At 41.4% G+C, this 115,021-nt stretch overlaps 2 protein-coding genes across 6 annotated transcripts; both read right to left on the bottom strand.

The window, feature by feature from the left end:
* Window positions 1–21,369: 21,369 nt before the first annotated feature.
* On the bottom strand, window positions 21,370–88,413 carry LOC308631974 (F-box/WD repeat-containing protein 12-like). Of its 4 annotated transcripts, XM_081263549.1 has the most exons (12): window positions 88,291–88,413; window positions 85,430–85,467; window positions 81,838–81,989; window positions 81,134–81,249; window positions 67,878–68,087; window positions 58,673–58,831; window positions 56,881–57,091; window positions 54,672–54,850; window positions 54,466–54,593; window positions 50,858–53,510; window positions 24,049–24,180; window positions 21,370–21,597 (listed from the first exon to the last, which is right to left on the bottom strand). In XM_081263549.1, exons 1-10 carry the CDS (start codon window positions 88,378–88,380, stop codon window positions 53,384–53,386), a joined length of 1,410 nt encoding a protein of 469 aa, XP_081119675.1. In that variant the 5' UTR covers window positions 88,381–88,413; the 3' UTR covers window positions 21,370–21,597; window positions 24,049–24,180; window positions 50,858–53,383. The 4 variants fall into 4 exon arrangements, with proteins under 4 accessions (XP_081119675.1, XP_081119677.1, XP_081119676.1 ...); XM_081263550.1 differs by lacking the exons at window positions 21,370–21,597; window positions 24,049–24,180 and having other exon boundaries at window positions 52,355–53,510; window positions 88,300–88,393; XM_081263551.1 differs by lacking the exons at window positions 21,370–21,597; window positions 24,049–24,180; window positions 67,878–68,087 and having other exon boundaries at window positions 52,351–53,510.
* A 10,189-nt stretch (window positions 88,414–98,602) lies between these two features.
* On the bottom strand, window positions 98,603–105,578 carry CDK20 (cyclin dependent kinase 20). 2 transcript variants are annotated; one of them, XM_081263565.1, is made up of 8 exons: window positions 105,350–105,578; window positions 104,897–105,010; window positions 102,660–102,848; window positions 102,349–102,470; window positions 102,171–102,233; window positions 101,454–101,577; window positions 100,887–101,042; window positions 98,611–99,233 (listed from the first exon to the last, which is right to left on the bottom strand). In XM_081263565.1, exons 1-8 carry the CDS (start codon window positions 105,422–105,424, stop codon window positions 99,036–99,038), a joined length of 1,041 nt encoding a protein of 346 aa, XP_081119691.1. In that variant the 5' UTR covers window positions 105,425–105,578; the 3' UTR covers window positions 98,611–99,035. The 2 variants fall into 2 exon arrangements, with proteins under 2 accessions (XP_081119692.1, XP_081119691.1); XM_081263566.1 differs by lacking the exon at window positions 101,454–101,577 and having other exon boundaries at window positions 98,603–99,233.
* Window positions 105,579–115,021: the final 9,443 nt, after the last annotated feature.

Here is a 115,021-nt window from a genome sequence, read left to right as displayed (position 1 = left end):
CAGTATGGAAAAAGTGTCTTCTCCTCATTCCACAATCAGTATTTTTTTTTTAAATAATGGTTTAGTGTAACTAATGATAGGGAGTATATTTTTGAAGCAAGGTTTATTTGCTAGCCTGAGATAGATTTCAGGGCCCTTGGAAACTCTCTAATCACGGCTTTGCTACTTAGCTTCGCCCTGTACCCCATGCAATCAGTTTTGCACTGTTTCAGATGCATATAAGCCAAGTAGCTCAAATCCAATTCGTGCAAAGAGGCCATGGGAACTAGCCGTGAATTGTCCTTCTGCCCTACCATGAAACAAAAAGGTTTCTGCACATGGATGTCCTCTTAATCAGGAACATTGGTGGAATGGCTAAAGGTCCCGTCTGCCTCCGGTAGAGCCTTTAATTCTGTGCAGGGGGAGGCCCTTGGCAGTGTCACCCGTGACATATCTTCTCCATTATCCTTGAGAGTGATACTAATTACCCAAATCCCCAGAGAGAGCATCAAGGGAGTGGATTTTCTTTTTCAGTGTGTTCTGAGGTCCTGCGAATCCATGGTACACATTCGAAAAACTTCCAGCTGAAAGTATGCCACGTAGGAGACAAAGAAGAGGATCAATTTGCTGTCTGCTGAAGTTGGTCGACATTGCCAAGTCTTCATTAAACGCAGAAGAAAAACTTTTAGAGAGAACATTTGAGCATCCGTATCTATTGGGAGAGCTCTCCGTATGCAGTAATATGCCGAGGACAGTAAATGCAGCAGTAGGCAAAATCAAGGAATGGGGTTTTCAGAGGTTGCCCAGACCATACATGTCTGCCAGAACTGTTTCTTACTGGAACCTACAGGTGGACTGGGAGGAAAGCACACACTGATGTTTGGATGAGTGAACACGAATCCAAAGGACTGAGTGCAAAAGGGGTAAAATCACGGGGCCCAAGATGAGCCTGTGTCTCAGGGTCCAGAGAAGCCAAGCGGTGCCGCAGGGTGGTCTCTAATGCAGGGATGACAGGTTTGTAGATGGACTCGCTGAACGGAGGGCCAGCCCAGAGGCTCTGGGACGAGGAGCCGCCTTTCCTGAGACACCCAGAAGCCTTCAGACCGACTTGGTCCTCTTCTTGCGCGGCACTCCTGGCTTGCAGTCCGCGCCGCACCCCTCGCGCATGCGCACGCCCTTGGCTGGAGGCGCTCTGGCGCTCGCGGGCCACCATCCGAGGGCTCCGGAGTCGGTTGGGGCTGGGCGTCCGTTGGGGCTCCAGCGGGGCACGGCGCAGGCGCGAGCGCGGACGGTGGGTTCCCAACGGCCGGCCCGGCTCCCATGGCGGCGTCCAGTCAGTCCCATAGGCCCGAGGTACTGGACCCGCGAACCTCTCCCGTCCCCCGTGTGTCCCTGCCGGGTCCCCCGGCCCCTGTGCCTCGCTGGACAGCCCGGGCGCTGGCCTCGCCTCCCCTGGGACGTGGGCGCCGGCACCAGGCCCGGAAGTGAGGGGCGCGTTGGCCAGTGCGATGGCCATTGTCCCTCCGTGTCCCTTGCATCCTGTGTGGCGCCGGGCTCCGGGGCACCTGTGCGGTGCTTGAGAAGTGGGGTTCCGGTCAGCAGGTCCGCGGCTCCTGTCGGTGTCAGGGGAAGTGGTGACGGTCATCTCCTTGTCGCTGTGAAAGCTGTGAATGTTGGGGACACCCTCAGCCGCCATCAGGGTTGTTAGGCTGAAGGACGCGCATTTCTCCTGACCTTAGCGACTTTGCAGAAGGGAACACACTGAGCCGAGTGTGCTGGGTCCGCCGTGGTCACACCGTGATTGACGGCCGTCGTAGGTGGGCTGTTGGTGGGCGCCTCTGGACAGAGCACCTAAATGATGACGGGAGAACCGTGTGACCCCAAGTCGTGTGCAATAAAGAGACTCCTGTTGTATTATTACATTTTGTGGTGCTCATCTTTTACATTAGGAAAGTTATGTGTCCTTTTTTTGTAAATGTTCATTGGCCACTGCGGTGTCAGAGTTCGGTTTTGGGGATGCTAATACGTTTTGATTCTGCTTTTGCCTGCGGTGCATGGTTGCATCTGACTATGTTGCAAGCTTTTTCCCTTCTTGGGAATTATGTAAATTCAGAGGCCATGAATTTTTGGTTGCATGTCCATTTTGAAGATGGTGTTCCAAAGTATTTATTTGCATTCATAGTTTTGGGTTTGTTATGTTTTAAGTTGGCTGGTGAGAATCTGAGATTTGTATGTGTCTGGAATGATTATTGAGAGAAAGTTGTATTTCTGATGGGAGAGTAGGAAAGTTGCATTTGGAGGGTGTGAGAAATAATACATATCAACTCAGGGAGTTTGGTGTAGGTGTTTGCATTTTGGCTTTGGAATATTTCACCTGTGGTTCTCCACACCACCCCGCACCCCAAATACTGCAATTTTTGTTTATATCATGGGTTATTTGGAAGAGATATGTGCATGTGTATATGAGCAATGTTAAGTAACATCATTGGGTGTATTTTTGATGGGTATACAATCTGCTTTGGGAAATGTAGTGGGAATGTTTGTGTATTTAGGATATTATGTGTATTTGTGGGTTTGTTTGTTGTTGTTTTATGGATTTTTGTATTTCCTTGTGTGAAGTCACATCTATGGCTAATCTTGAGGTGTGGCAGAATGAATATGTGTGATTGTGATGTGAAGTGTATGTTATTCTCCATTTGGGGAAATGGATGATTTATTTCTTTGTGAATATTTGGAAGTTTGTGACTTTGTATATGCAGGTAGTGTGAGATAATAGGAATTTGCATATTTATATGTAGCTATTTGATGCTTGTGGAGAGTTACATGTGTATTGACTGTAGTTACTAGCATTCTTCGGGTTTGTATGGGGTGTTTTATAATCAGAGTTGTGTGAAGAAAGAATGTCTAGGGGACAGGTATTGCAGGGGTATGGCAGTTTTGATGAATATCTTTGTTGGCAATGTGTTTTAAGTGGGGATTTACTAGTATGTAACTGGGAAGTAAGGCTGTCTGTATCTGATGGAATGCTGGGCTTCTGCATTTAGGCCAAAAAGTATGAATTATATTTGTATGTATTACAGGTGTGTAATATGCTGCAACTATTTCTTAGTATTTGGGGGATGTTGGATCTGGTTTCCATTTTAAAAAATTAAAAATTTATAAAATTTATGAGTGGGTTGATGAGTATTTTTAAGTGGTGTGCTAGAGAATATTGTGTGTGTTTGGCATGTGTACTACTTTGTGTATATTGAGCTGTGGGTGGATGAATCATGTAAGTTTATTTTCATAAATGTGGTTGTTATATCAAAGTGTATTTGTTTGGAGAATGCTGGGGTGTCTACAAGTGTGTGGAAATGTTTGGGGATAAGGTTTATGTTGTGTTCTGAAGATGTGGAATGTAGCAGTGTTTGAGAGGGGTCTGTATATTCAGTATTGGGAATGTTTGTGTATATGTGTTAGTGTGTGAGAGTTGTGTGTGAATTAGTCCCTGTACCTTTGTACATGTGTTTGCTCTTCTTTGGTACTGTGATATGAACCCAGAGCCTCATACTTGTGTGATTAGTGTTTTTGTATGCAGGCATATGAGTATTTAGGCTCAAGGGTCCTGTTTCTGTTTATTCTGGAATGCAATGTTTAGAGAGATTGGTGATGTTGCTTGAGGGAGTGGTCCTGACGTTTATGTTTGGTCTTATGCAGTTGAAACCTGTAGGTTATGGTGGTCATGTGAGTATTTTAACTCATGGTTTTTTTTGGTGAGTATTCTGGGGTTTGGGAGGTTCGTTGTGTTTGTTTAGAAATAGAGAAGCCATGTAGACAGGCTGTGCATTTGGGAATAGCAGATTACAGGAATTTGAGAGCTTTAGGCTTTTGCTTCAGTCTTGGCTGGGGTGGTGTGTGAGACAACTTGTGTATGCTAGGTGGTTTTCTGGAGTCTGTGCCCATAGTATTTTCACGGTGTGCATATGGACAGTGTGTCTGTTGTGTGTTTGTATCTAGCGCATGTGTATGTGTGCGCATAGGTATAGGAATAGCGTGAACATTCAGAGTACTATGGTTTTCTATTTTAGGTAAAAACTGGTAATTTGTCTATGTGTTGATGGTGCAGGTGTCACCAATGAAGGGTTTGAGAAGGTCTTCAGAAATGTAGGATCCTCTACTCAAACCTTCAGGTTTCTTGGCAGAGAAGAATTGAAGGTCCAGATTTTAGGGAAAGTGAAAGAGCTTGATTGCAAAGCAAAAGTACACACTCGAAAGGCTGAGTGTGGCCATACTTAGAGGCTGAGTAGCCTCCCAGTCAGATGGTTGGTGGCTTCTATTGTTCATAGCGTTGGCTACATGATGTGCAGAAGTCATAAAGTTGTATGATTTCTTGGGCATGAGGTGAGATGGGAGATGTTCTCTCTATGCAGAATGCTCTGATAACCAGCTGGGCAGCTACAGGGGCTGTTGGCTTCTCTGGGCCATAGCTGGTGGGCAGAGACACCTTGTTTCATGGTTTGAGCTGTTGAAAGCCTGCAAAATCTGTGCCTCAGCTGCCATGTGCCTCCTCAAACCTCATACACACACACACACACACACACACACACACACACTAGAGGTGTTCTAGTAAGATGTCCTTTAGGGGTAGGCAGAAGAGCCTTGACTTCTAGTTTACAGGGGTGTAAGTGTCCCACCATGGTTAAATTCCACTACCAAAGTGGAGCCACTAAATGCAGTGTATCACAGTGTTCAGTGATGCACTGATCCTTGGGCAAGTGACTTTGCTCAAGTGTCTTAACCTCTCCGAGCCTCAGCTTACTTCTCTATAAAACTGGAATAATAAAGCTAACTCTACACGATTGTGAAGACTAGAGTTAAGGTGTAAAGTGCTTGGAGCAGTGAATGGTGTGTTTTTAATAGTTGCCAAAAATGTTTGGTATCCTGTTTATTGGTCCGTCCAGAATATAACTGTCCACCTCCTTAATATATCCCCCGTTTCCATCCATATCAGTGCATCAGCATGTATTCCATGGCCCATGGGGAACATGGGCTCCCTTCTCTTGCTCCTAAAGCCCCAACTTCCACCTCTCCCTCATAAGAACATTGAGTTTAGCATCTGTCTCATGTAGGATTGATACCTCAGGGACAGCAAGCAGTCCCATTGTCTTGAAATCCTCCAGAGCATCCTTCAGTGACTGCATTAAGTAAGCAATGAAAAATGAAAAAGAGATATAGGAGGGTGTGTTTCTGACTTTCCAAAAGTTCAAGTATGATAACTTGCTCTTGGGTAAAATTTGTTCCCCAGAGTCTACACCTAGTTGAGGGAGTAGCAGAAATGACCTGGTTCCTTACCTCAGTGCATCTCTGCCCTGCGCCATGTGGCTCAACACAGCCTCCCTTCTGTCCTGGCTCTGAGCTTTCTGCCTTGCTGGGAGTCCTCCTCTTTCTTTTCTGTCATAGACAGGAGGACATCATGAGGCTGATTGCTGGAGGATATGGCCCTGGGAGAGCTGCATATCCCTGTCACTTGAGTGAGGCCAGACTCGGGGAGGAGAGCTGTCTGGCAGAGCCATCCCTAATCCTGACCCTCAGATGCCGTGCCTGAGAGGATAAATGCCTGTCATTTGGAATTGCTGAATTTTCCAGTGTCTGTTAGTCTACAGCATGGGTTCACTAGGTATCTAGTGCACCCGAAAATGAATGTACACCTTAAGATCAGATTGCAGTTATCAAGTGAAGAGGAAACCACAGAAGTTGAAACCATTCGGTACAAGGCAACGTATTCTTCCATTTGCACTTTTCCTCAAGCCTATATTTGTAGCCCTTCCCTTCTTTCTGTAGAGACCCTGACCCTTAATCGAATTACTGATTCTCTCCAAAAACTCCATGTGTGAATCCATGATACATATACTTGCTTATTGTCTATTTCCTTCTGTGGGGTGAAATATCCATAAGAGAGATGGTCTTTCAGTGCCTCTTGGTCTTAATGAGTAATCATTGAAGGAATCAAAGAATGCTGTCTTATGTTGAGTTCCTTGCAGTTCAGTCCTGAGACAGTTTTGTCAGCATTGTATTTTTTTTTTTGAAGAAAAGTTCAAAAAGACCATAATGAGGCTGAGGAGATGTTGAAATACGACCCAGGCCCCCAAACAGTCTCAGCTAGCCTCATGTGTCAGGGGAGAATTAATATTGTCATTAGGGCTGTGCTCAGCTGTTTATTAACCCATTTATCCATGAAACCTCCCTAGAAAGCTGTAAGAGCTCTTGAGGGTGCTCTCTATAGCTGATGCAGAGGTCAAAGGAGCTGACAGCCAAGGCTGTTTCCAGCAGCATTCTCAGAAATTGGTAAAAGAGTCCCTTCATTGAGAATAGATCCAGGTTGCAGGTGTCCGTGTCCAACATAGTCTACTTCTATTGAGCTCAAATTCATTACTTTCATTTCCATTCTGAGGAAGGAAAAAAACGAATGTGTGTTTGTGTTCAGGATTGTGGGAGTTGTTTGCATATGTTCAGAGTGATTTAGGTTTATATGTTTAGGTTTACATGTGTGAATTTAGGGGCTGTGAGAACTGTGTACGAGAGGTTTAAAAGGTAGTGTGTGTGTGTGTGTGTGTGTGTGTGTGTGTGTGTATATATATATATATATATTTCAGTTGTAGATGGACACAATACTTTTATTTATTTATTTATTTTTGTGTGGTCCTGAGAATAGAATCCAGTGCCTTAGATGTTCTAGGCAAGTGCTCTACCACTGAGCCCCAGCCTCAGGCCCAGGAAGCATATACATTTTTGATATGAATAGTTTCAGGAGAGAATTTGCTAGTGTTTTGTTGGGCATTTTACATCATGTGTGTGTGTGTGTGTGTGTGTGTGTGTGTGTGTGTGTTGTCACTGTAACCCAGTAGAGTCAATGACTTGAGATGTAGTGAGAATGAGCTTTATTAGAAACAAGTTAGCCTGCTGGAATGGAAGATGGTAGGCTCCAAGGAAAACATGGTGGGTGAATCAGTTTCAAAAAATAGCCTCTTCTGGAGTGTGGGCTGTGTATGTCGTATCTTATTCATGTATATGTCACCAAGAGTTCCAGTCCAGTAGATTTAAACAAGACTTAAGTGATCAAGGTTTTTGTATGTGGTTTGTGGGTTTTGTTGTGGTCAACATTTCTTTTTTTTTTTTTCCGGAGTGGGGGTGGTTACTGGGGATTGAACTCAGGGGCACTCGGCCACTGAGCCACATCCCCAGCTCTAGTTTGCCTTTTATTTAGAGACAGGGTCTCACTGAGTTGCTTAGCACCTCACTGTTGCTGAGGCTGGCTTTGAACTCTCAATCCTCCTGCCTCAGCCTCCCAAGGTGCTGGGATTACAGTTGTGCACCACCGTGCCTGTCATGGTCAAGCTTCTTTTCAGGTGTGACCTTCTCCCATAACTTTGGACTAGGGAGTTTCCAAGAAGCGAGGGTCTTGTGCATTTCTAGTTGGGTTTATAGTGTGCAGATAATCTGTGAGTGACAGGGCAGGTATAAGCTAAGAGAATTGGATTTTGATTGGGTGAAGGGCTTATATGTTCTTTCATGATGATTCTTTGGGTAGTTTATTTATGTGAATATTCAGAGTTTGTAGGCAGGCTCAACAAGTATTTGAGGAGGGTGAGGTTATGTAAAGTACACATTGAATTTTATTGGACAGAGCATTGTGAATTCGTAGCTTGTACAAGTTTTATGCATGTGTTTGAGTTGGCTAAGGTATCTAATATATGCATCTGGGGATTGGGGTTTGGGATGTGTGTATTTGAGTCAGAGTATTATGGATGTGTGTATAATTTTAAGGGATTGAGGATGTATATTTGAGGAGTTTTGACGGGATTGTGTGTGTGTGTGTGTGTATACAGTGTCACATTTTTCTGTTTTGGTATATGGGACATGGAATGTGCTAGATTATCTGATATAAAAATATAATTTTTGCATCTACGTGACTTCCATACACAAATTTTTGTTCCTCACTTACATTGCCTACCTTCCATTGGTTAGTTTTAAGTCAATATGGTCTTTTCACCTTACATCCAAATGAAATGAGCAATCCATCTGGGACAAGAATAGAGGGAGTCATGTGTGACAGAGATTTCTCCTTATACTTCATTAGCCAAGGCAATTGACATGGTACTTGAACCTGAGTTCAGTGAGGTCAGGATTTAGAGACACCACAGAGGGATAGTAAATACTTGTCATAATGGTATGTCTACCATATTGTGTATCTATCTAGATCTTGTTCCATTACTGTATGTACATTTCCCAAAGGAGTATCAAGACATTATAAGGATCTGTGTTTAGGTGTGGAAAGGCTGCTGTGTGGCACGAACTGCATTGCCACGTTTGGAATTTTTAATAATAATGGCTTTTGCAATTTTGTGTATGTTTTGAGGGAGAGGAATTGGGTATGTGTAATCTGCATCATGTCATGTATATATTTCATCTTTTTTGAAGAATTATTTTTTACAATACCTTTATTGTATTTATTTATTTTTATGTGGTGCTGAAGATTGAACCCAGGGCATCACACATGCTAGGCAAGTGCTCTACCAATGAGCCATAACCCCAGTCCTATATTTTATCTGTTTAAAGTGTGTATTAATTGCACATGGATGAGTTTAACATGTATTCTAGTGGTATTGGAAATGTGGTTTTAGGAAATGGTGTGTGAATTGTGTATGTGTATTTGAGTGGTAATTCTAGTGGCAATTCTATGTTTTTTGAGGGCATTGTGAGATATTGTGAATGTTTGTGCATATATTTGAATAGATAGCTAATGGTATGCATTTTATTGCTCTGTGTTAGGTTTGTGTATTCATAATAGAGAAATCTGATGTATGCTCATGGTTTTAAGGGAAAAATTTAGGTATACATTTTTAAAAAGTATTTATTTTTTAGTTGTAGTTGGACACAATACTTTTATTTATTTATTTATTTTTATGTGGTGCTGAGGATTGAACCCAGGGCCTCACACATGCTGGGTGATCGCTGTACTGCTGAGCCACAACCCTAGCCCCTAGGTTCTTGGGCTCTCTCTCGTCCAATGAGGAGGTCCATGGAACAGGGTAGAGGAGAGTGTGACTGTGAAGTCATTAATCAAGACCTCAGGAAACCAAGCAGGAAGCAGATCTGATTTTATTGAACATTACCATGTATATATACTCAGGCAGTAGCTAAGCAGAGTATAGGCAGCTACCAGTGCAATTTCTGCTAACTGTCCTTGCAATGACCAATTGAGGAGTGAGGTATGGAGCAAGCACTGGGACTTCAATACATGGCCTTATGCCCAGGGTTGTGTCTACAGGGTAAGTGGCCTGCTGCTCACATTCCTAGCTAGCACTAGGGGAGTGGCCTGCCACTCAGATGCCCTTAACATACACCATGTATGCAGTACTCCATGCACTTGTCCCCATATATCCCCCCTCTGACTGTGCTGCAAGGACTTCAACCAATATTACTGTTTTTCGTTTGGTGGCCTTTAAATGGTTACATAAGCATCTCACAACACAAGAAAATATTATCACTATTATAAACAGTAGGGCCAGGATAATAGCATCATAAGGATTGGTTAATTTGGCTCTCAGGTTTTTCCAATATTCAGTCAATCCCTGGAAGAAATAAGAGGTTGTCAAAATAGACACCTTAGTCTCATTGATTTTGACAATTGCCTTAGTAAGGTTATGCATAGTCATAACATAGTTAGCATCCCAAGCACCCTTAATACACTGAGAAAAATTGGAGAAGTGTAAGGTTACGTTTTCAGACACAGCATCTTGGGTAATACAAATACTATGGAATTCAGGGTAACAGGTGAGCCTCTGCAACATAAACAGAATATCTAGTTGTTCTTGGTGGAGGTCTAGTTCTTGCTGAATGACTAAAATAGCAGCTCAGGACAGTTTATTCAAGTCATTTTGAATGGCAAAGGCTTCTGCCATGGCAGTAGACAAATTGTTTGCAGTCTGAGCCATCTGGATTCTCTGAGTGAGTGAAGTAGTGGCAGTGGCTGTGGTGGCGATGGTGGCTACCAGGGCAATAATTCCAGATGATGAGGCTAATTGCATGCCTTGTCTGGTGCAGGATCTCATTTAGAAGATTCTTCATCTCCATGTCCCCTGGACTCCTCCACTCTCTGGACAGGTTTACTGGAAGCCAGATTGCTGGGGGCACTCTGAGGATAAATATACTTTTAGCTTTCATAGCAGAGGTTAGACAATTTGTGAGCCAGCAGGATGTGTGAGTGATATTTATGCCAGCAGTATCATTGATTATTAGCTTGGCAAAGGGTTGCATAGCACAAGCCTGTGCATAGTGTGTATGGGTATAAAGTGGCACAAAGGCAAAGCCATGGTTCAGCGTCTGGACTCAATATAGACCCATTTATTCAGCTGGCTGTTGTCTGTCTGATGTGTCTAGCAGCCAGCAATATTGGTGTGATATCCATCATTCCATACTGATTTCCTGCATAATGGTTGGTAACAGCTTGTCCCATGTAGCAGTTACTGCAGTAGCCCATAGAGTTTTGGGGGACATCAGTTACGTTCCAGGGAGCTGTACCCTCCCAGGTGCATAGATGTTGTTCTTCCCTGGAGAAATTCCTCTTATCAAGGAGATAAGGTATGGCAGTGACACATGGATTCCATGGGATGCTATCATTATCTGAGGGGGGCTTTCCAAAAAATGTTGTTGGGCATGTTGGCAGCAAGGGTTTCTTGAATTTGCCATGGGGGAGTCTATAGCTATAGAGAGCATTAACTATAACTCTAAGGTCAATGCTTATTGAGAGATAGCCCAATATATGACTTATAGTTATCTACAATAGTTTCATTGGCAAGAGCAAAACAGAGAGGACTGCTTGGAGAATAGGTTTTATTATCTGATACAGAGAAACAAATGGGAAGAGTAAGTATGGAAATGCTGGTATTCCAGGGTGTGGTTCCCTCCTGGATGGATAACTCAGGATCAATAAGGTTGGAATTATTAGAGAAGAGCTTAGGTAAAGCCCCTTCCCAATTAGCCACTGCTAAAGGTGGTGGTCCAGTGACCAAAGCTCAGTTTAACTCATGAGAGGCTTCACCAGCAGTAAGCATTGGACACACTAAGACCATCATCATAGGTCCAGGGATGGGGTTGCCATCAGGCAAAGGGGACAATCTGGTGGCTGTTCAACAAAACCTTTAATATCACCCCAGGTTACTTTATGTGAGGTCCATTTGCATTGTTGAGTCCTTTGTTTGTGAGGTTTCTCCTCCACAGGTAGTTCCTTCATTTCTTAGTTGGTGGTTCTAGGGGTCCAGGGCTTGACTTTCTGGCAGGCACCCAGATGGGGTGAGGCTCCTGTTAACATATGTCAACCCTTGACTCATGGTTAGGAGGGGCCCGGACCATCCCGTGCATCTGTTATGAGATCCTTTCATGAGATCATAGGTAGATGGGAGGACCCTGTGTAGAGGTCCCAATGCTTATGGGCTGATATTTCTGTAAAAATTTTGTAATTGAAAGAAAATTTAAAGTAAATAGGATTATTTTCAAGGCATCACAAAGGGACTTGATGTAGTTTCCCCACTCTGTTTGGTAGCATGGTCTTTAATTCCTTGTGTGTTTCTATGATGCCTTGAGTCCAAGGGTTGTAGGGGATCCCAGTTAAGTTCTGTGTATGCCAATCATTGCAAACCACTTGAAATGTCTTGCTAGTACAGGCTGGCTCATTGTCCATTTTCAAAGACATGGGAACATCCATAATTCTAAAACATTTAAGTAGATCAGAGATGTCCTTTTTTGTGGTTTCTCCTGTGGCCATCACACAGTCTGAATAGACATCAATAATTACATGAATGTATGTTAAATTTCCAAAAAGAGCAAAATGAGTGACATCCATTTGCCATAAACCATTAGATCTTAACTTTGGGGTATTGAATCCAACAGGTTTTAAAGGGCCAATGGGGAGAAAAGGTGCACATGTTTTGAAGTCTCTGACTAGTTGTGCACAAGCCTCCTTAGTCCTGCTTTTATGCAACTGCCATGGCTGAGGGCCACAGAGAGGCTTGAGCTGTCCTATATCCTGGGTGGCCAAATTCCAGTCATCCCGCATGCCATTGTATACTGGTACCACTGCTGCTTTATGTTCCTTATTTATTCTGTTCCAGATAATTCCTTGGCTAAGGCTCCCTAGCTCCCTCCTGAGACACCTTCCTTTCTACCACCTTGTTTACTCTGTCAGTAAACCGAGGCAAGTCCTTGGTGGTTTTCAACCTTAAGCCCTGAATAGAAACTGTACCTCCCCCAACTGGCAACTTCCTCCAGGCTTTCAGAGCATAGAGCCACACCTGATCAAAATAATTGAGTGGGCCTGTGGCCTGTACCAGACGGGAGCTGTAGATTCCCTCTCCCTGCAAGCATTCAGCTGGGAGGTTAACATTTGTGGTGTGGTTATGATCCCCCTGCTATCCACATTCATCATAGAAGAATGCCTTCCACTTCAAAAATGTTGTGGGTTCAAGAGCTGCTCTGGCTAGGTCCTTCCAGTCTTGGGAGCAATTAAGTTCAAGACTGAGTGATTTGAGCATTTGCTCTGCAAATAGCCCCTGGGGCCCATCCTCTTTTACTACTTTCTTTAACTTCTTCAGGGTACCCAATGCATATGGATACCAAGTGGCAGGGTGCTATGATGTGCGGGCCGTGTTGACTGGGAAGGCTTACCTTACCCCACTTTTCATCTCTTATCTTTCATAGATCTTCAAAAGGATCTCTGGCCTCCTGGAATGGGTTTCTGGGAGCCCATGATTTGGGCCTGTCTGGTAGCCTGGTCATTTCTAGCTGTCATAGTCCCTTGCTGGCTTTGGTGTTGCCTCATAGGGTGGCAGTTGTCATTGACTCAGGGATGGATATAATCCTTGCCTGTCAGTAGAAGGCGCACCTGCATCATTTGTGGTCACCTTTTCCTGCACCATGAAGGCTAGTGGTACCGTTTCCTGCCTCTCTCCCTCCTGCCCCCGTTGTGGTGGCTTGCTCTGAGGTAGATTTTCACCCCTGCTTTTTTCCTCTTCTTTGTCTTTCACAGCCTCATCTTCCTTCAGGGCCATCATTATATGGCAAGGGTCTGTTGAAGGTCCCCCTAAACTTTGCTGAATGGCTGTCACAGTAGGGAAAAAATGTAGTGGTAAAGAATACCCCTGTCTCACTTTAGCTTGCCATGCATTTGCCATTATCTTGTCCCATACCCTAGGATCAAAAACATCAGCAGCATTTATCAATGGACTGATATCAATTGCAATATCCCAGAACTTCTGGGCTTCTCTGTTATTCAGGGTTAAACCTCTAGTATCTAAGAGACTGTGTAGCACTTGCATCTGTGAGCCTTTGGTGGAACTCAGTAGTTTCCCCATCTCCCCTTCCTCACCACTCTGTGAGGGGTCACACCCTGTCTTATAGACTTACCCCAGGTCCCTGTTCAGGCACCAGCAGTGTGGGTGCTCTCTTTTCTAGAGAGGAGGTCCATGGAACAGGGTGAGGAGAGTGTGGCTGCGGAGTAACTCACCAAGACCTCAGGAGACCAAGCAGGAAGCAGATCTGATTTTATTGAACATTACCATGTATATATACTCAGGCAGTAGCTAAGCAGAGTACAGGCAGCCACCAATGCAATTTCTGCTAACTGTCCTTGCAGCAACCAATTGAGGAGTGGGGCATGGAGCAAGCACAGGGACTTCAACACAGGGCCTCACGCCCAGGGCTGTGTCTACAGGGTAAGCGGCCTGCCACTCACAAGCCTAACACGAGGGGAGTGGCCTGCCACTCAGATGCCCTTAACATATGCCATGTATGCAGTACTCCATGCACTTGTCCCCACACCTAGGTATACATTTTTTATATGGAGGGATTTCAGGAGAGAATTTGCTAGTGTTTTGTTGAGCATTTTTACATCACTATATAAGATATATTGTTCTATCATTTTGTTGTAGTATCTTTGGTTTGATATCAGGGTAATGCTGGCTTCATAGAATTAGGTTGAAATTTGTTGGAAGAGTTTGGGAAGTATTTACATTTATCTTGAAATGTTTGGTGTTTTGAGGGATTGTAAGGTGTGTGTGTGTGTGTGTGTGTGTGTGTGTGTGTGTGTGTACACACATACATTTGTGGGGGGCTACCCAGGATTGAACTCAGGGTCACTCGACCACTGAGCCACATCCTCCAGCCCTTTTTTGTATTTTATTTAGAAACAGGATCTCACTGAGTTGTTTAGTGCCTTGCCATTTCTGAGGCTGGCTTTGAACTCATGATCCTCCTGTCTCAGCCCCCGAGCTGCTAGGATTACAGGCATGAGCCACCACACCCAGCCAGTTAGAAAGTTTTTGATTACTATTTCCATCAGTTTATTCATGGTTTTAGAGACTTCAGTCTTTGATTAGTTGGCTCTGTTGTTGGGTCCTGTGGCAAAGCAGAGCCTCATGACCAGGAGCATGTGGCAGAACAAAGTTGCTTACCTCCCAGTGGCTGAAAAATAGGAAGAGAGGACGAGGCTAGGACCCCAGTAGAGGTTCTAACTTCCTAATGACCTAACTTCCTCCAGCCAAGCCCCAGCTTCTAAAGTTGCCACTATTTTCCAGTATTGTCATCAGCTGGGGACCAAACTTTTAACACATGAGCTTTTGGGGGACATTTAATATTCAAACCATACTGTGGCTATTAAATTTTATTCTCATTTTCCTAAGTCTCTTAGAATGAAACAGGAGTTGTACTGAAGTTAATGAGTCCGAATCGTCAGGGCCCATAATTTACATGTTTCCTTCCAACCTCTAAAATCTACATTTAGTAAATCTTTTAAGAGACATTTAGAATAGCAAGCACGTGGGATTCTAAAATGTATTTTAAAGTTTATATGAAAGATAAGAGGGCCAGATATAGCAAAGATAGTTTTGAAGAACAAGGCAAAATTCAGTGTAGAGGGGCATGTTTTAAACTTGAATGCATTTGATAGGTGATAATGTAGGAAAGAAGATAGTTGTGTAAGGGAAGGAAGTAAAAGTTAATAATAAAATCATATCATATGGAAATTTTATGTATAACCAAACTGGCATTGAAAATAACTTGGCAAAGAATAGATATGCCAGAGGTTTAAACAATAGCTTTGTATTTCATTCAACTGGAGAATTTATAAAATAATTTCCATACTTTACCTCAAAACCTTTCAGTAACAATTTATTATCTTTGAGCCCATAAACTATTGTGAACTGTATTCCCCAAGTGAATGTGATGTAGCAGCATTGAATGTAGTAATTCTATTCTAAGTAGTACTTAATTCATTTTTAATTCTGGAAAAAACTTAAAAATGTAGTGGAATTAAAGACTAAAATTTGGAAAGCAAATCAGTAGTCTTTAAATGTATACTTTATAACATTAGTATAAATATTTTTAAATTCTCACAGACCATGAAGTAAAGGAAAAGACATGGATTATAATAGAATTTCAATGAAAATATTTGTTCATTTTCAAAAACACCATTTTTTAAGAGCATGAAGGGATTAGGGAGATAGCTGAGAGCACTTGGTATCATATTTGAAGCCCTGAATTCTATCCTTGGCACCAAAACAAACAAACTCAGTAAGCTATGGCTTTTAATTCAGGGAATAATAAGGAAGAAGATGATTTAAAATGGCCAAGACATTGAGAACTATAAGAAAAATTACATTGAAACATTTAATCTCTTGTAATTTTGACTTGAATCCAGGAGCCTAAGATTTGGTGCCCTGTTTTCTTGAGGCATTTACCAATTCTGTGAGTGGCAAAGGAAACCTAAAAAGATAAACTCAGCATCTGATAGATTTATTGAGCTATAATTAAAAACATTAATGTTCAAAGTCACACAGGAGGGGACCATTATAAACTCTGCCTAAAATTATCGGGGATTCACTGACTATACACAATTAAGTGGAAAATAGACCAGTTTACACAGAGATTGAAAACCAGCTTTTAAGTATCTCAATATTTTATTAGGTTAAGATTTGGGGTTACTAATGCCTATGTTTCTTTCCAAAATCAATTATAAATCCAAGTTAACTATAAGTTTTTAAATGTACAGTGTCCAGTATTTTCTACAAAAATAACAAAGTATACAAAAAGGTAAGGCCAAAAAACAGACAAACAAAAACCCAAAGAAACAGACCACTGGAAGAAACCCAGAAATTATGAAGATAATATAACAGACATGAATTTGAAATAAATATTGTGGGTGAAAGTGGTGGTATACAACTGTAGCCTGAGCTACTTAGAAAGCTAAGACTTGAGCTACAAAGTTCCAGACCAGCCCAGGTACCTAGTGAGATCTTATCTAAAAAAAATAAAAAAGCAGATAAGTAGCCTTAATATTATACAAAGAATTGGTATGTTAGATTCGTAATTTGACGCAAAGAACACAAAAATACGCACATTTTAAAGCCCCTACCCCAACAGTACTAAATGAGAACTCTAAAGGTAGACTCAGGAATATGTCTCAAGTTTTCCTGGTGATTCTTAAACATTGAACAATTCTTAAGACAGTCCTGAGGAAAATTGTCAGAAGCACAAGGATATTAAAATTCCAACCTGTTTACTCAGAAAAATGAGAAATTATATCCCATCTGATTCAAATGTATGATACGTCAAGATCATTGTACTGTCATGTGTAACTAAGTAAAACAAATAAAAATAAATAAATAAAATTGTTATTAATATTATCATTTTTTTTAAAATGAAAAATAAATTCCATTGCTTTGCTAGTAAAGGGAAACACAGGGGATTTCTATCCCAGAGTCTGTGATTCTACCTATTCAGGGAAACAGAAGGTTTTTAAAGATGTGATTCCAGCTGTTTCCTGATGGGAATTGTAATTAACTTGTAAATTTGGGATCTTCTTAGATCTTCCCATACCCTCCCCAAAGTCTGAATTACTTCTTTACTGTGGTGAGAGTGTGTGCTCAGGGACAAATAACTTGATCTGCACTGGAGAAGAGGGGTAATCCTGTTTCTCCTGAGATTAGGGAGGGGACATTAAGGAGAAGAGGAAAAAACATATCCATTTTAAAATAAGCCTCAGTGGCAGAGCAGCAAGGGCTATATTCAAAGCATGTAGTGGACCACTGTTACATTTCTCCATTGTCAATTTCTGTCTTCCATTTCTTTGGGAAAATGTGCGATGACACCCCCAAGCTGCTTCCTGCTGAGAGAGAGTGAAGTTGGGGGGAAGTGACCCAAATACCTTGTTTCTATCCGGTGGGACATGAACAGTGTGAGGGCACTTAGCATCAGGGCAGTCCAGAGGTCCATGGTGGCAGTTGGCTGGTGACTGGACAAGGAATACATTGGGCAGGGATCATGTTTTTTGTAGACATCCAATGGAATGTGCTTAGTTTCTTTTCCTGGTTAGCAAGCAAAAGCTGGAACCAGAGTGAATTTTGGGGAGGCACTTGCAAATTAAGTTATTGCTTTTGGGTACGAATATTATCTGTGCACTTAATTCACACAACAAATTCATTACACAAGAGGAATCGGACAGTCTGGTATATACAAAAATTGTGCCCAGATTGCATTGAAGGGATTGGAACACAGGCTATTGTTGAGCCTGACCTGTCGCCCTTATCATTATCAAAATGCCATCAGCTTTAATAAGTGCATCCCCACTGTCAGTTATGCCCAGAGGCTCTTTTTCTTTTTCTTACACTAGGCACATTGACATTCAATGGGGGAGGCCCTGTCCATCCTTTTCCTTAGGCTTTGTTGAAGATCCCTTTGCAGTGGCTGCCAACAAAACACAGGTTGGCTTTAGTTTCTGAGTTTTTTTTTTTTTCTGGATGCAGTTGTTTATCCTGCTAGTCTCCCCATGCATTTAATTGAATGGGATATTGTAATATCAAGAATTGATATGCTCCAGTGATGGATGGCCCCTGGTCAAATGGGGTATCCTATCAAATCTTAAAAGGGGAAATTATTCCTGTCTTCAGGTCATAATCTAGCATACTGGCTCCCTTTGCCACATCCTTTGTGACTGACAGCCTACACCCCCTGGAAAAGATAACATAGTTTAATGGTTGGGCAGTCAGGGCAATGGGCACCAATTAAAGTTGTTGTTGTTGTTGTTTCTCAAATGTAAAGACCACTATTTGAGGTTAACCTGTAGAAACATTGCAGCCAAGTCCTTTGCCCCAGAGCTGTGGGAAAACAGAAGTGGGGGCAGACCCAAATGGAGGTTGCAAAAAAGTTTAGACTTAAGGACTAAAGGGACATAATCAATTAGAAGGTTACCAGCCAAGCCAATAGCCCCAGTACCTTCCCAATACCTGTTCAATATAAATTCCAATCAGCAGCCCCAGCACTTTCCAATATCTGTTCAGCATGGACTCTGATCATTGCCCCTACCCAGAAGCCATACAAGTCGTCAGACTAGCACCCAAATGGGAAACCCTACTGCCAGGTCCCCCCTTGCATCTCGAGAGCTCTATCTCCCTTCCTTTCACTCAAAACAAAACTCACTTCTTTTATTCTTGCCCTCTACCATCACTCCTTGAACCTAAGAGATAAGAATGAAGAAAGAAATCAGCCAGGCCTGCAGCCCACACAGACCCCACCCACCAGCAGAAGCAGAGAACCAACTCCATTCTCAAAATCTGGTTTCCCCCATTAGAAAGAAGGGCTGAAGGCAGGACAGAAGCCAAGTCCTTTTTGCCCGTTTTTTTGTTTGTTTGTTTGTTTGTTTTGTTTTAAAGCCCAGGCAGCTTTCCTGAGGCTTTCTCCTCTAGCCCAAGGTCGATGTCCCTGACTCAGAGCTGGATGATCTGCAACTCCTTGGTGCTGGGCTGAGAAGCAGTGCCTTTTTGCACTATTAGCTTAATTTCTAGCTGTTCAGACTCCTTATCATGCATGTACCTGCAGGTTTTCTTCTACTTATTTTACTTCTGAAAGAACAACTCCAACTGCAAAAATATATAATTCAGAGAGCCATTTTAAGGCTAGATCGTTATAGTAAAACTCATCTTTTTCTTAGAAAGTCTTATACTTGTAGATGACTTTTCGGCCAAGATCTTTCCCAAGAGATTGCCTATAGGATCAAAGCAGTATCGCCTGTCTCTTAAAGAGCTTGTAATGGATACAAACAAAAACACAGACACACACAACCAGAGAGGAGCCCCCAAACCATGGCTGACAGATAAGAACCTTTAAAATAGACCAGATGCGAGGGAAATCCCCTAAGTTCCCTACTTCCACTTAACCATGATTCCTACAGCAGTGATGCCACAGATGTCTCAATAAAGAGGAACCAAATGTTCCTATGAAAGGGAACCAGATATATGGAATCAAGTATCTCAGAGTGCACACCCAGGGAGCTTATTGAATGACCAAGATGTTGCAAGTTTACTGCTTTGGGTTTCCTTTTTCTCAGGGTAGACCAATTGATGGAGCAACACATGCAGTTCAGGGAGAGAAGGAAGGCATTCCCAGAAGCAAAATAAACTTCAGCAGCTGCTGGGATGATCCCTCAGTCCCTCCCTTTACTCACAGGAACAGCTCCTCTGGTTTGGCCCCAGGCAAACTCACCTCATCTCCTAATTCTCCAGTTGTTGGCTCTCAACAAGCTCACCAGCTACCTTGCATCCTTAGCATGGAAGGAGGGTTCCCCAGAATGCTAGACCATCCCTAGAAAATTGGAGTGGCGGGTCCATCTGGACCACCATCAGGTTCCATCTGATCTGGACCACCAATTGTTACTGAATGCTCAATACTCATCCCTGATGCCAAACCAATAATGAAGACAAGGTTTTGATCAAAAGGGAAAAAAGAGTTTTCTTGATTTCTAGCAAAGGAGAAACATATCCCACAGCCTGTGATTCTCTTATTATCCGTTTAGTATTTATAGACTCTGAAATTTTATTCAAATATCAAAGAATAAGTTTTTTAAAAAAGGTTAATCTCTCTCTCTCTCTCTCTCTCTCTCTCTCTCTCTCTCCCTCTCTTGTAATTATAGATGGACAGCATGCCTTCATTTATTTTTATATAGTGCTGAGGATGGAACCCAGTGCCTCACATGTGCTAGGTAAGTGCTCTGCCACTGAGCTAGAGCCCCAGCCCCAAGTATAAACTTTTAAATTCATTTATTTTCTTTATTGCTTTTCCTTTTTTCTACTTCATGACTGATGGTCTTTATTTTCTGCTTACTTTGGGTTTAATTTGCTTATCCTTTTCTATTTTTGTTACTGTATGTGTAAACTCAAATTTTAAACTTTACTGAAGTATAATTGGTATATAAACCTTGGCACATATTTAATCTGTACAACTTGATGAATTTAGACATATGCATATATCCACGAAAATATCCTCACTGCCAAGGTAATACACATCCCTTTTTTCCAAAATTTTCCTTCTGTTTCTTTTTTGTATTCGCTCATTTGCTTCTGGTGGTTTTGTCTGTTTGCTGCAATACTGAATGCTAGGCAAGTTCTCTGACAGTGAGCTACATCCCCAGCCCTTTTTATTTTGAGACAAACTCTTGTTAAGTTTCCCAGGATGGCCTTTAACTTGTGATCCTCCTGCCTTTGCCTCCTGAGTAGCTTAGTTTATAGGCATAGACCAGCATGGCCAGCTTTGTTACTGGAGTTTTTTTTTTTTTATGTGTATATATATTTGATAGTAAAATATTTAACATGAGGATAGGGATGTCGCTCAGTGGTAGAGCACTTGCCTCGCATGCATGAAGCCCTGGGTTTGATCCCTAAGCACCATGAAAAAAACAATTTAACATCAGGTTTTAATGGAATTTTAAGTACATGATACCATATTGCTAACTATAGACACTACGTTGTTCAACAGATCTCTAGAACTTATTTCATTTTGTGTAACTATAACTTTATTCCCATTCAACAACAATGTCTCATTTTCCCGTCTCTTATCCCCTGGAGTCTACCATTTAGTTTTCTACTTCTTTGACTATTTTAGATGCTTCATGTAAGTAGAATTATGTATTGGTCCTTCTGTGCCTGATTTATTTCACTTAGCATCTTCTAGTTTTATGCATATTGTCATAAATGGTAGGATTTCTTTCTTTTTCTTTTTAAAGGCTGTAGAATAGTGTTCCATGATGTACGTATGTGTACGTATGTGTGTGTGAGTGTATACACATCACATTTTCTTTATTAATTCTAATGTTCATAGATATTTGGGTTGTTTTTATATCTTGGTTATTGTAAATAATGCTACAATGAATATGGATGTGCAGATATGTCTTTGAGATCCTGATTTCAATTTTTTTAAGTTCATACTCAAAAGTGAGATGCTGGATCATATTGTACTTCTATTTTAATTTTTTAGGAAATTTTTAAAAATCATTTACTCACATACTAATTATCCAAATATTCTTTATTCCTTTGTGAAGATTCATATGACATCTCTTTCCTTCAAGGAGAAGGCAAACATTTTAACATTTGTTATATAGCAGATATTCAGTTGACTGATTATGGTTTTCCTTGTATGAAAAGGTCTTTGATGGGCTGGGGATGTGGCTCAAGCGGTAGCGCGCTCGCCTGGCATGCCTGTGGCCCAGGTTCGATCCTCAGCAACACATACAAACAAAGATGTTGTGTCCGCTGAAAACTAAAAAAAAAAATAAATATTAAAATTCTCTCTCTCTCTTTAAAAAAAAAGAAAAAAGAAAAGGTCTTTGATTTAAAAATTATTTTTTTTTGTATAAGTACTACGAAGATGTTACTTCAGTGTTTGCTACCCTAACGTGTTTCCTAAGAGAAATATTCTTTTGTTCTTTTTTTATTGGTTCATTTTAGTTACACATGATAGTAGAATCCATTTTGATAAAATTATCATAAGCATGGAATATAATCATTGTTCTTTTATATGTAATGTATCTTATTTCTCTGGCTGTTTTATAACATTTTGAACAATCTGATTATAATATGCTTTGATTTAATTTTCTTCTTTTTTTCTTATATTTTGGGCTCATTGAGTTTCTTTGGTCTGTTAGCTTTTTAAAAATCAAATTTGAAAATATTTTACCTATTGTGTGACTTTCTATCACTAAAATAGTGATAGAAAGGGGCCGTGATGCTTTAGGGATAAAAACCTGGACAGACCTCCCACCTATTGTTCTTGCTTGAGTGTTTTTGGTAGCACACCTTTCTGCAGAAGTAAAATTTGCCTTGCTGAGTATGTGTCTGCTTTCTGGGCACCCTGATATTTCTAATACTTTCATTCAGATACATTGTTTATTAGCCCTAACCTATCTCGTCCCCCTTCAGAACTGAGAACACCAATATAAAAGTAACTAACGTATTGGTTTGCAAGGACATTGAATTGCCAGCGTCCTGTTCTAGATCCCCTAGAGCAGCACTAGAAGTCTCCAATCATTGCCCAACCTCTTCTCGGAATAGTGTAGCCTTGCAAGCAAATCACGCCATAATGAGACTGCAATTCTAAGCAAGAACAGGCATCTCATGGGAACCTGACTGCCCCTTTTGAGGATCACAGATCTGATAGATAATCATGCCCCTCAAGTACTTAAGGACTTCTCTGGAGCCACTTCACAGAACCAGGACTGAAATAATGACCAATCAGACCGTGATTTGACCAGGAATGTTTAATTATGCATACCTCTTACCCCCTGCTAAACCTAAACCTCTTGTCAGTACTCTGAAGACAAAGCCAAGATGCTGTCTTGCTTTGCCTTCTATTATGGCTATATTGATTTAAGTTCATTTTCTGCTTTTTACCATTTCTTTTTCCTTTTGGTTTTTGGGGTGAGTAGCCATACCTGATTTGTTGGGATCCCCAAAGTTGACTCTCTGGCCTGAGATTTCAGTAATAGGAGAGCTAAAAGAATTATGCATGTGTAAAAAGTTTAAAGGAAATAAAACAACAGAATCAAGACTTAAGTGAAAGTCAGAGATAAAACCCACAGAGAGAGAAATAAACCTGTTTTTTGCACCTTCCAGAAAGTGAAGCTGGGAATAAATAAATAGGCCTCAATTTAGGTTGGAACAGTCACAAAGTTTCAAGTCTCTAAGGTTTCTCTGGAGGCCAGAGTTTCTAGACCATTCCTCATAAGAATTTATACTGATTTATATAGCCTCAGATTCATGGAATGATTAATTTATGCTGAGTCATATAATCACAAATTCATACTAATGCATAGAACTACAGATTAGTACCGACTCATATAATCAAATTCATGCTGATTCATAAAAGCGCACATCCCAGTCTAGCACCATAGAATACAGAATAGCCTTTCTTCATTCTTCATTTGTAGCTCTTTCTCCAACAGAGAATTTAGTTCTCAATCCTCACAAAGTTTTTTGCATCTTTGCTCAATCCTGGAGTTCACATGAAGTAGTTTGGGATATCACCTCCCCCAATCTTGTTGAATTTAATTATTTTGAGCACAAGAAAAATGAGCATTTCTAAATGTCAGAAGTTAGACTTGGGTGTACTCAAAGAAGAAGCCTTCATATTCCTTCCTCCTACCTAGCTCCCATTCTCCATCCTATCTGCATTGCCTCTTTCCATTTAGATAATCTCATTAATTCTTAGTTTATATTTTTTGTTTTTTGTGAAGATGAATAGAATACATAATGTTTCTTGTTTCCTATTCTTATATGAAAATTAGATAGTTCATGAAAATATTCTTGTCTAAGTTTCACTTTAAGTGTAAACAAAGACACAATCTCATTCAGAAACTTTAGGTAAAAAGAGAATGAAGAATAAGTTTCTAAAACCCAATTGTTGAATCAACCTTCTAATTTTCTCTCTCCATGAATATCTTGGTCCTGATTAGAAGCCCCTAAAGGCACCATTTAACCTAAGTAGAGGAACAAGATGGTGGTTAGTATTAGATAGCCTTCACTACACTCATCTGTATTCCTAAACTAGGAATAATTTATCTTCAAACTTAAAATCTTCTGATTAGTAAATTTAAGGGTTTGGACTAGGTAGATCTCTGATGTCACTCAACTCCAAGATTCTTTGAGGCTCTGTTCCCATGGTGCTATGGTTTCTAATATTCTAAAACACAAATCATTTTACAGAGACACTTACAGGCAGCTTCACTATCCTGCCTTGAATCTCTTCAGTCACAGTTTAAGGACAGATAGAATGGGCTTCATGATAAAGAGGAACATCTTAAAGTCTGGAGATCCCATATTCCTGCATAGGGCTCTTGTGAACAACCTCGGAGAGGAAAAGAAGACCAGGATTCACATTGAAAAACTTCAGAAATCTTTAATCATCCGGTTCAAAGAGATTGAGCAAGAAAAATTAGCCCTGAGAAGGTTTATGATACAGCTTCACCAAACAACTGGTTATTTTCCTCGAATGTCTTTCTGGTGACTGGTGTTACTGTAGGTGAGGAGTTCAACTGAGTTTCTATTAGAAAAAATCTGAGTCTCCTGTTATCTCTGTGTAACCTAAGAAAGCAGTGTAAGCAACTATGACAAGTACAAAAACAGATAAAAAGATGCAAATGGAATGTCTACTGAAAATCAACTGATATCTCCTGAAAGAGAATAAGCATTGATTTTTTCCCATGATACCATTTCTTTACAACTTGAAATAGTAATATGCAATGCATATTTTCTTAAGAGATTTCCCTGAGACAAGAATAAAGCTTAGCTGTTTTCAAGATCTTTCTGATATTGACCATGAAATACATATCATGCCTGAAACATATTTGCCTTAGAATGCCTTAATTGACATAATTTCAGTTGTTTGTCTATAGTTTGAATAGCATGAATAAAAAAGTTGATGCCAAAATTAAGAGGAAAATAATATAGTGGGAAAAGGATAGAATCTTGACTCGATTCAAGGGCCCGGGTGGTGGCTCAGTGATAGAGCGTTTGCCTAGCATGCACGAGGCACTGGGTTTGCTCCCTGGCACCACATTAAAAATTTAAAAATAAATAAAATAAAGGTATTATGTCCATCTACAACTAAAAAAATATTTTTAAAAAATAATCAATTCAAATCTAGAAGTTTGTATCTATTACATGTGTGATCCTGGAATTAGAACTCTTTTATTCAAGATGGATATAGCAATAATCATATCAAAAGATTGTTTTAAGGATTAAATAAAAGACAATATATAGGGCATATTGTAGACATCCCTCTATGTTCCAATGGCCCCTTAACAAGGACTTCAATCATTGAATTAGAGCCCACACTTAAAAACATCACTTTAACATGGTTACCTCCGTAAATCCCCTATCTCCAAGTACGATCATATTCTGAGATCCTGGGTGTTGGGATTTCAGCATATTAATTTTAGGGGTGGTCACAATTCATCCCATCACAGGGAGTTCCTGGGCCACAGAGCTCTGAAGAGCAGCAACTTGGGTTTTTGTTTTTGTTTTTTTTTTTTTTTGTCAATGGATCTTTTTTATTTTATTTACTTATATGTGGTACAGAGGATCAAACTCAGGGCCTCACACATGCCAGGCAAGCACTCTACCACTGAGCCACAACTCCAGCCCAACTTGGGGTTCTTTATACCCCAGGGTTTGTCTTTATCTACTGCTAGCAGATATTGAGTTCAGTTTTATGGAGAATGCAAAGCAGGCAGCTCTAAATGCATAAGAAATTTTTGTTTGTTCAGGCTATATTTAATACAATTGGATATTTGAATATTTTTGTTTGGTCCTATCAGGCTTTGAGTCAAGAGTCTTGGCCAGCTAAAAAGAAATAAATAACACTGGGGCCTACATACAGGGGCTGGTTTATGTAGTAACCCATTTTTCTGGCTCCATGTTATGTTATAATCTAAGTTGGATGTTACTTTGTAGTGCCTGAGTTTGGAGCCAGTGATATAGGTTCCTGAAGACCTAGCATTCCACACGGACATAAACCAGGGTTTCAAAGCCTATTCTTAGCCTGCCGGCCCACTTATACATAATAAAATAAGAAGCTTTTTATTTATTCCATCCATTTTGTTAACAGAATGACCTTCTGACCACTTTGATACATGTTCTTGCTATTATTAAAACTTAGTGAATAATGTCCACCAACAAGCATCAATTTTCATCAAATGCACAGCTAATTATTGATCCAGGGGTGTAGTTATCTCACATCATGGTCCCTGAAGTGCACTTCCATGAGAAATTTCAGTCCTTGGGCAGTTGTATAGTTTGTGTAGATAAGTCTTTGGGTATGGCTGTGTTTCTTTTAATTATTGTGTGGTGTGCCACATATATGCTATTCCTGCTGCCCCCCAAATTAGTGATCCAGGGTTAATAATCAGGGAGGACTGTTGGGAAAATTCTCTGTGGCTTTGGAGAGTTGGGCCAGTATAGCTTGTAGGGACAGACTGCTGTTCAATACATTTTGGGCAATATTCAAGTGTGGAAACAATTTTCCAGGGCTGGATGGGAGAAAGGTTGTGATAAGCAAGGCTATTTGATTTTATTTCAGGCCTGCTGGGTTGCCCTTACAACCTGTATTCTCTGTGTTCCTGTGAAGGGAATTTTTTTTGCATTTATTTATTTATTTATTTATTTATTATTGGTTGTTCAAAACATTACAAAGCTCTTGACATATCATGTTTCATACATTAGATTCAAGTTGGTTATGAACTCCCAATTTTAGCCCATATACAGATTGCAGAATCACATCGGTTACACATCCACATTTTTACATAATGCCCTATTAGTAACTGTTGTATTCTGCTACCTTTCCTATCCTCTACTATCCCCCCTCCCCTCCCCTCCCATCTTCTCTCTCTACCCCATCTACTGTAATTCATTTCTCTCCTTGTTTATTTTCCCGTTCCCCTCACAACCTCTTATGTGAAATTTTGTATAACAATGAGGGTCTCCCTCCATTACCATGCAATTTCGCTTTTCTCTCCCTTTCCCTCCCACCTAATGTATCTGTTTAATGTTGATCTTTTCTTCCTGCTCTTCCTCCCTGCTCTGTTCTTAGTTGTTCTCATTAGATCAAAGAAGACATTTAGTATTTGTTTTTTAGGGATTGGCTAGCTTCACTAAGCATAATCTGCTCTAGTGCCATCCATTTCCCTGCAAATTCCATGATTTTGTCATTTTTTAGTGCTGCGTAATATTCCATGGTGTATAAATGCCACATTTTTTAATCCATTCATCTATTGAAGGGCATCTGGGTTGGTTCCACAGTCTAGCAATTGTGAATTGTGCTGCTATGAACATCGATGTGGCAGTATCCCTGTAGTACGCTCTTTTAAGGTCTTCAGGGAATAGTCCGAGAAGGGCAATAGCTGGGTCGAATGGTGGTTCCATTCCCAGCTTTCCCAGGAATTTCCATACTGCTTTCCAAATTGGCCGCACCAGTTTGCAGCCCCACCAGCAATGTGCAAGAGTACCCTTTTCCCCACATCCTCGCCAGCACTTGTTGTTGTTTGACTTCATAATGGCTGCCAATCTTACTGGAGTGAGATGGTATCTTAGGGTGGTTTTGATTTGCATTTCTCTGACTGCTAGAGATGGTGAGCATTTTTTCATGTACTTGTTGATTGATTGTATGTCCTCCTCTGAGAAGTGTCTGTTCAGGTCTTTGGCCCATTTGTTGATTGGGTTATTTGTTTTCTTATTGTTTAATTTTTTGAGTTCTTTATATACTCTGGATATTAGGGCTCTATCTGAAGTGTAAGGAGTAAAAATTTGTTCCCATGATGTAGGCTCCCTATTTACCTCTCTTATTGTTTCTCTTGCTGAGAAAAAAACTTTTCAGTTTAAGTAAGTCCCATTTGTTGATTCGTGTTATTAACTCTTGTGCTATGGGTATTCTATTAAGGAATTTGGAGCCCGACCCCACAATATGTAGATCGGAGCCAACTTTTTCTTCTATCAGACGCAGAGTCTCTGATTTGATATCTAGTTCCTTGATCCACTTTGAGTTAACTTTTGTGCATGGCGAGAGGAGGGGATTCAGTTTCATTTTGTGCATATGGATTTCCAGTTTTCCCAGCACCATTTGTTGAAGATGCTATCCTTCCTCCATTGCATGCTTTTAGCCCCTTTATCAAATATAAGATAGTTGTAACTTTGTGGATTAGTCTCTGTGTCCTCTATTCTATACCATTGGTCCACCCGCCTGTTTTGGTACCAGTACCATGCTGTCTTTGTTGCTATTGCTCTGTAATATAGTTTGAAATCTGGTATCGCTATACCACCTGATTCACGATTCCTGCTTAGAATTGCTTTTGCTATTCTGGGTCTTTTATTTTTCCATATGAATTTCATGATTGCTTTATCTATTTCTATAAGAAATGCCGTTGGGATTTTGATTGGGATTGCATTAAACCTATAGAGAACTTTTGGTAATATCGCCATTTTGATGATGTTAGTTCTGCCTATCCATGAACAGGGTATATTTTTCCATCTTCTAAGATCTTCTTCTATATCTCTCTTTAGGGTTCTGTAGTTTTCGTTGTATAAATCTTTCACCTCTTTTGTTAGGTTGATTCCCAAGTATTTTATTTTTTTTTTAGGATATTGTGAATGGAGTGTTTTTCCTCATTTCCATTTCAGAAGTTTTGTCGCTGATATACAGAAATGCCTTTGATTTATGCGTGTTGATTTTATATCCTGCCACTTTGCTGAATTCATTTATTAGTTCTAGTAGTTTTTTTGTAGACCCTTTTGGGTCTTCTAGGTATAGAATCATGTCATCCGCAAATAGTGATAATTTAAGTTCTTCTTTTCCTATTTTTATGCCTTTAATTTCTTTCGTCTGTCTAATTGCTCTGGCCAGTGTTTCGAGAACTATATTGAATAGAAGTGGTGATAGGGGGCATCCCTGTCTTGTTCCAGATTTTAGGGGGAATGCCTTCAATTTTTCTCCATTGAGAATGATGCTAGCCTGAGGCTTGGCATAGATAGCTTTTACAATGTCGAGGTAAGTTTCTATTATCCCTAGTTTTTTCTAGTGTTTTGAACATAAAGAGATGCTGTACTTTGTTGAATGCTTTTTCTGCGTATGGTTCTTATCTTTAAGTCTATTGATGTGGTGAATAACATTTATTGATTTCCGTATATTGAACCATCCTTGCATCCCAGGGATGAATCCTACTTGATCATGGTGCACAATTTTTTTGATGTGCCTTTGTATCCGATTCGCCAGAATTTTATTGAGGATTTTTGCATCTAGGTTCATCAGAGATATTGGTCTGTAGTTTTCTTCCTTTGAGGTGTCTTTGTCTGGTTTCGGAATCAGGGTGATGTTGGCCTCATAGAATGAATTTGGAAGAGCTCCCTCTTTTTCTATTTCCTGAAATAACTTGAAAAGTATTGGTATTAATTCTTCTTTAAAGGTTTTGTAAAACTCCGCTGTATACCCATCCGGTCCTGGGCTTTTCTTGGTTGGAAGTCTTTTGATTGCTTCTTCTATTTCATCTATTGATATTGGTCTGTTTAAGTTGTGAGTATCCTCCTGACTCAGTCTGGGTAAATCATATGACTTAAGGAATTTATCGATGTCTTCACTATCTTCTATTTTATTGGAATATAGGTTTTCAAAATAATTTCTAATTGTCTTCTGTATTTCTGTAGCGTCTGTTGTGATATTGCCTTTTTCATCCCGTATGTTAGTAATTTGAGTTCTCTCTCTTCTTCTCTTCGTTAGCATGGCTAGGGGTCTGTCGATCTTATTTATTTTTTTGAAGAACCAACTTTTAGTTTTGTTAATTTTTTCAATAGTTTCTTTTGTTTCAATTTCATTGATTTCCGCTCTGATTTTAATTATTTCTTGCCTTCTGCTACATTTGCTGTTGTTTTGCTCTTCCTTTTCTAGGGCTTTGAGATGAAGTGTGAGCTCATTTATTTGTTGGTTTTTCCTTTTTTTGAGGAATGACCTCCAGGCGATGAATTTCCCTCTTAAAACTGCTTTCATTGTGTCCCATAGATTCCAATATGTTGTGTCTGTATTTTCACTTATCTCTAAGAATTTTTTGATTTCCTCCTTTATGTCTTCTGTAACCCATTGATCATTCAGTAACATATTGTTCATTTTCCATGTGATGTAGGATTTTTCCTTCCTTCTTTTATCATTGATTTCCATTTTCATTCCATTATGATCAGATAAAATGCATGGTATTATCTCCACCCCTGTATATTTACTGAGGGATGCCCTATGGCATAATATATGGTCTATTTTTGAGAAGGATCCATGTGCTGCTGAGAAAAAAGTATAGCCACTTGATGTTGGTTGATATATTCTATATATGTCAGTTAAGTCTAGGTTATTGATTGTGATATTGAGTTCTATAGTTTCTTTATTCAACTTTTGTTTGGAAGATCTGTCCAATGGTGAGAGAGGTGTGTTGAAGTCACCCATAATTATTGTGTTGTGGTCTATTTGATTCTTGAACTTGAGGAGAATTTGTTTTATGAACGTCGCAGCACCATTATTTGGTGCATAAATATTGATAATTGTTATGTCTTGTTGGTGAATGGTTCCTTTTAACAGTATATAATGACCTTCTTTATCCGTTTTGATTAATTTAGTCTTGAAGTCGATTTTATTCGATATGAGGATGGCCACCCCTGCTTGCTTACGAGGACCGTGTGCGTGGTATATTTTTTCCCAACCTTTCACCTTCAGCCTGTGTATGTCTTTTCCAATCAGATGTGTCTCCTGGAGGCAGCATATTGTTGGATTTGTTTTTTTTAATCCAAGATACCAGCCTATGTCGCTTTATTGGAGAGTTTAAGCCATTAACGTTTAGAGTTACTATTGATATATGGTTTGTACTTCCAGCCATGTTTGCTTATTTATATTTTTTTTAAATTTAATTTGTTTCTCCATGATTATCTTTCCCCTCGCCCTCTGTCTTTACCGAGGCACTTCCCACTGATGGTTTTGGTTATTGTTTTTCATTTCTTCCTTGTGTAATGTTTTGCTCAAGATGCTTTGCAATGCTGGTTTTCTGGCTGCAAATTCTTTTAGCTTTTGTTTATCATGAAAGATTTTTATTTTGTTGTCGTACCTGAAGCTTAATTTTGCTGGATACAGAATTCTTGGTTGGCATCCATTGTCTTTCAGTGTTTGAAATACATTGTTCCATGACCTTCTTGCTTTCAGCGTCTGTAATGAAAAATCCATTGTTAACCTTATTGGTTTACCCCTGAATGTGATCTGCCTCCTTTCTCTTGTAGCTTTTAATATTTTCTCTTTGTTCTGTATATTGGATATCTTCATAACAATGTGTCTTGGTGTTGGTCTACTGTGATTTTGTGTGCTCGGTGTCCTGTATGCATCTACAATTTGTATATCCGTTTCCTTTTTTATTTCTGGAAAGTTTTCTATAATTATTTCATTCAGCAGGTTACTCATTCCCCTGTTTTGAATCTCTGTACCTTCCTCTATCCCAATGATTCGTAGATTTGGCTTTTTTATGTTATCCCATATCTCTTGGATGTTTTTCTCGTGATTTTTAACCAGCCTTTCTGAATTGGCTAGGCTCTTTTCAATATGATATATTTTGTCTTCATTATCTGATGTTCTGGTTTCTACTTGCTCCATTCTGTTAGTGATACTCTCGATTGAGTTTTTAATTTGGTTTATCGTTTCCTTCATTTCTAGAATTATTGTTTGATTTTTTTATATAATCTCTATCTCCTGATAAAGATGCTTAACTTCTTCTTTTATCTGTTTATGTAATTCATTCTCAATGTGTTCTTTCACTGTTTGGATTTGCTGTCTCGTATCCTCTTTAAGGTTCCATTCCATCTGTCTAAGGTATTCCTTGAGTTCTTTATGTGACCATTTTTCTGCTGACTCTAGGTCCTCCTGAATATTTAGGCTGTCCTTCATTGTTTGTAGTCCTTTTCTTCCTTGCTTTTTTATGCTGGTCATGTTACTTCTTGTTCTGTTTGAGTGCTGAGTTACTGTTTACTCTTATAAATTTATTTGATGCTTGGGAGGAAGGATATTAGAAGGGCAGGGAAGAAGTCACTAAAGAGAATGAGAGTAGGCAGGTAGAATTCAAGGAAGGGGGAATAAGAAAATTGAAAAGAAATGAAAAGACAAAAGAAACAAAAACAAACAAACAAACAAAAATTAGAAAATAGAGAAAGAAAGAAAAGCATAAAATTTTTTTCACAAAAATAATAATGATAATAAAAAATGAAAATTAAAGTTAAAAAAATAATAATAAAATAAAAAAATTTAAAACAAAAAAATTAAAAACATTAAAAAAAATTAAAGAACAACAACAACAACAAAAATTGAAAATGAAAGAAATAGGAAAAAAAAGAAAAAGAGAAAAAAATGATAATAATAATAATAATAAATGTAGTCCAAGAGTTTGATTAACTTCTCTTCCAGTAGGTGGAGCTGTGCCCACTGGGTCAAGCTTCTCCTCTCAATAGGTGGAAACCAGTCACTGTGCAGCAGCTCTTCCTCCCAGACTGGGCGGGTCTCCAATCCTGAGTGTCTAGGGCCTTCTCTTGTGGTTCCTCCAGCCAGGCCGTGATCACCTGTGATGCTCACCACAATACTGGCTACACGCCAGGTCTGCTGTTCCTGGGAGCCCTGTTTTCATGAACACCTGGGCTCCCTCTCCCTATTTGCCTCCCTCAGACCCTAAGTTTGTAGAGCTTGGGGCTGAGAACCCCCAGTGAATTTGCTTGCCCTCCAGTAGCCACGCCCCCGGTAGCTGGTGCAAGAGACCTCAGGTGTCAGCACTGGTGGGAGCGGTAGCCAGGAGTTTCGCACCGCGAGTCCCGCACCACTCCTGATTCCCTCGGTCTGGGTATCGTGCTCACAGGAGAGCTGGGAGGGGCCCTTAAGGTTTCCCCCGCTGTGTGGAGAGAGATGACTAGGGGATTACACACCTGTCCCGCTGGTTTCAATGCAGTTATCTCCTCTACCCGTGACATCATTTCTCTTCCAAGGTGGTATCCCATGCAAATGGTGACCGTTCGTTCCCTATGCCGGGTGACCAATGCAACGGGTGGGTCCTGACTATCTCTCCCAATCCCCGTTTCAGTCCTGTGGCCACTGCCTATGAAGGCTCAGTTGGCTTTTACCTCTAAGTTCAGAAGAGCCAACCATTTATTTCAGCGGAGTCATTAGTGCTGAGTCATGAGAAGCAGGCGAACCGGAGCTTGAATGTAGCTGATCCGTGCTCAGTGTGTGTTTTCTGAGGGGCCCAGACCGTATGCCCCAGATCCACATCAGCTCAGCATTGCCTAGTGATCCTGAGCAAACAGCCTTTAGATAATTTACGGCTCCCTATGCCTGCGCAGTTCAAGAGGTCAGAGACTTGATCTCTCCGCGCCTGCCGTCATGTTAGACCTCCTCAATGATATTCATGTTACCCTTACAGTTTCCTGGCATAAGCAAGATCTTGGGATTATACAAACTGCTGCTTCTGTTTCCACTCCAGTTTTCTAGAAATGAAACCCTGCTGCCATCGCCTCCACCTCTGGGCTGCGCTCACGGGCGCCGCGCTTGTCCGCGACCTTAGCAGCGTCGCTGCGGCCTCTGCTGCTCCTCGGCCCAGTGCCCGGCTTCCGGGGCCCAAGCGGCTACCGCCACGGCTCTCCGGCCCCCTCCTCCGGAGCACGGGTCCCCTCGCAGGGGGATGCCGAATGACCCCAGAGCAGGCTCTGCCCGAAGGTGCAGTGGTGAACAGGCGACCAAGGCGCTCGAGGCCGTGGTCCAGCCTTCAGAGGATAGGGCTCGGCACGCAGCCCAGTTCCAGTCTCTAGATGCGGCTGCTGGACAGTGTAGACAGAGCCATCAAGACAGCAAGCAGAAAGCAAATGGCGGCTCCCGCGGAGTGGATTTTCAGCCCCGAAACCACAGCCCAGCCAACAATCCCAATCCACTAACTTTTCCTGTATAGAAAATATTCAAAAAAAAAAAAAAGGCGGGGCGCACTGAGCTTTCTTTGCCTCAGGTACTTATAGTCCATTGCTGATTACACATTCAGCTTCTCTGCCGGGAGCGAAGTGAAAGAGGAAGCAGATGGGCGCAAAGCGTCCGGGAGCCAAGCATCTCTTTTTCAATCTCTTTGTTCTTTCTGCTGCTTGGCAAAGTGGTCCGCTACAGATTAATGGTGAAAGGAGCTCTAACAAACTGTGTGAAATCTCTATTAAAGCCGCTGCTCTGAGCACCACGCTCAGCACTTCAGCAACCCCCGTACGCAGCGGCCATCTTCTGCATCCTGTGAAGGTAATTTTGAGTGACTTAGTGCAGTTCCAAATAGTGGGAACGGGAGCATATAATGTCAGATAAGCTTATGGTTTACCTACTTCACCTTCAGTACCTGACTCAACTCAATTGGATATGGCTTCAGCCTACCACTACCCACATATTTGCATGAGGTAAGTCTCACAGTTTATTGGATGTTAATGTCATTGTAGGATATTGGTGGTTAGAATAGGCTCCTCTTATAAGGGAAGTTTATGAGAAAGGAAAATCAAGCAAGAGGTGATAAACTCTGTGAAGATCAGGTTCTTGGAATCAACCTCAGCATGTAGTTTAGATTTGTGCAGATATGTATTACTGTATCTAAGGCTATATACAATATGACCATAAAGTTTGTGTGCATTAATGATTGAGTATTCTACTGATTGCTAATGATCAGTAGCGTTATTACATTTGAGTAGTACATAGATTCAGGTGTTCTCAACAGTTTAAAAAAAATTTAGCTGTATACCAAATTGGGCCTGAAACTATGGGGCACTCACACATGAGATCCTCATAGGTGAGAAGAGTTATTCCAAAAATAAACATTAATTATATTGTACAATTGGCTCATTTCCATCTCTATTTGTTGCAACATATTATAGCTGTGTTTTGTAGTATGACTACCTGCTACATCTTTTCCATTCTAGGGGATACTTCTCAAGGAAGTTTGAATAGCTCTAGTAGCCCTAGGGGTGGCCTCTTGTGAGGTGGTGGTGTGAATACACCAATAAATTTCATCCCAGGTTAGTTTTCATGCTGATCTTTTCACTCTTGTTTCTATATTCTATAAAGTGAGATGTGAATGGTTTCTTAAGGTGGCCCCCAGAAGACTAACATTGGATGATGATTTCCCTCAAATATTTCCCAAGTCATTATTGTGGGTGGTGTTGGTAGGCCTAGCAAATTTTATAATAGCTGTATGCAAGCAGTTGGATGGAGAAACCCCCGTGCAGAGAGTACAGTAGGTAACTCCATCAGTCTGATCAAATATATTTTTATGAGAATTATCTTTGCTGCAACACCCAAGTGATATGATTATTTTCTGTGAGCAGCATTCATTGTTGTAGAGCCTATTTCCACAGATTATTGTGTAATAGTTGTAGTTGGCATTGTGAGAGGTTTAAGTTGTGGAGAATTCTTAAACTGGCTGTAGTCACTGATTTCTTAGATACACCTTGCCCAGGTAATATTATTTAGTATTCATAGTCTTCCTCGAAGCCACAGATGAGGTCCAGGGTAATGTGTCCTTGGCAACTCAGCGAGATTTCTTTTCTCCCCAGTAAATGGAGATTGTAGTATAGGAGGTAAAAGATCATTATAATTAATAGTATAGGAGGAGAAAATCATTATAATTAATAGAAAAAGAGGCCAATAGTTACAAGGGTGTACATTATTGCATGACTTACACTGACAGAGAAGGGAAGAGATCCAGCCTCAGTTGTTGACCAACCAACCCAGGTGACAAACATTGTGGTTCCATTGCCCCAGACTGACCCATGTTGTGTGTCCCTGTTATGTTGTATGGCATGCTGTCATCGGTCGTAGGGGTGCAGATGACCAAGACTATGGTGACCCACTGATGGACATGAAGTTGACAGTGGCAAATGTAGGAACTCCTCAGGTAAAGAAGAGGCACAGCAACAGAGTAGGGGTTAAAATTACAGGTCATCTACATCCAGGAGGGGTGCTGTATCCGGAGCATCACACGGTAGTATTGCGCATCCTGAGAATTGTTTTTTCCACAGCATCTGTAGTGGAACACAGCACGTGGATGGCAGCTGAGGATGTCTCTCCAGATAGTGGCGGGTGGTGTGGGTGTTGTGCTCAGCTTACAGTGGATGATAAACAGATACAGGTTGAGAAGTGTCCCAGAGTCAATGGTCTGCACCAGTGCCTTGTTGGGATCAAGGGGAAACTGTTCAGTCTTTGAAGGTGAAGGGAAAGATGGAAGAGCCATGGTTCCTTGGCTGTGAGCAACCCTGGCAGGGCTCCCCTGTCCATTAAAACTGTAAATATGCTGTATCCAATGTGATTATTAGCAGAAGTCATAGCATCTCTTTTGGTTATCTCCCTATTTGTTATGAGTTTAAATATGGGGTGATTATTGTGCATGACTTGCGTGGCTGAAACTGAGAAACTAGTGAGGGGCAATGGGGAATTAAGAAAAACACAACACATAGACACAGTGAGAAAGCTGGGTCAGGTGGAATACTGCATTCTGAAGGGGAAACAGTGACGCAGTGCTGGCCCAGCAAGCTTATTATATATAGTCTCATAATCAGGAAGTTAAAGACTGCAGAGGCATTGTTCTTTGTGTACTAGAAAGTTATGGGGCTAGAAACATTCTTGTAGCTATTTCACTGTTGCAATGCTAGGAGCTTCATGTGGCACCCAGAAAGCCCATTGTCCAAAGTTTCTATTAAGCAGGCAGGCTTGAAGTTAACAGATCTGGTGAAACATTGTAGTTATCTGACTATGCTCAGAATCCTCCATCCCTGGGAACTGGCTTCTGAGATCTAGGCCAAGATTCTGTGCTTTGCACAGAGCCTTTTATAAACAGGGCATCACCATAGCAACTGGGCTATCTTGTCCCATACTTTGTAAAGGAAATTCCCAGCATTTGCAGGTGCACCACATGGTGTTTTATCCAAAACATCATGCCCACAATATTGTGTAGACAATGTGATCAGAACTAAGGACATTGTTTTTATGACTTAAGAGATCATTGTCCTCAATGTTCCCTCAATAGCCATTGTTTAAAAAGCCTAGTATGTCTTTTTTTTAAATAATTTTTTTTAAAGAGAGAGAGTGGGGGGGGGAGAGAGAGAGAGAGAGAGAGAGAGAGAGAGAGAGAGAGAGAGAGAGGGAATTTTTAATATTTATTTTTTAGTTCTCGTCGGACACAACATCTTTGTTGGTATGTGGTGCTGAGGATCGAACCCGGGCCGCACGCACACCAGGCGAGCACGCTACCACTTGAGCCAGGGGTTTTGTGCTTCTGTAAGAATTTTAAGATTTTTTTCCTAGTTCTGTGAAGAATGTCATTAGGATTTTGATGGGATTTCATTGAATCTATAGATAACTGGTGAGATGGACATTTTAATATATTTAAAATATTAATTCCACCAGTCCAACATGGGAGATCTTTCCACCATTTGGTTACTACAACTTTTTTTCAACACTTCATAATTTTTATCATAGAGGACTTTCATTTCTTAGTTAAGTTTATTCCAGATATTTTATTTGTGGATATTGTGAATGGGATCACTTTCATGATTTCTTTCTCAGCAAACTCATAGAAATGTTACTGCATATAGAAAAGTTACTAAGTTTTATATGTTGATTTTACATACTGTTACTTTACTGAATTCATTTCTCAGCTGTAATAGTCATTTGGTAGTTACAAGGTTTATCCGTGTATAGAATGATATCATTAGTAAACAGGGATAATAATTTGATAGCCTCCTATCCAAGTGAATGTCTTTTGTTTCCTTCTCTTGCCTGTTTTTTTTAAAGTATTAGTTGTTGATGGATCTTTTTTTAAAAAAATATTTTATTTACTTATTTATACATGGTGCTGAGGATCAAACTCAGTGCCTCACATATGTTAGGCAAGGGCTCTACCACTGAGCCACAACCCCAGCCCACCTAATTGCTTTTTCTAAAACTTCTAGTACTCCATTGAAAAAAAAAGAAGTGACAGTGAACACTGTCTTTAGAAGAAATGTTTTCAGTTTTTCCCCATTTAGGGGTAATGTTGACTGTGAGTTATACTTTGTTGAAGTATGAGCATACTATATCTAATTTTTTCAGAGTGTTTATCATGAAGGAATATTGCATTTTTATCAAACATGGGTTTTTTTGCATGTATTGAGATGATCATATGATTTTTTTCCTTTATTCTGATTACATGATGTAGCACAGTTATTTCCCCTCCCTTCCCCTTTCCTGATAGCGACCTGCTATGTTACTCATCTGGCCTCAAACTCACAATAATCCTGCCTCAAGCCCCCAAATCACTGGGATTACAGGTGTGTGCCAGAATGCCTGGCTTATTATGTTTATTGATTTGCATGTTGAAACAGTCTTACTCCCTTTCATAAAATCAGCTTGATTATGGTGTGTGGTTTTTTGATGTGGTGTTGAATTTGATTTGGTAATATTTTGTTGAGGATTTTTGCATCTATGCTCATCAGGGATATTGATATATAGATTACTTTTTTGTTGTTCTGTCCTTGTCCAGTTTAGCAACAGGGTATGCTGGCCTCATAGAATGAACTTGAAAAGATTCCCTCCTTTAAATAGACGAACTCTAGAGAGGGCAAAAAGGGGTGGGAGGTAAAGGGGGGGCATGGGGATAGAAATGATGGTGGAATGAGATGGACATCAGTATCCAAAGTACATGTATGAAGACACGAATGGTGTAAAGATGCTTTGTATTGAACCAGAGATACGAAAAATGATGCTCACACATGTTAGAAAAGTGTTCTTACCACTGAGCCTATTGGGGTCAGCATCCACATATCACCTATTGTATTCTTAATAGGTGCCATTGTGACTGGAGTGAAATGAAATCTTCGTTTTGATTTGCATTTCTTAAAATGCTAGAGATGTCAGACATTTTTTTCATATATTTATTGATCTATTGTATATCATCTTCTGAAAAGTTTTCAGTTCCTTGGCTCATTTATTGATTGGGTTATTTTTTTTTTGGTGTTAAGTTTTTGAGTTTTTTATATATTGTAGAGATTAGTGTTCTATCTGATGTGCGTGTGGTAAAAATTTGCTCCCATTCTGTAGACTCTCTATTCACCTGATTGTTTCTTTTTTAAAAAATATTTTTTTAGTTGTTGATAGACCTTTATTTATTTATTTATTTATTTATATGCAGTGCTGAGAATTGAACCCAGTACCAGGCAAGTGTGCTATACCCCTGAGCCCCAGCCCCAGCCCACTGATTATTTATTTTGCTGAGAAGAAGCTTTTTCATTTGAATCCATCCCATTTATTGATTCTTGATTTTATTTCTTGTGCTATAGGAGTCTCTTTAAAGAAGTCAGAGCCTAATCTGATATGATGAAAATTTGGGCCTACTTTTTCTTCTGTTTGGCACAGGGTCTCTGTTTTAATTCCTAGGTCCTTGATCCTCTTTGAATTGTTTTGTGCATGGTGAGAGACAGGGGCCTAATTTTATTTTGGTGCATATGGATTTCCAGTTTTCCCAGCACCATTTTTGAAGAGGCTATCTTTTCTCCAATATATGTTTTTGGTGTCTTTGTCTATTATGAGATAACAGTATTTGGGTTTGTGTCTGTGTCCTCTATTCTGTACCATTGGTCTACAAGTCTATTTTGCTGCCAATGCCATGCTGTTTTTGTTACTATTGCTCTATAGTATAGTTTTAGGTCTGGACTAGTAATGCCACCAGCTTCACTCTTCTTGCTAAGGATCGCTTTGGCTATTCTGGGTTTTTTTATTTTTCCATATTAATTTCATGATTGCTTTTTTTCCTATTTCTATGAGGAATGTCACTGGGATTGCATTAAACCTGTAAAGTACTTTTGGTAGTATGGTCATTTTGACAATATTAATTTTGCCAATCCAAAACCAAGGGAGATCTTTCCATCTTTTCTAAAGTCTTCTTTAATTTCTTTCTTTAGTATTCTGCAGTTTTCATTTGTAGAAGTCTTTCACCTCTTTTGTTAAGTTGATTCCCAAGTATTTTATTTTTTGAGGTTATTGTAAATGGGGTGGTCTTCCTAGTTTCTCTTTCAGAGGATTTGTCACTGATGTATAGAAGTGTCTTTAATTTATGGGTGTTGATTTTATATCCTGCTACTTTGCTGAATTCATTTACTAGTTCTAGAAATTTTCTGGTGAATTTTTTGTATCCTTTAGGTGTAGAATCATGTTGTTGGCAAATAGTGATAGTTTGAGTTCTTCTTTTCCTATCTGTATCCCATTAATTTCTTTTATCTGTCTAATTGCTCTGGCTAGATTCAAGAACTATGTTAAATAGAAATGGTAAAAGAGGGCATCCCTGTCTTGTTCCAGTTTTTAGAGGGAATGCTTTCAATTTTTTTTTTTTGTATCAGGGATTCAACCCAGGGTTGCTTAATCACTGAGCAAAATACCCAGACATGTTTAATTTTTATTTTGAGACAGGGTCTCAGTAAGTTGCTTAAGGCCTCGCTATATTGCTGAAGCTGGCTTTGAACTCACAATCCTCCACCTCAGCCTCAGCCTCCTGAGCTGCTGGGATTACAGGCATGTGCCACCATACCGGGCTGATCTTTTTAATTTCTCTATCTCTAATGTTTCCTCTTTCATCACAAATTTTATTTACTTGGGTCTTCTCCCCTCACCACCTTGTTATTCTAGCTACAAATTTGTCAGTTTTATCTTTTCAAATAACCATCTCTTTGTTTCGTTGATGTTTTGTAATTTTTTAGACTGTATTTCATTTGTTGCTACTCTAATCTTTATTGTCTTCCCTCTGCTCATTTTGGGTTTGGTTTGTTCTTGCTTTTGAAGTCCTTGAGATGCATTATTACAATGCTTATTTGAAAGCTTTCTAATTTTTTGATGTAGGCATTCATTACTATAAGCTTTCTTCTTTTTCTGCATCCTGTGTGTTTTGGTATGTTGAGTTTGGTATGTCATTTGTTTCAAGAACTCCTTTAATTTCCCTTTTGACTTCCTCAATGACCTACCATTCATTCAAAGGTGTGTTTGATTCAGTCTCCATTTATTTGTATAACTTGTAAAGTTGCTGTTATTATTGGCTTCTAGTTTCATTCTGCAATGACCAGAAAAGATACAGGATATTTTATTTTTTAAGAATTCCTTAAGACTTGTTTTGTGGCCTCATATATTATCTATTCTACATAAGTTCCATGTGCTGATAAAAAGAATGTGCCTTCTGCAGCTGTTGGATGGAAAGTTCTGATAATCTGTTAAGTCCATTTGATCCATAGCATAGCTTTTACTGGTGCATATTAATTGCACACAATAGTGAGTTCCATTGTGACATCTTCATACATGCCTAGAACAAAATGTGATCAATTTGAGCCTTCAGCACTTCCCCTTTCCCTCTTCCCTCTCTTCTTGATGCCCTTCCACTAAACTAGTGGTTTTCCCTCTACATTCATGGCATCCTTTTGTTGTTGTCATTGTCTCCTCTGTCTTCACATGATACTTGTTTTTTTCTGAGTTTGGCTTATTTCACTTACCATGATGCTTTCCGGTTTCATTGGCATTTTCCTGCAAAGGACACGATTTTGTTCTTTGTGGCTGAATAATACTACACTGTGTACCATATTTTCTGTATCCATTCAACTGCTGATGGACACCTAGGCTGAATCCATAACTTAGCTGTGAATTGTGCTAAGATAAACATGGGTATGCGTATTATCTCTAAAAGAGGCTGACTTTAATTCTTCCAAATAAATACCAAGAAGTGTTATACCTGGATTACACGGTAATTCTATTTTTAATCTGATTTCCAGTGGCTATACTAATTTATATCCCGACCAACAGTATATGAGTTCCTTTTCCCCACATCCTCATCAATCATTTGTTATTTGTATTTTTGATGACTGCCATTCTAACTGACATGAAATGAAATCTTTAGTGTAATTCTGATTTACATTTCCCTGATGGCTAAAGATGAGCAATTTAAAAAAAAATGTTAGTCATATGTACTTCTTTTGAGAAATATCTGTTTATTTTTCCACTTAAAATGGCTTACTGCTTTATTGACTTTCAGATTTTTGAGTTCTTCATATATTCTGAATCTTAATATTGTTAGGAATATTAACTGGCAAAGATTTTCTCCCATTCTATAGTGTGTCTCTTTACTCTGATAATCATTTTGTTTGCTGTGCAAAAGTTTTTTAATTTGATACCATCCCATTTATTGATGCTTGTTATTTCCTGAGCTTTTGGGGCCCTATTTGGGCAATCAAGTGCCTATACCTCTATGTCGAAGTATTTTCCCTAGTTTTCTTTTTCTTATAGCAATTGCAAAGTTTTTGGTCTCAGGTATCTGACTGATTTTGAATTGACTTCAGCAATGCACAGGATGAGAGATAAGGATCTAGTTTCATTCTACGTATGTATATCCAGTTCTTCCAGAATCATTTTTAAAAAGGTTCCAATATGTTTGGGGTACTTTTGTCAAGAACCAGATGATTGTGCTAGGGCTATAGCTCATTGGTAGAGCACCCGCCTCAGATTTGTGAGGCACTGGGTTCAATTCTCAGGACCACATAAAAATAAATAAATTTATTGTGTACAACTACAACTAAAAAAAAAATTTAAAAAACGAATCAGATGATAGTAGTTCTGTGGACTTTGTGGGGGATCTCTCTTATCCAGCAAGGAGGTCCACAGAACAGGGTAGAGGAGAGTGTGGCTGCAGAGTCAATAATCAAGACCTCTGGAGACCAGCAGGAAGCAGGTCTGATTTTACTGCGAAGTTACCATGTATATATACTCAAACAGTAGCTAAGCAGATTACAGGCAGCCACCAATGCAATTTCTAACTGTTCTTGCAGTTACCAATTGAAGAGTGGGGCATGGAGCAAGCACAGGGACTGCAATACATGGCGTCATGCCCAGGGCTGTGCCTAGCACAAGGGGAATAGCTTTAATGTATGCCATGTTTGCATACTCTATGCATCTATCCCCACAGGACTTGACTCTGTGTCCTGTCCTATTACATTGGTCTGTAACTGTTTTTATGCCACCACTGAGCTGTTTTTGTTACTACAGCTCTGTAATGTAATTTAAAGCCAAGTGTTGAGGTCCCTCCAGCATTGCATTTTTTGTGTGGGGGAGTGAGGGGGCTGGTACCAGGGATTGAACTCGAGCACTCAACCACTGAGCCACATCCCCTGCTTTTGTATCTTATTTAGAGATAGTGCCTCACTGTTGCTGAGGCTGGCTTTGAACACATGATCCTCCTACCTCAGCCTCCCGAGCTGCTGGGATTACAGGCGTGTGCCACCGTGCCTGGCCAACATTGCTCTTTTATCAGTATTGCTTTATCTATGCTGGGTCTTTGTTCTTCCTAATGAATTTTATAACTTTTTCTAGTTATGTGAAGAATGTCATCAGTATTATGATGGGGTTACACTGAATATGTAGATCACTCATGTGGCCAATTAAAACAATACTAATTCTGCCAATCCATGAGCATGAGAAGTCTTTTCATCTTCCAGTGTCTAGACTTTTTCTTAGCATTCTGTAATTTTCCTTGTATAGAATTTTACTTCCCAGGTAAGGTTTATTTCTAGGTTTTAAAAATGTTTTAAAGTTACCATGCATGGAATTGTTTTCTTGAATTATTTCTCCGTGGGTTTATTATTGATGCATAGAAAAGCTATTGATTTCTGTGTTTATTTTATATCCTGCTGAAATATGCATGTGTGTGTTTTTCCTGGGGACTGAACCCTTGGATCCTCTATCACAGAGCTATATCCTATACCTTCAGCCCTTATAAATTTTTAAGACAATGTTTTGCTAAATTGCAGATCTCAAACTTGTGACCCTCCTGCCTCAGCCTCCCGAGATAGACGTATGCCAGCATACCTGGCTACGTTGCTGAATTTGCCAAATCTAGAAGTATTCTGGTGGAGCTAGTATCTTCAAAGTACAGGATCATACCATCTGCAAACAGGGATAATTTGACTTCTTTTCTATTTGTATCCCTTTATTTCTTCCTCTTGCTTAATTGCTCTGGCTAGAAATTCTAGTACTATATTGAATAGAAAGGAGAGAGTGGACATCTTTGTACTATATTGGATAGGAGGTGTGAGAATGATTTTAGAGGACGTTTTCAGTTTTTTTCCAACCAATATGATGTCAGATTCAGGTTTATCATATACATCCTTTATTATGTGGAGGTTAGTTCCTTCCGTCCCTTGTTTCTTCAGGGGTTTTAACATGAATGGGAGCTGAATTTCATCAAAGGCTATTTCTGCATCTGTCATAGATGATCATGTGATTTTTTTGACCTTGATTTTATTTATATGGTATATTGTTTTTGCTTTTGCTTTGATTTTAATTTGCATATGTTGACCCATCATCCTTACTTCCCTGCAGTGAAACTAACTTGATCATAGTGGGTGATTTTTTTTTTTTTGACATATTGCCAAATTTGGCTTGCTTGATTTCGTTTGGTTCATGATTATCTTGGAAAGTTTTTATTTGTTCTTCAATTGTGAAGGTTAGCTCTACTGGACACTGTGATCTAGGCTGGCAATTATTTTTTAGAATTTGAATTAAGACCATTCCATGCCCTCCTGGCCTTTAGAGCTTCTCAGAAATCTGTTATTCTGATAGGTTTGCCTTGTGACGTGGTATACTTCTCTCTTGCAACTTTTAAAATCCTTCGTTCTGGACTTTTGGCATTTTAACTATAAGGCACAGAGAGGTTCATTTTTAAAATATTTTTTAGTTATACATGAACATGTTTATTCATTTTTATGTGGTGCTGAGGATTGAGCCCAGTGCCTCACATGTGCATGGCAAGCGCTTTACCTCTGAGCCACAACCCCAGCTCACAGAGAGGTTATTTTATGGTCATGTGTATTTGGAGTTCTAAATGCCTCCAGTATTTATTTGTCCATCTGATTCCCAACATTAGGGAAAGTTTTGTGGGGTTTTTTGCTTTTATTTTTGCTGTTATTTCAAATAAGTTTTTTATGCCATTAGTCTGTATCCCCACTCTTTCTTCAGGTCTTGAGTCTTAAATTTGAACTTTTAATGTCCAAATTGTCATGCATTCTGTTCCTACTTTGTTTTTAAAATTGTCTGAATGTTCTAGTTCATCCACTTTGTCTTTGAGCCCTGATTTCTTTCTTCTGCTTGGTCTAGTCTATCTGTGAGACTGTCTGCTGAGGGTTGTTTTTTTTTTTTAAATCTCCAAGATTTCTGTTTGGTTCTTTTCCAGAATCCCTGTATCTTTATGTGCTCAGAAGTATCACATGCCTAAGGGTATTAATGCTGCATTTCTCCAGTGTAAGCAAAGTAGCTCTGCAAGCTCTGCAGTGGGCCCAGGCATCTCAAATCACCTATTTCAAAGAAAGGAAGCATGCTATGCATTCCTCTGCTTTGCTGACTAGACTAACAGACCGCACCTCCTACTGCCTAGAGCTTTCAACAGATAGGTACCACCATCTCTTTCCGGGACCCAGAGTCTCAGGTGGGTGTCCTCTGACCTAGAGAGGGGAAAGGAAGCAAGCACAGGAAACCTACCTGCTGCAGTGGTGACCTGAATTCCTCTGGACATGGGGGGGGGGTACAAGCTCCAATGGGGGTCTTTCTGTGGATGAGGAACTTTGGGCACCAGGTTTTCCACTGGACCTGACCCCCTTACAAATACGTATACAGCTGGACTTGCCAGTTTCTCTTCACTTGCTATACCATCAGATCAGCAGACCATGCTTCCTACCATCTAGTTCTCAGCTGGCCTATTATAGATTCCTTCCTGGTCCCAAATTGATTTACAGTGGGCGCTTGATGAGCAGTGAAAAACAGCTATCCAACTTCATACATACTTAAAAGTATTTTTTTTGATCATCCACGTAGAACACCTAGATAATGACCCTCCTAATATAGCTCCGTGCCTCAGCACTATTTGAATCAACAAGGAAGAGTACTGCACTATAGAACTATCTTTTTTTTCCTGTTAAGAATGTCATTGGTATTTTTTAAATATATATTTTTAGTTGTAGATGGACACAATAATTTTGCTTATTTATTTTTTATGTGGTGCTGAGGATTGAACCCAGTGCCTTGCACATGCAAGGCAAGTGCTCTACCACCAAGTCACAACCCTAGCCCTGTCATTGATATTTTGATGAGGATCACACTGAATCTGTAGATCCTGTTGGTAATATGCTTATTTTGACAAAATTAATTCTACCTTTCCAATAACTAGGGAGTTCTTTCCATCTTCTTGTTTTTCTTCAGTGTTCGATCATTTCATTATAGAGAACTTTTAACTCCTTAGTTTTCCCGATTTCTTTCTTGGCAGATTCATTATCGGAGTGTAAAAAAGCTACTGTTTTTTGAATGGTGATCTTGTATCTTGTACATTTGTTGAATTTGTCACCATGAGAAGTCCTCTAATGGAGCTTGTTGGGTCTTCAAACTGCAGGATAATGTCATCAGGAAATGGATGTCATTGGGAAACAATTTCTTTTCCTACGTGTACATGCCCTTAATTTCCTTCTTTGGCCTGATTGCTCTGGCTGGCTTCAAGAACATATATATAGGAGTGGAGAGGGGACATCTTTGTCTTGCCCGATTTCAGAGAAAATGTTAGCTTTAGGTTTATTATATATAACCTTTATGATGTTGCAGTAAGTTCCATCTAGTCCTAGTTTAGTATTTTTAACAGGAATGGGTAATGGATTTATTAAAGCTTTTTTGCATCTATTGTTGAAATGATCATGTAAATTTTTTCTATAATTCTCTTTATGTAATGAATTATATTTATTCATTTGCATGTTGAACCAAACTTGCATCCCTGTGATGAAACCACTCAACTGTTTCTGCTAATATTTCATTGAGAATCCTTTCATTTATGTTTATTAGGTATACTGCTTTGTAGTTTTCTTGATGTTTCTTTATCTGGTTTTGGTATCGGGGTGATACTGGTTGTATGGAATGAATTTGGAAGTGTTCCCTCCTTTTCTAATTCATGAATTATTTAAGGATTGGCATTAGCTCTGTAAAAATCTGGTAGAACTTGGCTGAGAATCTGTCTGGTCCTGGGCTTTCCTTTTTAGAAGGCTTAATCTTACATTAATCTCACTGTTCAGAATTTGTCTGTTTCATGTTTTTTTATATCCTCTTGGTTGAATATGAAATCATATGTGTTTAAAAGTTTATCAGTATCTTCTTGATTTTCCAATTTATTAGTATAAGTTTTCAAAATAGTCTCTAATGATATTCTGGATTTCAGAAATGTCTATGGTGGTATTTCCTTTTTCGTCATTAATTTTGTTGACTTGGATCTTTACTTCCTTTTAGTTTGGCTAAGGGTTTGCCAATCTTGTTAATCTTTAAAAACAAACTCTTGTTGCATTGATCCTTTGTATAGTTTCCTTATTCTCCTTTTCATAATTTTGGTTCTGATCTTAACAATGTCCTGTCTTGTCTGGTTTGGGAATGTTTGTTCATGCTTTTCTAGGACTTTGAGATATATTAAATTGTTCATTTTGGAACTTTTGTTTTTTAACACAGGTACTTAATTCTATATCTTCCTGATAGAACCACCTTTATAGTATCCCAGAGGTTTTGGTATGTTGCATCAATATTCTCCTTTGACTCTAGGAATTTTATTTCTCTTCTAATTTAATCTGTGATCCATTCATCATTCAAAAGACTTTTGTTCAGTTGGCATCTGTTTATATGGTTTCTATGGTATTACTGGCTGTTGATTTATTTATTTGTCTCATTTCATTAGGATCTCACAAGATGAGAGAGATCAGGTTGATTTTTTTTTAAGTCTGGAATTACCAGACTCAAGGAAAGTAAGCACCACTCCACTCTTTTTCCCTGACCTGAAAGCCTTTAGGCACAATCCTCTGAACCTGCTTCCACTGCACTCTGCTAAACACATCTTGGCCACAGGGTAAGCACTTGCCAGAACAACATGGCAATATTTACTGTGGTTTCTCAGGCTCCTGCAGCAACAAGCTGCAGTGTGGCCTTTTCAAGATGGCTCCCTGCCTTTGCTCTCCACTTGCCAGTTGAGAAACAGGACTTTTAACACCAACTGCAATGCAGCCTCTGGTTCAAATAAGTTCAGACTGCTTTTCTCTATCTGTAGGTTTTCTTGTGCCAAATTTGCCATTATTTTGTTACACCTTTCCTCCAAGGTGAACTGATGCTGCTGCTACCACTGGCTTATCTCCAGGGTATTCTTTCATGTCCTCTGTTCTAAGCACCCAGATTACTGGGACTGTATGATTCCATGACTATCCACTATCAAATTTCTGTGATTTCTTCATCACACATCTTGCAGAGGCACAGTACTCTTGCTATTTGAATCCCAAATCAGAAACTCAAAGTGCACCCTTCTAATCTGCCATATTTATATCTTCTTAATGAACTGATCCCTTGACCATAGTTATCTTCACTGTGTCCTTTCACTTAGGGTCTGTTTTGTCAGATGAGTATAGCTACTCCTGCTGACTTTAGGATTCCATTAGGAGTGTCGTTTTCCATCCTTTAACTTTGTATCTTCACTGATGAAGTGAGTTTCTTGTAAAAGTAGGATATTATAGAGTCTTGTTTTTAAATTCATCCAGATAAGTCTGTATTTCTTAATTGGGGAATTTAGTCAACTTACATTCAAAATTATTGAAAGGTATAGGCTTATGCTTGATATCTTTATTTTCTATTTGTTTTGAATATTTTTTTAAAGTTCATCATTTTTTTAGTTGTAGATGGGCACAGTACCTTTATTTTATTTATGTTTATGTGGTGAATATTCTTTATTCTTCCTCTCATGTTTGTTACTTAATGATTATTTTATTAAAGTTTGGTTTTTTCCTTTTCTTTTGTGTATCTATTCTTCAGTAGGATTTACACATTTCCATGCTATCATGACAACAGTTATTTTTCTTTCATTTCTAGAGTTAGGACTTCCTTAAGTGTCTTTTGTAAGGCTGATCTAATAGTTATTTATTCCCTAGAATAAACTTGCTGGGAATAGTAATCTTGGTTGGCAGTTATTTTCTTTTGGGACTTAGTAGATATCATTCCATTTCCACTTGACCTGTAGGATTTTAGCAGAGAAATCTGTTGTTGACTTATTAATGGTTACCTTTAAATGTGATTTTGTGATTTTCCTCTTGAAAATTCTTGCTTTGTCCTGTACTTTTGGACTGTTTGACTATAATGTTTTGTTTTGAAAATCTTTTCTGGTCATATCTATTTGGGGTCTTTAAGTCTCTGTTCATCTATATCCAAATCTTTTCCAAGATTAGGGAAATTTTCTGATATTTCATTGATATGTCTATGCTTTTAAGCATTTTCTTGCCTTCACATATTCCAATGATTATAGATGTTTGATACTACAGTAGAATCCTAATGACCCTTAATAGTCTCCACTTGTTCCATTTTCCTGTCTGAATATGCTACTGGAAAAGACTTGCCTTTAAGCTCTGACAGCCTTACTTCTGCTCGTCATTGAAGCTTTCAATTGAATGTAGTAGGCTGTTCATTTTCAAGATTTGTTTGGTTTGTGTTAAAGATGTCTCTTTGCTAAATTTCTTATTCATATCCTGCATTGTTTTCCTAATTTACTTCACTGTTTATTTGAACTTTCTTGGATCTTGGGGTTTTGTTTGTTTGTTTGTTTTCCAAATCATTTCTTGGAACCTGTTACAAGTGTGTTATGATCTTTTGGAAGTATCACATGCACTCATCATTAGCTAAACAGTGGTGCAGGTCCAGGAGCTTCATAGAGAGAGGCAGTGATAGGAACATAACACACACCCCCAGCCCTTTGTTTTGGGTTGTAGATGGACACAATACCTTCATTTTATTTATTTATTTTTTATATGGTGCCAAGGATTGAACCTAGTGCCTCACACATGCCAGACAAGCACTCTACCACTGAGCCACAACCCAGCCCCTATAACCCTCCTTTTTCTGGCGCTCAAACCTGTCCTGGTAGCATGTGATCAGATACGGTAAGAGAGAGGTCCACACCTGTAATCCATGCAACTAAGGCAGATGGACTACAAGTTCAAGGCCAGCTTCAACAACTTAACAAAACCCTGTCTCAAAGAATAAAAAGGACTGCAGATGTAGCTCATTATAAAGGGCCCCTGCATTCAATCCCCAGTACCAAAATAGCAACAAACCATAGCAATTTTATAGTATTGCTTTTGATTTATGAGCTTTTTAAAAGAGTCACTCTTCTATTTATGGATATCTCTATATTCTTTTTCAAAATATATTTATTTTTTAGTTGTAGGTGGGCACACAATATATTTCATTTTTCTGTGGTGCTGAGGATCGAACTCAGTGCCTCACACATGCTAGGTGAGCATTCTACTGAGCCACAACCCTAGCCCAGGATTATCTCTGTATTCTTTATTACTCTAGAAAAGCTTTGTGGATTTTTTCCCTCCAAGTAGTAAATAGCTTTTTATCCTTATTTGCTATTTGTAAGTTTTCCTTTGTATTTTTGAAGAATTTTTCACGATGTGTGCCTTGGGTGGGAGCATTTGCTATTGAACCTGAAGGAGCCAGACTCTCCTCTCTCCCCCCTTATCTCTTATTAAAGAAAAAAATTTTTCACCAGGTGTGGTGGTGCACAGCTGTAATCCTAGCAACTGAGGAGGCTGAGGCAGGAAGATCACAAGTTCAAGGCCAGCCTCAGCAACTTAGCAGGTCTCTGTCTTAAAATAAAAAATAAAAAGGCCTGGGTTAAGCACCCTTTGGTTCAATTCCCAGTCTCATGCTGAATTTTTGCTTACTAATTCTTAAAATTTTCTTAGTTTTCTAAAAGGAGATAATCTAGTTCAGAAATTATGAAAAATATACATCTTCCTTTCTAATGTTTTTAAAAATTTATAATTTTTTTAAAGGTCCTACATGTATTAGCACCTGCAGGACAATACTCAATTATGATGATGATCCTTTTCACCCTTACCTCATTTCTAACTTGCAATAATAAGACATGAAGAAGGTTCATAGTTGTGCATGCTTCTGCGGACTTCTGTAGGTCCTCACACTTCCCAGTGCAGCAGTGCCTACTAAGTGCTATGGAAACAAACAACTTTCAGATTTTGCACTTGAGAGAACTTGAGAACATGGCATATTCTCCAGGTGCTTCTTCCCAAGGCTAGGGCAACATGCCCCAAAGACCATGTTGTTCTGGTAAAAGCCTATCTGCCAGATTTAACACACACCTTCAGCAAGATAAACAAGAGTTACTAGTGTAGGGTTCTGTTTGGGATTGGGGTCTCTGATAAATTTTCATTGTGGCATGCTTGGTGGCCAGGAAGTTTCTGTGCAAAGGCACACTACGCCTGACTGATGGGAAACTTAATTGCCTGGCCCCTGTAGCAATGTTCTTCATGAGGAAGTCCGTGTTAAGAGTTTTATCAGTTTCAACCTTGATCTTGGGCACATAACTCCTGGGAATAAAGGAATTTGCTTACTAGATAACTACAATGTTTCACCAAGCTCCAGTGCTCCTGGATCTGCCCACTAAACAGCAACTTTAGACAATGAAGTTTCTTAAGAGCTGCACAAAGCACCCGACATTTCATGTTATAACTACCGACTGTAACTGCAGAATAAGCAACCTTATATACTGATACAATAATATAGTTGTGGTGCTAAGGACCTAATGCAACCTATTGGTATAAATAAAAGTGGCCGCTTGGACAAGGAGCCACGTTCCTGCCTCTGCACCTTGTTTCTGTGTCTCCCTTTATTATTTCCTTACATACCAGAGCTTCCTGTGTTCCCCATGAATCTCCCATACCCAGCCTTCACACACCCTGAGGGTGGGGATCCCTAGAGCTGTAAGCTTTCTTGGGTAGGGCCACCAGACCAGATGTACCACCCTATTGTAAGAGCCAACACATGCAGGCTTTCCCAAGGAGGGTGGGTATGGGTCTAATTACTTCCTGCCCTTGAGGACTTATAGAACTGTACCTGTGTCCCTCATTGCCCAGGGACCCAAACCTCTCAGGTGGACCTATAAACTCAACATTCTTATCTCCAATCTCTCACCAATTTCCCACCCTCTATCACTGTATCTTTAGCAAACTCTGTGTTCTCGTTTCCATGAATTCCTTTTGACCTTCTAAATGCAACAGCTCTTTCCCTTCTTGCTGTGTCATGGAATTTTCACGTCAGCCGATTTCTCGTTTCCGCCCCTCCTCATTGCTGCCTGTCAAGATACCTCAGTCCTGGTCATCCTTACAACTCAGGCCAAGAGCTCAGAACATTACACAGCAGTACGATGGAACTAGAAAAGACCCCTCGCTGACAGTTTTAAGAGCCAGTAGAAGACCTTGGGCAATGACCCCATAGAGTCTTGGTCACAGGATACAGCTGCTATAGCTATGCTAGGTTAAAAAAAAAAGTTTTAAAGGTTTAATATAGGAAATGGGGCATTATTGTATTGGGCAAAGTACAAAGTATTTTTGGAGAATTTTTCACCGTGTACATCTTGGTTGGGAGAACTTGCTATTGAACCTGAAGGAGCCAGATTCTCCTCTCCCCCTCCTTATCTCAGTGGAGTGGCTGTTATGCAAGTGTGCGTGTGCGTGTACACACACACACACACACACACACACACTCACACTCACACTCTGAACACACTACAGAGCAGCTGGGAAGTGTTTCTGTGGTGGCCATAGTGCCTATTCAGTGACAAACAAGAACAGTGGTAGCAAAGCACAGAGCCTGAGGGAAATGGAGCCCAGGGGTGGTTCAAGTCAGACTTGCTGGAGCAGGACATGCGTGTCTCCTGCTGCCTGGCCGTCCTCTGTTCCATCCTGTTTGTCCAACTTTCCCAATGACCCAGTGGACTACTCCATTTCCTTCCAATAAATTCCTTGTTTGGTTTCAGTCAGTGTCTGCTCCTGTTGCTTCCAATTAAGAACTCTGAATGATACACCCACAACCCAGCCAGGCTTCCATACTGACCAATTGGAGCGGGTACCAATGAAACAAAACAAAAAATGGCAGCTCTAGGGTTATATAACAGGGTACCACAAATCCATCTATGTGACAGCAAGAACTAATGTCTCTAAAGCACATAAAATAGAATTTAGAATTAAAAATACTCAGCTCATGGTCTATTTAGATAAAATAAACCCTTATAATCCTAATAATTTAATTATGGGCTTTCTGGTACCCTCAGAATTTTATTCAACTCCTGTCTGCCACCAATAATCTGAAAAATCTTGGGCATGTTGCTTAGCATCTGGAAATGGGATAATAATGGCTAATTACTCACCTTTTGTATTTTATTTTCCTTGTCTGAAAAACAAAGAAGATAGTACCTACTTCATTGGGCTGTTATGAGAGGATTTAAAAGTCACAGAGCACAGTGCACTTGACACACAGTCAACATGTGAGAAGGACTCTCCTTTCCCAACACTGATAACATCATTAGTTTTGATATGCCACGCAGGCTCTTTTCCAAAGTGAGATAGCTTCAACCGGTGCAAGCCTTTTGGCCACACTGAACTTTGAAGCAATATGATCTCAGAATACTTGTTCCAGTGCTTCTGACTTCCACACCCACAATGCTCATGATGTCACTTTCCACATGACTAAATCCTCTGCAAAGAGAAAGGCATGCCAGGTGTTAATCTGAAAAAGGGTCAATATTTAAACAGTAAAAGCTCTTTCACGAAGATCAACCTCAGCCTCCTGTGCTTTCTCACACCCAGCCAACCCCACCCAGCCCTCTTTCTATCTCTTGCTTACTCTGGGCCTAAAGTCATTTGTCACAACTGGCAAATTACTGGCAAACTCTTAAGTGGGAATACCATTTGGACCCTCCTGACAGTATCAGCCTGAATCATGGTGATTTTAGCTGTTCTAAGATACGTTTTTAAAGAGAAGCATCTAATATAATCTGGGCAAATCTGAGTCATTTCCCCAGAATTTAGAATTAATTTTATCAATTTCTGGACAGGCTCACTGCTTTTTTTTTTTTTTTCTACTGCTCTCTTGAATGGAGGAGACTGAACCACAAGGGCTCATGGGTCCAGTCAAGTTTTCATAAGGCCAGAGTCAAGGTCCTACTTGGGCTTGGCCATGCAATCCCTGTGGGACTTTGAACAAATCATCCACATCTCTCAGCCTGTCTCACCTGTGGATGATGCCAACTGCATATGGCTGTTTTGTGCATCACAGGAGATGACATATATACATCACAGGAGATGACATATATGCCTAGAGCGAGCAGTCTGGTTTAACAGAAAAGGCAGCAGAGCATGCAGAAGCTGGTCTCACGTCCAATAAGTAAGGGGCAGGATGGGCACATGACTAAGTCCTGTTAACACCCTTTCCAACATTTCCTTTAAAAAACTTCTTTGAGACAGGTGTGATAGCACAGGCCTGTAGTCCCAAGTACTTGGACAATGAGGAAGAAGGAGTGCTTGAGCCCTGGAGTTCAAGGCCAGCCTGAGCAACACAATAAGACCCCGTCTCCAAAACAAAACAGAAACATGGCTTTGTAGGCCACATAGCCCATTTTTACAGGCAGCACGAAGAAACACAGCCAATTACCTGGCCCATCTGTGGGATCCCCCAAGCAAGTGATAGCAGCTCTTGAGGGCTGGGAAGTTACTTTTCTTATTCCACGTATAGACACGCAGAGAGAGGTCGAAGGAAGAGGTGATGACTCGCTCTGGGCCCTTGAGAGGAAGTCAAGTGAGGCCACGGTGTGGGCTCCTGCAGGAGAGCATGGCAGGGGCAGGGCACGCTGCACTCACCACCCATAGGGCTGTGATGGGCTTCTGGTGGTCCTGGAAGGCCTCAAGCTTCAGACCATGTATGGTGAAGAGAACCAGTTCCGACCCAGAGGTCAGCAGGATCACCTGAGAGCCATGGCTCTGCACGAGGTGAGGAGGCATCATGGCGTCTGGCAAGAGGAAACTGGCCATCTGTTGTGCTTTTTGGAATAAAAACAGATTGGTACATGAAAAAATGCTCACCATCTCTAGCAGTCAAGGAAATGCAAATCAAAACCACCCTAAGATACCATCTCACTCCAGTAAGATTGGCAGCCATGATGAAGTCAAACAACAACAAGTGCTGGCGAGGATGTGGAGAAAAGGGTACACTTGTACATTGCTGGTGGGACTGCAAATTGGTGTGGCCAATTTGGAAAGCAGTATGGAGATTCCTGGGAAAGCTGGGAATGGAACCACCATTTGACCCTGCTATTGCCCTTCTCGGACTATTTCCTGAAGACCTTAAAAGAGCATGCTACAGGGATACTGCCACATCGATGTTCATAGCAGCACAATTCACAATTGCCAGACTGTGGAATCAACCCAGAAGCCCTTCAATAGATGAATGGATGAAAAAAAATGTGGCATTTATACACCATGGAGTATTACGCAGCACTAAAAAATGACAAAATCACGGAATTTTCAGGGAAATGGATGGCACTAGAGCAGATTATGCTTAGTGAAGCTAGCCAATCCCTAAAAAACAAATACCAAATGTCTTCTTTGATATAATGAGAGCAACTAAGAACAGAACAGGGAGGAAGAGCAGGAAGAAAAGATTAACATTAAACAGAGACATGAGGTGGGAGGGAAAGGGAGAAAAAAAGGGAAATCACATGGAAATGGAGGGAGACCCTCATTGTTATACAAAATTACATATAAGAGGTTGTGAGGGGAATGGGATAACAAACATGGAGGGAAATGAATTACAGTAGATGGGGTAAAGAGAGAAGATGGGAGGGGAGGGGAGAGGGGATGGTAGAGGATAGGAAAGGTAGCAGAATACAACAGTCACTAGTATGGCAGTATGTAAAAATGTGATGTGTAACCGATGTGATTCTGCAATCTGTATCTGGGGTAAAAATGGGAGTTCATAACCCACTTGAATCTAATGTATGAAATATGATATGTCAAGAGCTTTGTAATGTTTTGAACAACCAATAAAAAAAATAAGGAAAAAAAACACAGATTGGCTTTCTCTGAGTTATCAGAGATATCACTTAAGATGATGTGGCACACTTATTCCACTGCTTTGCAGTTAGACCTGCACTCAACCATGATCCATGAATTTACTCCCCTAAGTCTCCAGTTCATCAGCAACAGAATAGTGATCGTAACACTGCAATCACAGAGGGTGGACTCAATGCCATATGCTTACGGGAATGACTGACAGCATGTGGCACACAGAACCATTCAGGGAACCAGGGCTCCCTTTACCTCTTCCCTGGGTTGAAGGGAAGAAGTTGAAGATACCCTTCTAAGACAGAGTGAAAGAAGAAATGGCCATGGGACAACTGTATGACATCTGCCAAAAACTCCTCTTTAAGACACAGTTCATTATACTGCACGGCATTCCTTTTTACAGGAAAAACATCACCTCTTAAGCAGAATTTGTGTGTTTCCTTATATCAGACAAGGCACATATTATACATCCTGTTTCCCTTTTTTCATCAACTGCCAGGAAGCTCAGAGCAAAATTTAGTCACAGTATATGAAAACGAAAGAACACAAAGGAAAAAAATGCCAAGAACCAAAAGCAAGGCCTATCAGAGTAATGTGGGGCCTAGGAAATAGAGGAGATAGCGGGGAGGGTCACGGTTCTTACTAGACTTGAAACTCCCTGGGGAATAAAGTAATTTTAGCTTTTATTCATCTTTGTACACGATGCTGAGAGCAGGGGCTTTGACATAATCAGGAAGAGAAAGGTAGTAATAAATGGAAGCAGGAAGATCACTTGGGGCAGGGAATCTGTGGACGTGTATTAGTGTCTGAATCTCAGGACCATGAAGGGGGCCCAACATGTGCACCATCTTTCCACCAGGACATAAAATCACAATGTAACTTCTGCTGGGCTACACCCCTGGGAGAGAGGAACAAGTGTTCAAAAGAGACACGGAAACCCGCCCTAGAAACACCACACTGTGATGCTGGTGATGTGCAGACCGTGGCCAGCATGGGGGACTCTTACCCAGAATGCTCACTCTGTCCCTGGATTTCATGGCTTTTAACTCAAAGGTAGTGACAACCAGCTGCCTGACACTGCCATTTCTGTGCATAACAATCAGCCTGGCAGCTTCATCAGGGGCCCAGCAGGCTTTGGAACTCAACCGGACAGTGAGGGTGGTAGAAACAGGAAGTTCATCTTCCGATGGGTGCAGCAAGGACCGAGTGTAGAACACCTGGGGAAATACCCCTGAATGGTCACCGTGTAGACGAAGGAGTGGCTTCTCAGACCCTGGGCACTCAGAAAACCTCCCATGCCCAGCCTGACTCCTGCATCCCGGGCCTGGCCAGGGCACCAGGCTGTCTGCATACCCCACAATGCCTGTATGCCTGTGCCACCGCATACCCTCCTTCCAGGCTATGAATGGACCAAGCTTTTTTTTTTTTTTTTTTTTTTTTAAACTGGGCACTGAACTCAGGGGCCCTCAACCACTGAGCCACATCCCAGCCCTATTTTGTATTTTATTTAGAGACAGGGTCTCACTGGGATGCTTAGTGCCTTGCTTTTGCTGAGGCTGGCTTTGAACTCGTGATTCTCCCGTCTCAGCCTCCTGAGCCACTGGAATTACAGGTGCGTGCCACCACACCCGGCTGGATCAAGCTGTTTCAGGTTAATCCCAGCTTATGCCTGGCCCTGCTGGAAACATCCTGATATGTCATTCCCACTAAGATTGGTGTTGGTGTGACAGATCCATCACATAAATGGCATTTCTATTTGTGACCAGCTGTTGTCATGTTTTGCTGATGTCACATGTCTCCCTGGCATATCTCTTCAGTGACTCCTTAGGCCTCCCATAGACCCCAGCCTGTTCCTGGTAGTTCCCTCCATGCCCTCTTTGAACCTGTCTGTTCTCTGACCACTTACCTCCCTGGCTTCTAGGTCCTGAGGCTCCCCACCCTACTTCTTGCTCTGCAACAACTTTTGCTTTCTCTCTGTCCTCCTCCTCCACAAGACCATAACCAACTGTCTATATTTTACTAAGATCTAATTTCCCAGTCCAAATCCTGTCACTCAAAAAGTATTTTATTTGTTGAGCACAGTGGCCCATGCCTGTAATCCCAGCTACTCAGGAGGCTGAGATAGGAGGATCACAAGTTTGAGGCCACCCTCAGCCACTCAGCAAGACCTCATCTTGAAACAAAAAAAGAAAAAGCGCAAGGGACATAGCTCAGTGGTAGAGTGCCCCTGAGTTTGATCCCCTGAACAAAAAAAAAGTGCTTCATCCCCTGGCAAATGAAAGCCATTTCTGCATGCATGTCACTAGGACTCAGCATTATGGCACAGGAAGAAGGCAGCACCGAAGACATGCCCACCATTTCCTTTTCCAGACACCAAATGCTCCCCTCACTCATGCTCTCATTGAAACTATTCTCAGACCACCAAAGGCTCTAGAACGTTTTCCTCCAGTATGTCACTAAGGTCCCAAACCTGTTCCATCTGAACACTTCTGCCTCCCCAGCAAGGCCGGCTTCTTCTAGCTCACAGGCAGCATGGCTGCCAGAAAACAGCGCTCTCCAGGGCCAGGGACTTCCAAGTGTCCCTTCTGCTAGAAGCAGACGTGACTGCTGGGAACAGAGCCCCTGGGGACAGAATGTGGCTCCTGGGAGCAACAGGGCTCACTCCTGCCAGCCATGGGGCTTGGTCTTAAGCACAAAGCAGCTCTTGAGCTCACAGGATGCAACTCCAGAGGCCAGACCCTCTATTTCCTCTCACAAGGCGAGGCCTCCCCCAAGGAAAGGGTTCCCTAGGCACTGACCTTTGGGCCTAGGTCTGAATTGTGTGCAGATGCAAACAGCCACTGTCGGTCAGGAGAGCAGAGGAGGCTCACAAAGGGACTGGGAAACAAAGTCACTTTGGAGACCACCTGCAGCTGAGGCACTGTCAGTGTGTAGAGCGTCCCTTCAGCACAAGCCACCTGCAACAGATAGAGAACCAAAAGACCAGCAGAGTGGGAGAGGGGCCAGGCCCTGAGCCCAGCAGGAAGCATCATGTTCTGACCTGTCCTCACCAGAATGGAAACCACCCACCGTTTAACTGCTGCCCCCACAGGATGCAAGTGCCACTTACTTGAGGTTGCACCTTAGAATATGTTTTCAAATACACTCATGGGACTAGGGTGTAGCTCAGTGGTAGAGTGCTTGCCTAGCATGCATGTAGCCCTGGGTTCCATCCCTAGGATGGCAAAAATAAATAAATACACAGACAAAAATGAATACATTCAAACAACAGAGACTTCAAAGCTTCTGCTCACCTCCCTGCAGGATTCGCATGTGACCCTTTCGTGCCTTTCTACCCACTGGCAAAGGCATCCACAGTCACAATGGCATGCTGTGCTGCAACCGGCCTTTTAGTTTTACACTGAAAATACTCCTTGAAATCTCCACATTAGTGGACCTTTTCTTTTGATTTCCTGTCCTACTGATAGAAATTTAAACTGTTCAACAATCACTGCTGCAGAGAATACTCCTACAGACACCTGGACACTATGTGTCTGTGCTGGGACAGGGAAGGACCCTAACTGGAACCACTAGACCAAAGAGTATGCAGCTTTCAAAAATCCCTCAAACTATATTCCTCCAGTTCCCTGCATAAAATAGCTATTTCTCTTCATCCAATTTATAATATTTTAATGGATTTTTAAATTTGAATATAATAAAATACCACCTTTGATTTTATTAGACTTCCTCCTTCTCTCCCCTCCTCCCTCCCCTTGTTCCCATCTCTCAACTTTACTGATCACTTTACTAATTGATTTTTTTTTTGAGTGTTTTGTGGATGTACATGAGAGTGAAAATCACTCTGACATATTCATATATGTACTTGGGGAAGTTAAGCCAGATTCATTCTGCTGTTGTTCCCTGTCCTATCCCTCCTACCTTCCCTTCATTCCTCTTGGTCTACTCCACTGATCTGTCAATTATTTTTTTGTGCCCCCTCTATGTGGATTAGCTTTTGCATATTAGAGACAACATCTCACCTTTGACTTTTGGGGACTGGCTTATTTCACTTAGCATTGTAATCTCCAGTTCCATCCATTTACTAGCAAATGCCACAATGTGTCATTCTTCTTTCCGGCTAAGTATATACTCCATTGTGTATATATACCACATTTTTTTCTAATCCATTCATCTATTGAAGGGCACCTAGATTGACTCCATAGCTTGGCTACTGTGAATTATGCTGCTAAAAACATAGATGTGGCTGAGTCACTGTTGTATCCTGACTTTAAACCTTTTGGATATATACCAAGAACTGGGATAGCTGGGTCATTTGGTGGTTCCATTCCTAATTTTTTGAGGAATCTCCACACTTTTCAGAGTGGTTTACTAATCTGCAGTCTCAACAGCATGTCAGTGTACTTTCTCCCTTACACCCTCACATGGATTTATTATTTGTGTTCTTGATAAATGCCATTCTCACTGGAATGAGATGAAATCTTAGTGTAGTTTTGATTTGCATTTTGCTTATGGCTAGAGCTGTTGGAGATTCTTTTGTGTATTTATTGGCCATTTGTGTTTCTTCTTTTAAGAAATTTGTTTGGTTATTTTGCTCATTTGTTGACTAGATTATTTGTTCTTTGGCATTGAATTTTTTGAGTTCTTAATATATTCTGGGTATTAATCCCCTGTCAGAGAAATAGCTGCCAAAGACTTCTTCCCATTTTGTAGGCTCACTCTTCACTCAGTCATTTCCCTTGCTATGCAGAGCTTTTTGATTCAAAGGCATCCCATTTAGTCTTGGTTTTATTTCTTGAGCTTTAGGGGTCTTGGTGAGGCAGCTGGTGTGTGCTCCCACATGATGGAATGTTGACCCTAGGTTTTCTTAGAGTAGTTGCAAGGTTTCTGGTCTAATTCCAAGTCTAGGATGCATTTTGATTTGACTTTTGTGCAGGGTGAGAAACAGGAATATAATTTTATTCTTCTACATATAGATATCTAGTTTTCCCAGCACCATTTGTTTAAAAAGCTGTCTTTTCTTCAACATATATTTTTGGTACCTTTGTCAAGTACCAGATGCTTATAATTATATGTGTTTGTGTCTCCTAGTGGAATAGAGTAGGAGACACAAACACATATAATTATAAGCATCTTCATATTTAATGTCAATTAATATAAATATATTTATAATGTCAATTAATATTAATATAATTAATATAAATATAATTATAATTATAATTATAAATAAATATAATTATAAGCACTCTTCATATTTAATGTCAATACCATGCTGTTCTTAATCTTTAAAAATATCTGCTCGTCAGGCTGGGCACCGTGTCCATGCCTGAATCCCAAAGACTCAGGAGACCGAGGCCGTGTTTCCACCCGACGGTGGCTCCCACTCTACAGAGCACTCAGCAGGGAGATTAACAACCTGACCAACATATGGGTCCCCTGGTTGTAAAAAAGACCAATCACCATGTGATGTGCTTAGGCCCTCACTCCTGAAAGCAGGTGGCTCACCAGGATCCCATAAAATGCCTGAGTTATTACTGCTGCCTCATGTCTCCATACCAACAAAGATTCTGATGTTCTGGGTTATTAGATGTTTTAGTCAGCTTTTTCACTGCTGTGATAGACCTGGTAAACTGTTCCTCCTTTATAATTGTTTTTATTTGGGAGCTCACAGTTTCAGAGATTTCAGTCCACAGACAGCTGACTCCATTCCTTAGGGCTTGAGGTAAAACAGAACATCACAGCAAAAGAGTGTGGCTGGCCGAGAGAAGAGTGTGGCAGAGGGAAGATTGTGACAGAAAGAAGAGTGTGGCGGAGGGAAGCAGCTCACATGATGATTAGGAAGCAGAGAGAGAGAGACTCTACTTGCCAGATATAAAACATATGTCCCAAAGGCACACCCTCAATGCCCCCTGCCTCCTTCAGCCGCACTCTATCCACCTTCAGTCACTACTCACTTAATCCCATCAGGAGGATTTATTCATGGATTGGGTTACTCACATCCAAACCATAACACTGGGAATAACACCTGTGTCACCCAGAGGCATCAACTTCTTTAAAAGCAGTGACAATGCTTCGCTACCTGTCTTCACCACAGTCACCCTGCTAGATAACTACACAGTGGCCAACAGATTCGGGGTTCCACTCAGTCCACAGTTCACCAATGTGATAAGGGGCTACTTCATTCCTAGCTTAGGCTCAGGGCCTCTGAAGCCAGGAAGGTAAGCACTGCTACAGGGATCCCCCAACACTTAATTGGGATTCTTTGGGGGTAATTTACTTATAAATATAACCAGGATAGAGAAGCTCTCCCCCTTCCCCAAAGCATTCATGAAAGAAAAAAGAAGAAATAAGAAAATTCAAGGGAAGGAAACAAAAACTCAAAATAGAGATGGGCCCATGACAAAATCACCAGTCCTCCTCAACACCCACAATGTGAAAGGAAAAAAACTTGATATCTTTTAGATCTTCTGAGGTGCTACTAAGGCTAAGTCATAAAACAGCAACTTCCTATTCTTAAAAACTGCTCGAGCTGTGCACAGTGGCCCATGCCTATAACCTGAGACTCAGGAGGCTGAGGCAAGAGGATCACAAGTTCAAGGTCAGCCTCAACAACTTAGCAAGACCCTGTCTCAAAAAAAAAAAAAAAAAAACTGTTCAAAGGAGGTAGGAATGTAGCTCAGTGGACAAAAGTTTGCTTAGCATGTGTGAGGCCCTGGGTTCAATCCCCAGTACTGCAAAAAAAAAAAAAAAAAAAAAAAAACAAATGCTATTCAAATTCTTTTTCAGGACACAGGCACAGACCCCTAGGACCTTAATAATTTTGTTTTTGATTGTTGTTTTTTGGGCTGTGCTAGGGATCGAACCCAAGGCCTCATGCTTGCCAGGCAAAATGCTCTATCACTGAGCAACATCCCTAGCCCACACTAAAAATAATCTTGAGGACCTGAGAGAACCAACTCTTCACTGAGGAATAAGAACAGAGCCTCAGAGACCTAGGTTAAAACCAGGGATGCCTGCAACAATGCAGGACAGATCCACCTGGATCAGTGTGTGCTGCGTACTATTTTATCAAAATTTTCCTGGTTTCAACGAATCCACCCTCTATTTCCCCTTACATTACCACTTAAAATCCTTTGCTGCTGGCCAATCAGGAAGACAGATGAGGTTGCATCCTATATCCTTGTTGCTGACCATCAACAAAGTCCTTTGTGTTTGCAAAAATTCAGTGCCATAATATTAGCTTATTGTGCTTCTCGTGCAGCAAGCTGTTGCTCACTGTAGACCATATATTCCCCATTTACAAATTTTCTTTGGGCCTCTTTATAGTGGTATTCACAACTTTCATAACAAAAGGCTCTTGAAACTGTTCATAAACAGGTGTTGTGGTTCCGATGACTGAGGAGGCTGAGGCAAGAGAATCACAAGTTAAAAGGCCAGCCTCAGCAACCTAGTGAAACCCTCAGCAACTGAGTAAGACCCTATCTCAAAAGTTAAAAAAGGACTGGGGATATACCTCAGTGGCAAAGCATACCCTGCATTCAATTCCCGGTATAAAGAAAAGAAAGGAAAATTAAAGAAAAAAGGAGGGAAAGGGAGGAAAAACTGTCCACTTTGCAACATTATAAGCATCTCATTAGTGCCCCCAGGGATCTCTGTACCACACAGCCTTTAGTAACCTCCTCCTAGGCCTCTACCAGACACTGGATCACCCATAATGGCCTATGCTACCCAGGGCCTTGGTACCAAAACTTGTCATACCTTAGAACAAAAACTGCTGGCTGCACATGGGGCCCTTCTGGGGGTGGAGGCTCACAGTTCCTGAGCATGTGACTCTGCCCCCAGTTGCATGTTCTGCTTGGGTCCTGGAAGCAACACCCACAGAAGCCTTCCTGCTAAGAACACACCTGGCATCCTCAGGACAAAGTCAGATCTGAGGCATAAGCACAGTCGCCTCTGCTCAGCCTGAGAGGCCCCCATCTCTAGGACCACTGACTCCCTGAGAGGCTCCTGAGCGACTCATGAAGTGTGTTCATGTGTTTTCTGAATGGCACAGCCACCACTGCATGTGACGACCTCACTGGAGAGGTGCTACAGTCTAGCCCTTAACTGAATCCACCACTCTTAAACAAACAACAACAACAACAAAAACACAGTGATACTAAACAACAACAACAAAAACACAGTAATACTAAACACCATGACCCTACAATGCCCCTTTCCCAGGAAGCTAGCCAAGTTAGAAGAAAAGTTAAGAGCAAGCCTGAGGGGCTGGGGTTGTGGCTCACGGCAGAGCTCTCACCTAGCATGTGTGCGGCCCTGGGTTCGCTCCTCAGAACCACTAAAGATAAATAAATAAATGTATTGTATCCATCCATAACTAAGAAACATTTTTAAAAAACACTAGAAAAATTCATGTTCAAAACACTAGAAAACATATCTCAACATCATAACAGCTGTCTATGCTAAGCTCCAGGCCCACATCATTCTAAATGGAAAAAAACTGAAAGTATTCCCTCTAAAAACTGGAACAAGACAGGGATGCTCTCTTTCACCACTTCTATTTAACATAGTTCTTAAAACACTGGCCAGAGCAATTAGATTAAAAGAAATTAAAGGGATACAGATAGGAAGCAAAAAACTCAAATTAGCACTATTTGCTGACGATATGATTCTATACCTAGAAGACCCAAAAAGTTCCACCAGAAAACTTCTAGAACTAGTAAATGAATTCGGCAAAGTAGCAGGATATAAAATCAACACTCATAAATCAAAGGCATTTCAGTGACAAATCCTCTGAAAGGGAAATGAGGATAACTACCCCATTTACAATAGCCTCAAAAAAATATATAAAATACTTGGGAATCAACTTAACAAAAGAGGTGAAAGATCTATATAATGAAAATTACAGAACCCTAAAGAAAGAAATCAAAAGAAGACCTTAAAAGATGGAAAGATTTACCTGGCTCTTGGATACGCAGAATTAATATTATCAAAATGACCATACTACCAAAAGCACTATACAGATTTAATGCAATTTCAATCAAAATCTCAATGGCATTCCTCATAGAAATAGAAAAGGCAATCATGAAATTCATCTGGAAAAATAAGAGACCCAGAATAGCTAAAGCAATCCTTAGCAGGAAGAGTGAAGCAGGTGGCATCACAATACCAGGACTTAAACTATACTACAGAGCAATAGTAACAAAAACAGCATGGTATTGGCACCAAAACAGATTGGTAGACCAATGGTACCGAATAGAGGAGACAGAGACTAACCCACAAAATTACAATTATCTTATATTAGACAAAGATGCCAAAAACATACACTGGAGAAAAGATAGCCTCTTCAACAAATGGTGCAGGGAAAACTGGAAATCCATATGCAACAAAATGAAATTAAACCCCTATCTCTCCCATGCACAAAACTCAAAAGTGGATCAAGTACCTAGGAATTAAATCAGAGACTCTGTGTCTGATAGAAGAAAAAGTAGCCCTAATCTTCATCATGTGGGATTAGGCCCCCAACTTCCTTAATAAAACTCCTATAGCACAAGAATTAAAACCAAGAATCAATAAATGGGATGGATTCAAACTAAAAAGTTTCTTCTCAGCAAAAGAAACAATCTGTGAGGTGAATAGAGAGCCTACGTCTTGGGAGCAAATTTTTACCCCTCACACATCAGGTAAAGCACTAATCTCTAGGGTTTATAAAGAACTCAAAAAGCTAAACATCAAAAAAAAAAAAAAAAACCCAAATAACCCAATCAACAAATGGGCCAAGGACCTGAACAGACACTTCTGAGAAGAGGATATACAATCAATCAACAAATATATGAAAAAATGTTCATCATCTCTAACAATCAGAGAAATGCAAATCAAAACTACTGTAAGATATCTCACTCCAGTCAGAATGGCAGCTATTATGAAGACAAACAACAATAAGTGTTGGTGAGGATGTGGGGGAAAAGGCACACTCATACACTGCTAGAGGGACTGCAAATTGAAGTAGCCAATATGGAAAGCAGTATAGAGATTCCTTGGAAAATGGGAATGGAACTACCATTTGACCCAGTTATCCCACTCCTCAGTCTATACCCAAAGGACTTAAAAACAGCATACTACAGGGACACAGCCACATCAATGTTTATAGCAGCACAATTCACAATAGCTAAACTGTGGAACCAACCCAGATGCCCTTCAATAAATGAAGGATAAAAAAAAAATGTGGCATATATACACAATGGAATATTACTCAGCAATAAAAGAGAATAAATGCAGGTAAATGGATGGAGTTGGAGAATATAATACTAAGCAAAGTTAGCCAATCCCCAAAAACCAAATGCCTAATGTTTTCTCTGATATAAGGAGGCTGACCCATAACGAGTAGGGAGGGGGAACATGGGAGGAATAGATGAACTATTCTAGATAGGGCAGAGGGGTGGGAGGGGAAGGGAGGGGGCATGGGGTTAGAAATGATTGTGGAATATGATGGACATCATCATCCAAAGTACACGTATGAGACATAAATTGGTGTGAACATACTTTGTATACAACCAGAGATATGAAAAATTGTGCTCTATATGTGTAATAAGAATTGTAATGCATTCTGCTGTCATATATAAATAAAAGAGAGAAAGAGACAGAGACAGAGAGACAGACAGACAGACACAGCAAACAAGCCTGGACCAAATGTCCAAGTGAATACTGTCTCAGAAGACCTGACTCTCTCATGGTGTGTTACAAGAGAGCAAACCAGTGTTATCTGTAGGAACTGCTTTCTTGCACACATGTCAGAATAGCTGCTCACTGAGATGCTGATCATGCAAAGGACAAAGCAAGCTGATAATATGACTACTTCTTCAGCCTGACTTTTACACCCCATCCCTGCAATCACTGGCGTGGATCTGAGCACTGTGGAATGGAAAGAGCTCAAACCAGCTGCCGTCACTGAACAAAGCATCGTGGGAGAATATAGGTGTGTTTTTCTGGTGAAGCACAGACTCGCTATGTGAAATGGAAGTGCAGCTGTGCAACCTGTCACCACTGGACTTTGTGGAGAAGCTCATCAGCACTGGATCTTCCCTGTAAGCCCTTCTCAGTGAACCTCACACCCGAACATCTCAACCCCAGGAGTTTTCTTTGGACCCTGGGCCATCTTCTCATTGCCCTAGCACAACAAGGCTGTGAATGATACACTGGAATGTCCAGTTAAAGATGAGGAAGTCGGTGTGACTCAGGCATGTCCCCTGCTTTTATATCCAACCACTGGGTTCTTAATCTTTGTTAATGAATTCTTCTAGAATTTCCATTAAATCTAGTTCTTTTCTAAATATGTTACATTTTATTTTTTAAATAAATAAAATAACAGATTTAGAAAATTTTTGTTTTCTGTTAATATTTTATCTCCCTGAACAACAACTTCAGGTGTCTGAAGCTCTGTGACTCACTTTATATTGTGTACTGTTTCTAGTGCCAGTTCTAGCTCATGTGACCTCATCTCTTCATGTGCCTAGTTTTAAGTGTGTACTGAACACTATATTTGGAAACAATGTGAGCTGTGGGACACTATTAACATTATCGAGAAATTATTCTCATGTGCTCCAAATGAGTAATCAGAGTGCTGAGTCCTGCTTACCTTTGGGTTGTAACACTTGCAAATCCTACCTAATCCATGAGGGTTCACAGGGTCCATACATGGTGGCCCCACACTCCAATGTTTGTCCCTATGCTATCAAAGGTCTGCTCAATCTCTTGGCTGCCTAGACTAAGGTTCCATAGCAAAAAGAGTCCCAAATGATAGGCTCATCACTTTGACTTCTGCCATGTCCTTAATCCTCATCTATTAACTATTCACTCCTTATTTTAGATCACTGGTATTACCAAATAGGTCTGCCAAGGAGAGGGTCTGGCTCAAGACTCCACCAATCATGGAAGCCATGATGCCAGTATTCAGATCTTGGGAGGCAGGTAGGCCCTGCAAAGGCTCCTAAGAGCCAGGTCACTCACCAGCAGAAAAGAACCCTCTGGATGGTCACAGGCCTCCACTGCAGAGCAGGAGGTAGGTAGGCAGAAGGAGGCCCACTCCCACCCAGTCTCTGCTTTCCACACTTTGATCAATCCCTGCTGGTCCACAGTAGCAACCAGCTGCAGCTGAGGATAGGTCACCAAATTCACCAGAGGAGCAGGCTGCAGAGGGCTGGACCAGATCTCCGTGCCCTGGCAACAACAAAATTAATATTAACAACTGACATATGCATCCATTTATTTCATAAACAGTTATTATTCTCATACAGTCAACCAGCATACATTTTCCTGTGCGTATTCTGCCAGGCTTCACAGTACACATAGGCACTCAGGTGAAGAGGATGTGACCCCACTTACTGCACTCTAAGGAGAGCAGTAATAGAGACCCATGTCCCAGATGGACAAACAGCAGGACCTACGAGGGACACTTAGACCTCTTGGAGGCTGGGTAGCATCCATTAGGAGCACAAGAGGGAGAGTTTCACAATGGCATGACGCTTTAGGCACTTCCAAACGGTTACCCAGAGCTCAAGGAAAAAGAAGGTGCAGGCTAGACAGGGAGGCCAGAGGCAACACTGACACACCACACACATATACCACACACAAACACACACACACACACACACACACACACACACACACACAGGCTGCATGCAGCTGCACTCTCAATTGACAAAGACTTTATTCTTTTTTAATATATATTTTTATCTTTTATTTGTTCTACTTAGCTGTACATGATAGCAGAATGCATTTCAATTCATCGTACACACATGGAGCACAACATTTCATTTCTCCAGCTGACAAAGACTTTTCATGTGTGCTCTTTCTCACTCAAGTCTCATGGCAGCCCAGTTTTACTAACAAACTAATATGAATAGGTTATGCTGCACGGATGGCAGCTGCCCTGCTGAATGCTGCCTCCTTCTCTAGGATGTGCCCCAGCAGTGCAGCCACAGGCTACCCCCCGCCAGGCCTATCCCCATCCAGTCCACTGATTCACAGGCAGACAACTGCCCTGAGCTGAGTCCTCCAAGGTCTCTCCTGGGATTTTGCAAATTGGAACAGAGAAGCAGGACAACCTGTTGCCACAAAGCAATGACACAGGGTGTCAGAGTGGATCTACCCAACTGCTGCCCCAGGCTTCCCAGGCCTGCATGGTGAGGTTTCTTCCCAATTTTGAGTCATTATTGATCTCTCTTCTTCATAATGATTTATCATGAATTTTTTCAAATCATGATATCCTAGAACTCCTCCATCAGTTTTTTCTTTTCCCTCTGTCATTTAACTTCTGTTGACTAAACAGGTAATATAACAGGGACTGATGACAAGCGATTCTGAGAGAAATACAGAATTTTTTACAAATTTTGTGGTATTAAGAGGGAAAAAAGCACTGTAACTCCCCTTTCTGTTTCTAAACCGAAAAACAACACCCACTGAAAGAGAATGAGGAATATGCTGGTCAACTCCTGCCTGCAATCTCCAACTCCAGGGCCTCACAAAGGGGTGACCCAACTTGTGAGACATGAGGACTCTGGTGCCCCAGGGCAGATGGATGCTTCTGCTGGTACTGAAAACTGTGATTCTAGGAGGAGAGAAGTTTAACCCTACAATTTTTCAGAGGTTAAGAGAATAAAACATAGCATGGGGAAACCATCAAAAATGAATTCAGATGACTGGTTAAAAATATGGAGCTGAACATTGTTAAGTACATAGAAAAATTAAGCAAGTAAGAAAAAATGTCTAACTTCAGGGATAGTAAAAGGGGAGGAAGAGGATAAAAATGATAATGTCAGTGTTACCTCATGATTCAACCATGAAGATCATGTACATTAATAATTATGGTAATATAGCCTGATGTGGTGGCACCTGCTGTAATCCCAGCGGCTTGGGAGGCTGAGGCAAGAGGATCGTGAGTTCAAAGCCAGCCTCAGCAAAAGCAAAATGCTAAACAACTCAGTGAGACCCTGTCTATAAATTTTTTAAAAAAGTAATATAAACAATAATAACTGTTGGCCTAAACAAAATGTACTTGTTTCAGGACAGGAAATTTAAACCTGTGTAGAGAAAAAATGATAAATCACCTGCCCCCAAAATTCAACAGATAGGGGCTGGGGCTGTGGCTCAAGCGGTAGCGCGCTCGCCTGGCATGCGTGCGGCCCGGGTTCGATCCTCAGCACCACATACAAATAAAGATGCTGTGTCCGCCGAGAACTAAAAAATAAATATTAAAAATTCTCTCTCTCTCTTTAAAAAAAAAATTCGACAGATAATTCCTTTGGGAATACTCTTTCCTCCAGGGAAACATGAATGGGACATGATTGGTTTTTAAAACAAACCTTTTGAGCTAGGCATGGTGGTGCATGCCTGTAATCCCAGTGACTCAGGAGGCTGAGGTAGGACGATCACAAATTCAAAGCCAGCCTCAGCAATTTAGCCAAGTCCTAAACAATTCAGGGAGACCCTGTCTCAAAAAATAAAAAGGACTGGGGATGTGCCTCAGTGGCCCCTGGGTTCAATCTCCAGCACCAAACAGTAAAAATTAAAACAAACATTTTAGGTTTTTTTGTAAAGTGCTCAGGATGGAACCCAGAGCCTCACACATTCTAGGCAAGTACACTACCAATGAGCCACCCCCAACCCCGCTTTTAGAATTTTGACCTTTAAACTATATGTAACTGCAACATATGTGGCATCTTCATTTCTATCATCTATGGGTAAGATGACCGCAAAACTCTGTTATGCTTTTAATTTTTTTCAAAATAACAGTTATGAATTTTACAAATAAACAAATAATTTTAAAATTTGATAAAGGTTCAGGATGGCAGCACAGAGAGACAAAGCACACGGTAACTATGACACAGCTCCCTGGCCAGGGGTCTCTACATTGCCAGAAGATAAGCAGGAAGGCACAGGCTGGCAGTCCTAATGACAAGAGAATTTCTTAGTGCTCATAGTCTTTGAAACTGGTGTGGGGAGCTACCCATGTGACTGCTTTGCTCCAGAAAAGAAATGCATATGGGCAATCCCACTCCAACCTCCAGAGCTTAACTTAAAACAGGATGTCACCTTGGGAATGGAGTCACTGCTACAGTCCATCCTGCTGTAGGGGCCATAGGGCCCCAGCAGCATGGCTGCTCCTGCCAGGAACCCCAGTACCACTGGCACACACCTCTACAAAGACTGAGGACAAGCCTCTCCACAGCCTGTGTCCCTTGATGTCATATCCACCATCATCGTCACTCTTCAACTGTGGTCATGTATCTTTGATAGCCTGGGTCCATTCCAAAGTTCTACCACTATTTCCAAAATACCTGCAGTCTAGACTGCTGAGGTATTCTTAGATGTGATGCTGATTACGGATGGCTAAAGAAATGACAAGGAAGCTACAATTCTGGGCTAAATCAAAGCCAGTGCACCTACCTGACATTTTACACCTTAGCTACATGCCAAAGTCTTTCCCTATGAAAGTTTCTTCATAAAATTGGAAGAGGCAACTATTACACCAGATGCACAGACATCAACATACAGACACAAGAAGCACAAAATTCTCCAGAAACTGACCCCAGTGTAAAGGAAATCTTTTTATTTGATTGCCTGAAAAGGAATTCAAAATAACAATTCTAAGGAAACTCCTCGAGATACAATAGATAATAAGAAGAGGAAAACAATTTATGATCTGAATGAGAAATTCAACAGATAAAAATCATAAAAAAGAATGAAATAGAAATCTTAGAGCTAAAAAAATCTTCAATTTGAGGCAGCATGGACAACTTAAAAGTAAGATCCTATTTCAGAATCAATTTTCAAAATGGACTAGAGATGTAGCTCAGTGGTAAGAGTACTTAACTAGCATGCATGAGGTCCTGGGTTGCAAAAGAAAAGAAAATAAAGAAATGAAGGAACTCTCACTGGTAAAACAGACGCACCCAAAAGAAAAAAATCAAACTTTATCACTACAGAAACCACCAAACCATAGGATAAATCAGAGAGCCAGAGAGGAAAAAATACACAAAATAATCAGAAAACAATAAACAACTTGTCAATAACCTTGAATATAAATGGACTAACTTCTCCAATAAGAAGATACAGACTGGTTGAATGAATAAAAAAAGAAAAGAAGACCCAAGGTAGCTTTACAATCACCAGAAAAGACACATGTAGACCAAAAGTGAAAGCATGGAAGAATGTTCCACACTCATGGAAACCAAAAGCAAGGAGGTACTATACTCACATCAGATAAAAGAAACTTCTAAGTCAAAGATTTTGAGATAGGGCAATTCACGAGAGGATATAAAAATTTTAAATATATGCAAACCCAACAACAGACCATCTAATTAGGGAGATACTCCAGAACAATAATATTTGAGAGCATCAACACCCCATTTTCATTAATGAATGTGTCATCAGGCAAAAAATCAACAAAGATACATCAGAGTTGAACTACATACCATGGAGCTAATGAACCTAACATGATTTACAAAACATTTCAGCCGATAACTGAAGAATGCATTCTCATCAGCACATGGAACACTCTCCAGGAGAGACCAAACAGTAGTCCACAAACCAAGCTTCAATAAATATAATAGTGAAATTATATCATGCATCTTCTCTGACCCAAACAAGACTAGAAGTCAACAACAGCAATGGGAAATATACAAACATATGGTCTTGAACAACCAATGAGATGCTGAAGAAATTAAAAAGAAAATAAAAAATTTTCTTGAAACACATGGAAATACAACCCATCAAACTATGTGGAATACAGCAAAATAAGTATTGGAGTGTTACATGTTAGGGAAAAAACTAGAAAGATTTCAAATAACCTAATGATATACGTCAGGGGCCTAGAAAAAAGAAGAAAAGCCTAACCTAAAATAGAAGGAAAGAAAAACTAACAATGAGAACAGAAATAAACAAAATCAAGAGGGTTTTTTTTTTTTTTTTTTTTGTACTGTGGATTGAACACAGAGTTGCTCTACCACTGAGCTACATCCCCAGCACTTTTTACTTTTTATTTTGAGATGGGTTCTTACTAAGTTGCTTAGGGCCTTGCTAAATTGCTAAGGCCAGCCTTGAACTTGTAATGCTCTTGCCTCAGCCTCCCAAGTCACTGAGGTAGGGTTGGGCCACCATATCTGGCTCAAAATAAAGACTTTTAAAAACAAAAGAGATCAACAAAATGAAAATCTGATTTTTGAAGATAAAATTGATGCCCTTAGCTGGCTAAAAAGAAGAAAACTCAAATAAAATTAGAGATAAAAGAAAAGATGTTACAACTAATACCACAGAAATACAAGCAATCATAAAGAAGAATGAAATTATGGCATTTTCTGGTAAACAGATGCAACTGGAGACTATCATGTCAAGTGAAATAAGCCAGTCCCAAAAAACCAAAGGCCGAATGTTCTCTATGATATGTGGACACTAACCCACAACAAGGTAGGGTGGGGAGGGGAAGAAAGGAAGTTCACTGGATTAGACAAAGGGGAGTGAAGGGAAGGGAGAGGGGAAGAGAGTAGGAAAGACAGTAGAATGAATTGGATGTGACTTTCTTTTGCTCATAAATGAGCACATGACTAGTGTACTGTGACTCCACATCATGTACAACCACAAAAATGGGATCCTAACTGGAATGGGTTGTACTCCTTGTGTGTACAATGTCAAAATATACTCTGCTGTCATGTATATCTAAGAACAAATAATAATAATAAAAAGATTAAAAAAATACAGGCAATCCTAAGACTCTACTATGAATAATTATACACTAACAAACTGAAACACCCAGAAGAAATGGATAAGTTCCTGGACACATACAAGCAACCAAGATTCAATCAAGAAGTAACAGAAAATCCAAATAGATTTCTAATAAGACGTGAGACTAAAGCATTAACTGGAAGTCTCCCATCAAAGAAAACTCTAGGATCTGATGGCTTCACTGCTGAATTCTACCAGACATGTCAAGATTATTTCAACTCTTCTCAAACTATTTTAAATAAACAAAAAAAGAGGAAACTGTGTCAAATAATACCTACAGGGTCCTTCCTCCAAATGCAGACAATGACGCACACACAAAGAAAACTACAAACTGCTCTCACTGATGAACACACATGCAAAAATTCTCAACAAAATACGAGCAAACCAAATTCAAGAGCACATCAAAAACATTATGCACAGTGGGATGCACCTGTAATCCCTATCATTCAAGAGTCTGAGGCAGGAGTATCATGAGTTCAAGGCTAGCCTGGGCAACAGTGAGATCCCTGTCCCAAAAAAGACTTTGGGATGGGGATATATAGTTCAGGGGTAGAACACTTTCCCACCATGTACAAGGCCCTGAGTTTGACTGCTCTCCAGCACAGCGACTTTATAACAACAAAAAAAGATTTACACCATGATCAAGTGTGATTTATCCCAGGAATGCAAGAATGGTTCAACATGCACAAGTCAATAAGAGATAACAGATGATATATCACATCAACAGAATGAAGAACCAAAACCTTTATGATCATCTCAATTGATGCAGAAAAATCACGAGATGATATTTAACGTCGCTTCGTGATAAAAATTCTCAAAAAATTAGGCAGAGAAGAAACACAACACAATAAAAGTTATATATGACAAACTCATAGCCAACATCATACTGAAGAGGGAAAAGCTGAAAGTGTATCCTCTAACATCTGGAACAAGGCAAGGATGATATGATTTTATACCCAGAAAAACCTAAAGACCACTCCTGCCAAAAAAGAAGCGATAAGCAAATTCGGTGAAGATACAGGATATAAAATTAACATACAAAAAAGCATTTTTAAAAAAATTTAGTTGTAGATGGACACCTTTATTTTATTTATTCATTTTTTTAATGTGGTGCTGAGGATCGAACCCAGTGCGTCACATGTACAAGGCAAGAGCTCTACCACTAAGCCACAACCCCAGCCCCTCAAAAAGCATTTTTATACACCAATAACAAATTTGTTGAAAAAGAAATCAAGGAAGCTGTTGAGAGCCACAGCCAAAGGGGCCCCAGCAAACTTCCAGCTGCTGGCTGATGATTGGTTCACAGCGGCCCCAGCAACATCTAGCTGATTGGCTTCTCCACAGAGCTGCTCATTGGGCTGTTTCCCTGCCCTTTCAGACCATGGAGCTGCTCATTGGGGGACTTCTTTGGCTCCGCCCACACAACCCAGCCAATCGGCCTCAAGAGCAGGAGGATTGTGGGAGGTGGAGAGGCTGGTGTGGGGGTGAGAGGCTTGTGGAAGCCGGTGGTGGCAGTTGGGCTCTGAGGGTTTTTTCCTGAGGAGCTGTTTTGTTTGGCGTTTGTAGTTCTAAAAATAAAGTTTGTTTCTTTTGACAAGTGGCTCCTGAATTGTGCCCAGCCTGACTGTGGCAGGAAGCAGTCCCACTTACTTGGTGTTTGTCATTCCAGATGTGAGACAGATTTTGCACTCAAGTGCTCTAAGGAAGATAAGGGCATCTGTGTTCTTTCTCCCCCAGGTCCTCCAGAAACAAAGTGCAACAAGTTTTGAGAAGCCAATGCCTTTCAACACTCCAAGAGTATCATAGACATCCAAGAGTATTATAGAAGTTCTTTTATACAACAAATCTGCAAATGTCAGATATTCTTTTCAGCTTAATGACAGTTTTTTTAATACTCCTCTATGATTTCTTCTGTTCCCCAATTTGTAGGCAGACATGAATTTGGCAGCTGCTATAGAAATGGGAAAATTATAAGGCATGCTGAACAACTTAATGACTAGATATATCTTTGAAATGTATTTTCCCTACATTCTCCTAATTAATTACAACTTTGAACAGTTGGATAGCAGATAAATTGACAGAAGGCTTTCACCCTCTGGCTGAAATAATCATAATATAGTAAATAATTCTTCAAATTTTATGACCCCAGAGTGTAGTAAGTAGAACTGCGCTTTTCACAGCGGAAAGTAAAAGTATTTCAAAATAGAAAGAAAGAAAGCAGTCCCATTCACAATAGATTCAGAAAAATTAAATTTATGTTGGAATAAATTTAATCAAAAAAGTGAAAGGTCTCTATAATAAAAATTATAAATCACTAAAGAAATTAAGACACACACACACAAAAAAAAAAAAAACCAAAGACATCCCATGTTCACAGACTGGAAGAATTGATAGTTAATATGTCTAAACTACCCAAAGTGATTTATAAATATGATGTAATCCCCATCAATATACCAATGATATTCTTCACAGAAACAGAAGGAAAAAAAACCATTAAATTTACATAGAATCACTAAAGACCATGAGTAAATAAAGCAATCCTTAGCAAGACAAATCTAGAATCTAGAAGTGTAACAATATGTCAATTCAAAACATACCTCAAAACTATAGAAACTAACGCAGCACGATAAACACATCAATTGAACACAACAGAAAATTCAGAAAATAACACAATTTATTTATTTATACCCAATTCATTTTCAACAAAGATGGCAAGAAAGTGGAGAAAAAGTCTCATCACAACAAATGGTGTTTGGAAATCTGGATCTACATATGCAAAAAGAATGAAATTAAATCTCTTCCTCTCAAAAATCAAATCAAAATGGATCAAAGTCTTACATGTAAGACCTAAAACAATGAAATTACTATGAGAAAACAGGAGGAAACACTTCAAAACATTAATATAGGCAAAGGTTTTTTGCATAACACCTCAAAAGCAAAGACAACAAAAGCAAAACAAGGCAAATGGGCTTCTTTCAAACTAAGAAGGTTCAGCACCAAAGAAAATTGTGAGCAGAAGTGACAATGTGCCTGCAGAATGGGAGGAATCTGTCAACTATTCATTCAATGAGAGAGCAATCCAGGACACACAAGGAACTCAACAGCAAAAGAACAAATACTTTGATTTTTAAAATGGGCAAAATATGTGAATAAATATTTCTAGAAAAGACAAATTAGGACTGAAATGAAGTAAATCAAATTCCATGCATGTATTTGTCAAAATGAACCAAACTCTTATGTATAACTGTAATGAAGTAATGAAAGAAAAAAAAAAACAAATGGCCATAAGTATATGAAAATATGTTCAATATCACCAATCCAAAGGGAAAGAGAAATTAAAAACACAACGAGTCAGACACAATGGCGCACGCCTGTCATCCCTGTGGTCTGAAAGGCTGAGGCAGGAGGAGAGCAAGTTCAAGGACAACTTCATCAACTTGGCAGGCGAAGCCCTCAGCACCTTAGCAACACCTTATCTCAAAATAAAAAATAAAAGGGCTGGGATGTAGCTCATGGTAGAGCATCCCTGGGTTCAATCCACAGTACCCAACAAAAACCACAATGAGATATCATCTCACCCTAGTCCACAAATGGCTATAAACAAACAAAAAGGCAAAAAATGACAAATGTTGATGACAATGTGGAGAAAGGGGAATTCTCACACACTGTTAGGAAAGTAAATTAATATGGTCACTATGAAAAACAGTATGAAGGTTACTTAAAGAAAAAAAACTAGAAAGAGAACCACCATGATCCAACACCATTTCTAGGTACATATATAAAGGAAATGAAATCATTATTTCAGAGATACCTGCACTTTTTTGATTATTACAGTACTCTTTGTTGCTGTTTTGATACCAGAGATTGAACCCGGGGTGCTTAACCACTGAGCCACACCCCCAGCCCTTTTTGTATTTTATTTTGAGACAGGGTCTTGCTGAGTGGTCAGGACCTCACTAAATTACTGAAGCTAGCTCTGAACTCACAATCCTCCTGCCTCAGCCTCCCAAGTCACTGAGATTACAGGCATGTGCCACCACACCTGGCTATAGTACTCTCCATAATACCTAAGATAGGCAATCAACCAAGGTATCCACTGATGGATGAATGGATTAAAATGTGGTATTTGTACACATGTGGAATATTGTTTAGTTATAAAAAGGATGAACTCCTGTCATTTGTGGCAATTTGGATTGAACTGGGTTATGGGAAATAAGCCTGGCACAGAAAGAAAAATATTACATGGTATCACTTTATGGAAGCTAAAAATGTTGATCTCATAAAAGAGGGAAGGGCAAGAGGAGAGAGATGTTAGATGAGAGGTTACCAATATATGGTTAATATAGTAGGAATAGTCCTAATGTTCTAGAGCACAATAGGACAACTGCAGCATACAACAATTTATATACCTCACAGGAGGTTCCCAGCACCAAAAAAAAAAATGTTTGAGGAGATCAAAATACTAACTACTCTGATTTGATCATTTTACACTGTATACACTATACCCCACATGTACATATACTGTCAAATTTTTAAAACTGCATTTTCCCATAAATATGCACACTACTTCTCAGTAAATTTAAAATGAAAAACATTTTTAATAACTATAGATACAAAAAGTTTTAAATAAATTATTGGCAAACTGAATCCTACAGGATTTATAAAAACACTGACACACTAGTAAGAATGGGAAAGGACTGGACCACAACCAGAAAGGCGATGAGAAAATCAGAGCCAATAAGGAACAGATTTAGATAAATTCCACATTTGAAATTTTAGAAGAAATGGTCATTTTCTAGCAAAATATAAGTGAGTCAACTTGACTCAAGAACAGGTAAAAATGTGGACAGAAGAGAAGCTCTCAGAGAGGCCTTCTGCAAAGGCTGTAAAATATCATAAGCGAGACAAAATTTCCATAGTGAATTCAATCTTTCAGCTTTATTCTTATAGTATTGTTCTCCTTTTTTTTTTTCAGATTTCAGGAAAAGAACTCAAAATGAAGTTTGCAATCAAAGATGACTGGGAAGAAATTTTATCTTTTGGAATCAAGGTCTTGTTGTGTTGTCCAGGATGGTGAACTCACAGCGTTGTGGTGTAAATTAATCAATAAAATCAGTAAGAGTGTAAGTTATAGGTTATAAATTAGTAAATTATATATATATATATATATATGAGAGAGAGAGAGAGAGAGATTATAGATATAAGATTTTGATAAGTGAGGTAAGACAATTATAAATCAAGAACTGACATAGGAAGGCCTACGACTCCATTTTGCTGCCTTCTATAAAACACTGTTACAAGAGCTGTTTTTGAGAAACTGAAATGAAAACTGTTTTCTTATTATATATTGTTTTCTGTATATTGTACCCCACAAATTGTACCCTACTCAGGATGCAGCAATGGTTGTGGTAAGCTGCATCCTGGGTTGGAGTGCCCTCGTGGGTCTACATGACTTTGAAATAGACTCTTGCCCCTGCCAACCCCTGCTCAACTCAGGATACGACTTGTCTAATACCTGCTCGGACCCAAGATGTGGCTAACTGAGTTGCAAAGCTGACCGTTTTTTTTTTTTTTTTTTTCCCTAGCTTCTGTAATTGGCTTCCTTGCATGATGCTAAGGAAAGCCCCTGAGTTGTGGTTCATCTTTAGGTTCCCAGGACATAGGCCAGGAAGTTACTGTTCTCCCACAGAGCTTCAATCTCTATGGGTGAGTGACAGTCCCTGGCCAGGTAAATAAAGCTCTCTTTGATTTGAATTTGGACTTAAGAGTGTTTTCATAAGTCTAAATTTGGACTTTTAACAGGCTCATGTGATTCTCCAGCCTCAACCTTCTGAGTAGACAGGACCACTTTGGTGTCGTACTGCACAGGGCTGTGTCAGGATTTCCTCAAGAAAGGTCCTGTGGTTGGGAAGCAAGGCAGAGGAGCATGAAGACCCTCGAGCACCCTGCAGCCAGCCACACTGGAAACAACTGCACACATTAACATAGGGTTTGGCAAACCAATTCAGCCAAATTCAGACCACTGCCGATTTGTGTATTATATGAATTTTTTATATTTTGGTTAAAAAAACAACAAAAATAATAATTCATGTCACATGAAAATTATATGAATTTAGAAAGGAGAATTACTGAGGAATGAAAATGGTCAAATTAGGGGCTGGGGTTCTATCTTAGTGGTAGAGCGCTTGCCTAGCATGCATGAGGCATTGAGTTCGATCCCCAGCACCACATAAAAATAAAGAAAATAAATTCATTCTGTCCATCTACAACTAAAAAAAATATTTTAAAAAATAGAAAATGTCAAATTATATTGTTGTGTGCATATATGAATATATAACAACAATTTCCACCATTATGTACAACTGCAACGCACCAAAAATCATGGAAAAAATTATATGAAATTCGCATTTCAGCCAGGCATGGTGGCACACGCCTATAATCCCAGTGGCTGAGGAGGCTAAGACAGGAGAATCGTGAATGAAATAATCTATAATTTTAAAGAAAAATCTATTACAGGAGGTTGTGTTCTATCCACATGTGGCCCTTGGCAGAACTCCTGGCTATGTAGGATACCATGTGGTTCAAGATTCAGGGACACAGTCCCTCCTTCAGTCTTCAGTTTATATTTCTGTGAAGTCAGGATAACAATGAATACCTATTTGGCTGCTGTAATGAGAAAAAGGATATGAAAACTGAGATTTTTTTTTAGTTGAGGATAAACACAATATCTTTATTTGCTTATTTTTATGTGGTGCTGAGGATTGAACCCAGTGCCTCACACATGTGAGCACTCTACCACTGAGCTACAGCCCCAGACCTAAAAACTGAGAACTTTTGAACTGTATATGCTAATAAAGTTTAAAATGTTAAGCCACCCAAGCTTGCACAAAGCTGTGACTGAAAGCTCTTACTGTCTTGGTAAAACATCCCAGTGGGCCAGCATCAGTGCAGTGTGGAGGATCATGTGACAGAGAGATTTCAGATCAAATTCTGATGATGCATGCAAACATTGGAACACTACAACAGCCGCCATCCCAAGTACTGTTGGTCAATTCTGTCTTCACGAGGCAGCACCCCAAGAAAGCAAAACTGTGCCACCTAAGTGACATTCAAATTTCAAACATGCTCCACCCCACGCTTATTACCAGTATGACCTGGCACAGTGACTGAGCCAAACTGTGCTCATATTTCCTATCAGCAAAAGGGGCTCCCTCTCCCAGCGACTCAGGAGGCTGAGTGAGGGAAGAGGATCTCAAATTAAAGGCCAACCTCAACAACTTAGGGAAACCCTGTCTTGAAACAAAAAATAAAAAAGACTCTGAATGTAGCTGTATGGTAAAGAACCCAGTGCAAAAAAAAAAAAAAAAAAAAAAAAGTTTTGCAAAATAATTAAGAAAGATCATAAAGACAAAGGCATTACGAAGACCAAAGTAACACAAAGGTTCGATTTCTTCCCTGCCTTCCCTTCCTAGGGACCAGCTCACCTCATGCAAGTCCCAGGCACGGACAGTGCAGTCTGAGGACACAGTGCAAACCACAGACTTCTTTCTGTCAAACTGGTACTCATTGGTTGAGATGTAAGCCAGCTTATTTATCTCTCCTGTAAGAGAACACAGAGATGGCCTGGGATCTGAACACTCAGTGAAAAGGCTGGCAGGAATGCCACTTCTTTCTCTCTCGGGAACACAATGGGCACTCAGGGGACAATAAAATAGAAGAGAACTAGCACTTTACAGTAATAATTAGGGACTGACCATCACCCACCAGTCATATGATCTTGAACTACTCCCTTTTCCATTAGTTTTTGTTTCTGTCTACTCTGAAATGTGATGATTCTTTTCCTCACAGGGTTATTGTGACATACCACAAATGATATGGAACCCAGCAAGATAGGTACTCATGAAGTGACACTTTTTTAGGCCACTCACTGCAATGCCAAATCCCATAAGAGTTGCCCAGGGCAGGACGTCATGGCATATACCTCAAATTCCAGCAGCTTGAAGCAGAAGGAGTCAAGTTCAACAACAGCCTCAGCAACTTAGCAAGATCCTGTCTCAAAATTTAAAAGAGCTGGGGATGTGGCTAGGTGGTTCAGCACTCCTGAGTTTAATCCCCTGTACCAAAAAGACTTGACCAGGGAAGGTGAGCAGTATGAATGGACATATCTGCTACATTCTGCCCCTCATACCCGTGTGTCCAAAAACTGCTTTGCAAATGAAGTCCTTCTCTGGCCGCCCAGTCTCCATTCGGAACTCCAACTCGGACCGGCAGAGGTAGTACTGTTTCCATGTCTGTGTGCCCAGGACCGTGGGGCAGGACCAACGTCTCAAACACAGCTGCCTGAAAACAGATGCAAATTCTAGGCAGACAGAGTACAGCAGGCATGGATTCTCGAGTCTTACTTTGGAGTTGAGCTCTGGATCCTGGCTCTGTTATTTACTGGTTTTGAAACCTTGGACAATTAATGTTGCTGACCTACATCTTGATTTCCTCTCCTATAAAACAGGACAAAGATAACACTGAATGAGGTCAGGCATGGTGGTGCATGCCTGTAATCCCAGTGGTTCGGGAGACTAAGGATCAAGAATTTAAAGCCAGCCTCACCAAAGGCGAGGCACTAAGCAACTCAGTGAGACTCCGTCTCTAAATAAAATACAAAATAGGGCTGGAGATGTGGCTCAGTGGTTGAGCACCCCTGAGTTCAACCCCTAGTACCAAAAAAAAAAAAAAAAAAAAAAGGTAAAACTGAATGAATCTTATAGGTGTGTCAAAGAGAAAGTGTCTTTTTATGTATCCAGTCAACCCAGTGAGGCATGATATCCTCATTCTACATGTGACGACACAGAAGCAAGAGGTTAAAAAACTGGGATTCAAGAGCCTCAAACTCTTATTATTGAATTGCCTATTTCTCCCTTTAATCCGTCAGCACCTGCAAGTATTTGTTGCTCTGTTGTTAGGGACACATATAAATGTCATATTTTCTTGACAGATGGACCCATTTATTATTATAAAACACCCTTTGACTCTAGTAACACTTTTTTTGTCTTAAAATTTTTGAATGACGCTACTAGCACAACCATTCAGCGCTTTCTTGGTTACTATTTTTCAGGCACATCTTTTTCCATTCTTTCATTATCACTTACTTGTGTCCTTGAATTTAAAGTATATCTCAGGGCTGAGAATGTGGCTCAGTGGTAGAGAACTTGCCTAGCATGTGTGAGGCACATGCTATTCCAAGCACACAGAATAAATTCTGTCTCACATCGATGTCATACAGATGGATCACTTTTTAAAATCCATTCTGTCAATCTTTGCCATTTTAATGGAGTGTATAACACATTTCATACAGTTACTAATAAGATGGGAGATAAATGTCATTCTGCCATTTTATTTTCTGTGCCTTATGCCTTTTTCCCCCTCTATTCCCCAACTACAGCCTTCTTTGATGCTACCTTCTAGTATACTATTATAATTCCCTCACCCTTTCTCTTACCATTGTCATATATTTGATACTTTTTAGTGGCTGCCTTAAGATCAAAATTTAAATCTTAACTTATAACAACAATGTTTGAATTAGTAACTTAATTCCAGTAGAACATAAAACAATTCCTCCCTGCCTCCTTTTCACTGTTATTGTCACAAATTAAGTTCCAGAAGAAAGGAGCAGCTTATGATGTGATGGAAGTTGAGTGCCAGGAGAGTGAACACTTGGCTGGAGAGAGGAGGCCTTATGGATGGAGGTTTTCAGTGCTCAGGTTATACCAGAGCTGATGTGGCATCTCCTGGCTCCAAGTCCAGCACTACATCTCAAGAGGGGGAGAATGAGGTCAGCTGGGAAATCACTGTTCCACAGCCCCATGGTCTGAGTAAGTACTGGTACTACACGAAGTGTGTCTACTATCTCGCCCCCCCACTCGCTGGGCACCTGTGTGTCAGGCTCTGTGCCAGACACTGGATGAAGACCCACTGTGCTGCTGAATCTCTCGCCTTTTCACAAGTGACACACTGATGGCCTAGGGGGGAAGAAGGCCCAGATTTTTGTGTGTGGCCTGCATAAAGGTTGGCTCACATGAACAAGCTGCCAATGTTTTTAAAAAAGGAAACTTTACAAAATGAAAAACAAAAACAATCACAAGAGATAATTTTACACTAAAATCAAGACGAACACTATGGAATAGTAGTTAAAAATCTACTTGTGATTTGGCCTACAGACAGCAGAAAAACTTTTATGAGGAACCTGGAAGGCACAACATAGGAACAAATGACACTGTGGAAGTTAAGTGGTGAGGTGATTTTTTTTTTATTCTTCTTCTTATGGTACTGGGGACTGAACCCAGGGGAACTCTACCACTGATCTATGTCCCCACGCCATTTCAAAGATTTTTTTTCATTTTGAGACAGGGTCTCACTACAGTGCTTAGGCTGGCCTCCAACTTCCTATATCCTCCTGTCTCAGTCTCCTGAGTCACTGGAATTACAGGCATCTATCACTGTGCCAGGCCTAAATATTTTTTTAACTTCTCAAATAAATACATATTTTACTCATTGGGAAAATTTTTACTCTTATCAGCAAAGATGAGAACAAAGAGTGGGGATGGGACTGACATCTCAACCATTTAAATATGACCACTCCTCTGCAAGGACTTGTATAAGTAGTTACCCTGATCATCAGTCAATTCGTTTATTCCTAATGAAACAATTTAAGAAACACACTGGCACCTGGAATCCCACCAGCTCAGGAGACGAAGGCAGGAGGATTGAGAGTTCAAAGCCAGCCTCAGCAACTTAGCTAGGCCCTAAGCAACTATCTCAAAAAGTAAAAAATGGCTGGGTATGTAGCTCAGTGGTTAAGTGCCCCTGGGTTCAATCCCTGGTACCAAAAAAAAAAAGAAAAAAAGAAAGAAAGAAAAATTAAAAGATCACTGGCAAGACAGAATCTTGTCTACTTGCCTACAGGAAAGCCAATTTCCAAACTTTTTTTTTTTGGTGTGTGTGTGTGTATGTGGTGCTGGTGATTGAACCCAGGGCCTTGTGCATGCAAAGCAAGCACACTACCAACTGACCTATGTCACCAGCCCCTGAATGTTATGTCTAGACCACAACCTCAGAACTAAAGAGAGAAAGATTGAATTCCAACAAAAGTTCTACTTCAAAACTGAATAAATAAGAGAGTATTTGTTTAATTGTTAGTAATAAAAAGCTACAAATAGAAAGTGCTCTGTAATCCTGAAAACAAAATATGGTTTAAATTGGCATTCCTGACTTCTCAGATATCTCAAGGCATAATTATCTAAAATTATAATTATCCTATAATTATCCTAAAAATTCCCTCCATCTTTCAAAGAATCTTTGATGTGTAAATAGGTATTTCCCATCATGAGTGATAAACACAACTCCTGGTTAACAGGCTGAACTGTATTCAGCAAAGAGATTTGACAGGTCTTTTTCTTTCCCTATTCTTAAATTTTAACATCATACATACTTACATTGCTACATTATTATATCAAGGCTGAATTAAAATGAAAGTAATATGATCATATTTCTGTTCATTTGTCTTCTGTCAATCAGTGGCATTCATTTGCTGTATATTTCTGCCTGAGTGGAAACCCTCCCATTTGACAACCTTATGTCCCTAACCAGAGCAGCTTTCTGCTGGTAGGGTCAGGGATAATCATTTCTATGCACTCAACAGAGCCAGAAATTCATAGGGCACTCCGAAGACTTATCAAGTAGACCCATCTCTCCTTTGTAGGATCATCTTTGGCTCTCCCTTCACTCACCTCCAGAGTTCCGTGGTCATTGAAACTTCATTCCAAATCTAGTACCAGGAGGGAGAGAAGAGAATATCTGGTCAGTCAAGAGGTGATTTGAACCTAGCCTGCCAAGCCCTGTGAAAGGAGCAGAGAGACAAACCAGACCTAGTCCCTGCACTCAAGAAAACTTGCCTTGGGGAGTTAGAGAGACATTCAGATAATTAAATAAAAACATCCATACTCCCAGCAGCTCGGAGGCCAGCCTCAGCAACTTAGTGAGGCCCTAAGCAACTCAGCAGGACCCAGTCTCTAAATAAAATGTTTTTAAAAGAGGGCTGGGGGGCTGGGGTTATGGCTCAGTGGTAGAGCTTGCTATGTGAGGCACTGGGTTTGATCCTCAGCACCACAAAAATGGAAGGAAGGAAGGAAAGGGTAGAGGGAGAGAGGAGGAGAGGGAGAGAGGGGGAGGGGAGGGAGAGAGGGGGAGGGGGGGGAGAGAGAGAGAGAAATTGTATCCATCTACAACAACCTAAATAAATAAATAAGAATTTTTTTTAAAAGGGGGTAGGGGGGCTGGGGATGTGGCTCAAGCGGTAGCGCGCTCGCCTGGCATGCATGCGGCCCGGGTTCGATCCTCGGCACCACATACCAACAAAGATGTGTCCGCCGAGAACTAAAAAATAAATATTAAAAAAATTCTCTCTCTCTCTCTCTCTCTCTCTCTCTCTCTCTCCTCTCTCACTCTCTCTTTAAAAAAAAATAAAAAATAAAATAAAAGGGGGTAGGGATGTGGCTCAGTGGTAAAGTGCCCTGGGTTCTGGAGATGTGGGGATGTGGTTCAATGGTTAAGCACTCTTGGGTTCAATTCCTGGTACAAAAAACAAACAAACATTCATATAACGAGCAGGAAGAGACTCAGAGGGCCTTGTAGGGCTCAGAAAGTGATTACTGATCAAGTTTCAAAGAATGAATAGTTGTTACTACTAAGAGAACAGCTGAAGCATCATAGATGGAACAGCTGGGCAAATATGATAAAGTGTGGGGGAAAAATGGCTTATTTACCTGCACAAGCACATAAGATTCTGGTTGGGAAAAGGAGCTGGACATTGACTTAGACCAATCCCCTAAAGCCCTAATGGCAAAAACAATAGAAGTTACTTGAGAACTTTGACTACGGGAATACCAGCAACAAACCACATTATAGAAGTCTGGCAGTTGTGAGGAGGAAGGACGTGAAATGAGATCAGAAAAGAAGACCTTCCATAAAGGCTGCAGCAATGGAGTAAATTAAGGCACTGACCAAGGAGCCGTTGCAGGGATACCAAGATGGAGAATGAAAAAGCCTTCCAGGGAAGGAACTATTCAGACCTTTCTCTCACAGCTTCTCTGCAGAAATACCTGCCAGGGGCACAGGAAGGTTCTGAATGTGGAATGGGAATGAGGGTGCTGTCTAGACCTCATTCCCTCAGGCCCACACTGTCACCTGGAACTTCCTGGCCTCTCCAACCAAGCCACTCTGGATTCTGGAGCACAAACTGCAGTGGGTAACTCAGAGCCGTAGGTGGTCTGGTGGCTCTGCAGTCCCATGCCAGAAGAGTGTATTTCCTAGCCCTGGCAGAAGCAATCAACACCTTCTCCAAGCCTAGACTCCCCTTCAATAACCCTCATGTATCTGCTAGATCAAAATCTCCTGGGTCTTTAGTAACTACTAAAGATGTAAAGTTTATATTTTGCAAAATCTAACCAAAAATCTGAGTATTTTTCATTCTAGTTATAGTTCAAAACCCAAATGAAATCTTATTTCCTAAAGAGTACTATAACATCTTGAGAATCCTTGATAAGACTCTATGGTCTTCATAACGACATGATGAGGCAGGAGACACTGACTTCATTTTACCTATGCAGTGACTATTGCCAGGGAAGACGGTGGTGTCCAAGGGTGTAATGCACCATCTTTCAGATTCGGCCTCTGATTAGCGCTACCCTACTTCTGTAAAAACAGAGATCCGATTTCAGCCCAGTGAATGACTCTGTGGGTTACCCTAAACAAACCACTTACAGTAACAAGAGATGAGATAACATCGATAAAAGTACTAGCTGTATTTAAAATTATGATCATGGTATTCAAAAGAGTATATTTACGAGCCCTTTCATTAAATGAAATAATAATGTGCTTTGAATGTCCTTTTATTCAACAAACATTTACTAAGGGTACTAAATGTCAAGGGACACTGAGTGCTAGAGATAGTTATGAAAAAGACAAAATCCCTCTCTTCGGATGAGTCCAGCAGGGAAAAACAGTTACTAGACAAATACATTATATTAATAGTCAATTAAGTCGCGCTGCGTCCTTCAAAGAATGAATACAGAGGACCTGTAACGCAGGTGGCAGTGAAGCTGCAACAGATGAGGCTATTTCGCTCAACAAGTGTTTCGTGAGCAGAGCCAAAGAGGAGATGGCAAGGGAGCGGGACAAGAGAGGGACAAGAGAGGGACAGCAGAGACGAGGAGCCACTATGGGTGGAAACCGGGAGGTGCCCTTCCGAACTCTGACGGTAACACAGAAAAAAACAGGAAGAAAGTTCCAGAATATTTCAGAAATCCCGGAAATGAGAAGAAAAACCATCCCTCAGCCAACCTCAGGGGTGAATGCGGACGACCGCAGGGAGCGCGGGTCCGGGTCAAGATGCGCGGCTCAGCAGCCCGGACCAGCCCGGCACCAGCCCGGACCAATGGGCGACCGAAGGCACCAATGGGCGACCGAAGGCGCCAAAGCATCCCCGCTGGACCCGGAGCAGCCGGATGCCCCCGCGCACTCCCCCAGGGTCGCGAAACAGGTCCCAAAGGCAACACCCCTGGCCTCAGGCGCCCCAGGCCGAGCGGCGCACCTTGTTCACCTGCGCGGCGCACAGCAGGTCTTGGGCCTCCAGGAAGGAAAAGACGTGCAGCAGCTCGTGCACCCCCAGCCGCTGGGCCATGACTCCCGGCGCCGCCCCATGACTCCCCGCGCCGCCCCATGACTCCCGGCCCCGCCCCAGCCCCGCTCGCTCCGCCCCAGCCCCGCTCGCTCCGCCCCAGCCCCGCTCGCTCCGCCCCAGCCCCGCTCGCTCCGCCCCAGCCCCGCTCGCTCCGCCCCAGCCCCGCTCGCTCCGCCCCAGCCCCGCTCGCTCCGCCCCAGCCCCGCTCGCTCCGCCCCAGCCCCGCTCGCTCCGCCCCAGCCCCGCTCGCTCCGCCCCAGCCCCCGCCTCCGCCCCAGCCCCCGCCCCGCCCCGCGCGCCCCGCCCCTCCCCGCGCGCCCCGCCCCAGCCCCGCTCGCTCTGCCCCAGCCCCCGCCTCCGCCCCGCCTAGTTAAACTGCACTTCCGCCGCGGGCGGACCTGCAGTTCCGCCCCACTTATACCCCGCCCGCCTGGCAGAGCTTAGGTCCAGTTGGCCCAGGCCCACCGGCCTATTCTCGCCCTTCCCAGCTCCCCCTTAAACCCTGCTTTCCCTGATCGTGGGCAGGCCCCTGCTCCCACCTAGTCTTTGTACTGACTTTCACCCTGGCCCAGACCCTCTCTGTCCTTTGGTTTACCTTCTCCCAGACTCACCTTCACTGTCCCTCTCACCACCCCTGTTCCTCTTCAAGTGTCCCACTCGCTACTGTTGTCCTTCTCCCAGGTTCGGTTCTGACCCTGTCTCCTTTCCTACCACAGATCTTCAATCTGGCCCTGATGTTCTCACTTTTCCTCTCCTTACCATTAGCCTTCTCCCTGGCCCTGACGCTCTTCTACCATTGGCCTTCTCCTTGACCAGGGGCATGATTTTGGCCATGATCCCTAACCTCCCCTGACCCTAGCTTTTGACTTTGGCACTGCCCCTGGTCTTTGCCCTGTCCCTTACTTTGCTCTCATTTTCCTGGGCTTCCACTCTCATCCCAAACTTAAACCTGACCCTCCTCCTCCCTCTGCCTAGTTTTGCCCTCATCTCAGGCCCACCCCTCAAATTTACCTTTGGGACTGGTCTTCATTCTTGCAGGGGCAGTTTCCTCCACCTTGACCCTTCCTTGTCCTAGTCTGGGTACTGATCCTGGACATAACACTGTCTTGGTCCTGGATCTTGCCGGGTTCAGATCAGATTTAGCTTATGGGTAAAGTTTGGGGTGACAGTCAAGGTCAAGTTCAAGTTCCGGGGTCATTGCTATGTGAGAGTATGGCCAGGGACAAAGCAATGAGGGTAACAATCAGAATGAGGGTGTATCTAGTCTAGGGTGAAGTATGTGGCAGGTGAAGGATGATGGTGAGAGGTCAGGGCCATGGTTATAGTTAGAATCATTCAAGATCAAAATCAATGTGAAGGAAGTTTTATAGCCAGGGTTAAGTTCTAAATCAGGTTAAGGTCATGATAAAGTGTGGGGGTCATGATCAGGATTGGAGTTCTGGTAAGGGTCAGTCAGTGACAAGGTGAAGGTTAAGTTCAATTCATGGTTTAAGGTGAAGTTTAAGAATAGGGTAGGTCAGGATCAGGATGATGGTCACTGTCAGGGTGAACTAAGGCAGAGAGTTGGATCTAGGCTGATGGTAAATATCCAGGATAACCATGTATTTAACGTTCAGGATTAGGGTTAGTGTCAGATTCAGGTTCAACATGAAGATAATGTCAGGGTCCAGTTGAATTAGATGCCAGGTCAGGGTAAGCATGAGGTTAATTATCAAGTTTAAGGTCAATTAAAAGTCAAGGTGGGTATATTTCTATTACCGCCTTACTGCCTTAACAAGTTACCACAACCTTGTGTCCTGTTAAAACAACAATTATTATCTTAACAGCTGTAGATCAGAAGTTTGGTTTGAGTCTTATTGGGCCCAAATCAAGGTATCAGGTGGGCTGCATTCCTTACTGCAGGTTCTAGGATAGAATTCATTTTCTTGGTTATTAAGGTTTGCACAATTCAGTTTCTCATGGTTTTAAGAATGAAGTTTCCATTTCCCTGCTGTCTGCCAGTGGAAAGCCATTCCCAGCTCCTAGGGGCAACCTGGATTCCTTGGCTTGGGGGCTCCCAAGTCCATCTTCAAATTAAAAAAAAAAAAAAAACAGTAATTGGGTCAAGTCCTTCTCCTCATCCTTCCATTTTCTCTCTCAGTGCAGCAAACAAAGGCTCCTGCATATGATTAGTTCAGACCCACCTACATAATCCAGGATGCTCTTCCATCCCAAGGCATATATCCTTTATCACATCTTGAGCAAAGCTCCTTTATCCATGCATCTTAGACCATTTTCTGTTACTGTAACAAAATATGTCAGACTGGGTACTTTATAAGGGTTTACTTAGTTCGCAGTTTTGAAGACCACAAACCCAAGATCAGGTGGTGTCATCTGTTCATCCTATGGTAAGGGCCCATAGTGAATGTCATCATGGTGGGAGCACATGTGGAAGATCACAATGCAAGGCAGGAGGCCTGCAGAACTCGCGGGGCCAAGGCTTCTTCCTTTATAACTTTCTAATGGGGACTAACTGGAGTCCCACAATAACTGCATTAATTCCTTGTAAGAGTGGCATTTCCCAATGACCCAAGCACCTTCCACTAAGTCCTTCTTCTTAAAGGTTCCACCATTTCAATATGGCCATACTGGGAACCAGGCTTCTAGCACAAGAACTTGTGAGGAATACACTCAAAGCATAGCACCATTATAAGACAACATAGTCATGGATTAGGACAATGCAGTTAAGATCTCAGGATGAAAATCAATGACCAGTTTGTGGTTAAGGTCAGGTTCAAATCTAAGTTCAATGTAATGATGAATCATGGATAGGAAGCAGTCTCAAGGGTCAACATAATGAGGGTCAGTATCAGGGTGCAGTTCAGTTTTAGGGTTAAAAGCCAAGTTCAAAGTCAAGTTTAAGATTTTGATGGGATTTAAAGTAGGTTAAGTGTAAAGGTCAAGTGAAAGGTTCTCCCTGTAGGTCAGTGTTAAGGATGAGGAAATGGCTACACAGGCAAGAATAGTGTCAGGGTGAAGAACAGGTTCAATTTCAGTGCCAAGTTGATGTCAGCATCAAACAAAGGTCATGTTAAAGGTGAGATTAAAATTGAGGTCTGAGTCAAGGTCAGTGTCTGAAGCAGGGAGCAGGGGTCATGATCAAGGTCAAAGTCGATTAGTTTCACCGTATGTATGTAATTCAGTCAAGTTCAAGGTTATAGTGGGTCAGGATGATGGTCATTGTCAAGGTGGGGATTCAGTCTAGGGGCAGAGTGAGGTTGAAATTCAAAGTCAAACTAACAATGAGTGTGCTATTCAAGATAATGTCCTGGGATACTGTCCAATTCAGAATCATGATTAGTGTGAGATGTTTATTGTCAGGTCAAGGTTAGGGTGCATGTGAGGGTCTAGTTAATGTCAGCGTCAGGATCAGAGCTATGGTGAACATCAGTCTAAGATGAGTCGTTGTCAAGGTAAAGATCAAGTTCATAGACAAGTTTAACTTCTAGGTCAAGTAAGGTCAGAGTTAGGTCAGTGCCAGGGTTAGAGTAGAGCCATAATCAGGGTAAAAGACGATGTGAGAATCACTTTCAGGTTTATGATAAAGTCAAATGTTAAATTTGAGATCAGGTGTTAATAAGAATCTGGGTTTGGGGATGGGGATGTGGCTCAAGTGGTAGTGTGCTCGCCTGGCATGCGTGTGGCCCAGGTTCGATCCTCAGCACCACATACAAAGATGTTGTGTCCGCCGAAAACTAAAAAATAAATATTAAAATTCTCTCTCTCTCTCCCCCCCTCTTTAAAAAAAAATACCATAAAAAAAAAAAAAAGAATCTGGGTAATGTGTCAGAGTCCAGCAAAGCATTGTGTGAGGGTGAAAGTATAGGTCAAGGTCAGAGAAGCCTGAAGTCCATTCAATCAAGGTTAGGGTTGGTCATGTTTAAGTTAAGCATAAACATAAGGTTGTCTCAGATTCAGGTTAAATGTTAGGTTCAGCCTCAATCAGAAAATCAGGGTGAAGGTCAGATTCAAGGTCAAGCCAAAAGTTAGGATGGTGTCAAGTTTAGGGGGTTGTGTGGATGTGTGTGGCCAGGGTGGGTCAATATCTGGATTAGCACCAATATAAAACTGAAGTGCAGTAATAGGGTCAGGTTCCAATCCTAGATCCAGATAGTCAGATTGGTGATCAAATACCCAAAAAGAATGGAGTAGCTGGCCGCAGTGGCACACCTGCAATCCCAGCAGCTCGAGAGGCGGTGGTAGGAGGATCAAAGCCAGCTTCAGCAAAGGCCAGGCACTAAGCAGTGAGACCTTGTCTCTAAATACAATTCAAAATAGGGCTGGGGATGAGGCTCAGTGACCAAAAAAAAATGAGGTTCAAGGTGAAGTTCCAGGTCATTGTAAGGTTGAATGTGAGAGTGGTCAAATTTATGGTCTAGATATGAGAAAAGCTCATGTGTGAGACAATGTAAGAAAGCTTAGAGGTGAAATAATTGGGTTATGAGAACCTTAATCATTATCAGTGCATTGATCCTCAGGGGTCATAACTTTAGGCAGATAGAGTATGGATAAGGAGGTAGTCATTTGGGGCATATTTGGGGGATACATATTTTGTCCTTGGTGAGAGAATTCTGTTTCCTGGAGCCATGTCTGGAGCAGCTTTCCTCGGCCACACTCTTCTGCCATGATGTTCTGCCTCACTCAGGCCCCAAAGAATGGAGTCAGCTGCCTATGGACCAAGACCTCTGAAATGTTGGCGCTAAATAGACTTTTCCTCCTTCAAAATTGTTCTTCTCAGGTCTTTTGATCACAGCAGCAAAAAAAGCTGACGAAAACAAATTCCATGCTAAGTTCAAATTTAAGTTAATAAAAGTGAGCATCTGATTCAGGCTCAGGTTCAGAATCAAGATGAGGTCAAGAATATGATTTTCAGCATCATCACAGGAAAGTGTTTGAGATCAAGCTAGTACCAGGATAAGGCTTGAATTCAAGATCAGATTAAAGTCAATGTCAAGTTTAGGGTCATGGTAAGAACAGGTAGGTGGGGTCAGGTTCATGGTTAAGGTCAGTTTCAAGTGCAAGTTAGAGATCACTATAGGTCAGAGTTAGTATCAGAGTAAAGTTCAATCTGAAGGTCAAAACAACGTATTTTTAATCTTTTAATGAATTGTCTTTGTAGAAAGGTTTTTAATTACAATTTTTATTTCATTAATAGATACTGGGCTACTCAGTAACATATTTCTTCTTGGGTAAGCTTTGGTAATTTCTCTTAAGGAACTGGCCAATTTTTATGTTATTAATTTTGTCAATATAAAGTTCATAATACTCTAATATATGAAAAAATCTGTACCATTGATACTAACATCTCATTCCCAAGTAATCCTTGCCTTTTCTTTTATTCCTCTTGATCAGTATGGCTAGATGTTTGTCAGTTTTACAAATCTCAATGAATGACTTTTTGGTTTCATTTTTTTAAAAAACTTTATTATTTTTGGGGTGAGGTGAATTGAACTCAGGGCAGTCGGCCACTGAGCCACATTCCCAACCCTATTTTGTATTTTATTTAGTGACAAGGTCCCACTGAGTTGCTTAGCACCTCACCATTGCTGAGGCTATGAACTGGCCTCTACCTCCAGAGCCACTGGGCTTACAGGCATGTACTACCATGCCCAGCTTTAGTTTCACTTCTTTTTCTCTTTGTTTCAATCTGGTCAATATTATTTCCTTTCGGGCTAGGGATGTGGCTCAAGTGGTAGTGTAAGGGTCTGGCGAAACGTCGGAGTAAGAGACCACAAGAGACTGTCTTATGCAACAGCAGAAGGGTGGGTTTATTTGGAGACCAGCATGCTAGGGCTCTCTCTATAGCAAAGAGAGATGGAGCCCTGAGAACAGCTTGAGCAGAGCTTATATACTTTCCCTGGAGAGGGCAGCGAGAGAAGTTACATTTTGTAGTTTGGCAGTTGGGGACAGCTCATTCTGGGAACAAGATTAGCAGACAGTCCACAGCTAGGGACAGCACATTCTGAGAACAAGATTAGCAAACAGTTCTTAAGATTTCAACAGTGTTTTGTTAAGCATATAGAGAAACGGAGTGACAAGTACCTATTTTATTAACCTTTCAGTAGCGCGCTCGCCTCGCATGCGTGCGGCCCAGGTTCGATCCTCAGCACCACATACAAACAAAGATGTTGTGTCCGCCGAGAACTAAAAAATAAATATTAAAAAAATTCTCTCTCTCTCTCTCTCCCTCTTTAAAAAAAAATATTATTTCCTTTCTTCTACATATTAGAGACTTCTCTTTTTTAAAAATTAAATCCCTCCAGGAGAGGGTCCAAATATGTTGTCCAGGCTGGTTTTGAACTCTTGGGCTCAAAGGTTTCTCCTATCTCTGCTTCCCCAGTAGCCAGGACTACAGGTGCACATCTCCACACCCAGAACCAGCCTTTTTTATATTGTTATGTCATAAAGATTATAAATTAGAGTGGGGGCTGGAGTTGTAGCTCAGTGGTAGAGCGCTTGCCTTGCACCTGCAGGATCCTGGGTTCGGTCCTCAGCACCACATAAAAAATATATGAATAAAATAAAGGTATTGTGTCCAACTACAATTAAAGAACAAATATTAAAAATAATAATAATAAATAAATAAATAATAAAATAAATTAGAGCTGGACGTGGTGGGGCATGCCAGTAATCCCAGCAGCTTGGGAGGCTGAAGCAGATTGTTTTGTCTTCTTGACCTCTATTTCTTGGAGAGATGTTTTAATCTAACCATTTGAAAGTGTGTTTGTCTGATTTTTAGCTCTGCTATTATTTAGTTAACATCTCAATATTTGAGACTATTACATGTATATAAATTTAGAAAATTTTGCCAAAGAATTGAATATCTTTTCATTAGAATATAATCTATTCACACCTTGTAATATTTTTTGCCTTAAAATCTATTGTTAGATATTAAGTAACTACATATTTTTGTCCTTTTGTTTGCATGTTTGGTATTTTCATGTTTGGTAGTTCAAAGCCAGCCTTCACCAAAGTGAGGCCCTAAATAACTTAAGACCCTATCTCTAAACATAAAATTTAAAAATTTGGCTGGGGAGTGGCTCAGTGGTTAAGTGCCCCTGGGTTCAACCCCCTGATTCCAAAAAACAAAAAACAGCAAGCAAACTAACAAAAAAAAAAAGATTATAAATGAACCTCTAAGCACTGCCATAACTACAGCACAAGTACTGACATGTATTATCAGTAAGCGAGTTCACAATATTTTCTATATTTGTTTAATCTATGTTTAGACATGTATTTCTTAATTTTCAATCACATGGGAAATTATGTTCTTATTAGTTTCTAGCTTAATTATATTACAGTAAAAAATTAGATACCTAATTTCACTTTGATCCTTTGAAATTTGTTGAGACTTACTGTGGCTCAGTATATGCTCAATGTATTGTAGTGTGTGCTTGGGAGGAACACGAATCCTGCATTATGTGTGTCCTATATTGACCAAGTATTCACAAATGTCTGACTGCCTATTATTCATTTTTAGGCTTCTCTCCCTGCCTTAGGCCCCCTGCACTTTGGGCCCCTCAGTGTAGGCAAGCATCAAGAGGTAGACCTGCTCTCGTAAGGCCTGAATCGGAAGACTAAGGAAAATAAACAGTCCTGGAAAAACATCTGATGATGCTGTCTCCTGGCTCTCACTGCCTGCTCCCACTCCCTGCTTCTCTCTCCTTAAGAAAGAAATGCCCTTTTCCATTTGCTTCTCCAATATTTCAGGTCCTGAGATCGAGGTGTTCTCCCAATTCAGTCTTTGAACAGTCGCTCAGTCTGGACTTATTTCTGGCTATATACAACCACTAGGTAAATCTGTTCACCCTCTTGGTCAAATTGCCTACCTTCGGAATTGTTTTGTCTTCTTGAAGTCTGTTTCTTGGAGAGCTGTTTTAATCTTACCATTTGGAATATTTGATTTTTAGCTCTGCTATTATTTAGTTAACATCTCAGTGTTTGAGACTATATTATTACATGCCTACAAATTTAGAAAATTTTGCCAATGAATTGAATATCTTTTCATTAGAATGTAATCTGTTCACACCTTATAATATTTTTGCCTTAAAATCTATTGTTAAGATATCAAGTAACTACATATTTTTGTCCTTTTGTTTGCATGTTTGGTATTTACTTTTCTCTTGAAAATATCAGTTTCATTTTCTTTTTAATTAGGATACCCATATTTCAACTGGAACATTTATTCTATTTATATTTAAATTACTGACATTTTCAGCTTAAAACTATCATCTTACTACGTGCTATATATTTGTACCTTATTATATTATTTCTTAATTATTCCATTTTTCATTGTAGTTTTGGATGTTGCATATTCTTTATTCTAACTTTAAAAAAATTTTTTTGTAGTTGTAGATAGACAGAACACCTTTATTTTGTTTGTTTATTTTTATGTGGTGCTGAGGATCAAACCCAGTGCCTCAAGCATGCCAGGCAAGTGCTCTACCACTGAGCCCCAGCCCCAGCCCTATTTATTCTAACTTTATTTTTACCCAAGAAAGTACAAGGCATCCCGGGCTTACGGAGTATAATTGTTACATAGTCTGTTCTTGTAAGTCCACCATCAAGAAAACCTACAGTAAGTTTTCTGCATCTGTTCTGCTTATTTTTAAAAAATATATTTTTTTAATGTGGTGCTGAGAATTGAACCCACTGCCTCACCCATTTGAGGCAAGTGCTCAACCACTGAGCTAAGACCCCAGCCCCTGTGCTGCTTATTTATATTCCTGTCTTATGTGCCTGGTTGTTGTATAATATATAGTTAGAAAAAATTTTGCCGAAATAATTTAAGGCATCTGTTGATAATCACCAAATGAGCTTTTCATCAATCAGCTGCATCTTTTATTTTTAAATATTTTTTTAGTTGTCAATGGATCTTTATTTATTTATATGCAGTGCTGAGAATTGAACCCTGTGCATCACACATGCTAGTCAAGTGCTCTTACCACTGAGTTATGACCCCAGCCCCCAATCAACTGTATCTTATTTAAACCGTTTTCAAATACATCAAGTCCGTCCAGGTACAGGGTGGTCTACATATGGTTGTGTAGACCTAAGAGCTTGAAAAACTGAGCTTGACTGGAGTTTAGAGTATGCAGATATACCTGGAAAAATAAATGGAGGCCAGATCATGAAACATCTGACTTTCCTAAAAGCAACAACTGGGATTTTTTTTTTTTTTTTTGTCTCATCTTCCCACAAAGAAACCAGCAGCTACAGTGACATTAATCACTTCTGGGGCTGGGGATGTGGCTCAAGTGGTAGCGTGCTCCCCTGGCATGCGTGCGGCCCGGGTTCAATCCTCAGCACCACATACAAAGATGTTGTGTCCACCGAAAACTAAAAAAAAAAAAATTAAAAAAAAAATAAAAAATAAATTAATCACTTCTGTATCCTCAGTGCTCAAAGAATTTATGCACATGACACCTAAAAAAAAACCCTTTAAGAATAAAGGACTGCTATGGTTAAGCTTCTGTTTTTCTGTCTCACTGAACCAAAGTCTTTATGTGACCACCATCCTAGTCTTTATGTGACCTTATAGTAAGTCTTGACACCTGGTAAGTTCTTTGATCATCACCTCTTCTTCTTCCTCCTCTTGACAGTTTGCATTCATATATATATATACACACACACACACACACACACACACACACACACATACATACACACACACATATATTTTTTTAAATATTCTTTTTAGTTGTAGATGGAAAATAACTTTATTTTTGCTTATTTTTATGTGGTGCTAAGGATCGAACCCAAGGTCTCATGCATGCAAGGCAAGCACTCTACCACTGAGCTACAACCCCAGCCCTCCCATGTATTTTTGGAATCATCTTTCCAAATTGTTATCAAATAAAAATGTCTGTACCGGCTGGGGTTGTACTAGGATTTATGGAATAAATGAGTTCCAGGTCTGCCAGGTTTCCTTACTTGCACAGCTGCTTTGGTTCACCCTCATCCTCAGTAACATCCTAACAGGCGAAGACTTCACTGCTGAATGCCCAGCTTGCCCATCCCTGGACCTAGACTCCCTCTACCTCATTTCCAAGTAAGCACTCAGTCACGTGAGGCCACAGGAAGCCCTCAGGGCCAAAGCAGCTGTGCTCGCAGTCACCTTCAGGTGAGGGCCAGGAGACACTGTCACTTCCCCATCTCCCTTAGCAGAAACAGAGGAGGATGAGGCATAGGCAAAGCCGTTTGGGGCTTTTATATAAATCTTAAATCCTGAATTAAGAGTGTTAACCTACCTGCCCACTCAGGTTCCCAACATGAGGACACCTTTCTCTGCACTTCCCAGATGCTTCTAACAGGAATGTCCTGGAGGAGGGCAGTGCCACTGCATGGGTGGTCCTTGGACAGTATGCAGCACCATGGTCTCCTCCTCTGCGTGGCTAGACATCCTCATTGCCTGGGCTGAAACGTGACCTCTGCCTCCTTGGAACCCTGGAACCCCCGTCAAGGAGGTTAAGGAGCAGGCCACAGTGGGAGAAAGGCTAGTGTGGAGTGAGTCCAGTGTGGCCCTGGGAAGGCCCGGGAAGGTGGAATCAGGCAGGAGGCAGACAAACAAGCAGCCCAGGTACTTCTGGGGGTCAGGCAGGACCTGCGCCAGCGTCTCACCCCTTTGGGATAAAGGGCCGAATCAGTTCTGGATCCAACAGCGACTCCTCAAGAGGCCGGTCCACATGGAAGTCATGGACATGAGGAGGTCCCGGGTGGGCCTTAGAAGCAGGCCCCCCTGGGCGCTGGGGAATTGGCAGCTCAGATGGGTGGGCAGGAAGGGGAGCTGTGAAGAAGTATTGATGCAGGAGAGCCTGGCAAATAAGGGGCAAGAGAAGGAAGGCCAGTCACCATACCACCCCAGCCCCAGGCAGAGGTCAACAGCTGACTCAGACTCAGCCAACTCAGCAACCTTTCCTGGGGGCCACCTGTGTGGAGCCCTGTTCCAGAGACTGGGGACACAGTGGCGAACACACAAACCAAGCTCTGCCTTGTCCACAGCAGCGGGGAGGGGATGGTGAGGGTGAAGTTAGGAGGGATAATAAACCAGATAGAGGTAAAATACACAGTGTGACCTGTAATGATTAGTGCTATAAAGAAGATTGGGGAGCGGGGTTGGTAAGGAACATGGAAGTGAGGCTACAGGCTTGAAGAGGCTTGAAGAGTGGTGAGGGGTTAGCTGGGCACAGTGGCACACGCCTGTAACCCCAGAGACTTGGGAGGCTGAGGCTGGAGGAACACAAAGCAGCCTTAACAACTCAGTGAAGCCCTCAACAACTTAAGACCCTGTCTCAAAATAAAAAATGAAAAAGGGCTGAGGATGCAGCTCATTAGTTGAAAGCCCCTTGTTCAATCTTTGGTCCAAAAAAAAAAAAAGAGACAGAGAGAGAGAAAGAGAAGACGGGTAAGGGTTACCTGAGAGGCAGGTGAGTGAGTCAACAAGTGGAGCAGCAAGAGTCCTGGGGAAGAGTGCTCTGGGCCAGAGCACAGGTCCCAGGGAGAGGCCCTGGGGCTGGACAGGAAGGACCATGAAGGACAGTAGCAAGCAGGTCAGAAGGTGACAGTGCCCACCTGCAGTGGCTATGGGCTCCAAAAACCCTGACTCTTCCTGAGTGAAGGGGCACAAGAGGCCCCTGGCAGAAGAGGTGTGTGACCTGCTCTACTGGAGAGTCACTTTCTCTGCCAGGTGGAGAAGATATTAAACGGGATGAGGGAAGTCACAGGTTCTGGGAAGCCATCCAGGAGAGGAGTCAGAGTCCTCAGGAGCTGCTGAGGGCAGGAACCGAGGACATGTGCAAACACAGGCTGCAGGTGCCAAGAGTGAGAGGGAGTGGGCAGCTCTCAGGCTGGAGGCACAGGACCCCTGGGAGCGCGGCTCCAACACCCCCGGGAGCGCGGCTCCAACACCCCCTAGCCCCTGCCTCTGTGGAGCTCATGTCTTTTCCTGCCTTCTACAACCAGTCCTCCCGGGTCCTCTCCCCTGGACCACTCTTACCACTTCTCTTCAGCAAACAACTCAAAGACCTTGTGCTTAAAACTGCCCAATGCCAGGGCTGCCCCTGTTCAGCCCCAACCACCAGGGGAGACCACCACACTCGTGACCCTGTGGGTTTGCGGCTGCCTTACCATGGGGGTGAGGGGTGCCCTGGAGACAGGTCACATTGTCTATGTGAGGGCCCAGAAATGCCTGCCATGTGCCACATGGTAAGTCCATACCTCTAAAGAGATGAGGGCATGAAGCCCAGGAACTCTGCTGCTGTCTGCCACATGGTCTGCACCCTCCTACTGTAAACCCTCACGAGGTGCTGGAGATGTCCAGTGGTGTCTGTTCATGGAAAAGCACACCTGCCCCGAGGCTCCCATCACCTGGGCTTCTGGACCATCACAGGTTCTGAGGATCACTGACTTGGGTCCCATGGCTACTGGGGGCAGAGCGTGAGGACAGTGACCATGGACTCCCGCCTTACCTGGGAGGCTGCAATGCGCTGGCGAGGAGGGTAGCGGAGGAACTGAGCCAGCAGGTCCAAGGCCTGGAGAGAGGCGTCTGACAGCACCTCCTCCAGGGGCACGGGCGCCTGCTCCTTGAAGGAGATCTTGTTGTAGTCTGGCAGCTCTGCCATCTCCTGGGCCAGGAAAAAGAGAAAGCGGCAATGAAACGAGGCACTGCCCCAGCTGCTCCCCGATGCCAGCTCCCAGTCCCTCCTATTCTCAGGTTCACAGTTCTCCCGTCCACGTGCCCCATCGCCACTCACTCACTCACTCCTCACCCTCTCACGTCCGCTCCGCCCCCAGAGACAGAGACACTGTGTGTGCACGTGTTGGAGTAGGAATAGGCAGAGAATAGGACCTGGCCCTCCTGCCTCCAGTTGGAAAGAGAGAGGAACCCTGGGCTGGAACAGAGGTCCCTGTTGGTCAAAGAGGGGCTGGGTCAAGGGGAACTGGGGTTGTGAGAAAGCGGCAGGGCAGAGCAGTACTTGCTATTGGAGAATGGAAGGAACCTGCCCCACACCCTGCCACCAAGGACCCCTACGAACCGGCCAGACTTGAGGGCTAGGGGTGCCCAAGATGCGAAGCACACAGCAAAGCTGTTCAATGTCGTTCTCTCCGGGGAAAAGAGGGGACCCATTCAATAGCTCCCCCATGATGCAGCCCACAGCCCTGTGGATACAGAATCCCAAATAGCTCAAAATCTCACCCTGTGGAATGCAGACCTACTCACATAGTTCCAAGGCTTAAAGACTTCAAGTCCAGGGGTGCAGACCCCCAAACAGTCAAAGTCCTCAGCCTGAGAACACAGAGCAAGCCCCCAACAACTCCAAGATGTCCTGGAGCCTCATGTTCTAGGATGCATAGCCCCCCCTTCACTTTCTGGGGCAGACCTACAACAGCCCCAAATCTCAGATCCCTTGGGCACAATAAAGGTTCAGAGCCTTCAAACCCTGCAAAAAAGAAAATGTTTCAGAGCCTTTAAACCCAGTGTCACAGGCCTCTGACTAGTTCAGACACTTATCCTGGGCTCTGACCCCTGCACATACCAGCTTCAATAGCCCACACCTTGAATCTCAGACCACCTCCCCCCAGCCCAGAACAATCCATTCTCTGATTGAGACAATCACTTTCCTTCTACCCTAATCTCCCACCCAGCTCAAAAACATCAGAGTGAGGAACACTAAACTCACGCCAAACTGGACAGAATACCCCAGCCAGGGAAGACTCTCCCGTGGCCCACATTGCCCTTTTCCCTGTCTTACCACAGGTCAACGCCCTGGTCATATTGGCGGGCACCATACAGGAGCTCAGGGGCTCGGTACCACCTGTGCAGAAGAGGGTTGCTGGTCATTGGTCTGACAGCTGCCCTGGAAGTTCATCCCAACACCATAAGCACTTCTTCCCTCGGGAAGGGACTGAGGGGAATCTGGCCCTCCCTACCTGGTAGCCACCTGGTGTGTGTAGAGGCGGCTGCCATCAGGAGAAAAGACCCGGGCTAGACCAAAGTCTGCTATCTTGAGCTGGCCTGAAGCACTGATGAGCAGATTGGCAGGTTTCAGATCCTGTGACATGAAAGGAAGTATCAGTCCCTCTGTGTCCACTGTAGGACTCTCTGGAATGTGAGGAATTGACACCCAGGGCAGCCCCAGCCCCTGCTTCCTCTAAAGCACTCCTACCCCCAGCTACTCACCTAAAAACCCCCTCTAACTTCTTCAAGGGTTAGCCCACCCCTAGCCCATGCTGGGACTGACCCGATGCACAATGTTGTTGGCATGGCAGAAGGCCACACCCTTGAGCAGCATTTGCAGGTAGCTCTTGACCTGTGCTGGAGCCAGCGGCCTCTGGGCATGGCGCACCACCTCTGCCAGGTCTGACAGCATGAACTCGAAGGCCAGCACGAAGCCTGCACCATGTGGGAACACGGCCTTCAGCTGCACCACCTGCAGGCAGGCATTCCATGACTCACCCTGCTTGACCTCCTCTGCAACCTCAGGACCCCCATCTTGCTCTGACAGAGATCAGGGAGGCAGAGAAGTCAACACAGGGCCTAATGTCAGCTAGGGACTCAGCACTCACACTGGTCTGCAAGTGACGCACTCAACCTCTCCACAGAAACTCAGGGAAAGGGTTAGAATAAGGTCACTTAGCAGGCAGAATTTAGCACATCCAACCAGCACAACCCCAGAGACATACGTGAGCAGCCTGCCTCCTACTTCCTCTACAACCATTAAACCCCAGGACCTAAGGAAAGCACCAGGAGACACATCGCAAATACCCAGGACACCTGTGTCAGAGGGCCTGCGGAACATAGCAGAGAGCTAGAACACAAGGACTCTAAGGAACTCATCCCAGGAACAAATGATCAGGGATGTGTACAGGAACACATCTACAAGATGGCAATGGGATTTTAAGTGGAGAAAGGGACACTGTATTTGGATGATGTGGGGTCAGAGGAGGGCACAAAGATTAGCCAGTTATGCGGTGATTTGGAAGAAGCTCTGGGCAGGGAGAACAGCAAGTGCTAAGCCCTGAGACAGGGACAGAAGGAGTCTAGAGGGAAAAGAGAATGCATGGAGCCTAGATTGGTGCTAGTCATGGGAAAGATGCCTAAGAAATTATAGTGAGTGGTGGCAATAACCTGAAGTGGAGACAAATTTGGAATACTTTTTAAATGGAACCTTCAGGACTGTTGAACACCAGATGCATGCAGAGGCCCTATCACCAGCCTCTTATGGATTTTTCTCCACCTGCCACATACAAGGTTGATCTGGAAGCCCTTTTATTTTCCACAAAAAATAAGAACAGCCTTGCTGTTTTTCCTGACTTTTCAGGTAGTATATAATTATCTTATGGATAAAAACACATACCTATTCATATAATAAAGTTATAAGGAACAAAACAACAAATGAAAAACCCTACCACCTACAATCTTGAAGCACATCCTACCAGACTTTAAAAAATGTTTTCATATAAAACCAGAGGACACCTGAAGTTTTATAAGATGCTATGTCACCCAATACATCGTGAACATCTTCACAGGGCCATGAACATAAGTCAGAGGCTCACAGACAGACTCAAGCCTGTCACCCTACAGGAAGCTGAGTGTTCTACTCCAAAATGGAAAAGAGAGAGCACCATACGAACAATGATGCTGGGGGTTTAAGATGCCCCTCCTTTAGTCCCCGGATTTCCCTGCCACACATCATACCAAGTGGGCCCTATTGCCTCTGCAGGTGTCCCTTACACTTGTAGTTCTTAGGAGTCAGGTCAAGGCCAGTTCTTCACTGTGTCACAAGTGCCCCACAAAGGCAGAGCTTGTTAGGGAAGCCCCCAAGGGAAGGCTGTCTGAACCCCTCTCTCAGGCTTGAGCCAAAGCCTCCACTGACAAGGAAGGGCTCATGAGCTGGTGACAGAAATTCCCATCTTTGCCTGAGAAACAAAGATACTGAAATCTGTTTTGCACAGTAGTGAAGAGGACTTGAGACGACAATGGACACAGGTAAAGCATTTGACAGTCTACAGAACACATTAGGAGCTCAACAGATGCTACTTATCATTAGAAATCACTAGGGCCGGGAAAATGGCTCAATGGTAGAGCACTTGCCAAGCATGCCAGAGGCCCTGGGTTTGAACCCCAGCACCGTGTGCATGCATAAATAAATAAATAAGCAAATAAATGGGGGTAAAAATCCACTAAATATTTTAAGAGAGACGTGCAAGTTGACAAAGAGATTAATGCACACACATGAAGACATGAGTAAATGACGGATAAATGAAGCGATTAAGAGAATGAGGGTAGACAAAATAGGGCATAAATAAGGTGTGAGGAACCAGATGGATCAACACAGTGGGGAAGGGAGGGAATCCCTAAAAGCGGGTGTATCTGGATAGATAAAGGCTGGAAAGGGTGGGAATGAGTGAAGGGGGACAAGAAGGTGAAACCTCAGAAATCACCCCTTGCCCACCTGGGCCCAGAAGCCCCACTCACATACTGATTATCCTCAATTTCTTGCAAAGCCTTGATCTCCCGCAGGGCCTGGTTAGGGATGCCATCCTCCAGCCGCCGCAGGGCCACCTTCTTGAGGGCCACGATCTCGCCAGTCTGTCCAGGAAAGAGCGCAGACACTGCCAGCCCACTCCAGGGGCTGAGGGAGAGTGAGAGGGAGGAGAGGTGGGAAGAGGAAGACACGCCTCCCGGGTCGCGAGTGGCCCACAACCTGCCGCGCCAAGCGGAGCCGGTGAGGGGGTCCACTCAGGACCCAGCAGGCCCGCCGCGGGACGAACAGGGACTACAGGGATGAAATCGGAGCTAGGAGCACGGAGGCAGGCGCCACCGTCCAAAGGAGGGCCGGGAAACCCGCAAGTTTAAGAAAGACCCTCCCGAAGGGCTGCGTCGCGGTGTGGGGAGCACTCGCAGGCGGCCCGAGCGGCAGCGTCTCACCTCTACGTGCTTGGCCTTGAAGACGACGCCGTGGGCGCCTTCCCCGATGCGGCCCAGGATGTGGTACTGGTCCATCAGCGCCCGCAGCTCCCAGAGCCCACCCTTTATCCGCCCGCGCCGCCCAGGTCCCCAGACACAGTTGCCTAGCAACGGGGCGGCCTGCTGGGGCGGAGCTGCGGAAGCACGTGACCAGAAGACTGAATCTGCGTGGGGTCCAGGAGGGTGGTTCCGGTTCGACTGCGCGTTTCCCTAGCCCTCCGCCATAACGGAGCAGCCCGCTCAACTCCAAGCGCCAGGGGCGAGTGTGACGAGCAATGGCGGCCCGCGCGTCCTCGACACCGCCCAGACGTCGCGTAAAGAGGGCGGGCGTGGTGCGCTCCTAGAGGGGCGGGGCCACGCAGCCTCCGGGCAAGGGGGCGTGGTCGATGGGGCGGGGACTCCGGGTAAGGGGGCGTGGGGTGGGCGGACCTCCGGGCCAGGGGGCGTGGAGAGTGGGCGGGGCCTCCGGACAAGGGGGCGTGGAGAGTGGGCGGGGCCTCCGGACAAGAGGGTGTGGAGGGACAGGCGGGCTCCTACAACTGGGAGGCCCGAAGCTCCGCACCTGTGACTCAAGTGCCCTTTATCCTGCTAAGACTCGGAGCTACAAAGTTTCAACTTGTGTCCTTTTATCCATCTTTGCAACGTTTAAAAAAGATGAAAAGATGAGAGCATATGTAACATTGCAAATACATGTTCCCTTTGAAAGAAGAAAACGTGTTTGTGCTCCTTTTAGTAATGTAAATTAAAAATATCAGATCTTTAGGGACTGGGGTTGTGGCTCAGTGGCACAGCGGCTTGCCTTGCACACTGGGTTTGATCCCCAGCACCACATAAAAGTAAATAAACAAAAAATAAAGATTTTTTTTTAAAAACCTAGATTTTTATTTAAGCATGAAAATCAGTTTTCACTTAGTCATGTTTTAGTACCTAGAGTTTGAAGCACAAGAAACGTTTCAAAGCAAATGCCATTCGTTGTTTGTTCTTTTTAGATATATGACAGTAGAGTGTATTTTGATATATTATACATGAATGGAGTATAACTTCCCATTCTTGTGATTGTAAGTGATGTGTAGTTACACTGGTCATGTATTCAAGTATGAACATAGGAAAGTTATATCTGATTCATTCTACTGTCTTTTCTATTTCCATTCCCCTCCCTTCCTTTTATTCCACTGTGTCTAATCCAATTATCTTCTATTCTTGGCAAATGTCATTCTACTGACTGATTACTTTCACTTGACCAAATTTTACTTCCTTTCCCACACAGAAGACCATTGTATAATTATTAAATGCTATACACACCTTTTTTTTTTTTACATTGCATCAGACTAAGAAGACTTGTACAATTATGGTAATACAGGAGTCATTCACTGTTTTCTTCAAGAAATGCTAAAGGGTAATGATCATCTCAATTTATACAGAAATAGCATTTGACAAAATTCTACACCTTTTAAAGAAGAAAGCAGTCAATAAATTAGGAAGGAAAGAAACTAACTTGATTTAACAGTGGCTATAAAATAAATGAAAAGCCCATAATCCAAAAAGGAAGTCAAGAAAATGATCCATTTAAAATAACATCAAAAGGATTAAAGTTTCAAAAAATAAACAAGAAAGCAAAAGATTCACATGAAAAAACCACAAAATATTGTTGGGAATGTGGTACAGCATTAAAATTTGCCTGGCATGCAGGAAGTCCTGGTTTTAATCCCCAGTAAAAAATGAGCAAAGAATTTGAATAAACAATTCTCCAAAGATGGTATATAAATGGCCAACAAGCATATGAAATGACACTCAACATCCCTATTCATTAATGAAGTTCAGTCAACCTACAATGAGATATCACATCATACCATGAGGATACTACTATAAGAAAAACCAAAAGTAAGAAGCTTTGGCAAGGATGCAGAGGAAACGGACCCTTGTACACTGTTTATGAGAATGTAAAATGTTCAGTCACTATGGGAAATAGTTCCTCCAAAGATCAAAGAGTGGGCTAGGGTTGTAGCTCAATGGTAGAGCCCTTGCCTAGTACATGTGAGGCACTGGGTTCAATTCTCAGCACCATAAATAAATAAATAAATAAATGTCCATCAACAACTAAATTTTTTTAAAATTAAACAAAAATAGAATTAGCATATAATCCATCTACTTCTTGGCCTACACTCGAAAGAATTAAGAATTTTATTTTGGAGAGGCTTTGCACACTCCTATATATCAGATGGAAGTACCTCATATCTTGATTGGTGGATGAATGGATAAACAAAATGTGATCTACACACTTACAATGGAATATTACTCAACTTTTAGAAGGAAGGTATCATATGATAAACATAACTCAACCTTAAAGACATTATGGTAAGTGAAATAAGCCAATCGTAAAAAGACAACAATATATGATTCCTCCTATGTGAGGTATCTAGAATAGTCAAATTCATAGAGACACAAGGTAGAATAGTAGTTTCCAGGGGTGGAGGGAAACAGGAAATAGTAAGTGGCTGTTCAATGGGTGTCAAGTTTCATTTTTGCAAGATGATAAAATTCTGGATATTGGTTGCTCAAGAAAGGGTACACTGTTGAACTTTACATTTACTTTACATTTAGAAATAATTAAGCTGATAAATTTTATATGCATTTCTTACCATAATTAAAATTTCACAAGATAAAAAATACTAGAATAAGCTCCTTCCTGGTTGCCATGTCATATACTGATTTCTTCTGCAACAACACTCTTCCACCATGATATTCTATCTCACTTTGGGCCTAGAGCAAGGGAGTCGACAACCATGGCCTGAATCTCTGCAACCTGCACTGAGGTAAGAAACTGAAGAAAACACTAGAAGAAAGAAAGGTCTCCAATGTTCTTTTTTTTTTTTTTTTTTTTTTTGTGCCAGGTATTGAACTCAGGGGCACTTGACTACTGAGCCACATCCCCTGCCCTATTTTATATTTTATTTAGAGACAGGATCTCACTGAGTTGCTTAGTGCCTTGCCATTGCTGACGCTGGCTTTGAACTTGCAATTCTCCTGTCTCAGCCTCCTGAGCCAACTCTCCCACATTCTTGGATGTGCAGAATTAACACTGTGAAAATGGTCATATTACCCAAAGCAATATATACACTCCATGTAGTCCCCATCAAGATACCAATGACATTCTTCACAAAACTAGAAAAAGCAGTCCAAAATTTCATGTAGAAGAATAAAAACCCAGAATAGTCAAAGCAATCTTGAGCAGTAAGAGCAATACTGGAGAATTCACAATTTCCAACTTCAAATCATACTACAGAGCTATAGTAACCAAGAAAACTCTGCATGATATTGGCATAAAAAAAGATATGGAAGAGTTTAGAGGATACAGAGATGAACAAACCCAGATATAATCATCTGATCTTTGACAAAGGTACCAAAAACATATTGGAGAAAAGACAACCTTTGGAACGAAAGGTACTGAGGAATTGGATATTCACATGTAGAAGAGTGAAATTAGATCCCTATTTCTCATCCTAAAAGAAGCCAATGCAAAGTGGATCAAAGACCCAGAAACTTTTCAACTGCTAGAAAAAGACACAGGATGGACATTCCATCATGTAGGTACAGGCATTGACTTCTTCAATGAGACCTCTAATGCTCAGGAAGTACATAAATATAAATACATAAAGAACTCAAAAAAATTAACACCAAAAAAATCATTCTTATGTCAAAAAAAATGCATTCTACTGGCATGTATAATTAATTAGAACAAATTAAAAAATCATTCTTAATTTTGGCCCTGGGGATTGAACTCAGGGACACTTAACCACTGAGCCACGTTCCCAGCCCTTTTTAATTTTTAAAAAATTTCCTATACCTTAAAACATAATTTAAGCCCAGCAGTAGAGGGCCTGCTTTGCATGTGAAAAGCTCTAGATTCATTCCTCAGGATCACCACTATTACCACCATAACTAAATCTTCATAAGGTAAAAATCAATATGCCCATGTCATTAAGAGAGTATCAGTGCTCAGAAATGTTAAGTAACTTATCCAGTGTCAACAGTGAATGCTGGAACCAGGGTATGAACACGGATGCTGCGACATTTTCCCACAGCTTCAGAAATGTGGAGGTACTTAAGAGCCAGGAATGGGCTCCATCATCAGAAACCCATGGGATCAGTTACACTGTTTTTCTGGAGTGCGTGTTTGTGTGTTTGTGTGTGTGTGTGTGTGTGTGTGTGTGTGTATCTGGAGATTGAACTCAGGGTCTTGGGTGTGCTAGGTGACCACTCTACCACTAAGCTGCAGCCCCAGTGCACGAATCCTAAAGACTTCTTAACTGACCTGTAATCCTAGCAACTCGGGAGTCTGAGGCAGAAGGGTCATAAGCTGGAGGCCAGTCTCAGTAATTCAGCAAGGCCCTAAGCAACTTAGTGAAAACTTGTCTCAAAATAAAATATAAAAATGGGCTGGGGATGTGACTCAGTGGTAAAGCACCCCTGGGTTCAATCCTCAGTATCCAAAAACAAAACAAAAAGAGACAGTCTCTTTGCTAAGAGACAGTTGCATTGTATCTGATTTCTTGTTAATGTCTTCTTTATTTATTTACAATGCTGAATATTAAACCTAAGGCTTCTTGCATGTTTGGCAAGCAATCAACCATAGAGATACATCCTTAGCCAAATTTTGACAAATACATACAGTTCTCCATAAGACAGAAGCAATTTTCACCTATGATTTTTAAACAGGACACACTGTGACCTTAGGAGAAGAGAAATTATGTAATGCTGAAAAAAATACTTGTACTGAATTTTTGAGTGTCAAAAGTTTAGACTGAAGGCTGTCTGTACAGATGGTCACTGAATAAGAACTGTTTGACTTATGATGTTTCAAGTTTTAAAATAATGTTGTGAAGTAATGTTCATTTGTTAGAAACTTAATTTTTATTTTTTTCTCAGGCTGGCAATACTCCATGCAATACTGTTTCAAGATGCTGGGTGGCAGCAGCAAGCCATAGTTAAATACCCAGCAGTGAGATCATGAATACAAACAACCCATACCGTGCATTATGCTGTGTTGCTAAGCTATAATAGTTCATAAATTAGGTATATTAAATGCATATTTGACTCACAATATTTTTTACTTAAAATGGATTTATAAGGGCCCAAGTGTCATAAGTTGAGGAGATTCTACACTCCATTTCTTTCATAAAGAGCATACACTATTACAATTTTCCTATTTCACAAATGATTTGTAATCTTGTGTTTCATTTCTGCTATTGACTAACATGCATACTTATGAAGATTGTTTTTCCATTTTAAAAAGTTAGAGGGTTAGGTGCAGTGGCACACGCCTATAATCCCAGTGGTTCATGCCTGAAATCCCAGTGGCTCAGGTGGCTGAGGCAGGAGGATCAAGAGTTCAAAGCCAGCCTCAGCTACATAGTGAAGCCCTAAGCAATTCAGGAGACCCTGTCTCTGAATAAAATATATATTTTTAAAAAGGTCTGGGATGTGGCTCAGTGGTTAAGTGCCACTGGATTCAATCCCCGGTACCAAGGGAAAAAAAAAAAAAAGAAGAAGAAGAAGAAGTTAGAGGGAAAACTCAGTAGTTTAGTATGTACTTAGTAAGAATAAAGCCTAGAGTTCCATTTTGAGCACCAAAACATAATTAACACAAGTTGCATCAATATGGGGCAGTAAAATTTTACAGAAAAATGCATTATCATCATTCATAAAAATTAATTAAAATTTTAATGAAAAAATTAAAATAATTAACAGAGTTTCTGGGACCTGCCAGATAATAACATCAAATCTAATATTTAGGAGAAGAGAAATTATGTAATGCTGAAAAAATACTTGAATAAATAATGACTGAGAACTTTACAGATGGGAGGAAGACATATTCTATAGATACAGGATGTTTAGTGAACCCCAAACAAAATAAATCCAACAAAATATGACCCATCTGAGCATGGTGGTGCACACATGTAATCCCAGTGACTTGGGAGGCTGAGGCAGAGGATCACAAGTTGAGGTCAGCCTCAGCAACTTAGTGAAGCACTAAGCAACTTAGTGAGACCCTGTTTCAAAATTTTAAAAATTTTTAAAAAAATTTAAAGGGGCTGGGAACGTGGCTCAGTGGTTAAGTGCCCCTGAGTTCAATCCCCAGTGCCAAAAAAGAAAATATGATCTAAACGTATACTGTCTACAAGAAACTCACTTTTAATATAACAATATAGATAGATTGAAAGGAAAAGAATTAATAAAGTTATGCCAACAAGATGCCTGATGCATCAAGTAGTGAGAGAAATAAAGGAATTATTTGAAAAAGAACTCATGAGATTAAATCAGAGAGACATTAGAATTAACTGAAAGAGCTCCCAGTGGTCAGGTGGAAAAATTTACTAGACATGGTGGTGCACAACTGAAATCCCAGCAACTAAGGAGGCTGAGACAGGAGGATTGCAAGTTCAACACCAGCCTCAGCAACTTAGTGAGATCCTGTATTAAAATTAAAAAAAAAAAAAAATAGAAAGGGCTACAATGATATCCCCTTCGAGGACAAGAGGCTAATAAAAATACATTCCCCCACCAACAGACCCTCCTTTGCCTTACACAGGAATTTATGATGAAATTGGGAAACACATAGTTAATATTAATGGCAAATGGGTTGAGGTGCAGAGCCCGCCCTTTAGTTAAAGAATACAAAGACGTAAGACTTGGTATGCTTTGGCTAAGGATCAAAGAAACTCCGTAAGAAAGCAGTTACATAGGTCTATGGAAAAAAAGAAATGACCTTGGAAATTAAAAATAAAATAACATAAAATTAACATAGATATATTTTAGAGGCACTTCAGAGTAGCAGGCTTTTAAGTAATTGTCTTTCACTATTTTAAGTGTGTTTTACTGGGATTTTAGATTAGAAGTAAGAAAGCTTACCAATAACCATAGGTATGCTTTAAAGTTAAAGGTTAATGAAATAATTATAGGTATACTTTAAAGTTAAAAGTTAATAAGAGGTCAGGAGGCGTGTTGTTTAGTTGCATAGTCTATCACCTAGTGATTGAGGTGAAACCGTAAAAGGTTAATTATGATTGACAAGGCAGAAAAATATTTTAAACCATGTAGTCAATATCTTATGTAATCAATATGTGTCACAAAAAGATTGTAAGTCTTATGAAGTTTCAGGGCTTGGGGTTTTCATTAACTACCTGAAAAAACACCTGTAAAAAAGGTATAAAAATGAAGGCCCCTCTAGGGGCAGCAGATAACTTCTGAAGGCTGCTCATAACTTGCAACCTGTTGTCTGTCCCCTCTCTTCTGTTTCACAGACACCACTCATCCTTTAGGACCCCTGGATCCTTGCTGGGGCTGGACCCTGGCAAATGTGTCAAAATACACTCTACTGTCATGTATGTCTGAAAAGAACAATTACAATATTTTTAAAAAGTCAACTACCAGGTGAACATCTATGCTCTGAAGGATGAGGGAGGTCCACATGTTATAGTGACAATAGCTTGTTGCCACAGTCTGGCTGGGCACAATTCAGGAGCCACTTATCAAGCAGAAATGAACTTTATTTTTAGAACACACACACACACACACACACCCACCACCACCACCACAGAGCTCTTCAGGAATTCCCTCAGAGCCCAACTGCCACCACCGGCTTCCCACGAGCCTCCCAACCTCCCCCACTCCTCCTGCTCTTGAGGCCGATTGGCTGGGTTGCGTGGGCAGAGCCAAAAAAGTCCCCCAATGAGCAGCTCCGTGGTCTGAAAGGGCAGGGAAACAGCCCAATGAACATCACTGCAGAGGAGCCAATCAGCTGGCAGCTAGAAGTTTGCTGAGGCCGATGTGAGCCAATCATCAGCTGGCAGCTGGAAGTTTGCTGGGGCCCCTGTGAGCCAATCATCAGCTGGCAGCTGGAAGTTTGCTGGCAGCTGGAAGTTTGCTGGGGGCCCCTTGGGCTGTGGCTCTCAACAGCTTGTAGCTCCTTGAGGGAGGAGATTCAGCCTGGTGACATCATCATCATCCGTCACTTCATCAACAGGAGGACCCTGAGGCCCCAGACCTTCAATGACAGATGTCACTACTGTGCAGGAGAAGAGTGCCATATTCCATTGGCCTAGCCATTTTTCCCCCAAGTAAGAGACAGCTAAGAAGCGAGGACTGCAATGCCACTCAGAGGGGGTAATAGTCACAACCAAGGGACCTCATTTTAGCTCCTGAGTAGAAAGCTTCAGGTTCCACACCTGGGGAGTGGAGGTTATCAATATGACGACAGTTCCAGGGTTGGTTCTTGCTAAAGAGACTGGAACTTGCTGTGCAGGCATCACCATGACAACAGGTTATGATCACTGGAAAGAGCGCTAGGAAGCAGCTGCCCTAGACTAGGTTTTAAAGACCCTGAAATAAAATGCCAACAAAGCCAAAGTTTACTGCTCACTGCCATACCTCAGACAGGGTCCATGGAAACCCTGTGTAACCTGAAGAATACAGCCCAGTTTTCTGTTTTATTAGCAATATACTAAAATAGTATGGCTGCCCAGAATAAAAGAAGATTGCTCAGTCATTTGGGGTATTTTGCTAACTTGGGTGTGGGTAAGAAGCTTGGGAAAGACCTGCAGCTTTCATGCCCTTGACAAAAAAAAAAAAAAAAAAAAAAAAAAAAAGCATGTGGAAAGATCGACAAGACATTGCAGGAATTGGAAATTCCTCCTGCAAGACTGAGACTGCTTCAGAGCACAGAGGGAAAGCAAATGAACAGTAAACTCGGGGGAAGTCTTACATTTTGGGAAAAACACCCAAAAGACCGCATTCTCCCCTAAATTGCAACAATAAAGGCTGGAAGGTAGAATCCACTTCCCTGTGTTGCCAGGGAATGTGGGAAGAAATGGAACTCTGGCTACTTTTAGTAAATTAGTACAATTTTTCTGAAGGGCAGTTTGGCAAAATGTATCAGAAGGCTTAGAAATACTTATGTACTTTGTTGGGTACTCCTAGGAATTTCTCTTTTAAAAATTATGTTAAGAGATACATACTAAAAACTATGCATGAAGAGGAATGTTTAATGGCTATTTTTAGTTATGATAAGAATTCATAACTATTTGGATTTCTAACAATTGGAGGCTAATCATGGTTTAGTTATTATTAGATTATAAAGCAGTCGCCTGAAGATCATGTTTTCATGTAATATTTAATGTCCTAAAGAAATGGTTACTGGCATCTCTAGCAAGAGAAATGCAAGTAAAAACCACACTGAGATTGCATCTCACTCCAGTCAGAATGGCAGTTACCAAGAACTCAAGCAACAATAAATGTTGGTGAGGATGTGGGGAAAAGGTACGCTCATACATTGCTGCAAACTGGTGCAACTATTATGGACAGCAGTGTGGAGAGTCCTCAGAAAACTTGGAATGGAACCACCTTTTGACCCAGTCATCCCACTCTTAGGACTTAAAAACTACAAACTACAAGGATGCAGGCACATCAATGTTTATAGCAGCTCAAGTCACAAAAGTTAAACTATGGAGCCAACCTAGGTGCCCTTCAACAGATGAATGAATAAAGAAAATACGGTATGTATACACAATGGACTATTACTCAACCTTTAAAAAGAATGAAATGATGGCGTTTGCGGTAAATGGATAGAACTGGAGA

The sequence above is a fragment of the Spermophilus citellus genome (genome assembly GCF_964194105.1).
Source record: "Spermophilus citellus genome assembly, chromosome: 12".
Lineage (NCBI taxonomy): Eukaryota > Metazoa > Chordata > Mammalia > Rodentia > Sciuridae > Spermophilus > Spermophilus citellus.
Note: the sequence above shows the minus strand (reverse complement) of the source record. Positions and strands in the feature narration are given on the sequence as shown.

Bases quoted from the DNA above. Each gene is read 5' to 3' on its own strand.
- LOC308631974 (XM_081263549.1), bottom strand. From the start codon at position 88,380: ATGGCCCAGCGGCTGGGGGTGCACGAGCTGCTGCACGTCTTTTCCTTC. The intron at 81,250-81,837 runs GTATGAGGGGCA...GTTCTCTTACAG, and splicing joins AGCAGTTTTTGGACACACGG to GAGAGATAAATAAGCTGGCT. The intron at 53,511-54,465 runs GTAATTGGCTGT...TTCTCTTTGCAG, and splicing joins GGATCCCACAGATGGGCCAG to AGGATTTAGTCATGTGGAAA.
- CDK20 (XM_081263565.1), bottom strand. From the start codon at position 105,424: ATGGACCAGTACCACATCCTGGGCCGCATCGGGGAAGGCGCCCACGGC. The intron at 102,849-104,896 runs GTGAGTGGGGCT...GCCTGCCTGCAG, and splicing joins AAATTGAGGATAATCAGTAT to GTGGTGCAGCTGAAGGCCGT. The intron at 99,234-100,886 runs GTAAGGCGGGAG...CTTATTTGCCAG, and splicing joins AGCGCATTGCAGCCTCCCAG to GCTCTCCTGCATCAATACTT.